Consider the following 144179-nt stretch of genomic DNA (forward strand, 5'->3'; position numbering starts at 1 on the left):
AATAATTCCAGCAGTAACAGCATTACTCTATTCTCCATAAAACCAGGTTCCACTATATTATCACAATTCCTTGTGTTCAGCTGTACGTCCAAACGAGTGCCATTCAAGAATTGTTCAAACTAGTCTGCTTGTCAGATGGCCCTGCACGTGCATCCATCTTGTCAAGACAATGTTACCACAGTATAGAATTCAAACACTTATGGTAGAGTCTGCCTGTCTATTATGATGATAGGAGGTCTCAATACCACAGTTATTCAACCTCAGAGCTCTCATTTATTGACAAACGTCTGGCCTGTCATTCTCACAATGTTGTTCCTTATTCTTCGGATTGTAACTAATACCGCAATCTATTACTTATGTAGATACTTAGAAGATCATCCCATTCCCAGGAACTATGTTTTCAAGAAAACCGATCAATTGCAAGCAGTCACTATTTACAGATGGATGCGTAATGAGTGAGAAAGCCATCTCAGACTAATCCTGAGGTGTCCCTGCTATTACAACCATGGGCAAACCGTACTCCACTTCCACAATATCAACAGGGCATACACTTAATAGGCAGTAGCACAATATAACTTACTACCCATTTTGGGATGCCTAATTTTCAATTTGAACCACCAAAATATCAACTAACTCTTCCTTAGAAGCAGTGATCTAAAAGACAACGAGTGTATCATCAGAGACACATGAGTAAAATCTAATTTCATTTGTTTTATAAGCTTTAAATCATTTTGAAACCACACCATTTAGTACCTGTCGGTTCAGAAAAGTTAATGTGCACTGCATGAGGAGAATGTATGGGCTTTCGCATGAAACAGCCTGGCTTCAAAAGCTAAAAAGGCGGTGAATACTCACAAATCAAATAGTGTAAAATTACAGTTCACTGACTGACCTGGTCTTCTGCACTGCAGACAAAGGATTCTTGTATTAAATTGCCCAAGAACAAATCCAAGGGTTATACTTTACATCAGAATATCACTTATTGTATCCGTAGCTTCCGATGCGGTCTCTTCTACATTGGGGAGACTGGACGCCTCCTAGCAGAGCGCTTTAGGGAACATCTCCGAGACACCCGCACCAATCAACCACACCGCCCCGTGGCCCAACATTTCAACTCCCCCTCCCACTCTGCCAAGGACATGGAGGTTCTGGGCCTCCTTCACTGCCGCTTCCTCACCACCAGACGCCTGGAGGAAGAACACCTCATCTTCCGCCTCGGAACCCTTCAACCCCAGGGCATCAATGTGGACTTCACCAGTTTCTTCATTTCCCCTTCCCCCACCTCACCCAAGTTCCAAACTTCCAGCTCAGCACTGTCCTCATGACTTGTCTGGACTTGTCCGACCTGCCTAGCTCCTTCTCCACCTATCCATTCCACCCTCTCCTCCCTGACCTATCACCTTCATCCCCTCCCCCACTCACCCATTGTACTCTATGCTACTTTCTCCCCACCCCCACCCTCCTCTAGCTCATTTCCCCACACTTCAGGCTCACTGCCTTTATTCCTGATGAAGGGCTTTTGCCCGAAACGTCGATTTCGCTGCATTTTGGATGCTGCCTGAACTGCTGTGCTCTTCCAGCACCACTGATCCGAGAATCTGGTTTCCAGTATCTGCAGTCATTGTTTTTACCATACTAATATCGAGTACAGTTAAAGAGCTGTTTTTTTTCTAAGATTACTGAAGTGTATAGGAACATCTTATCTGTCTTTAAGAACCACATGCTAGCTATGGATTAATAGTGGATTAACAATCTGAAGATTGCAAGATCAAATCCCACCATTTAAAAAAATTCATTCACAGGATGTGGATGTCACGGGCCAGGCTAGAATCTATTGCCCATCCCTAATTGCCAGAGGGCAGCTGAGAGTCAACCTGTGGGTCTGGACTCATATGTTGGCCAGTGCAGGTAAGGATGGCAGCTTCCTTCCCTAAAGGGCATTAGTGAACCAGATGTGATTTTACAACAATCGGCAATGGATCTATGGTCATTATTAGACTTTTAATTCCAGATTATTATTGAATTCAAGTTCTGCCAGCTAAACCTGGGTTGCTGGATTAGTAATCTGGTGATTGCCTTCCAAAGTAAGTAAGTGAAATTTCAATGGTAAGTTAAACTGATTGTGATCATTGTGGGAAAACGATGACAGCTGCCTGACTGTGAAAATCAATGTCCTTTACGAGACAGTGGTCCAATAATTGAGACAGTCAACTCTTGATGTCTTCTGTCAAGGACTAACAAGCCACTCAAAGCTGCAGGTTACATTCACAGTGCAACTGTGATGGGCAATAAACACACCAAACATCCTAAAGTATAAACAAGGAGGGAACATTAACTTCATACAATAATGTGAGAAATTAGATGCAGCAAAATAGGAGACAATGTTTCATAACAAGTTGTGTGTCATGTGTGAAGAGCATTTCGGAGTTAGTAGGGTACTGAAATTTGCGTAAAGTCAAAACTTTTATTTTTTTTGACAACAATGCAAATTTTATGTAAACCTTGTCTAAAATTGTCAATGTATTCTACAGTACAAAATGCCAACTTTAACAAAGAGTAAAATTCTTCTAAAGCTTCGCGGCTCAACTTGTAAACTGTACATTTTATTACAAGTTATTTCAGAAGCAGCATTTAGGTAGATGAGGTCGAAATACTTAAAATGTCGCAGGTCTTTAGTAGAAATCATTAATTTACAAACAGTATGACAGCTGACCAGGTGCTTCTGTTACATCACATGATGAACCTTTTCTTTATTGCCTGCTGGCTTTGCCATTTTCATGTGTCTCCATTCTATAACACACACAAACATAAGTTGTCAATCTAAAGACATTGTTAAAAATGTTTGAACTACAAGTATGTGGTTACACCTCTAAGACTCTACAAAGCAATGTCATATGAATATTACGTACTATCACAGAAGAGTGAATCAAAATAAAATTTTTAACTCCCATTCTTTCAAAGAGTTTATCTAACATTTTACCATCCTATTAAGTGTAATGAATAACCAAGACTTATCGCACAGATGAAGGTATGTACAAAAATGTGAAAATGCTACTGACCCGTTTTCTTCTTTAAGATGCTGGTACAACTCAGCTTTGTTGTTAACAGAATTCAAGCGACCAGCAAATTCTTGATGCTTTCGTGAATTTGCTGTGTTGATTCTATTAGTCCACATTGCAAGCAAGGAAATTGGACCTGGAAAATTGAGACAGATGAATGGAAAAAATAAATCAGTGCTTTCCTCACACTAGAGGTACCTTCCAAGTCCTTACCTGCACCTACAAATGTATAACACCTCGTACCCTGCCAATTGTTTAAATTAATCCTAAACTCAGCAGTTACAGAATTTTCCTGAGAGAAATGGGCAAAAGGTGGTGCTGGCGAGAACAGATACAAACATTTCTTTCTCATAACAGCTGCACATCATCAAGTGCGTACAAAACCCATTGGAGGTGCAAAGTGAGGTTACACTATTCAAAAAAATGCAACAGTTTGTAAGGATTTGGAATGCACTGCCTGAAGGGTCCTGGATACGGATTTGATAGCTTTCCAAAAAGGACAGGTTAAAATACTTGGGAAGAAACAAGTTGTTGGGATTCTGGAAAAAATCCTCGGATCACAGACAAACTGGGTTTGTTCACTGCAAGAGCTAGCACAGACTTGAAGAACCAAATGGTATCCTTCTAAGCTGTGCTATTCTACGATCTTTGTTTGTGTGCCTACAAATCCCGACCTTTTATGATCACACTTTTGTCGGCTGAGTTCTATTATAGATTGCAGCCCACACTAACAGAATTGTCAACCTGAATTTGTCACATGACATTTACATTCTCCCATCAGTAGTGATGCTGTAACATGTCAGTTGTGCAGTCGCCAAATCCTCAGGCTGTATGGCCAAGAGTTCCGAACACCATAGCACCTCCATTTCCCAAATTGCCACCGTTTTTGCCGCTATATTTATTGTTTATAACTGACTTCATAAACATTAGAAACTATAAATTAGACATGTGGAGTAAATAACATCCACACACTTAGCGTCATACTCTCCAACTTCATACAATGTCTCTTTTTAAGACAAGCAATCTGAATCTCTTTCCCCATTGTATCCAACAATTCTGTGGCTTTATATCATATTATAAAGAATATATTCAGACTATGTTTAGCACAGCATGAGATGATATTTTGCTACACTTTAATCTATTGTATTACGCACACATTGAATACGAGATAGAATCATAACTAGGTTAACAGATATTTGCCAGTAACACAGCTTCTCACCTTTAACCTTTTCAGGAGGTTGTACTTCTCCGATGCTGACTCGGGGTTTCTTATTCAGGGGTTCAGGAGAGTCCGGAGAGTCCTTGATTATCTCAGCTTCAGCCAACTCCTCTTTTTCCCGTTCCAGTGTTCCTTTTAGGCTTTACAAAAAAGAAACAAATGTTTATCTGTGACTGCATACACATACCGTCAAATCATACTGCACTGGATCACTTATATTGAGGGTGACACTCAGTTTAAATATTTCAGAACACTAGTAAAACACACTAGAGCAGCTGGTGACAAACAAAATGCCGGTGCTGCTGTGAGGATAGGGTGAACATGGTGACCATCTTTCCTCCAGTAAGATAATAGAGGGCATTACCCTGAGTTTATTTTATGTATTTTTTTGTCAGTACAAAGGAGCCATGGCATGATAGCATTTATTCCCCATACCCAAGTACCATGAAGTTACTAAGAGTCAACCACCATAGACGGCCGGAGTGACACTGGAACATGAACAGTGGTAAACTTCCTTTCATGAAGGAGACTGATGAAGCTTTTACAAAGCTTACATTGTAACTTGCTGCCTATATTATAGCCACAAACAACCAAATCAATTCTGTTCAAATTGTGGAAAATTTATATTCTATAGGTTACTGAACCAGCACTATAACCAATACCTTATGGAAACTTCGACAATTTCCAGCTACGGAACTCCCCCCACCAGAAAAAAACACTGGGATGGGAAGAAATCGTGACAGAGGTAATCTGCCTTCAATAACTTCTGGAAAGCAGTGGAAGATCAAAGAAGAAAATAAAACCAATACAGAATGATGGATTTACTGCTGGAAATTTAAACTGAGGCATATCATTTTCCAAAAGAATTAGACCCATATTGCTTATAGTTGGACTGTCAGCGCTTTTGCACATTACACATTTTGGGCAACTTACACTTCAAAATTTGCTATTTCATAGCTAATGTCCCCACTAGTGACCATACAAAAATATCTTGTAATCGGTCTGATGGGAGGTATTACTGGAACTGTCTATTGTTCTATACAATTGCTGAACTGACAAGGTATGCTGACTCCATACCAAGGCTCGCTGCAGAGATTAGTTAGCTCTTCCCAGCTTCTATTCTGCTAGATTTTCTATGTGGTTACATTTTAAGTGTAATAGCCAACTGCAGTTTATCAAAATACCCAGTGTATTTCACAGACATATTGAAAACAATGACTCTAATTGGCAATAATAGCAATAATCTATAAAATACTATATACTCTTTGCTAAGTTTATCCAGTGCCCAATTTAAATGGAGGTCCTTTTCATCATATGATCTGTATTTATAAACACATCCTGTAAGTCCTGCCTTACTGATGAACAGCAATGTAAAGAGCTATTACTACATGGTGCAAGTGTAAGTGATGTTGCAGAATTGTTTTTCCTGATATGTTGTTAACCCTAAATTATGCTGTTCATAAGGTTACTAGACTTTCTTAACAACTTGCATTTAGACACCACCTTTAATACACTAAATTCTCCCAGAGCACTTCGCTGGGGTGTTATAGAACCTAGAACTGTCAAGAATGACACCAGAAACTCTTCATTTCTCAACTTGACCAAAGCACTTCATTCCGTATGTTGCAAGGCTCTGCAGATTGTGCTTAAAAACTTGGATGCCCAAGAAAATTCAGAAAGAAATTGCAGGATTTAGATGACTTGATGACAACAGGTTTGGGAGATCTGTAACAAATGCCTTTAATATCCAGTGTCAGATCATGCCTGTTACAACGCACCTAAATGTAGCTATTCTGATCAAAGAGCAACAGGCCAATTGCATCGGTATTAAAATTAACAATATTTTAATTTCAATAGGATTCTGCCATTAATAGATGGAAAGCTCGTTAATCTTAGTTGCTTTCATGCCAAAACAAAATTGTCCACTCTCGACATAAACAATCCACAGTTTATAGGTGACTGCAGTGTTACTACTCAATCTACACCAGATTTGCAAGCTCCCCCAATCTCTTCCATATTGCTGTCCTTGCACACCACAAAGCTCCTATCAACCCAGTTCGAAGGTCTGAGGATTTAGCATCAGCATCTTTAGTGGCATGTAGACTTAGGGCGAAAATCCATGACTAAGCTGCTATCCTCAAACCAAGGGACAGCTGATGATAAAACAAAATCTGACAGCAGCCAAATAAGGAAATATTAGGTTAGATGACCAAACTTTCAGATTTAATTTAGATATAGATTTCATTGTCATGTGTACTCAAGTACAGAAGTACAGTGATAAGTGTCTAATTTCACCACACACAGTGTCCTCTTCGGTACAAAGTAGTAAAAAAAACAAAGTTTAAAAAGTCAAGCATCACAGACTTTCATAGAATAAGCATAAAAATAAAGAAATAATGTAATAGTTAACATTAAAGTCCTTCTTAATATAAACTAGAAAAATAAAGGCCAAACAAGTAAATTATAACAGAGAAAACAAGGAGTAAAAGGCATATAAGGCCTTGGCAGCTGAGATCATGACCAATAAATGTGAATTTTAAAACCATGGCCCAGAGAACAAAACAATATTTCTGTCTATCATTCAAAACAAGATTAAATTTCCCCAATCAGCAGCACTCTCTCCTGGTGGGCTACCACACCAGAGATTGCTTCGTCAGTTAAAAGACCACAGATAGTGCATCATCATTAGCAGGGAATCTTTGTTCCTGCTTCCAGAGTGAATCAGGCTCCTTTCATCCCTAACAGCAGCCATCTTACATCCTTATAGGAATGGCAATGCCAATTGGTGCTGAGCTATGAGTAGCCATACAGTGGGGTACTTCATTCTCTGCTTGGGTGAAGGCATATAAAAACCGGTTACCAGAGAAGTGCTTAATTGCGGATCTGTCCCCATTAATTGAGGTGGTTGGTATGGTCAAGTGAGGAAAGACATCCTGTCCGCAGGCTATCCAATTCATGAAATGGGAGATTTTTGCAACAAAATAATGATGCCTATTAAAATTAATTTCCTAAGAGGCATACCTTGAAACAAAAGTAACACCTTGGGTGATAGCTTGCTTACTAATATCAATTACCTCTTCATTTCAACAATTCTGTACTCACCGCTCAGAATCTTGCCAAGATTTCTCAGGCTCATAATCTTTCACTACTTTTTCTGATTTATCTTCTTTATCTTCTCTCTTTCTACGGCTCTTCTTCCGCTCCTCCTCTTCAGGCGGCTTGCTCCTGCAAGCTAGCAGACATTCCAGAACGCGCTGATGCTTCTCGGAATTGTTTAAGTGGGCTCTGACCAGGGTTTCCAACTCATTCCACATTATCCGGTACTGTTCATCTCTGCAACGGAAATTGGAAGGCCATAGTTGGATAGAAGTACCAAAGGAACTTCAAAATATTTAACTATTAAAATGCATTAACATAATTAGACTCATGATCTACACCCCACAATGTTCAAATAAGTGGCTACAGAAATAGTAAATGCAATGATAGCAATCTTCTGAAATTCTACAGTTTCTGAAATGGATTTTCCAGTTTGCAAACAGCAAGTATAACCCCACTATTTAAGAAAGGAGGGCAAGAGAATAAAGGGAACCATACCTGTTAGCCTAACACAAGCTGTAAAGAAATTGGTACAATCTATATTAAGGATTGAAAACAGGGCCTGTGTTAAAATGGCAGGCTTTCGAAGCAGTAATTGTTGTGGGGAACTCTTCTGTCAGGGGCACGGACAGGGGATTCTGCAGCTGTGAGTGAGAGTTCAGGATGGTATGTTGACACTCCAGTACCAGGCTCAAGGATGTCTCAATGATTGCAGCATAATGTCAATGGTGGAGAGTGAGAAACTGGAATATTCTAAGTAATAGTGAGAATAGAGAGGTAGATGAGGATTGTTCTGAAGCTAAATGGAGCAAATTAATTAGAAAACGTAAGCAACAGCAAGTCAGAGAACAAGGTAACTCTGAATAATTAACCTGTATTTATTGCAATGTAAGGACTTGTATGGGAACATGGGACTGAGACATCATCGCTATTATAGAAACAAAGCTGAGGGAGGGACAGGACTGGCCTCTCAACGTTCTGGGGTTTAGACACTATAGGAAGGATAGAAAGGGAGGCAAAAGACAGAGAGAGTGGCATTTGTTTTTTTTAAAATCATCATTGAACCCCTATAGTGTGGAAGCAGGCCATTTGGCCCATCGAGTCCATACTGACGTTCCAGACCTAACCTAACCCCTCCCACCCCCGCAAATGGTGAACACGGTGCAATCATTGACAAACATCCCCAATTTTGACTTTATGACAGAGGGAAGGTGATTGATGAAGCAGTTGAAAACTGTTGGGCCAAAATTGTTGTTGAACAGAGAGACAAGAAGGTTCAGGTTATATAGCTCTTTGAAATTGCATCACGGATAGGCAGGATGGTTAAGGCAGTGTTTAGTATGCTTGCCTTCACTGCTCAGACCTTTGAGTAAAGGAGTTGGGATGTCATGTTGAGGTTGTACAGGATGTTGGTGAGGCCACTTTTGAAATGTGTGCATAGTTGTGGTCACCTGCTATAGCAAGGCTACTATTAAATTGGACAGTGTGCAGGGAAGATTTACCAGGATATTGTCAGGACTGGAGGGTTTGAGTTATAAAGATAGGCTGGGACTTTCTTCCTTGGAGTGTACGAGGTTAGGGGTCTCTCAAATCAGAGCACACACAAGGTGAATAACAATGGTCTTTAGCCTAGGGTGGGTGTGTTCAAAGCTAGGGGGCATATTTTTAATGTGACAGAAGAAAGGTTTAATGGGGCCCTGAGGGCCCTGTGGAATGAACTGCCTGAAGTGGTAGATGCAGGTACAGTTACAACATTTATGAGACATTGAAAGATACATGAATAACAAAAGCTTAGAGGGATATGGACTAAACACAGGCAAATTGGACTAGTTTAGTTTGGAAAACTTGGTTGGCATGCCTGAACTGGACCGAAGGGTCTGTTTCCATGCTATATGACTCTATGAGTCAGCAAAGTCAATGTGGATTTATAAAATAAAAATTTTGTTTCACAAACTTGAGCTTTGTAAGAATGCAACTAGCAGAAAAAATGGCTGTTCTATAGAAGAGATATGGGGGTAACCAGCAAATGTAGTATACTTAAATTTCCAGAAAGCTTTTGAGGAGGTCCTACATGAAGTTAATAAACAAAATTAGAGCGCATGGAACTGTACTGTGAACTGATTAACAGACAGAAAGCAGTGTGTAGGAATAAATTGGTTGTTTTCATTCTGTCAGATTGTGACTTGTGGAGTACCATAAAGACCAGTGCAAGGCCCCCAATCGATGTCAGTGATTTGGATGTAGGGATTAAATGTAATATTTCCAAATTTGCAGTTTATATAACAAGGTGGAATGAGAGTTGCTGAAAGAGGCTGAGTGAGTAGGCAAAACGTTACAGATGGAATGCAATGTTGTGAAATGTGAGGTTATTCACTTTGGTCAGAAAACCAGAAACAGTATTTCTTAAATGGCGAGCGGCTGGTATTGTTGAACTTCAAAGGGACTTGGATACTCTTGTTCATGAGTCACCACACGTTAACATTCAGATACAGCAAGTAACTAAGATGTTGGCCTTTATCACACAAGAATTTGAATATAGGAGTAAAATGTCCAACTGCAATTATATGGAGACTTGGTAAAATCAAGCTGGAGTATTGCATACAACTTTGGTGTCCATACCTCTGGAAGGATATAATGGCCACAGAGTGTGTGCAACAAAGGTTCAACCAACTAATTCTTGAGATGGAGGGATTGTCCTATCACAGCAGACTAAACAGACTGAGACTTTATTCTCTGAAGTTGAGAAGAATGAGAGGTGAACTCATTCAAACATACAGAAGTCTTACAGGGCTTATCAGGTTACATGCAGAAAGGACATTCCTAGAACCAGGGACAAAGTCTCAGAATAAGTAGGTCATTTCGGACTGAGATAAGGAGGAAATCCTTCACTTAGAGGGTCGTGAACCACCAGAATTCTCTAGTCTAGAGGCTGGGGGAGACTCTGTCATCAAGTATGTTTCAGATGAAGATGGATAGATTTCTAGGAATTAAAAACAGTATACAGATTGAGCAAGAAAATGGTGCTAAAGCAGAAAATGAGCCAACTGAATGGAATAAAGGGGATAAATAGCCTCCTCCTGCTTCTGTTTCCAATGTTCTTACAAAAAGCGAACTGCTGCCATTTAATCCAGTTGTATATCAAGGTGGCTTGGCCTCACTAGTAAGTACACTTTCACTTGCTAGTGAGTTGAACATATGCAAACAAGCAGAGCCTGTCCTTCACCAGCTCTTTCGCTGCAGAGCTGCTGCTTAACGTATAGCACATGACACAAATTTGAGACCACACTCAATATCACCCAATATTAATATAACGCTTCAGGCATCATATAATGACATGACAAATCCCAAATTGAATGAGTGGAAATGATGGTTTAATTTACTGAAAACTGCTTCACGCTGACAATTTATATTATGCAACTAACAAGCATTCAATTTTGAAGAAATAGTTCTTTTCACTGGGGGATTGGTTGGTTTAGTACACAGAAACTCTGCTGCAAAATACACATTGTTTGCTGGAGATCCCACTTCCAATTCAGGTTGACATTAGCTCCAAAATTTTAAACAGATAAAAGTACACATGTAGTATTTCTTGAAGAAAACACACAAATGAAGGAACATAATCAATAAGTAGAAAGATTATTATAGAGATTTAAAGCAGGTTAGAAGAAACACAAGATTAAGCTATAGATAATGACACCAAAAGAATGGAAACACTGAATTCTGGTAGGGATGGGCAAAGTGAACATTGGATCCAGAACTCCAAAAGGTAACTGAACCAGCACAAAAGCAATGAGGCTGGATCAGAAAGGCAGGAGACGAATGTGAAAAGGAAAATTCTACCATGGACAAACAACACACTAAAATACAGAGACTGTAACAGGTTTCTGGGACAAGCAGTACAGTGTTGGTATGGGGCTTTGTCAGGGTAAGCAGGTATTAGAGTTGCAAAATAGAAAATATTTTAACTCATTGATAGCATCCCTTTGCTGGAAATGACATGCCGAGTCACTTCACAGAAACACTTCAACACTAAATGTCTCACAATTCAGGCAGATAACCAAAAGTCTTGGTTTTAAAGCAACACATTAAAAAGAAAGCAAGGTTTAGGGAGAGAACACCCAGAGCTTAGTGCCCAGGGGGCTGAAGTTAAGTTTCTTTTGAGGAAAACAACAAATATCACATTAAAAACTGAACATGTCTACAGCAAAACTCTGGCTAGCTGAAATGAAGCATTAGATAATTAAAATTCACTCTTAAGGAAATGTGTTACCTTTTGGAGCCTTTGCCTCTGGTGCCAACTGTTGAAATGGGCAAGTGATCATTTTTTCTTTCCATATCTACCAAATTGTAGATAGTTTTTTGGCAATTAAGGACATCGTCATCAGTTAGACTCTCCTTCACAATTAGACTGGCTAAAGGTACAACCTGGGCATCAAAAAGAAAAAGAGAAAACATGAGTAAATTGAACAAACAGGTAATTGGCAACTTTGGACATACCAGGGAGCAACAGCTAGAAGTTAGGGCGGCACGGTGGCACAGTGGTTAGCACTGCTGCCTCACAGCGCCTGTAGACCCGGGTTCAATTCCCGACTCAGGCGACTGACTGTGTGGAGTTTGCACATTCTCCCTGTGTCTACGTGGGTTTCCTCCGGGTGCTCCGGTTTCCTCCCACAGTCCAAAGATGTGCGGGTCAGGTGAATTGGCCATGCTAAATTGCCCGTAGTGTTAGGTAAGGGGTAAATGTAGGGGTATGGGTGGGTTGCGCTTCGGCGGGTCGGTGTGGACTTGTTGGGCCGAAGGGCCTGTTTCCACACTGTAAGTCTAATCTAATCTAAAAAAAAGTATCTTTTCTTTTAAACACCTCCCTCCAATTTCTCAACTTGCATTAGCCAGCAGCCCATTGTGGATAGTGGATCATGCTGTCTGGCAAAAGGAGACTAGTACCAGGTAGAAATGCATTGTCAAGGTCAGAATTCTCAATAAGTTCACTCCTAACCCATGGTGCCGTAAGTGAATTTCAATGGTTGGTTTTTTGGTGGTCACATTTAAACTGCCAGTAAACATTAGCCTAACACAAAAACTTATACAGTGCTTGTGCAAACACTAAAATAAATACTGCCAGGTAGACGCAAGCATTCCTAGTTCAAGCCCTTTTCCAGGGTTTGAGCCGAAAATCTGAGCCGATATTCTATTTTAGCACTGTGTACAATAATGTCAAAGGTACTCATCTCAACCACAGCTTTGTTAGACCTCTCCAGTAGATTAGCCGATTAGAATCCGATAGTAATATTTCAGGGAGGAGACAGTTTCCCTGTGTACTAGCCACCATTACCCCAAAAACACATCAACTGGTAACATTCTTCTCATCATTATCCTTTAAGTAATGTCACAGAATCTTATGTAAATATATGCTTGCCCATCTTGTGTTGAAACATAAATGACCAACCTGCTTTTTGCAGACCAACCAAGACATATTATTTCATTTTAACCAATGAAAATTGAAATTGGAAATTTGGTCCACTGCTTTAAGAATATCCTTGATATTTGAATAACACTGCACCAGTTCTGAAATAACTTTATATCCATAAATAATCATGGTCCCAACAGAATCCAGCCAGCAACATTTACCAACAAGGTCTACAAAATAAAACTGCTCAAAGCATGCAATTGCAGAATACAGTAATTCCTCACTTAATATCTTAAGTTATATTCTCGGAAAGCACACTTTAAATGAAAAAAACTAAGTGAATCAAGGATTCCCATTGGAATCAATGTCAAAAAATGTCATTTCTATCCACAAAAAAAAATCAATATACAAGTTGAACTGGTGTACCCTAAATGCACAGCACTGTGCATTTCCAGCTGAAACAACTTGTAAATAAATTGTTAAATATAAAAGAATCAGTGCACAAATCCAAGTTAATGCCAGGTGATGATATTTCCTTCATTCAAAATAACCTTAATAAAACTTGTAAAGACTTTCACAGAGAACATTTATTCCTTTAGTATTCAAGGTTCTCTATTTTAATTTGTCAAGTGACACAATGACAGATGATACGCATGCTGTCCACTTTTACAGGGATTCAAGTGACTTATCGTTTACCCCCGCACACATTTAAGAGTCACCTCAGGTCAATTCTCAAAATACTGTCTAAGAATGGACTATATTTCTTGAAACAAAATAGGCATCCTTTGAAAATAATCTACTGAAACAAATCTTACCAGAGTTAAAATACCAATGTTCATTTTGAACAGAGTAAACTGTCATCGCAACTGTGGAATAAGCAGAATCTCTCCTCCTGCCCTGACTTTCAAATTTTTGATTCCTACCATTTGGGGAACACTTGGAAGTTAGGTGATCAATGTCCACGTGCAAACATCACCAAATGTAAGGAACCGTTGAGACTTTAAAGTGCTCCTTACTGCCTCTGCAATGTTGCTCAAAACAACATAGGGAACTACAGTACATCAGGAGGAAATGTTCTTAGCTCGGTCAACTTCTAACAACTTTAATTTCCAATAGGTCAAATATAATGTGAACTATGTGTCATAAGACCATCACTGAAGGAAGAAAACCAATTAATTCTCATTCAAAAGTTATTGCCTTTGTACTTAATTAAAATATGTCATATGCCATAATGCTAAATCGTGCTGCTCCAATGCTTTGAAAGGTGCACAGTGCAGTTGGACATTGATCCCATTACCTGAGGATGAACACCAACAACATGCTCAACTTGTGGAAATTGCATGTGAATCAACAGAAATTTTCTTACAGCCTGCATGTTGAAGATTGTAGTCTGAGAAATAATCATTGGCCAATAACGTGTGTGCCTCTCCAGCTGGGCCTTTGCTCTCTCCAGTGGCACTTCCATACTTCCATCCATCAGATAGCCCCTTTCCATTACAGGAGTTAACCGGTTTTCCCTCATGAACTCACCAAAGTCCTAACAAAACAAAAACAGTACCGTGAACCCAGAACACTGGATGTGATACTGACCTTCTTGAATTAAAGTCTCTTTTTAAAAATGAACAATTATAACTCCAATGTTTGACTGTAATAAAAAGGATCGACCACCAACCATCCCTATAGGATTAGATTTTAAGTTCTCTCACCAGACTTCTAATTTGCCAGTTGGAGATGTGCTGTCCAGGGGTATGATTCTGCTATAGGGCCCTGTGCATTGCTGACACAGGAGAGGTCCTGGGTTCAAATCCTGGACAAGCCCTCATTTCATTTTGTCGGCATGGACCAGTTTGGGCCAAAGGGCCTGACTCTGTGCTGTAGGACTCTCTGACTAATAACAATAAACTGGCATTTGGATTCTTCTTGTCCCATTTATATTACACATTATTTATGTCTTACACAAAGGAGTATCTTGCACAGAATCCAAAATCTAACAGAAAAATAAGTGCATGAAGCTAGCCTGCTGACTCAGTTGTTAACAGTGAGGTGTCACAGAACCAGAGTTAGGAGCTCCAGCCTAATTCTTGTTGTGTGTTCAGTCAGCTAGGATAGCAGAGCAGCTTAACAATGGCCACTGGGTTACCAAGTTAAGGATGACAAGAATCGGGAAGGGTTGAAAAATGTGGTGTTGGAAAAACACAACAGGCCAGGCAGCATCAGAGGAGCAGGAGAATCGACGTTTCGGACATAAGCCCTTCTTCAGCAATGAGGCTGGTGTGCCAAGCCGGCTGAGATAAAAGGTAGGGGGGAGGAGTGCTGGGAATACAATAGGTACCTATTGGCACATGAAGTGATTCTGCATTTAGCTTAGCTAATGCAGATACAGTACAATGCATCTACAATATTACTGCATTTGAAGACAAGTACTCTGTGTGCCATTAGAGAATGCATTAAAGATTCAATTCTTGTTACAATCAATAATGAATTAGAATTTGATTAGAAGACAGAGGTGATCAGTTTCAAATAAACAGGAACTTAACGCTTTTATAAGTATATGGAAGACTATTTTAAGAATTGATGTAAATTTGTTCAAGCATCAATTTTTTTCATTGTACATTGCTAATTTAGTTTTTAAGCAGCCAGTCCATACTGACTATTATTGATATCAGGACATAAGAACAAATTAGAAATACTTATATTTTTGCAAAGTGACTAACCGTAATCCTGTAATCAGTAACCCTTCCTCCACACCCTTCACTAATCGATGGGGGGTCCTCCAGAATGGAACGAACACTGCTTAAAACGTGCAGGAAAATCTCACCACCATGACTGCAAAGCATGTGACTAATCACTTTGGAACCCGACTTACGCGGCTGTTCCAACAAAACTGATCGACCTGACATATACGAAAGGATAGAAATATTAGTTTTTATATTAAAAAACACATTAGTTTTCTACACTGCAACATTACAACAGTAACCCATTTCAATGATACTTCATTAACAGTTTCATGTTTCAAAGTCCCAAACCTTTGAAAGGTTGCAGAGAAATACAAGTGCTTCCTTTTAGGAATAGTGCAAGTAGGCAAAGTGGAAGTTGATTTACAAAGGGGTAGAATATACACACACACACACTAAAGAGACTGTGCATGCAATTAATGCTGCAACAACTTTCTTTCACACACTACACAAGCAATGTCACATGTAAACTGCAGAAGGAGAACCAAGCTCTGCAGTTTCAGATAAGAATTTTCATCAGTTTGATTTATCTAGCAATGAAAATTATTCACATAGACATGTATGGACTGGAATCCCTAAGGTTGCCACAATTTCAACTCAGCTCCCTCAAAAACAAAAAAAAAGGATGTAGTGAAAACACACCCACAATTCTGTTATCAGCGGAAGCAGAGTTAGCAGGATTTACTCAAACTTGTACAAACTGGATTATTTGGCTAGTTTTATTGCAATGTCAGAACAATATGCAATACGCTATTGTTTCCTCTGAATTCTCTTTTCTTCGATGCACACATGGCAGAATATGTCTGTACAAGTAGGTAAGGGCCTAAGCAACTTGAAAAAATACATGAGACACCTTTAAACAATAGAGATGCAAATAAAATATATTACAACTGAAGTCATTACTCATTTAATGTTGCAGATGATTCAGCAGACTTTACAGCAAATAACAAACACAGTGGATTAGCAAGAGATATTAAATTGCAAACTAAACACTATGTTTATACACATTTAAGTGGCTAGCTAGGGAACCATTTGGGCTATAAAGAACAGCTTCATGTGGAGACAGAAAACATGGTTTAATCAGTACATTGCATGTGTCTTTGAAGCAAAGTATTGACACTGGAAGAGAAGGTGGAAGCTGTGAAAGGATGATAATAGGGCAGAGAAGATGGACTAAAAATTCCTGTTGATCCTACATTACTGATCCTGATGCAAAGTATCTATTAAGAAGTCAGAGCTGATGATAATCTTATTTTTACATTTAACATTCTGCTAACTATTCACATGATTAAGCTTAGCACAAGGCTGTACACAGTAAGGGAGGTCAGTTAGTTCAGATAGTTAGAGTGTGGTGCAAATAACGCTAAGGTCATGGGTTCAATCCCCACACTGACCAGGTATGTCATTAGCATTTGCAAGATGCAAGTTCACACTTGCAGGGTATATGTTTAATGGCGACACTGCGGCTCAGTGGTTAGCACTGCTGCCTCACAGCGCCAGGGACCCAAGTTTGATTCCAGCCTCAGGCGACTGTCTGTGTAGAGTTTGCACATTCTCCCCGTGTCTGCGTGGGTTTCCTTCAGGTTCTCTGGTGTCCTCCCACAGTCCAAAGATGTGCAGGTTAGGTGAACTGGCCATGTTAAATTAGATTAGGTTAGATTACTTACAGTGCGGCCCAACAAGTCCACACCGACTCGCCGAAGAGCAACCCACCCAGACCCATTCCCCTACATTTACCCCTTCACCTAACACTACGGGTAACTTAGCATGGCCAATTCACCTAACCTGCACATTTTTGGACTGTGGAGGAAACCCACGCAGACACGGGGAGAATGTGCAAACTCCACACAGACAGTCGCCTGAGACGGAAATCGCCCATAGTGTTCAGGGATGTGTAGGTTAGGTGCTTTAGTTAGGGGTAAATATAGGATAACAAGAGGAATGGGTCTGGGTAGGTTCCTGTTCAGAGGGTCGATGTAGACGTGTTTGGCCGAAAGGCCTATTCCCATACTGTGGGGATTCTATGATTCCAGAATCACCTCTCTCCAGAATCTGCTGTAAAGTGAGATCTTACATCATTACTAGTATAGACTGACTATTTATGCATTTGAGTATCAACCTTTAACCATAATCAGGGACAAAGACAACAAACTTTCACAGAAAAATGAAGGAGAACTAGCATGGAATTGTTAAAGGCAAATTGTGTGAATTAAATTGACTGAGTTCTTTGGTAAAGCATGAAAGAAGAATGATCAAGGTTCTGCAAAAGATGTTGAATACATGAACATTTGAACAGTATAGAACTCTACAACACAGGAACAAGCCGTTAGGCCCAGGATGTTGGGATAAGCATGACGCCAAATTAAACAAACCCCTTCTTCCTGCCATTGGCCCGTATCCCTCCATTTCTTGCATATTCATGTGCTAAGATAAACGTTCCTTAAACACCCCTATTGTATCTGCCTGCACCACCACCCCGAGCAGAACGTTCCAGACTCCCACATTCTGTGTAAGGAACCTGCCCCTCACATCTCCTTTGTACTTTCCCCTTCTCTTCTTAAATACACGAGCCCTAGCATTAGACATTTCGACTTCGAGAAAAAGATTCTGACAACCAACCCTATCTATGCATCTCATGATTTTATAGATGTCTATCAAGTCACCCCTCAGCCTCTGCTGCTCCAGAGAAAACAACCAGAGTTTTTCTAGCCTCTCCTTAAAGCTCATTCCCTCTGGTTTGGACAGAGGTGGTCTGTTAGGATTGAGGTTGGTTAAGTCAGTTGGGGGAAGCAGAGGGTGTTTTACAGACCAGAGACATCAGTTTGACTGATTTCTCTCTCCAGCACCCCAAATCTTCTTCCCCAAAGAGTTCTCAGGATGTGGGATGTACTGCTTGGTGGAATCAGCTTTCATATCTTTCCAACGATATTAAAATGAATTTGGATAGTATTTGAGGAGGAATTGACAAGATTATAGATAAAAGTCAGGGACTTGGAGATAACTATGACTGCTGTTTCAAGGAGACAGTATAGGTCCAAGAAGCTGAATTGACTTGTGCTTCAAATATCTATGATTTGGGAGTGGAAGATAGCTAGATATTTCACAGCAGAATATGGTCACAATGTTTGGAGAGATCCAATTACAAGAAAAAAACACAACTGACATTGAAATATTCACTGCAGTCACTGTCGACAGTCAGAAGGGCATGTTGCAAACACGTTGTCAGGGTAATGACAAAGCAGCTGGAGGGGAAACACAGCTAAAGGTGGAGGCGAGTTAGTTGCCGTGCCTTAATTTGGAACCTATAACATTGCGGAAGATGAAGAGTCCTGCTAAGACAGTATTACAAACAAGACAGAACTGTGAAGGAAGTAATCGGCACATTACTCTGAGCTACATGCTAACTGACAGATGGACAAATAGTTCTGGAAAGTAATGGTGTAGCTGATCAGTGTGGAGTGGAAGTGTGTTGTTCCCTCCCCCTGCCTTTTCACAGGCACGCGTGACAGCAATGGGACAGAAAGGAGATAGACTATGAGGCTGAATTGTGTTTAAAAATTGAAGGCTCCAACCAGCAAGAGAGAGAAGACCAAAAAGAAATGATAACATGTCTTCACCTTATTTTTACACTGAGCATGAAGGTGTGAGTTTGAAACCTGATGTAATTTCTGTGATAAAATTCCTCTGTTCTCCTTTTTGACAGTATTTGAGAAGACAGCTTTGCCCACAGACTTCTCCACAGCCGGTATCAATGCTGCTTCTCAACTTTCTATTCATGGGTGACATTAAAACAGAGCAAGCCAATCAATAATACATTTATTCACTGGAAAATCTTAGCCCGGTTTCATTTAAGATAACCTGAAAGAAAACTTGTCTACAATGTGTCCCCTTCGAATAAAAGGACTGAAAGAAACCTCAAGTGATGTTGTGAAACGGATCTCACAAATAGCTTTCAACTCCGAGCTCAGCTCTAGGAAATCTCAAAATGACTGTCCAACATTCTGCCACATACAAACTTCTGGAACAAAACACTCACCAAACAACAACCAAAACCAGACAGTCAGTCAAAGTTTAGAGATAACAAAAGAGTGATGGCCTGGGGATCACGCAGTGATCTAAATAAAGGTAACTTCACCTGGTGATTCTGACGAATTACAACTTAAACAGCTGGAAAAGGAAAAGTCATTTAATCGCCAACAAGATTTTTTACAAAAATGTTGAACTCTCATAAATCCATAAAGAATGGCTTTACGAAGATCGAGATCAAAATCAGAATATTATAATCAGTCATCTTTGCTGAAAGGGCATTGAAATAGTTTAGGAAAAGACCATCAGTCTGTGAAACGAAATGCAACATGCGCTTCAACATGTGAAGGAAGAAGCAGGGTTGTATTCTGATGAAAGGTCTGAAACAGTAACTGTGTTTGTCTCTCCACAGGTGCTGCCACAACCTGAATATTTCCAGTGTTGCGTTTTTTATTTCAGATTTCCATCTGCAGTATCCTGCTATGCAAAGAGAGAGGGGGCAGTATGGAAAATGAGGGAGGGCGTTTCCAAACATGGCTGCTACGGTCCAGCAGCACCTCTGACATCACAGCAGTATATTAAATTTTAAATTAGTTGTATGATTTGGGAAACAGTAACAATGCTATCTTAAATTTCTTTAGAACTGGAGACTTTAATTTCAATAAAAATGGTTAACGGTCAGTCAACATGACACCATTGCTAACATAGTCCAGAAGTACTGACATACAAAAGAAGTTTGACAGATTTTTTCTGAATCTTACAACTAACTTAAAGTTTAATGTAAGAAAGTGTTGCAGCCTGATAATTTATTTTTTTGCTTAGAATTAATTTAGGGGTGGCACAGCGGCTCAGCGGTTAGCCCTGCTGCCTCACAGCGCCAGGGACCCAGGTTCGATTCCAGCCTCGGGCGACAGTCTATGTGGAGTTTGTACATTCTCCCCACGTCTGTGGGGGTTTCCTCCGGGTACTCCGGTTTCCTCCCACAGTCCAAAGATGTGCAGGTCAGGTGAATTGGCCATGCTAAATTGCCCATAGTGATAGGTGCATTAGTAGGGAGTAGGTTACTCTCTGGAGGGTCAGTGTGGACTTGTTGGGCTGAAGGACCTGTTTCCACACGGTAGGGAATCTAACCCAACTTTGATGTTGTTGGTTTAGCCACGTGCAGTCAGGTGCATCTCTCCCACTCTGGGAGTGCAAGACTTCACAAAGATGTGGCATTGCCCCTAAATGCAGTCTTGCTATATATAAAAGAGGGCAATAGAGGTGCAGCACATGCTCAACTTAAAATGCCTTTTAAACTGAGGAAGTGCAAAGTCAAAGTTCAAGCATTAATTAAGCCCAGATACAGGAAAATGTTTTAAGCATTTCAGCTCAAGTAGAGTAGGATAACAAAGGGACAAATTTGACACAGGATACTTTTGCCTATGTATGTACATGTGCAAAGTTAGATTAGATCCTTTGGCAAATGAAGCAGAGAGCGGAAAGAAAACTTGCCGAACCAGAGCTGCTGATAAATCAAATCACATGTAAGACATGATTATGCCATGCAGAGATATTGAATAATAGAGTATTGAGTACAGGGGTTGGGAGGTCATGTTGCAGCTGTACAGGACATTGGTTAGGCCACTGTTGGAATATTGCATACAATTCTGGCCTCCTTCCCATCGGAAAGATGTTGTGAAAGGGTTCAGAAATGCTTTACAAGGATGTTGCCAGGGTTGGAGGGTTTGAGCTATAGGGAGAGGTTGAATAGACTGGGCTATTTTCCCTGGAACATCAGAGGCTTATATACCTCTAAAAACCTTATAAAGTTTTATAAAATCATGAGGGGCATGGATAGGATAAATAGGCAAAGTCTTTTCCTTGGGGTGGGGGAGTCCAGACCTAGAGGGCATAGGTTTATGGTGAAAGGAGAAAGATATAAAAGAGACCTACAGGGCAACTTTTCACACAGAGGGTGATACATGTATGGAATGAGCTGCCAATGGAAGTGGTGGAGGCTGGTACAATTACAACATTTAAAAAGCACCCGGATGGGTTTATGAATAGGAAGGGTTTGAAGGGATATGGGCCGGGTGCTGACAGGTAGGACCTAGATTGGGTTGAGATAGCTGGTCGGCATGGACAAGTTGGACCAAAGGGTTTGTTTCCGTGTTATACATCGCTATGACTCCAATAGAGAGACACCTGTGGTCAGGAGATGAAGTGGAAGATGCCTCAGGATCAGAGAATAATTTTAGGCCTCACTCACTGGTCAGGCGATTAAGAAAATTTACATTTTTACAGTATCATCTGCAATCTGATATCAGAGTGTTATACAGCCAATCAAGTACTTTTGAAGTTTTGTCAGCTGTAATATGGGAAACACATCAGCCAATTCGCACCCAGCAAGCTCCAACAAACAGTGATAGCATGCATAGTGATAGAACTTTTGTTTTTAAAAGTGATATTTTTGGGGATAACTTCCTTGATCGTCAAAATAGTACCACAAAATCTATTACTTTTACCTGAAAGGGCAGCTGTCTCATCTCTGGTTCCAATGCATAGCATGGAGTATCAACTTGGATTTGTACTCACGTCTCTGCAGCAGGATGTGACTCTGGGCCAGAATCCTTATTACTTAGCTTTGGGAACAGTAAGGCTGGAGGGGAAAGTCATTTGGGATAGAACTTTGTTCAGAAAAAAATGTTTCTTTACTTCTTAGACCATGACAGCATAAATAATAGGCACAGGAGGGAATCATTTGACTCGTCCCAGCTGCTCAGTCATACAATAAGATAATGAGCTGATCTAACTGTGGCCTAAATTCCACATCAATGCTTAAGTTCAAATATCTAATTTGGCCATAGGTACATTTAGGCCAGCTTCCACTGTTCACTGGGGAAGAGAATCCCAAAGATTAACAACCTTCTGGGAAGGAATCCCCCCGGTGACAGTTTTAAATGAGACATTCCTCATTGTTAAACTCTGACGTCTAATTCTAGGCTCCCCCACAAGAGGAAACATCCTCTCAGCATCTACCCTGTCAAGTTCTCTCGGAATCTTATGTTTCAAAACAAAAAATGCTTATTTACAAAGAAAGGCTCAAATAATTAATTTCAATGGTTGTAAACAAAATGGGAGAGAAAATACAGGTTCGAATAAGGGGAAATCATTACCCTTTCTGTCTTTTCAATTGCAGATGGTGAAATAAATAAAAGAATTGAAAGCAATGCTTTTTTAAAAATCTGGACAAAACTTGGGTTTCCATCCAAAAGTGACACTGAGATAATGGGCACTAATTAGTGCTTATTTAGACTAAGTTAAAACATCCAGGACTTATTTGAACACACTCCAGGAGAATTTCCACAATAGAGTATATCTTAATTTTCTCAAAGGCTTTTGTAATATATTTACAATTTAAAACACCAAATTTTCTGATTGCATCAATGACAAATCAGTCATTTTAAATTGATTGCATTAATACTCCAGTTAGAAAAACTAGTCTTTATAAATGTAAGATTCACAAACAGTAACTATATATCAATAACATAGGTAGCAGAGGGCAGTTAGGGTAACAACTGTTGCTATTTTCAATCAATCTATTCAGACATGGACTTCTGGCCCAGAGTTAGGAATACCATCACTGTTACACCATGATTATTATAAGCTAAAAATGTGTTGCTGGAAAAGCGCAGCAGGTCAGGCAGCATCCAAGGAACAGAGGAATCGACGTTTCGGGCATGAGCCCTTCTTCAGGAATGAAGGGCTCATGCCTGAAACGTCGATTCTCCTGCTCCTTGGATGCTGCCTGACCTGCTGCGCTTTTCCAGCAACCCATTTTCAGCTCTGATCTCCAGCATCTGCAGTCCTCACTTTCTCCTCCATGATCATTATAAATCAAATACAGACAACACATATCTTCTATCTATTTGCAATTATACCTATTGATGTATTAGATATCAATACTCTTGTCGATTAAGCTGTTGCTGAGAGGAGTGTTTACAACTGGTAATCATATCTCCCTAGTATTTGGCATAAGGTGATTCTGAGTGTGATGAAGTGGGTCAACTGCTTGTTTTTTTTGCAGTAAGCAATGATGCATTACCATTGTTCACCATTAACCCTAAAGGATGCCACCTGCAAAGATTAAGAACCATGTGACTAGAATTGCCCCTTTCTCGGTAACAGTTTAAATCTGGCACCAAATCAAGGGCAGCAGCACTGCTGACAATAAGTATGTATTCAACCAAACTACAAACCAAAAGAATTTAAAATCTTTTAAGTGAACTTCTAGCTTATATTTTCAGGCAGAGCATTAAATGTATAACTATTAAAATAGATATAAGAGACAAAGAAAACTAATAAAGGTAATATTTGTAAAAAGCAGAATTTTAAAATAATTGCACAGAACTTTGAAATTCCACAAACATGAAAGCAGGTTTTCAGGACCAGAGTGATTACTTAGCAATAATGAAGAAGTTCGTACACCATTAAAATCCCCTTTGCAAGTCAATAAGGTGTAGCTTTCTCCAGGATTTTACAGCCAGGTGAACAGGGTTGGAATGGAAGCTCTTGTCAGTTATGATTGTAAAGGGAAATGGTAGTCGGTAGGAACCTCTGCAGCACGGTGGTTAGCACTGCTGCCTCACAGCGCCAGGGACCTGGGTTCAATTCCCACCTCAGGCGACTGACTATGTGGAGTTTGCACGTTCTCCCCGTGTCTGCGTGGGTTTCCTCCAGGTGCTCCGGTTTTCTCCCACAGTCCAAAGATGTGCAGGTCAGGTGAATTGGCCATGCTAAATTGCCCGTAGTGTTAGGTAAGGGGTATGTGTAGGGGTATGGGTGGGTTATGCTTCGGCGGGTCGGTGTGGACTTGTTGGGCCGAAGGGCCTGTTTCCACACTGTAAGTAATCTAATCACACCACACAGAGGAGGACAAACTCATGGACAACCATCTCTGAAATACCACATCATTCTGAATGTACCCAAACCCCGAGACTTTGCTGCCAGCTTCCGTGGAATTACAACAGCAAACACTGACACTACCAGCACAGTCCTAGCTATTTTGTTTGGGACAACTTCGTTGGTAATATTGTGACTTTGTCACGATACTTTCAAATCAAATACTAAATATAGAAAAATTACCCACCGTTCAGTAAGAAATTTGTTAGGCAGGAGGAGGGTCTGCTGTTTACATCTACAGGTGATATTCTGTATGCCCCTGTACAATAGTGCAACTCTGAAAGAAATATTGTATCACCATGTAAAATAGCATATTAAAAAAAAACCAACATAAATTAACAAAACTATTCTAGTTAGAAGTAAAAATATGCACTTTTTCACTAAGTCAAAGCATTCAACCTTCATATGGCAAAATACCCTAAGAGCCAAACAGGAATGAAACTATATGGAAGAACAATACCACAAGGACAATCAGACAAAGCAGCTTAACTTGTTCAAGTGCAGGAAACTGCACTGAAACACAACACAATAGCTTGCTGGTCCTAAAATTGGGACTTGGGTCAAAACAATAATGAAATAGCTCAATATGTGCATGATTTACAGAAGAACATGACAAGCATTTCTGGCACTCAAGATTCCCTCCATTTCTTCCCCATGTCTTCTCAAGCATTTTTAAAAATTCATTTCTAGGTGTTAACGACCAGCATTCATTGATCATTCCTCACTGACCCATCTTTTCATCATTGTAGCGAAGGTTCTCCACAGCAATGGAAGAATGGCAACACAAGTACCAGTGAGTACGATGTGTGACTTTAAAGGGATATTCAAGGTGGGCGCACCCCAATGAAACTATTGTCCTGGCCTTCTAAATTATAGAAGTCTGGGAGGTGCTGTTGAATGTGGTCGATTCTATATACTTCCAGGATCGAGTGAAGCAGAGTTCAAATTATCCCACACTCACTTCCCATGTTGTTGCAAAGATTATGTGGGGGTAAAATTTTAACTAATCACTGACCCCACAATAGAAAGAGAAACACAAATTAACTGAACAAATTTGGGAAACCAACATGCCTCTTTCAGTCTAGCCTCAGTGATGTACATCCTGATGGATGTGGAACCTGATTGCATATCGACATGTCATTCCACATGACAACGCAGAGTGAATTGTCTGACTGTATTGGGATAGTCAACATAGTAGCTTGCCTTTTGTCCTTACTAGAATAGAAGTACTTGCGCTTGAAATGAAGTAACATTCAAGGCTTTGGGCTGATGCTGGAAAATAGGATTACAACAAGACTGATGCTAGATGAAACACAATAAGGTCTTTTCTCATGCTATAGGAGTATATGCTTGTATACTTAGCTGCACAAAGGCAACAATGCCACTACTCAAGATTACTCACTTATTCATTTCCTCCCAGGCTAAGTGGAGATGCCACATATCCTGAGTTTCCTGCCTTCAAAAAACCTTTAAATCTTAAGCTCAGTCTAGCTTACAGGTGGAGTCATGTTGACGTTGTGAAATGCGAATGCCTCTGGGATTTCTACCATTAGTCATATGCTACTACATGTCTACTCTCGCTGAGCTGGGCACTGATGTTGACAAGATTCGATAAGGTAGACAGGGAAAATCTCTTCTAATTATCTGATATAAGAAGGATGAGGGGACACATGCTTAAGAATCCTGAGGGGATGTGCAGGAGACCTGCTTTGCACAGAATAGGAATGACTTGGAACTGACTGCCTATGAAGATGGGGAAAGTGAAAATGATGCATACAAGTTTTTGAACTCTCAGGACTTTAGAAGAATAGGTGGGGGAACATAAGTGGTTGAGAGGTATAAATTCACTTTCCTGATGTGGGTTAAACATAATTTCTCAAACTTCCAGGTGGATTGCATTACCCATTTTGCATACATTCACAAACTCAGTGATATATAGGTGGTATGAACCCTGGCAGAGTAGCTTCCTTCCTCCAAGCTTTGGTGAGTACAAACCTTTTTCAATTATTTGGATCCATTATAATCAATATGTTCCTTGGAGCAAATAATTATGAGGGGCACTGGCTCTCCACCCCAATCAGCCCATGACAAATCTCAAGTCATATGCAGTCTGGCTATGTGGTTAAACGCAATGGTTTTTGAGTGAAATCTGACTAAGCCAATAAGCTTACCCAAACAATGCAACAACATGGCTAATGCCATCACATCTTATTAGAGCAAAGGAGATTCAACTCAAATGGTCACCTTTGGTCTCCTGCAAGCCTTTGGAGAAAAACAGGTGTAAATTCTCCGAGTTGTGATGAAAGATCAGTGACATGATGGCATGCCACCTACTCAGTTACAGCTCCTTTAATGTTTGGGTGTGTATCTTGGTAGATGTGAGAGAAGCAGGAACGCTGTTGTCCGGGTAGCGATATATGGCTAAGTGGAATTAAGTTACAAGCACTGATCTTGCACTATGCAACAGATGGAGATGACTGACACTCAATACCCAGTGTGACAGACCTCCACACTGTCCACCTTACAATACTAACTCTCTCTCACTGCAGCAGGAAGCATTGAGAAGGCAGTGAAACATAGTCTGGCAGAGAGTAGCAGATTTTTCAACCTGTTGAGGCATTGGAATGTGGTTCTCTCAAGCACTAACCGCTGCAGCTACCTCTGTTCAGACTGCCTTCATGAGATGGAATAGCCTCCTGTTGCCATTCCTAGACAAAGAACTTGCCTTTTTTTATAGCATCATAGATATGTACAGCATGGAAGCAGACCAGTTCCTCTTGAGAGGATTCATGAAAACATGACACCACTTTCTGCCTGGTCTCTGATATCTGCAGGGGTGGCTGGGGTGATCAGTAGAGTATGACTGATACTCCTGAACTGCAGACAGACAAGTGCTCTCCAGTTTTCTTCTGAATATGATGCCCTGATATGGGAGTTTAAAAAGTCTTGTCAGGCTTCAGAACACTTTGCCCATTAAATGTGTCATTTCACTGGCGTAGAGGAGAACTTAATCATGCAGGAAACCTCAAATCAGCCCCTTCAGAAAGTCCCTCCTACTTTAACACCAACTCCACAATTAGTCTGCAGAAAAGAAAATTCACTCCAGAAAATTCAAGAAGAAACTGAATGGATACTTGAAGGAAATATACTTGCAGGGTGACATGGGTTGAGGAGATTAGGATGGACTAGATTACTCTATGGTGAGCTGGCATGTACTCCGAGCAACTGGATTCTTTCTGCATAAGAAACACTAAAATTTAGGGACTATAACCATTCCCCTACATTTTGCATTGTTGCTGAGCAAACACTAACTGAGATGTTTAATCGAGTATTGACAAATGATCCCAACTCCTCCAAATTCCATTCTACTGGCTCTTTTGGAGGAACAAGTGTTTACAATCAATAGAACAAAGCTTTTTTTAAACGATTTAATAGATAAAATCATTTTCATCATTAGTTTAACATTACTTGATACTTACCAACATTATTAGTTCGTGGGGTACACCATTTTAATGTCACAGTTTCTTTGATAGCACTATCTCTATTGGTACTGCTCAAATGTGGATCAACTGCAAGATAAAACAGCAGATAGCATTTTGCTTGAACAATTAAATTTCAAAACATTTTGAGCACACTACAATTCCATCTTAATGCTCTAGATGAGAGATATCAAAAATAGAAAAGATGACTCTAAAATAAAAAATGAAAATTCTTCCCTTGCAAGTGTTCAACTAAAGCTTATTCCAAACAGACTTTGATAACTTAGCCACTATTATTGCAGCCAACTTTTTAAACAAGTGTCTCTCACATCAGTCACATGCAGGAAAATAACGTGCATGTTCCATAGCATTCCCTATGGCTCTCATCAACAATTCAGCAATTAGTGAACAGGAAAATACTGGATTGAGTATATATTTGCTGGATAAGAAAATGCATAAACATGTAATTTATGCAAACCTCAAGGTTCGTGTAAAACCTTGTAGCTCGGGTGCCAGTTGTTGTATTTGTGGGTATGTTTGCCGAGCTGGGAAGTTAACTTGCAGTTGCTTCGTCCCCTGTCTCGGTGACATGGTCAGCGCTTGGGAGCCTCCTGTAAAACCCTGCTGCACTCTCTTCTGGAAGTGACTTGGTTCCGTTCCCGCTGCTTCTAGTTGCCGGTTTCGGTTGTTTGGTATTGTGGCCAGTATATTGGGTCTAGGTCAGGGTGCTTGTTGATTGAGTCCATGGATGAGTGATATACTTCAAGGAATTCTCTGGGCGTCCTCTGTTTAGCTTGTCCTATGATCGTTGTGTCGTCCCAGTCAAATTTGTGGTCCTTTTCATCTGTGCGCATGGCTCTAGGGACAGCTAGTCATGGTGTTTAGTGGCTAATTGGTGTTTGTGGATGTGGATTGCTAGTTGTCTGTTTGCCCTATACAGTGTTTCGTGCAGGTTTTGTATGGAATCCTGTAAATTACGTTAGTCTTGTACATGATGGGTAGAGGGTCTTTTACCCTGGTGGGTCATTGTCTGAGTGTGGCTGTCATGAACCCGAGTGATTGGAGAAGCCTGGTGGTCAGTTCAGAGAGGTTTTTAAGAAAGGTAGTGCGGCTAGTGAATTAGGGCATGGTATATACTTGTCACGTTGCCCGTCTATTAGGCACCTGCGGATGAAACCATGGGGATATCCGTTCTTGGCGAAGACTCTGTAGGGTTGTTCTTCTTCATTTTGTAGATGGGGATTGCTGCAGTGTAGTGTAGACCTTTCGAACAGAGTCCTAATGTAGCTTCTATTGCGTGTGTTTCGGTGGTTGTTGTTGTAATTCAGGACCTGGTCAGTGCGTGTGGCTTTCCTGTACACTCTACAGTACATAACCACAACCACGAGATTATACAAATATAATTTATCTCAGTTTAGATTGTAATTGGTACTTGACATTAAAGTAAAATTGGCGGTTTAAAATTCTGCAGTTGAGAGCTTTGAGTAGGCTTATTTTTAAGGGGTGCATCGAAAGAGAAGCCTAGTTAGGAATCAGTTGAAACTGGCTCCTTGTTAACCATGAGCTACACCTTGTGTTGGGAACATGTATAAGTAGCAAACAGTGCAACTTAGCACCTCAAAGAATAAGACTTACAACAGTTTGTCAGCATTCATCACAGGAAGAAGGCTTTGTTTGCTTTTACCTAAACAAGGGGCTAATTTGACAGTGGAATTGATGATTGCTTCTAGTCTTTAAATTAAAAGAAAGATCTTTAAATTGTGATTAGGTCTCTTTTTTTCCTCCTCAAAAATAGCTTATGTACATGATTAACGCTAGTGTGATAAAAGAATAAAATAAAGTCTTCAGAATAGAGATCTTCAAGTCAAAGGAGCAGGAATGTTTGAGTAGAGTAATTTTTTGTCATTTCTACCATATACAACTGACACCGTAATAATGAGAAAGCATTCCTCCAGGACAGAGGGTGCCACGTGGACAGCACAAACTACACAATCGTACACAGCATAAAGTGCATAAGTAACAGGTTACACTGTCACGCAGTCATGAGTGTCACGCAGGTTACACTCTCACAGAAGAAAGATAATTAAGACATTTTTCTAGCAGCAGTTTGAAGTCATGCAAAGAATTTCAGATGGGGGAATAAAAAAGTCTGATCATACTGTGTTAAGGAGTCTGGCCGTGAGAGACTCACAGTACCTTCTGCCAGATGGCAGGAGGGAAAACAAATTTGAGTGAGGGGTGGGTGGGGTCTTCCACAATGCTCTTAACCTTTCGGATGCAACGTGTGGTGTAAGTATCTGTAATGGAGGAGAGAGCGAGCTGCCCTCATTATCCGTTGTAGGGTCTTACGATCAGAGAGGGTGCAATTCCCTAACCATTCAGTGACGCAGCAGCTCAGGCTACTCTGAATGAACCTGCTGTAGAATGTGGTGAGGATGGGAGGTGAGAGGTGGGCTTTCCTCAGCCTGTGCAGAAAATTGAGACACTGCTGGGCTTTCTTGGCTGTGGAGCTGGTGTTGAGAGCCCAGATGAGGTTCTGCGCTAGGTGGATGCCAAGACATTTGATGCTCTTCACAATCTCCATGGGGGAGCCAATGATGGCCAGCAGAGAGTGGTCACTCTTTGCCCTCCTGAAGTCAACAACCATCTCTTTTGTCCACATTCAGAGACAGGTTGTTGGCTCTGCACCAGTCTGTTAGCCACTACACCTCCTTTCTGTATGCTGACTTGTTGCTCCTGCTAAAGAAGTCCATTACAGTTGTATCATCAGCAAATGTGATGGTGTGATTCGACCTGTGTCAGCAGGTGAACAACAGTGGTCAGAACACACAGCCCGGGGAGGGGGGGCGGGGGGGGGGGGGGGGAGGGGGGCGTGCTCAGTGTGAGGCGTTGGAGATGCTGTTCCTAATCCGGACTAACTGAGGTCTCCTAGTCAGGAAGTCCAGGATCCAGTTAATTAAAATATACTGTGAATAATTGTGACTCTGGCACAAGTCCCTGTAGAATACTAATGCTTACAGGTTGCCATCCTGAAAATACCCCTTTTATCTCAACTGTGTGTCTTCCATTAGCTAGCCAATCCTCTATCAAGCCATGTTGACTCTGCTTGATTGTATTGTGTATTTCCGAATGCTCTACTATTACTTCATTTACAATGGAATCTAACTTATCCCAGTGACAGCTGTTAGGATGACTGGCCTATATGTTACCAATTCTTTGTGTCTCCCATTTTGTTTAGGGGTTTTACACAATTTTTCAATTCTCTAGCACTTCATAATATAATGATTTCTGAAAGATTACCACTAGTGTATCCACTATCACTGTAGATACCTCCTTCAAATTCCAAGGAAGCAACTATTGGTCTTTATTTCAATTCGTTTCATTAGTACTTTAGTGATAGTTAGTGCACTTACTTCCAGCCCCATCCCACACTTTAGCCCCTTGATTTAGTATTTCTGGTCGGCTATTTGCAACAGTCATCACAGCAGAAGATGCTAAGTATTTATTAACTCCTCTGCAGTTTCCATTTCCCATCATTTCCCTAACCTAATTCTCTTGACTGGCCAATGCTCACTTTGGTGCCTCGGTTTTTATATTTAAGATTTGCTGTTGGTTTTTATATCACTTTATAGTCTATAGAACAGTACAGTCCTTTCAGCCCTTGATGTTGTGCTGACCTTTTATTGTACACTAACCCACATATCCTTCAATTTATTATCATTCATGGGCCATCCAAGAGTCGCTTAAATGCCCCTAGTGTATCTGACTCTTCTACCACAGCTGGCAGTACATACCATGCACCCACCACTCTGTGTAAAGTACCAACCTCTCCTGAACCTTCCTCCAATTACCTTAAAACTATGTCCCTTTCAGATAGCCATTTTTGCCCTGGGATAAATCTCTGGCTATCCACTCTATCTAGGTCTCTCATCTTGTACACCTCAATCAAATCACCTCTCACCCTTCTTCACTTCAATGAGAAAAGCCCTAGGTCCCTCAACCTTTCTTCATAAGGCATGCCCTCCAATCCAGGCAGCATCCTGGTAAATCTCCTCTGCACCCTCTCTAAAGCTTCCACATCCTTTCTATAATGAGGCGACCAGAACTGAACACAACATTCTAGGGCTCTCCAGGGCTCTACAGAGCTGCAATATAACCTCAGGCTCTTAAACTTAATCCCCCTGCTAATGAAAGCCAACAAACCATATACCTTCTTAACAACCCTATCAACTTGGATGGCGACTTTGAGGGATCTATGGGCATGGATCCCAAGATTCCTCTGTTCCACAGTGCCAAGAATCCTGCATTTAACCCTGTATTCTACATTCAAATTTGACCTTCCAACATGAATCACTTCACACTTTTCCAGGTTGAACTCCATCTGCCACTTCTCAGCCCAGCTCTGCATCCTGTCAATGTCCTATTGCAACCTACAGCAGCCCTCCACACTGTCCTCCACTCCACCAACTTTCGTGCCATCAGCGGATATACTAATGCACCCTTCCACTTCCTCATCCAAGTCGATTGTAAAAATCACAAAGAACAGAGGTCCCAAAACAGATCCCTGCAGAACACTACTGGTCATCAAGGTCCAGGCTGCATACTGTCCACCTACTATCATCCTGTGCCTTCTATGGGCCAGCCAATTCTGTATCCAGTATTTTTGGTCATGCTTTGTTTGCTTTTAAAACTTGCCCAATCCTCTGGTTTACCACTAATCTTTGCTACATTGTATGCTTTTTCTTTAAATATCCTTAACATCCTTGGTTAACCATGGTCAATTTATCCCCTTCACAGAGCTGCCCTTCCTCATTGGGATATGTCTTTGCTGTTAATCATGAGTTATTTTCCCAAACATCTGCCATTGCTCTTCTATCATCTTTTCTACCAAGCTTCTTTCCCAGTCTACTCTAGCCAAAGCAACACTCATCCCTTTTTAATTACCCTTATTTGTGTTGAGCACAGTAGTTTCTGACCCGGGTTCTCCTCTCTCAACTGAATGCTAAATTCTACCATGTGATGGCCACTGTTCCCTAGGGGATATATTACTCAGATTATTTACTAAATGTGCCTCAGCACACATCGTCAGATTCAGAACCAATCTGATTCATGGAAGATCGAGAACATATTGTTTCAGGGAAGTCTCAAATCATAATGAATTCCTCTTCATAGCTATCTTTGCTAGTTTGATTTTCCAAATAACCTGAAGATTAAAATCACGTGACTGGTGAATTGCATTTCTTAAAAAAAAGCCTGGTTTTATTCTCCGTCCTTAGAACAGTGTCCATTAGGCTATAGACTACTCCCAAAGTATTATTTTCCTCTTTTCTTACCGATGGATTCTACATCATCTGATCCTTGATCATTTCTTGTTATTGTACTTATTCTATCTTGTATTAAGAAAGCTACCCCATCACTTCCTGCCTGCCTTTTCAAAAGTCTCTTTGTAATGGCCGTAAGATCATACCATTTCTGTGCGCGTCATTAATTCATTTATTCTGGTCTGATTACTACAAACCTTTAAGTAAAGAGCCATTGTACATGTCTGTACATGTTCTCTGGCAAAGTAGTTGACCTGAAATGTCATATCTTTTTGTTTATAAGTCTATGCATCACCCCCACCAACACCACTCTGAATAGTTTAAAGCCCTCACTATATCCCTAGGTATTTGATCTGCCAGGACATTAGTTCAAGCACAGTTCCAATGGAGCCTATGCTCATGCCAATGTCCCAGTACTTGTGATAGGGCCCCATGAACTGAAAACCATTCCTGCTACACCACTCTTTACAACTGCGCACTTATTCCTTGATTTTTACCTTGTGCTAGTTTATCCATGGCTCAATTAGTAATCCTGAAAATATCATCTCGGAGGTTCTGCTTTTTTTTTCCCTGTTTAGTTCCCAAATATTCAAACTCTTCCCGCAGAGCCTCTTTTCCAGTCCCCTCAATGTAATTGGTGCCAGTATAGATGACGACAACCAGATCCCTCCCTCCCACTCCTAAGTTCGTGTCCAACCCTAAAAATATCTCCTTTACGCTGGCATTAGGCAGGAAACCATAGTCATCAGATCTCATGATTACAGCTGCACATAATCCATCCCCTAATTATACTATTCAATCTAACTGTTCTATTTCTTACCCCATTTGAATGGTGTTATGGCCATTTTGCTTATTCATTCCCACATGTCCACACACCTTGCAAGATTGTTGGACAGTTGCAGGGAATTTCTCTTGGTCTCAATGCCTGTCTCACTGACAAACAACCCCCCGTTCTTGATCAAAGACCAGGTTTGGATGATCTAATCTAAGGACGTGCACAAAGTGTCCAGGTAACTTGCTCCCTCCCTGATGTAGCCCAATGTCCACAGTTTGGACTACAGCTCCTCAGTTCAAATCTTAAGTTACTTGAGTTGCGAACACTTGCTATAGACATATTAATTGTGGATCACCTTTGTATCCAGCAGTTCCCATACGCTGCATTTGGAACACATCACCTGGTTTGCTGTCTCTTCTGTATTTTATTTCCATTATTTATTAAATCACTCTCATTCCTCTGCACCTGATTGGAAAGCTGAGTCAACATGGCTTGATAGAGGATCGGCTAACTAATAGAAGATACACAGTTGGGATAAAAGGGGTATTTTCAGTATAGCAACCTGTCAGCATTAGTATTCTACAGGGACTAGCGTTGGAGTCACAATTATTCACAGTATATTTTAATTACTTGGATGTTGAAAGTGAATGCACGGTTGCCAATTTTGCAGTTGACACAAAAGTAGGTAGAAAGGCAAATAGTGAGGATAACAAAGTCTACAGAGGGATAGCAACAGGTTGAATGATTGGGTGAAAACTTGGCAGATGGAACATGTTGTGGGAAAATGTGAAGTTATCCACTTTGACAGGAAGACCAGAAGAGCTAAATATTATTTATACGGGGCCAAAAAGAAAGATTTAACACTTAGATTTGAGGGCCCTTCTGCATGAATCATCCAACTTCAGCAGGTAATAGAAAAGGAAAATGGAATGTTAGCCTTCATTTCAAATGGGATTGCGTATAAAAGTAGGGATGTCTTTTTAAATCTTCGCAAGGCATAAATGGAATAGCATGAACAGTTTCAAAGGACAAAGAACAGTAAAGCACAGGAACAATCGACACACAATTCCTTTCTAAAAACCTTTTGCCTCAACATGGCCCATATTTTCTATTCCTTGTCTATTCATATATCTCTGTTAAGATGCTCCTTACATGCTGCTATTGTATCTACCTCCACCACCTCCTCTAGCAACAAATTCAAGGCACTTGCCATCTGTGTAAAAACACTTGCTTCTCGGATCTTCTGTAAACTCATCTCCTTTTACCTTAAATCCATATATTGATGTTACCACCCTGGGAAAAAGACGACAACCGTCCATTCTATACTTCTCCTCATTTTGTGAACTTCTGTAAGGTCACCCGTCATCCTTTGACACTGAAGTGAAATCAAACCAAGTTTGACGAATCTCTGCTCATGGTTAATCCCTCCAAAACAAGCAACATCTTGATCAACCTCTTTTGCAACCTCTCCAAAGCATCCACGTCTCTCTGGTAGTGTAATGACCAGAACTGTACACAATATTCCAAATGTGGTCTGACTAAAGTTCTATACAGCTGCAAGACGATTTGCTAGTTTTTATACTCTATGCCCTGACTGAAGACAACAAGCATGCCATATGTATTCTTGGCCACCTTATCTACTTGTGTTGCCACTTCCAGGGAACTGTGGTCCTGTATGCCCAGATCCCTCTGCACATTGATGCTACTAAGGGTTTTGCAATTTACTGTATACTTTACTCCTGCGTAGATCTTCCAAAACGACCTTGCATTTGTTCAGGTTAAACTCCATCTGCCATTTCTCCGTCCAAGTCTCCAGCCTATCTGTAGCCTGCCGTATCCTGTGGCAATTGTGTGGTCCCTTTACCTAAGGAAAGGTATATGGCATTGGAGACAGTTCACTATATTAATTCCAGATATAGGGGATTTTCTGATGGAAAGTTTGAGAAGATTGGGGTTGTCTTCGTTGCAGTTTAGAAGAACAAGAGGATACTTTATTGAAATGGATTCTTAGAGGGCACAACAGGGTAAATGCCCAGATGCGTTTCCCCTGGTTGGGAGTCTAAGACCAGACAGCATGAACTCACAATAAGGGTAAACCATTTAAGACATGAGGAATCTCTTCTCTCAGAGTTACAATCTGTGGAATTCTTGACAGGGAGGGCTGTTAAGCATATCCAAGGCTGATACGGACAGATTTTTAATCAGTAAGTGATTCAAGGATATTAGGGATAACAAAGGTTATGCAGATGAGGATTGTCAGGTCAGCCATGATTAACTGAATGATTGAAAAGACTTGATGGACCAAATGGGCTATTTCTGTTCCTATACCTCATTGTGTTATGATCTTCTAGTTCAAATGAACGTGACTGGACGAGAAAAACAAAAGCTCCAACTTGGTCAAGTTCTTTAAAATTAGCAAAAGTACATAACTTTCCTTTGCACTGGGAGCATACATCACATATTTGATGAGTTGGTATAAATGTTAACCAAAGACTTCTAAATAAAATTCACAGAAAAACAAACACATCCACTTCAAAATGAACAACCATTGCAGTTTATTGGTAAACTGGAATTTGGCCCATGACTCCTGGACTGGCTCTGAAAAAAAAGATTTCCATTAAACCCACTGACCTGCCCTTTCTCCTCTACCCCACCTTCAGTCATTCTCTTAAACATACTTGTTTTTAATAAACAGATGATGATGAATTAAATGAATGTGAATCTGTTATTGACAGAATGAATGAATCTGTAATATAAAGCTGCTCTCACTAATGGGGACCATGACAAATCAATTGTCATAAAAAGCCACTTCTCTAATGGAAAGAAAATTTACCATCCTTCCTTGGTCAGGCCCAAATGCAAGTCTAGACCCACATGTGGTTGACTCATAACTGCTTTCTGAATTGACCAAGTAAGCCATTCAGATCAAGGTAATTATGACAACAGATGCTGGCCTTGCCAGTGATGCCCATATTCCATCAAAGAACAAAACAATCCAATACATAAAGAGGTCTCTCCTAAACTCTCTCGTTTGTTCTTTAAATGATGCCATTGGATTTGTGACTTTTTTAATATATTTTGAAAGTGCACTGAGTAAAAGATTACATCTTTTCCCAATATTCTCTGTTCTATTGCAAGTTGTTCCATTCTCATCTACCCTTAAACTGAGTCTCCTCTCTCATTACCACCTTCATGAAACTCTGTTCCACCCTCCAGTCTTGATGTCTCATGCAAAGTAGGACACTTAAATAGTCAAAATTAAGCAAATTTCATAGATTGTTTTCAAGCTAAAAATATCAAGCTACTGATTCACATATAGCTACTACATATAGCTACAACGGACATTTGGATCAAAATACTGATAGTTACAGGGCCAACTTGCTACTGTGGATAAATAACTTAACTCCTGTTATATACACTGTGAGGGATACCATCGGAAGTGTCTACCAATCAGTTACCTTTCTTTCCCTTGAAGTGGTCACCTACAAACATCAGAAGAAGTAATATTAAGATTTTTCTTCTTACATAAAGAGGAATTCAAGCAATAGAAATCCAAACTAGGGCTGTGGCTATTCCAGTGCAGGCAATGGAAATGCAGCCTCAACTTAGAAAGACAACAAGAATATTTACAGACTAACTGGAAAGATTCAGCCATTTTCTGTTATGCTGATACCAAGTTAAAGAGGAATTTGGCATGTTTCAATCTTGTGTTTGGGTATTTTTCCAAATAGAGGCAAACATTTGAAAGAATGCATGTTTTGCACATCAACAATCCTGCATCATTTAAATCATTTAGATTAACACTTAATTATTCAAGTAGACTTCAGTATGTCAAAATTAAAATAGCAACCCTATAATCACCTTTGTCAAACTGGATAAACTATAATTCTGCTCCAGCATGGAAAATATTTCGATGAATGATTAGCCACTCACCTTAATCATCACAAATGCGAATGGCAAAGAAGGGAAAGAGAGGAGCAAGGAGAAAAGGGAAAAGGTAGGGGCAGTATTCATAACGGAGGAAGTGAGGACTGCAGATGCTGGAGATCAGTGGTGTTTCACAGGGATCGGTTCTGAGTCTCTTTTGTTTTGTCACTTATATAAATGATTTGGATCAGAATATGGAAGGCATGCATAATGTTTGCAGACAACACCAAAATTAGTGGCATTATAGACAGTGAAGAAGGTTTTCTAAGACTACAAAGGGATCTCCATCAAATGAGTCTATGGGCTGAAAAATACAGATGAAATTCAATTTGGATAAATGTGAGGTATTGCATTTTGGTACAACAAACAAGGGTAGGGCTTATACAATTAATGGTAGAGACTTGGGTAGTGTTTGTAGAACAAAGGGACCTTGGGGTGCAGGTACATAATTCTTTGAAGTTTTTACCACATAAAGGCGTTTAAAGGGTGTTTGGCACACTTGCCTTCATTGCTCAGTCCTTTAAGTATATGAGTTGGAAAGTCATTTTGAGGCGTACAGGACATTGGTGAGGCCTCCTCTGGAATACTGTGTCCAGTTCCGGTCACCCAGTTATAGGAAGGATATTACCAAGCAAGAGAGTCTTCAGAAGAGATGCTGCCAGGTATGGAAGATTTCAGTTATAAAAGAAGGCTGGGACATTTTTCTACTGGAGCGTAGGAAGTTGAGGTGATCTGATAGAAATTTATAAAATAAAGAAAGGTATAGAGAGTTAATGATAGCTGTCTTTTCCCTAGGATGGGGAATTTCAAGACTAGGGGGCACATTTTTAAGGTGAGAGGAGAGAGATTTAAAAAAGATATGAGGGGCAAATTTCACACAGAGGGATGCTCATGTTTGGAATTAATTTCCCGAGGAAGTGGTGGATGTGTGTACAATTACAATGTTTGAGAGACATTTGGATATATACGTGAATGGGAAAGGTTTGGAGGAATATAGGCCAGGAACAGGCATGTGGGACTAGTTTAGTTCAGGATTATGAATCTATGACTCAAAGAGCTTCCGTGCACGTGATAAATCAAATGGCCTCTTTCTGTTCATATTTATGAATCAACTCCACAAGGGAAAAATCTCCCCCAAATGACAAATGAGAAGGCCAGGTAACTGTTTTGATACTGTCAATTAAGGAATAAATGTCAGCCTCTGGGGAACTCAGTTACCCTTCATATAAGTAACTGAAGATATTTTATAGCCTCTTGAACAAGGTCCTTATGTACAATTAATCTGAAAGACTGCCTTGTCAAGCATGCGGTCTGTCTAAGATGAGACTGCCACCATTGATGACATTCTAACTCACCAAAACCTCATTACTATCCGCATGCACTCAACCTATGAGTAGATAAATAGTTACATAGGTGAAACTTTTGGTCTGTTCCTTGCTGGCAAGAAGTGAATTCAGTGAGAGATTAAAAACAAGCAGCATATTACACAATCTTAGGAACAGCAATAGAAGTTCAGCCTATTTCATCATTTAATATGATTATGACCGATCAAATACATCATTGTCATTTATCTACACCATCTCCATATCTCTTACACTACTGATAATCAAAAACCTATTGACATTTTTAAATATTCCCAAAAACTAAGCTTCTATGGTTCATTGGTTATACCGTTCGAAAGATTCACCATTGTGGTTAAAACAGATTTTCTCCTGATATCAATCCTAAATGGTGCACCCAGTTCTAAACTCCCTAACCATGGAAATGTTTTTTCTGCATCAACCCTGTCTATTCCTGCTGTTTCATTTTGTAAAAGAAAGGTATTTTGAACGTCTTAATTTAAATCACAAATGTTTTGCATTTAGAAATTGTGCCAACTCAGCATCTGATGTACTAAACCTGTAGATTCAAGTTTGAATTTAGGTTTTATGATGGGAAATGTTTTGCTTGAAAGGCTACTGGAGAATTAACACCAGTGACTTCACAGAAGAATCTTCATCTCAATGAGCTGGCAAATTATTACAGCCCATCATCATACAGGGTTCACGGACCCCCATTATTTGATCAAGAGTGGTTGTAACAACAATCTAATTGTAACTATTATTTTCTGTCAAAAGAAGGGAACATGGTAATGCACACAAAAACTGGATTATTTTTAAAATGAAAAAAAATCACTTGCTGCAGAATTAGAACTTCACAATTTCCTCATGTGTTTTTTTTTGTAGATAACATATTTTGTTATTCTACCCTGTAGCAGCTGGTGGATAATCTAATTAAAACAACAAAAAAAAAATCTACATTAGTTATACCAATATTACAATTCAATTATGTTAGAATTTAACATACACATGTCATTGGTGTCATGTTCTTCCATTCTGTGGAAGAACAATAAAAAGGCCAGTTGAGAGAAAAATAACTGCACAAATGATAACCTCTACTTCAGTGGGTTGACAAAATAGGCCTTTCTTGAATTGGACACTTTCCTTTGGTACACAGTTTAGAAGACAGATGCTCTCTGGTATATGAAGCTACTACACATGCACATAACAATAAAATAAAGAATGTGGACATCTGAATCAAGCAAAAACAAACCGCTGGAGAAACTCAGCAGGTCTGGCAGCATCTGTGGAGAGTTAATGTTTCAAGTACAATTTTGAAGGATCACTGGACTCGAACATTAACTCTGCTTTCTCCCCACAGATGCTGCATGATTTGCTGAGTTTCCCTAGCAATTCTTATTTTTTTGTTACATGTACACTTATCTTTTTGTTTGCTTTTGAATTGTATAATCTATAGTTGTCTCATAAGGACTTTTGATGGCATAACATCTTCCATTATCTCAGATATCTAAAGCACTTTATAATAAAGCACATTTGAACAGTGGTTATTGTTACGTAGGTAACTGATAAGCATACAGCATTATCCCTCAAGCTGTTAAGTGGAAACAATCCTTTGATAAGGTCCTGCATGGGAGACTGATAGCAAAGGTAAGAGCCCAAGGAAATTTGGCAAATTGGATCCACAATCAGCTGAGTGGCAGGAAGAGGGTGATGGTTGAAATGTGTTTTTCCAATTTGAAGTCTGTCCAGCGGAGGTCCTGCAGGGGTCAGAGCTGGGGACCTTGTGGATGCAATTTTTAACAAAATTGACTAAAAGGTAGGAGGGTTGATCAGAAAGTTCACAAACAATGCAAAAATTGCTGGGTTAGCAAATAGTGAGGAGGACAGCCTCAGACTACAAGAGGATATAGATGGGTTGATCAGTGGCAAATGGCATTCAATCCAAATAAATGATATAATACAGTAGGGCAGGACAAACAAGGAAAGGAAATATATGATGGACATTAGGACCCTGGGGAACACCAAGGATCAGAGGGACCTAGGTGTGCATGTACACTGGTCCCTTAACGTATCAGGAGAGGTGGATAAAGTAGTTAAGGAGGTATATGGGTATACTTACCTTGATTAGCTGGGCATTAAGGTCAAGAGCAGGGAGGTCATGTTGTAATTGCATAAAACATTGGTTAGTTCACAGCTAGAGTTTGTGTGCAGTTCTGGAATCCACATTATAGGAGGGATATGAGCACTGAAGAAGGTGCAGAGGAGATTTGACAGGATACTACCTCAACTGGAGAGTTTCAATTATGAAGAGAAATTGGACAGACTGGGGTTGTTTTCCTTGAATCAGAGCAGATTAAGAGAGGGACATGATTAAGAAGTATTAAATTAGGAGGAATACAGAGTAAGTTATACAGGGGAAAAAACTTTTGATGGAGAGATCAATGACTGGGAGCTAGATTTAAGGTAACGGGCAGAAGGTTTGGTGAGATGAGAGGAAAATCCTTTTCAGCCAGAAGGTGGCAGGAAGCTGGAACTCTCTGCCTGAAAGGGTGGTACAGACAGAAACACTGAGAACTTAAATATTTAAATGTACACTCTATGGGTCAAGTGCTAGAAAATAGGGTTGGAATAGTTACTGGTTGTTTTTGACCAGAGCAGATGTAATAGGCCAAACAGCATTTTTCTGTAATGTTGATTGCTATGACTCGAAGTTCTATAAGCTCGAGCTGACTGAAAACTCTGCTGCCTGTGGCCTAATTTGTTACAAGTCTGATTAGTTTGACCTCTGTGGTCTCTGACCTGCAGGGGCTTCTACCGTGTCAACACTTCAACTGTAAAGTTCTCAACCTTAGTTTAAATCTTTTCATGGTCTCACCCTAAGCTTTCTCTGTAGCATCCTGTAGATCAACAAACTTCCATCTGACATTGTAAGCCCAAGCTATTTAGGAATCCTCATAATTCCCTACATCCATCATTGGCGGTTGTGCCTTCATGTGCAATCCCCCCTTAAACTTATTCAGTTCCCTTCTTTCAGACGCCATTTGAAAACCTAGCTTTTTGATGAAACGTTTGGTCAGATGTGCTAATGTATTTTGTGACTCAATGTCACTTTTGTTCAAACATTCATGAAGAAAACCGACAACAGTGTAGAACTCACGGATTAGCTGGATATCACGAGCTTATCTTACAACATTTTACAAGGGGAACAGGAGTGGTCCATTTACCATATCAAGACTGCTCCATCATTCAATAAGATCGTGCCTAATTAGATTGTGACTTCGCTTATTTGTAATTCCCACAATTCTCTCTTCCTGATCAAAATCTGTCTAATTCAGCCTTAAATAAATTAAATGTCCTAGCCACCACTATTCTGTCTGGAAGAGAATCCCTTTTCCCTGATCTTAAATAAGAGTTCCCTGATCTTTAAACTGTGTCCTCTAGTTTTAGATTCTTCTACATTATCTCCCCTCAAGCATCTTAAAATCTTGTAGGTTTCAAATAAGATCACTTCTCATTCTTTTCAATTCCACCAAGTTCAGAACAACTTGCTCAATCTTTCCTCAGTAGATTACAAATCATGAACGTGATAGCTAGAAATGTTAAAATGCTCGAGCTGCATGGAAAAAAAAAGTGTCATATTGAGGCTTTTCCACTTCTCTGACTTCCTATTTCAGAGTGGGCCAACTCTTGAGGAACATTGTTACTGGGCATAGGAGTGGCAGATGGAGTTTAATTTAAATAAATGTGAGGAGCTGCATTTGGAAAGGCAAATCAGGGAAGGACTTAAACACTTAACAGTAAGGTCCTGGGGAGTGTTGCTGAACAAAGAGACCTTAGAGTGCAGGTTCATAATTCCTTTGAAGTGGAGTCGCAGGTAGATAGGATAATGAAGATGGCATTTGGTGTGCTTTCCTTTATTGATCCAAGCATCAAGTACAGGAGTTGAGAGGTCATCTTGTGGCTGCACAAGTCGTTGGTTAGGCCACTTTTGGAACGTTGCATGCAATTTTGGTCTCCCTCCTATCGGAAGGATGTTGTGAAACTTGAAAAGAGTTCAGACAAGGTTTACAAGGATGTTGCCAGGGTTGGAGGATTTGAGCTATAGAGAGATGCTGAATAGGCTGGGGCTGTTTTCCCAAGAGCATCGGAGGCTGAGCTACAACCTTATAGAGGTTTATAAAATCATGAGGGGTATGGATAGGATAAATGGATAAGGTGGTGGTGGGATGGGGGAGTCCAGAACTAGAGGGCTAAGGTGAAAGGCAAGAGGAGAAAGATTTAAAAGAGACCTAAAGGGCAACGTTTTCACGCAGAGGATGGTGCGTGTATGAAATGAGCTGTATGGAGACTGGTACAATTCCAACATTTAAAAGGCTTCTTGATGGGTATATGGAATAGGAAAGATTTAGAGGGATATGGACCAAATGCTGAAAAATGGGACTAGATTTATTTAGAATATCTGGTCAACATGGCTGAGTCATACTGAAGTGTCTGTTTATGTTCTGTATATCTCTATGGTTCTTTGTTTCAGGATATATCCTTTCCTCAAAATCCTTGTAGAGCATTTTATATCACTAAGCTGGAAGAAATAACTGAGGTAGAGGGGCGAAACCACAATGGGATTAGAAAACAATGATACCAAGAAATCTTAAATTGAAATATCGATTGCCAATGATGGTTATAGCACGCTGTCACTGGGGAGATGGGTGAACACGGCAGGATGCAGGATGGGATACAGAGTTTTCTACAAGCTCTTCATGGGATATAAGTCAGGAGGGGGGTCAAGAATGCAATGGTGTTTGATCCCTAGTTAGCAAACTAAACTTGATAAAAAGTGCACTTGGAACCAAAGGAATGAACACTTAAAGGAAAGGGTTTATTTTTCCTTAAATCCTCGCACATACTAATTTATAGAACTGTCTGCTACATGGTCCAAGTATTGGTTAAATCAAGTCCAAACTGTCACTTACCACTTCTTAGTAGTTCAGTATGGGCATCTTTTTGGTGGAGAAGCTCTACGTCATAATTTGCTGAAGTGTTTGCATGTTGTTCTTCCTTTAAATGAAGGACAGTCAGAATGTAAAGGTAATATGTATTTGTTTACAGTCAATAAACCAATGTTATATACCTAAGCTGCAGGGAACTGACCACATCAATAAAATCCTTTTCCAACTTGTACTTATCTTTTGGGTCCATTAAGATAGGTCAGTTTTGGCTTTAATAAAAGCACTTTTTTAAGATTAGAAGAGATTTTTTTTAGTTTATCTGCAAAGTATGGTGCAGCTGGGCTCAACAGTAGCACCACATCAGAGTGCGAAACAAATCTTGGATACAAAAGAGGAATAAAAAGTAGTAGCATTATTTACAGTGTCTAAAAAAAAAAGCTAGAAGTAAGATAGCTATAACATTCCAACCAGTAAAGAATTTCAAATAGCAGCAGCTCAGCACGTGGTCTGACCATCCGCGCCAGGCCCCAGTCCAACAAACATTCTGCTTCTCTCCAAGCCTCCAGTCTGCTCCGCTCCGACACTCAGCTACGCTGCTCTGGAATCCAAGTTTTCCCTCACACTCCTAGGTTATTTCTAACTAATGTTTTAGATGCCAAGTAATGCTACTACTTACCTTTTATTCCTCTTTCGTATCCAAGATTTGCACTTAGGTACTTGTACCTAAAGTGGTACCATTAAAGGTAGCCATTGTAAAAACCTTTCACTGTACTCCTATGTTTCTGTCCTGCACTGTACATGACAATAAAGGTTATGCTGTTCTATTACCTTCAGCACCATTTAATCCTTGCATACAGCTTATGCTTTGAACAACTGGCCTGAACAGTAATGTTATGTTTGTTCTTTTCTCTATGTAGGCAAGCAAAAATGATGTTATCCATCTTTAGCAACAAGATGACTAACATATTAGTTGTGTATGTGTGTGAACAAAGGCTTCTCTTCCCACTCCAGCAGCGTTATCTCTCATGTTCCCAAGGATTTATCCTCAGCCCCCTCATACGACCTTTTCATCATTTACAATCTGCCCTTTACATGATGACCTCTCTCCTCCCGTGTAGTGTATCGGAGATATCAGAATTCTTCTGATGCTGGCTTTTTGATCATCCGATTTTATTTGCTCTATCACTGATGATCAAGTCTTGCACCACCTGAGCTCCAAACTAGACAATACCCTTCGTAATCATCTCTGCCTCTGTTTTGCTGAGACATCTAAATTCTTTACGCAAACTTTTGGGCATCTGATCAAATTTCATGATACAGTCTACATCATATTTTATTTCATAATGCTCCTCAGGATATTTTGTTAAGCATGCAGTATGTATACAAATTGTGGTCACATGTGATTGCAAAATTCAAACAGTACACACAGACTTACAAGAACAATGTTGGTGTGAATTTCACCATGTTACTATAAATACTTCCATAACATTTAGTCTATTAGACGGTGCAGGACCTTCACAATTGCTAAACCACTTTGCAACTTTTAATTTGTCGAGTCCTATCGCTTTGCTGCAGCATCAGGTCTCATCTCTGTAGATGGTTTACAACTTTGAGAAGGTGACATGAAACAATGCATATCCAGTCAAGATATCAGATGTATACAAAGTTTAAAACAATTGAAGTTTTATTTCCTAACACAAATCAACTGGCTTGAAGTAGATTTTTACACAAGTGATGCCACAGCCATTCAGATTAGACTAATTTCTAGTTTTCCTTCTCTCACTAAAACTCTCAGTCACCATTACTTGGTTGTATTTGGGCCAAGTCCATTAGGAGAAAGTGAGGACTGCAGATGCTGGAGATCAGAGTCAAAACGTGTGGCGCTGGGAAAACACAGCCAGTCAGGCGACATCCAAGGAGCCGGAGAATCGATGTTTCGGGCATAAGCCCATCAAGTCCACACTTTTACAGACACCAATTAATCCCCATTTGTTTTATGAATGGTTCCATTATTCCTTGTACATCTACCTCAGCTAGAAGGCTACTCTAGGTATTAATCTTTCAACAAAACATTTATTGGTATCAATACACAGTCACAATGCCCATCCTCACTGGAGAGAAATGAGCCCAATTTAGATAGCAGTGGGAATAAGCTGGCGCGGGGAACCCACTCATTAGATAATCTTCCCTAAGCACACCTATTTCAGTGATGAAATCTCTGATGATCTTCCATGCCTCCAGATTGACCACAGCAGATTTTTTTTTAAATTAAATTAATGCCTGGACACCAGTATTTATCACCCATCCCTAAAGCCCAGAGGACAATCAAGGGCGAACCAGATCGCTAGCAGCTTGGAGTCACATGTAGTTTCCTTCCCTAAAGCACACGAGTGACCCAGGTGAGTTTTTCCTCACAACAATTTCAAGGTCACAATTGGAATGTTAATTCCAGATTTTCTTATCAAACTTAAATCCACCACTTGTCATGGCGGGATCAAACCTGCATCTCCAGAACCTTCTCTGGATTGATACCAATGATATTACCACCACTGCCTCTCCTCTCAGATAGCCATTATGGATATGTGGCTACAGGATGACCAGGATTGTATCGTGAATATTGAGGCACATATGGAGTTCAACAAAAACAGGAAGATAAGAAAGGGAATACAGGGGATCAGCTCTGTTTAATGAGGATGACATTTGTACATTAATTAGAGATGAGCTTGGTTCAGAAAATGAGGCTGACGAACCGGTCTGGATGGAGGAGGAAGAATAGTAGGCAGAAAATAAATGACTTGTGAGACTGGTCTACAATCTACTGGAAAAATCACACTGGCAATGATAGTCTGCTTGAAGAACTCAATGTTTTTGAGATAGTTTCTTAGAGCAGCACATATGAAACAGACTAGACAGCAGGCTCTAGTGGAGTTAGGTTTGTGTAATGTGACAGAATTAATGATCTCTGAGTAAAGGCATCCGCAGGGAGCATTGACCACAATATGATTAATCTTTGTATTCAGTTTGAAAGTGAGAAGATTGGATCGAAGATTGATATTTTGAACCTAAATAAGGTCAACTATTTTGAACTAGCTTAACTGAATTCGAAAGCTAGGCTGGGGGATAGATCCACAGAGAATTAGGGACAGACATTTGATTAGATACCCTACAGTATGGAAACAGGCCCTTTGGCCCAACAAGTCCACAGCGACTCTCCGAAGAGTAACCCACCCAGACCCATTCCCCTAGCCTATATTTACCCCGACTAATGCACCTAACACTATGGGCAATTTGGCATGGCCAATTCACCTGGCCTGCACATTTTTGGATTGTGGGTGGAAACTGGAGCACCCTGAGGAAACAGGGGAAATGTGCAAACTCCACATAGACAGTCACGCGAGGTGGGAATCGAATCCAGGTCCCTGGCGCTGTGACACAGCAGTATTGACCACTGAGCCACTGTGCCTCCCATCAAAAGACTTCAGTCGTGAACAAAGCAGTGGCTGTCCGGTTCTGAACCGGACACCTTACGCATGTTAGGCCAATGTGATAATCACTGCACTACAGAAACTTATTTAAACAGATATTTCAGAACACAGTACTTAGAATATGTAGATTCTTATTATAAAGAAAAATTCGAAGTGGAAGACCAACTGTCAATGTTTAACTGAAGTTAAGGACAGCATCAAATTAAAGAAAAATGTACAATTGCACAATGAGGGGCAAGTCAGAGAACTGGATAGAACACAAAACAGCAGAAGAATGACTCAAAGATTATTCAGGAGGAAAAAAACTTGAGCATATGGGGAAGCGAGCTAGAAATGCTCAAATGAATAGCAAATGTTTTTACTGCGATTTAAAAAGGCGAGTAAATAAATTGAGTGTTGATCCTATAGGGAATGAGAAAAGGGAGTTAATAAATAATAAGGAAATAGCAGAAGAAATGAACAAATGTTTTACTTCCGTCTTCGCTACAAAGTATACAAAGACATTCCAATAATAGCATAAATCTGAAGATGGAAAGGAGAATGAGAGATTAGTGAAATGTCAACCACCAGGGAAGTGGGACTTAGCAGACTGCTGGAGGGGCAGGCTGACAAGTCTCTGGGCTCAGACGGATTTCATCTTCTGGTCCTAACAGAGGTGGCCAAAATGGGAGATATGTTGGCATTAATTTTCCAAAATTTGCTGGATTCTGGATAGTAGCAGATACAACTCCTCCATTCAAGGGAGGGAAGCAGCAAATAGGAAACTAAACACCGGTTAGCTTGGCATCTGATTCTAACACGTGCCCCCTGACAAACCATAAAGATGATTACAGCTGGACACTTACAAATATTCCACGTAATCAGAAGAGTCAGCATGATTTTATGAAAGGAAAATCATGTTTAAACAGATTATTATAGTGCCTTGAGGAACTGGAACTGCAGTTATAGGGATTTAAATTTGGATTTTCAGAAGGAGGTTGAGAAGATGCCACCTAAAATATTTACTGCACAGAGTAGGAGCCTCAGCGTGTTGGGGTGAATATACTAGCAAGGAATGATGACTGCCTGGATAGCAAGTAACAAGAGTATACACAAATGGGTCTTTATCTGATTGGTATGACATTACAAGGGGGCTCCTAAAGGGCACTGCTTTTCACAAATTACACCAAGAAAGTCTTGATGACTTCAATTAAGGGATCAAAGTTGAAGACTAAATTTGCAAATGACACAAAGGTAAAGAGGATGTAAGGAGGCCAAAGGCTGGTACAGGCAGACTGAGTGAGTGAACAAATTTCTAGAAGATGTGGGAAAACATTATTCACTGTGGCAGGAAGAACTAAGAACAGAGTATTATATAAATGAAACATGCAATGTACAGTGATCTAGGTGCTCTCGTGCAAGAGTTACAAAAATTAAGATGCAGATACAGTTAGCAATTAAGGTGGCTAATGGAATGCTATCCTTTCTTACAAGAGGAATTGACCATAAAACTAAGAATGTTGTGCTTCAGTTATACAGAACACGGATGAGACATCTGGAAAATGGTACACAATTTTAATTTTCTTAAATAAGGATGTAAATGTATTGGAGGCAGTTCAGAGAAGGTTCAGTGGATTGATACCTGGAATAAGTAGATTGTCTTATAGGAATAGAATGGACGGGCTGGGCTTATTTCAACTGGAGTTCAGAAGCATAACCGATGACTTGATTGAAGTTTACAAGATTCTAATGGTCCTGACGACGTGAACATGTGGGTGAGCCCAGAACCTGAGGCACTGTTTAAAAATGAAGGTTGCCCTCAGAAGACAGAGGTAAGGAGATTGTTTTCCTTTCAGAGGGTAGTGCGACTTTGGAACACTCTGCCTCAGAAGACAATGGGGCCAGGGTCAACAAACATTTCTATGGCAGAGGTAAATCGACTCTTGTTAGAGAAGGGAATTTAAGATTATTGGGGTAGGTGGCTTGGAGTTCAAAACACAACAGATTAACCATGATCCTACTGAATGGTGGAGCAGATGCAAGGGTTTGAATGGCCTATTTCAGATACTCGCATTCATGTCGATTTGTATCATTTTGTCTGCATACCTAATTGAACTGAGTGGTTTGCTAGACCACTGAAGAGGGCAGTTTTGAGTCTTTCACATCTCTGTGGATCTGGAGTCACATGTAGATCCAACAGGTAAGGATGACGTATTTCCTTCCCTAAAGGACATTAGTGGACTTTGGCAGCTCCACATTTGCCTCATCAGCTCAATCAGAATCATTCGCAAACTCAAGAAAACTGCTAGCCCTTAAAGTTCTTTTAAAAAAAAGCAAAATATTGCAGATGCCAAATCTGAAATAAAATTTGAGAGGAGGGGTCGGCAACAAAATATTAACCTCCATTTCTCTCTCCAATGTTGCAATACTGAAATATTTCCAGCAGCTTCTGTTCTATCACTGAATTCTAAATAAATTATATGTAGATTACAACTTTAACAGGTTTTGAAGTTATTTTCAAAAATATTAATCTGTAATTTTCATTAACTTTACCCTTCCTTTTAAGCCAACACAATGTTGATAGGGAAGAAACAATCCCAATTCCCCTCTCCCACACTTAAAACCAGGTATTTTGATTGGATTATCATGCCACCTTGTGGCTGCCTTGCAACCAGTTCACTTGATAGAGTAGTTAAACACATCAGGGAATACTGACACAAGTTGTTCCAGTCAAACACACAACACAATTAACACTCAAAGTTGTCCTAGTAATCCCACTGTACATTGAATAGCAAAATTAAGAAACATTGAACCTCTCAGCATTTTAACAATGCAAAAGATCAATGAATGTCATTTATTTTGATAATTCAATAAAATATTTTCTCCCCATACCCAGTCCCAGGGTGTAGAAAGCTTTCAATGATGAACAAATCGCAGCAGGTACATTATCACTGCATGCCACACAAATACGATACAGGGTAATACATATAAACACATAAAATGGGAGAAACAGTACGGACATAGGGTAACAGTCTCAGCGACATTATCATACAAAGGATCATAAAGTAATGTTACAAGAGCAGACAGCTGGAGTGTGACTGCAAAATTGAAAAGGAAAACTATCCAACCAAAAAGAAAGATTATATTGCACACCGCCACGTGTTACATGCAATATAACCTATTGATCAGTTTTCATGATCTAATGTTCTATTTTAAAATCAAATTTACTAACCTGTTCACTGACACTGAATGTAGGCTAGCAAACAGAAATATGATGTGGAGAGAAAATAATTTGAAAATTACTTTGAAAAATGTTATTTTTCACAAACTGAAAATAAGAACTAAAAAACAATTAGATGCTGCACTCTACTTAAATAGACAGTTTTGAGGAGAGGAAAAAAACGTACCTTCATGGGTATATTAGTAATAGTAGTGGAGGCAAGGTCAAAGTGTTGCTGAACAAGGGAAGTGAGCTTTGCAGGTAACTGTCTTCCTGCACGGACACTGTGTACTTCACTCGTTAAAGCCAAAGAGATCTACAAAAAACAAATTTAAACGGTGACCAAAATCTTTGACAACCAAGTTAAATAACATTGTTTTTACAAGACACCAATAGATACATTCACCACTCTAACAGTCAAGTTGTAAAATAGAACACTGATCCTAAATATCTAAAGTTACAACAAAATTAAGTCTGTTTAATTAGGAATAACTTTAAACTATTTTTTGTTTAGTTAGCATGTTTGGGATGTAGGTTTGCTTGCTGAGCTGCAAGGTTCATTTCCAGATGTTTCGTTACCCTACTAAGTAACATCTTCAGTGGGCCTCATGCGAAACAATGCTGAAAATTCCTGCTATTTTTATGTTTGGGTTTCTTTGGATTGGTGATGTCACTTCATGTGATGTTATTTCCTGTGATGAAGTCACTTCCTGTTCCTTTTCTCAGGGCATGGTAGATGGGGTCTAACTCGATATGTTTGTTGGTAGAGTTCTGGTTGGAACGCCATGCTCCTAGGAATTCTCGTGCATGTCTTTGTTTGGTTTGTACTAGGATGGATGTGTTGTCCTTCCTCATTCGTATGTGAGGATACTAGTGAGAGAGGGTCATGTCTTTTTGTGGCTAGTTGGTTAGCATGCTTAATATAATTAAAAATCATGAGGTGCTTCTATTGAAATTATACAAAATTCAACATTGAGTAAAAGATGAAATATTAGGACAGCTGACTAACAGCTTGGTCAGTGAGGTAGATTTAAGGAGCATCGTTAAAGGAGAAAGATTGAGAAGTTTGGCTGGGAAATTCTAAAGTCAGGGGCTAGATTTTAAAATAGTTTATTACCATGCTCAAATTTCCACTCATTGAAGTCAATAGAGGGAAAGGAAAAAGAATAAATCATCAGAACATGCAGCTAATTCAATGCCAGCTATCTTACACCAATTGCCAAAAACTAAATTACTCCCATTATTTTCAACTCCTTTAAGCATCCCAAACATTGAGGAAAATCAGCTCTAAACTTTCCAAGGTTATTCACAGCTGGAACTGCATTATTCTCTGGGGATGCTGCATTTTGTTTTGCATCATTAATAAACCCAGCAAACTCCACAGTTCAACAAAAGTTCTCAATCTAGTTTCTTTCAAAAAACTATTTAAAAACAAAACAGGGAAGGGACTTTTTGCAACAATTAAATGAGTACAGGGACGGAAGAAATGAGCTTCATTTTAGGAACCTGAGGAGCAATATGATCAGCTCTAGCACTAAAAACTGAACACATCTAACAAACCATTTTAATAAAATAATCCTTGAAAATATTATTTGATCACCTTTCTATTTAAAAACTACAGCACTTAATAGAAAACAATGAATGGCACATAGTTTAATTTCAGGGTCATTTATTGCTTGTAAATGAAACAGATTCGTAAATATACAGCCTTTGGTTACTGTTCTATTGCTGCATATTAATTAAATATACATTTTAATTAAGTACATCAACTTCGGCTCCTTCAATTTTTAGTAATGTTCATGGCATTGGTTTTTCCTTTCTAGAAGACTCAAGCTGCAGGTCCATCACACGGCTGGCCAGTGACAAGCCATCACCAGCCCCACCACATGCCGCCGATTGCTAGTCACAGCCTTTAAAAAAGTTGATTTTTTTTTGTCATAAGCTGTGATTCTGACACCAGTGAGGAGTCTGCACAAACATTATGTGTATACACACACAGCACCATTTTCTGTCACACTTTTTTTTTTAAAAAGAGCAGCAACAGCTGTTTTGTCAAAACATAAACCAAATCCTGCTCTGTTTCAGCAAACATATGGGACCCCATGGCATGACGCCTAAATGTCCTGGAATACCTTTCTCCCCAAGATGCTCTCATACTGCTTTATATTTGCATCCAACTAGGGCATGAACATATTATCTGTTGCACATCGTTAAAATAAGAACATTGCATATACGATTTGTCCCCATAATCAAGAGTTTAAATCAAAGCTAAAATGCAAAATGTGCCAAATCTTTATTGTAAGTCAGGCTCACATCTTTCCTTGGACGATCCGAAACGATGCTGTCTTCGCCTGCAGTGTAGGTATGTATTAAGACCAGCTCACAATGTTGAATTTGCATCAAGCTGAAAGGAAAGAAGAAATATTTAGCAGACCATCTGTGCAAAGACAATGCCGCATTTCTGCACCTATTGTAAATCAGCAGTTGTCCATCACATTTCTCACTGAATTGATAAGCTAATTTGGCATACCTGTCCTTAACTTTGATAAATAAACATTAAATGTTTCAAAACCAAGATCTTTTCATTCCATGCTAAGTAGGAAATTTGGTAGACTTTTAAGATGAGGTTGCTCTGCAAAGCAATCTGTGTTAAGCAAGTTTTGAATTTAGCCGCCACAAAGAAACTTGGAAATAATCAACTAAAAATCAACACTTGACATTACTCATGTCATCGGTATTATTTCCAAATTAGCCCATCTTCAATCAAAAACAAAAAGAGAATGTCCAAATAAAACTAGTTAGAACAATACTGAATTACAATCAAAATAAAACAGCAAAACCAAGGGACAAAAACTGAAATTGATGGAGAAACTCAGCAGGTCTGGCAGCATCTGTGGGAAGAAAGCAGAGTTAACATTTTAAGTCTGATGATTCTTCAGAAAGCAAGTTTTTTTTTACCACTTGGACACATCACTGACATGAAAGAGAGCAGATTCATCAGAATACTGAGTGTTTAGAAACGTGCACATTTGTTAACTGTGAAAAAGTATTCTTCCATGAGACAACTGCTCAGGAACCAAGCTTTTTGTTAAACACAACGCACGGATATGAATATTGTTCAAGTAAATTCTTTGCATTGAAGAACAGACCCAAAACTTACTTATCAGAACTGGCTGCTAACTTATTATGCTCATGGATAGTCTCTTGAACACAGTCTTCCAACATTCGCACATGGCTGTCACTGCACAACAGATTTAGAACAGAAAAATAGCAGGGAATCAGAATGAACTTGGTAAAATAGTTCAGAGTTCACAGTGTACAGTGATCACAATATAGAAATCACAAACTAAAATCTTAAAGCAATCTTGCCAATCAATAGTATCTGATTAATTATATGTAACACATTCTCAGTATAAGAAACAAAAAAATTCTTAACGCAGATCCAAGCATTTTCTGGTTTCGATCCAGAGGTCTTTTCAACAGCGTCATCTAGACCTGCACCTCCAAGTTGATGACAACAGCTGACATTTATGCTCTTCTGATATTAGACATTGGATAAACTTGATAATTTCACTCACAGCAGTAGCATCAAGAGGGATGATGGTGAGGTAGAACTGGGTGCTGTCGGCGCACTTGTGAAAATTAACAATGCACTTTCAAAGACCCCCCGGGGTACTACAGGATATAGCATGGGGTTCATAAATAGCTTGCTGGGGGCACAAGCGAGGCAAAAGGGAAGAAGTGGAAAGATCATCCACTGCAAGTGATATTCTGACTAGGGAGACAGATAAAAACAGAATTAAGTGAGTGCAATCCCAGCAGAGTGACAAAACTGGAGTAGTGAAGAAATAGGATAGCTTGGTGAACGATGTTAAAGGCTGCAGACAAGTGCAAGGAGGCAACACTTATCTTTGTCAGTCATATGGAATGGGAGGCAATGTGGAGAGGTGATTGCCTCGTGGTATCATAACAGACTATTAACCCAGCTAGTGTTCGGGGGACTTGGGTTCAAATCCTATCATGATTCGATAAAATGATTCTGGAATTAAGGGTCTAATGATGACAACGAAACCATTATCGATTGTCGGAAAACCCGAGAAACTAGATTGACTAATGTCCTTTACGGAAGGAAATCGATCATCCTCACCTAGTCTGGCCTACATGTGACTCCAGATGCACAGTAATGTGGCTGAATCCTAACTGTCCTCTGGACAATCAGGGATGGGAATAAATGCTGATCTAGCCAGAGATGCCCAAATTCCGTGAGTGAATTAAAAAAACACAATTAGTAATTTTGGTAAGGGTATTTTGTTCGGTTTCAGTGTGGAAACTTATTTGGGGATTCAAACATAGCATTCTGGGCAAGATGGGTGCAAATTTGGGAGGCAGCATATTCAAGGACTTTGGAGAGAGATCAAGAGACAGGATTGTAAGCTGTAAGATTTGATTTTTGATGCAGCAGGTGATGGCTGCTGATTTAGAAGTAATCTGTGCAAAAAGGGACAAGACAAAAATCAATCTGAAACAAGCTTTAGTTTGATGAAGATGCCAAATTTGTACTCCGATCACAACAAAATCTATTATAACAATCTAAATTGGTCTGAGTTCAATTAAAAGGTTTTAAATATATTCAGTTATGTTCCAAAGTACTAGTTAAATTGTAAGTCATAAAATGACTGTAAAGTGGATAATGTGAACCATTAAAGAGGTTTCATGCATCCTCCCAAAATATAAATCAAATTAATGGAAACATTTCTGCAAAGATGACAAATGTGTGTGTTTTGATGCATTTTGTTCAGAAATTAATAATCAATTTAAAACAATTCAAGTTATCATTCTAATAGATGCCAACAAAATACATTTGTTCAAATGACCAATAAGAATTATTGCAAATGCTACAGAGAATACCAAAGCAGCACACCTTTTGGCGTTAGTTATACAGATGATACGACCCCGATTGCTGACACGGTCTGCATTCTCCATTAATGTGGTCCGGGCTTCATGCTGATAATCGGTACATTTGCACAGGACCTCCACTGCTTCGACTAAACCATGCAGCACACTGCAACACTCTGGGTCCATGCGAGGGTTCGGAGGTCCAACAGCTGCTAAGGCTGCCATCAACTGGTATAGAAAATATGATCCATTATTACTGATGCAATAGAAAAACTCTGGTGAATTAAGATGTTTACATACTGCATAGAGTTGATAATGATGGCTATTTCAGAAAAATGAGAAATTCTGAAACCAAGTCATGAAATAATAATAGATAGACCAAGGAAGGCTATTCAGCCCATTAAGCCAAAGGCAAAGCTAATAATTTAGGCCAGATCTCCTCCTCTTAATCTAATTCTCTTTTCAAACCAACTATGTAAAATAAATACTTCATGTCACCTCAGTTTCTTCTGTCAAGCATATCAAATCCTGTCTGTAGAAGCAGTTTCTCATGTACTCTATTAAAATCTAAAATCACTGGTGCTTTTGAATACCTCTAGAAAGAACTCTTCTTATCCTTTACTTTAAGGAGGCCAACCCCAGTTTCTCCAGCCTCTCCACAAGACCCTCATCTCTAGTACCATTGTGGTCAATCTCTTCTCACTGCTTCCTGAATTGGAAGGTGTTAGAATTGGACACAAGTCTCCACCCCTGGGACCCAAAGCAGAGTTTTATTAAAATTTAGCAGAACTTTGACTTTGAACTGTCTTTTCAAAAACAAAACTCCACATACTGGATTTCTAAAAATAAAACTCTCCTTAACTTACCCTATCATCTTGAATGATTTGTGTACACGCACCCCAGGTCTCTGTTCCTACACCTGCTTTGAAATTGTATCATTTAGTTCATGTTTCACATCAATTACTTTTTCAGCAGCATTGATTATTCACAACTTGAAGTTTTCATTTCAGATTTCCAGCACACTAATCTACTCTTTCATTTAGTTGATATTGCCTCTCTTTCTTCCTACCAAAATCTATTACTTCATGCTTCATTGCATTAATATTCAATTTGTTCTAAGTCTGACCATTTCGCCAGGCCACCTATACCCCCCTGAAAGCCATTCCTGTCCCGTTATTTGTTATATGTTCAAGTTTCTTGTCATTGCAAACTTTAAGATTTTGCCCTGCATACCCACATTCAGGTCAGTTACTTATCAAAATAGTGTAGTGATCCTGTACCAACCTTGGGAATGATCACGGAATATTAACAAATAAACAACTGTTCACCAGGGTTTGGTTAAGAAAAAGAAGGAAGCATATGTCAGGTATAGACAGGAGAGATCAGGTGAATCCTTATAAGAGAATAAGGCAGTAAGAGTATACTTAAGAGGGAAATCAGGAGGGCAAAAAGGGGACATGAGATAGCTTTGGCAAATAGGACTAAAGAGAATCCAAAGAGCTTTTACAAGTACACTAAAGACAAAAGGGTAACTGGAAGCAAAGAGGGCCCCTCAAAGATCAGCAAGGCAGCCTTTGTGTGGAGCTGCAAGAGATGAGGAAGATACAAAACGAACATTTTGCATCAGTGTTTACTGTGGAAAAGGACATGGAAGACAGAATGTGGGGAAAGAGATGGTGACATCTTGAAAAATGTACACATTAAAAGATGAGGAAGTGCTGGATGTCTTGAAATTGATAAAGGTGGATATATCCTAATCAGGTGTACCCCAGAACTCTGTGGGAAGCTAGGGAAGTGATTGCTGGGTCCCTTGCTGAGATATTTGTATCATTGATAGTCGCAAGTGTCAGAAGATTGGAGGTTGGCTAACTTGGTACCATTATTTAAGAAAGGTGGCAAGGACAAACCAGGAACTATAGACCAATGACCCTGACACTAGTCATGGGCAAGCTGTTGGATCCTGAGGGACAGGATTTATACGTACTTGGAAAGGCAAGAACTGAATAGGGACAGTCAACATGGCTTTGTGTGTGGGAAATAACGTCTCACAAACTTGATTGAGTTTTCAGTAATAGTAACAAAGAAGATTGATTAGAGCAGAGCAGTGGACATGATCTATATGGACTTCAGTAAGGTGTTTGACAAGGTTCCCCATGGGACACTGATTAGCAAGGTTAGATCTCATGGACTACATGGAGAACTAGCCATTTGGATACAGAGCTTGAAGGTCGAGGGTGGTGGTGGAGGGTTGTTTTTCAAATTGGAGGCCTGTGACCAGTGAAATGCTACAAGGATCAGTGCTGGGTCCACTACTTTGATTTGGATGTTAGCATAAGAGGTATAGCTAGTAAGTTTGCAGATGACATCAAAATTGGACCAAAGGTGGACAGCGAAGAGAGTTACCTCGAATTACAATGGGATCTTGATCAGATGGGCCAATGAGCGGAGGAGTGGCAGATGGAGTTTAATTTTGATAAATGCGAGGTGCTGTGTTTTGGGAAAGCAAATCTTAGCAGGGCTTATACACCTAATAGTAAGGTCCTAGGGAGTGTTGCTAAACAAAGAGACCTTGGAGTGCAGGTTCATAGCTTCTTGAAAGTAGAGTCGCAGGTAAATAGGATAGTGAAGGTGGCATTTGGTATGCTTTCCTTTATTGGTCAGAGCATTGAGTATAGGAGTTGGGAGGTCATGTTCTGGCTGTACAGAACATTGGTTAGGCCATTTTTGGAATATTGCGTACAATTCTGGTCTCCTTCCCATAGAAAAGATGTTGTGAAACTTGAAAGGATTCAGAAAAGATTTACAAGGATGTTGTCAGGGTTGGAGAAATTGGGCTAAACAGAGAGGCTGAATAGGCTTGGGCTGTTTTCCCTGGAGCAAAGAAGGCTGAGGGGTGACTTCAGTGGTTTATAAAATCATGAGGGGCATGGATAGGATAAATTGAGATAGTCCTTTCCCTTGGGTGGGGGAGTCCAGAACTAGAGGACATAGGTTTAGGATAAGAGGGGAAAGATATAAAAGGGAATTAAGGGGCAACATTTTCACGCAGAGAGTGGTTTGTGTATGGAATGAGCTGCCAGAGGCTAGTACAATTGTAACAATAGAGGGATATGGGCCAAATGCTGACAGATGGGACTAGATTAAGTTAGAATATGTGGTCGGCATGGACGAGTTGGCCCAAAGGGTCTGTTTCTGTGCTGTACATCTGTGACTCTATGCTCTTTTCTCCCTTAGCCAACTTTATACCCATACAGTTTCTGTCCCTATAACTTGCAACATTTATTATGTGCTACTTCACCCGGCATAAAGTCCACGTAAATAGCAAATGACCCTTGGCAATCAACTCTGTACTCTATTGAACCCTATCAAATCAGTGCATTCAAACAGTAATTAATCTCATCTCCAGTGGTATCAAAATTTCCACGTGTTAAGATTGCTTATCTTTCTCCTGTTTATTAGAACACGCTGAATACGCACCTTAACTGTTATTATGATCTTAAGAGAGATCATTAGCAGCTTTTTTGGGGGAGTAGACAAAATTCAAATTCCAGATATTTATTAAAAAGCACTGAGGATGTCACCTAGAAAGGGGACGAAACGTTTGCAACAAAACTCCCAGCTCGGCAAATAGAACCACAACAATGAGCACCCGAGCTACAAATCTTCTCCCAAACTTTGAACACCTACGGGCGAGAGACGCTAAGACAAGCCAGGAAATGGGAATCCTATGCCAACCGCCTAAATGCCACATATGAACAACTCTGGTTCCTGCTTGAATGCCAAAAGAATCGAATCCTTCCACCATGTGTCAGATACAGACCACCAGTCAACAATCCACAAGCCAGGTACACAGCCAGACAGACCGGACTCAGGATGATCCAGGTGATGATTACAGACGCTCACAACAGACTTCATAAATACAGACAAGAAATTGCGCGCCAAAAATCATTAATTTCCAAAACCACCAATCAGGAATGGACCCGGACCATAGAACAGGCCATCACCATAGGACAGAACAGGACCACACACCGCAAAAAAATGGCACTAAAAGAAAAAATGGCCAAACTAACACACAACAAAAAGGACACCACAACACACACCTGGGTTAGAAACCTCTCCCACAGACAGCTCACAGACACGGAAAGAACAATACTGGCCAAGGGACTCAACTACAACCACAGGGACGCCAAGACAGCAGACTTCCTAGCAGCACTAGAATGCACACTCAGGAACAATGGATTAACAGAAGAGACACAACAAACAGTGAGACAAAGTATCGTACCTCTGATAACAAGGAAAAGACAAACACACAACCTCAACACCAAGGTGAAAGAAGCACTAAAATCACTAAGAAACGATAAGAACATAATCATACGACCAGCAGACAAAGGCAGAATGACGGTCATCCTGGACAAAGCAGAGTACATCCAAAAGGCACAACAACTACTTGCAGATACCAACACCTACCAAAGAGGGAGTTTGACCCCACTCCACAGCTCACCAATAGGATAAACAACACTGAGGAATCTACAAAAAAAACGGACAGATAACCAGGTCTGACCTACAAAGAATGAAACCGGAAAGCAACAACACCCCCAGATTCTATGGACTACCTAAAGTACACAAACCAGTCATCCCACTCAGACCAATAGTATCACTACCAGGGACACCATCACACAAACTGGCTAAAGAGCTACAACAGAAACAAACACCTGACCAGCGGATCCAGACACTATACAGTCAACACAAGAATTCTTGGACATCATCAGAAATATACACATAGACAAGGAAGAAACCATGGTCTCATTCGATGTAACGGCACTGCTCACTCTATCGACAAAACCCTAGCCAATAGGTTTATCCTATTGTCCAACCTGCTGGACATACAGAACAGACAACAGGACGTTGAACCTATTAACAAAGACGGCATACTTAAACTACTGGACCTGTGCCTCACAATACATTTCACATTCAACAACCAGATATACGAACAAATCAACAGCACACCCATGGGCTCACTGATCTCTGGACTCATAGCAGAAGCTGTAATGCAAAGGTTAGAACAAACAGTCTTGCCGCAAATACAACCCAAACTCTGGGTCAGATATGTGGACGACACCTTTGTAATCACTAAAAACACAGAAATAGAGAACACACACCAGATCATCAACGCCACACTCACAGGAATCCGATTCACGAGAGAGGAAAAAAAGGACAACCAGCTCCCATTCCTAGACGTGATGGTACAGAGAACACCAAACGGAGAATTCACCACAAAGGTATACAGGAAAACCACACATACAGACCAAGTCCTGAACTATGAAAGCAACCACCCCAACACACACAAACGAAGTTGCATCAGGATACTATTCAAAAGGGCCACAATACACTGCAGTACACCAGAACTACAAAAAGAGGATGAAGAACACCTATACAAGGTATTCGCCAAAAACGGATACCCGCGCAATTTCATCAACAGATGCGTAAGGGAAAGACAACGGAACGAGGACATGCCGCAAGCCAAAGGACTAGCCACACTACCATACATCAGGAGCATTTCCGAACTGACAGCCAGGCTACTGCGACCACTAGAACTCATAACAGTACACAAACCAACAGCCACTCCCAGACAACAACTCACCAGGACAAAGGACCCGATACCCAGCATGAACAAAACCAACGTAGTGTACAAAATCCCATGCAAAGACTGCACAAAACACTACATAGGACAAACAGGAAGACAGCTAACAACCCGCATCCATGAACACCAACTAGCCACGAGATGACACGACCAGCTATCCTTAGTAGCCACACACTCAGATGATAAACAACATGAATTCGACTAGGACAACACCACTATTATAGGGAAAGCCAAACAGAGAACAGCCAGGGAATTCCTAGAGGCATGGCACTCATCCACAGATTCAATCAACAAACACATCAACCTGGACCCAATATACCGGCCACTGCAGCGGACAGCAACTGACAAACGGAAGCAGCAGAGACAAGCCACTATAAATGCCGGAGGAAAGATCACAGAAGCGCTTCACAGGAGGCTCCCAAGCACTGAGGATGTCACCTAGACAGGGGACAAAACGTCTGCAACAAAAACTCCCAGCTCGGCGAACAGAACCACAACAATGAGCACCCGAGCTACAAATCTTCTCCCAAACATTGAATTTATTAAAAGAATTAAGTCATACGAATCTACAGTTTACATTTTTCACAATACAAAAATCAAAGTTACATTAATGGGCGGCACGGTGGCACAGTGGTTAGCACTGCTGCCTCACAGCGCCAGAGACCTGGGTTCAAAGCCCACCTCAGGTGACTGTCTGTGTGGAATTTGCACATTCTCCCCGTATCTGCGTGGGTTTCCTCCGGGTGATCCGGTTTCCTCCCACAGTCCAAAGATGTGCAGGTCAGGTGAACTGGCCATGCTAAATTGCCCGTAGTGTTAGGTGAAGGGGTAAATGTAGGGTATGGGTGGGTTGCACTTCGGCGGGTTGGTGTGGACTGGTTGGGCCGAAGGGCCTGTTTCCACACTAAGTAATCTAATTAAATTTTATCTTGTACTGTGATACCCAAAATTAACTATGCATTAGCAGGCAAATTGTTGTCAAAAATAAATGATCAATTGCACTTTTATATGGCAGATACAACTAAGGTGTATAATAGGAATTGGAAGTGTAGTACACAAGTATTCTGTCTTTCTCATGAGGGATTTCAGCTCCTCTCCTCCAGGAGCAGGTCTGATCTTGAACTCTCAATAACACACAATTCACCAGAGTTCCATGGGCAGTAGCTACACACAGCTACAAATTGGAATCGTGACAGCAATGTATTCTCAGCTTCTGGATCTAACTTCTCATCTTCTTCAGCAAGTTGGAAATGCACAAGGGACTCATCAATCTCTGGTTAGTCCAGCTAGTCTAATGTGTTCTTTTATGCCTGTTAACCAGGTTCAATGTGCTAGAAATTTTGGCTTCTAAATCTGTTTGCTTTTAGTCTTCTTATAAAATGGGAAGGTTGGCTACCTTCCTTCATCTACCTTTTCATGCCCCTTTATAATTCTGTTTCTCTTTCAACTAGAATCTGTCTCAAATAAATACTACATTTAAAAGCATAGATTCATAATATATCAAGACAGTGAACATGTGGAGCTAATGTCTTGGTGAATTTCTGCATTGCATCTTGCAAATAGATTACATTATTGTTACTGTGCATTAGTTACTATAGAGCTAAGTGTTCCTGGATGTGGTGCAAATTAAGCAGTGTGCTTTCTCCTGGATTGTATCAACCTTCAAGTGTTGGAGCTGCGCTCCTAGTCAAGTATTCAGTCATGCACCTGTGCTTTATAGGTGGTGGACAGGCTTTGGGGAGGTAGGTGGTCAATTACTTGCAGCAAGATTCTTTACCTCTAGTCATAGATTCTTACAACACAGAAGACGCTCACCGGCCTACTGACTCATCAAATTTGCACCAACCTATCTACACTGATCCCTTCCCAGCACCTGGCCCATAACTTTAAATGTGATGACATTTCAAGTTCTCATCTGAGTAGTTACCAACCTCTACTACTCTCCCAGTTGGTGCATTCCAGATTCCCACTAATCTCTGGGTGAAAACATTTTTCCTCAAATCCCCTCTAAACCTCCTTCCCTTCAACTTAAAATTATGCCCTCTCATTATTGACCCTTCAACTAGGGGGAACAACTGCTTTCTGTTCACACTGCTCAATGCTGTATACCTCAATGGCCCTCAGCTTTTTTGCTCTAAAGAAAACCACCCCAGCCTATCCAGCTTCTCTTCATAGCTATAATGTTCCAACTCAAAGAACAACTAATTTGCTTTTGTTAACACATTACTTATATGGATCAGTGGTGCTGGAAGAGCACAGCAGTTCAGGCAGCATCCAACGAGCTGCTCGTTGGATGCTGCCTGAACTGCTGTGCTCTTCCAGCACCACTGATCCAGAATCTGGTTTCCAGCATCTGCAGTCATTGTTTTTACCACATTATTTATATGGTTAATCCAGTTCAGTCTCTGGATTCAGAGATGGTAATGCCATTGACTGTCTTGGGGCATGGATAGATTCCCTCTTGTTGGAGAGGATCACTGCCTGTGTGGGGCATATGCTACTTGCCACTCTTCAGCCCAAGCCTGGACATTATTCATGTCTCGCCGCATTTAGACAGACTACCTCTTCTCTCAGGAGTTGCAAATGATACTGTGCTCTGATCACAGCACTTCTCACTTTTGACCTTACGATGGAAGTAAGATCATTGAAGAAGCAGTTGCTGATGGGGCTGAGGATACTATTTGGAGGAACTTCTATAGAGCTGGCCTGAAGGTGAGATAACTGACTTCCACCAACCTCAACCATCTTCCTTTGTTCTAGTACGACTACAACCAATGGAGAGAATTTCCCCCCAATTCCAGTTTCATAGGGCTTCTTTATGCCACATTCAGCCACCCATAGCCTTGATATGAAGCACAGTCATTCACACCTCACCTCATCTGAAATTCAGGCCTTTTGTCCATGCTTGAATCACAGAGAGGTTAATTTTGGTCTTGGAAGAACCCACACTATCATGAGCAACTTCTTGTACTGCTGACAACCCCGCCCATCCATACTGATGATTGAGGGGCTCATGGGGCAGTAATTGGCCATGTTGGAGTCGTCCCTTTGTAAACAGGATGCGCTGGGAGGATTTTTCACATTGTCAGGTAGATGCCAGTGTTGTAGCTGTACTGGAACAGGTGGTGTAAAACCCGCACCTACACCTCCCACTTCACCTCCATCCAAGGCCCCCCCAAAGGATCTTTTCACATCCAGAAGAGATTTCCCGGCACATCCAAACACCTCACCTACTGTGTGTGTTGCTCTCAATGTGGTCACCTCTACATTAGGGTGAAAGGACCCCAACTCACAATGTTTCAGGGAACATCTCTGGGACACGCACACACCAAATAACTCCACCATCCTGTGGCCAGCCACTTCAACTCCCCATTTCGCCCAACTTGGCCAAGCAGATGCAAGTCCTGGGCATCCTCCCAATGACTGGAGGAAGAACGTCTCATCTTCTGCCTTGGGACCCTCCAACCACATGGCATTAACGTCGACTTCACCAATTTACTTAGCTCCCCTCCCCCCACCTCATCCCAGATCCAATCCTCCAACTCAAAATCACCCACTTGAACTGTTCTGCCTGTCTATCTTCCTTCCCACCTATCCGTTCCACCCTTCCCTCTGACCTACCACTATCACCTGCATCTACCTTCAACTTCCCAGCTACCTCCCCCATTTCCCCCAGAGTCACTTGACTCTGATCTGCAGTCCTCACTTTCTCCTAATCGCTGTACTGGAACAGCTTGGCCAAGGACGTGACACAGTCTGAAGCACAAGTCTTCAGTAGCACTGCTGGAACATTGTCAGAATCCACAGACCATGCAATATATAGTGTCTTCAGCAGCTACTTGATATCACATGGAATGAATCAAAGTGGCTAAAGACTGGCATCTGGGGTCTTGTAAGAGGATGAGTCAGATCATCCACAGGTTGGCAAGCACATGGCAGTCAGCAGTTTGGCTAAGAACCATTGTGAATGATTCAGCCTTATATATTGCACTGATGTGCTTGCCTCACCCATCTACTTTTTCTGGAACAGCTTCCTTGGGGGACTTGTTTAATTGTCCACTATCATATATAATTGGGCGTGTCAGGACTGCAGAGCTTAGATTTGATCCACTAGTTGATAGAATTGCTTAGCCCTCTCTGTTAACTTCTGCTTATGCTGATTGATGTGAATGCAGTACTGTGTTGTAGCTTTACCAAGTAAACATCTCATATTTAGGTATGCCCTTTTTCCCTCTTCACTGAACCAAGGTTGATGCTTTGGCTTGACAGTATTGCAAGAATGAGTGGTAAGCCAGGCCATGATGTTACATATGTGCAGCACAATTCTGCTTACAGTACCTCATGGATCCCTAGTGTTGAATTGCTAGATCTGTTCAAATACTCTCTCATACGGCACTGCAACAGTGTCACACAGCACGATAGAGGGCATCCTCAATGTGAAGGTGGGACTTCATCTCAACAAGGACTGTGAGATGTTCAGTCCTGTTGATACTATCTTGGACAGATGCATCTGCAGCATGTAGGTTGATAAGCACATGGCAGTCAGCAGGTGGTTTCCTTGCCCATATTTGTTCTGAAACCACAAGACTTCGTGGGGTCTGACATTAACGTGGAGTTTCCCAGCACAAAGACCATCCAACTGCACACCACTTAGCTGGGCCTGTACTGCTGGTGGGATAGGACATACCCAGGGATGATATTGTTGTTGTCTTACATATTTCCTATAAGGTATGAGTGTATGATATGACTTTTCAGTCTGAAAGCTCTTCACATTTTGCCACTATCTCCCATTGGCAACGACTTTACAAGGCCACTGCTGTTTCTGGTGCCTAGGTTAATGCCAGGTATCTGTCTGGCTTCATTCTCTTTGAGGTTTCTTTTAATGGTTTGATACAACTGAATGGCTTGCTAGGCTATTCAGTGGGTTATTAAAATTAGATTCCCTACAGTGTGGAAACAGGCCCTTCAGCCCAATAGGTCCACACTGACCCTCCAAAGAGTAACCCACCCAGTCCCATTTCCTTTTGACTAATGCGTCTAACACTTAGGGGCAATTTAGCAATTCAACTGACCTGAACATCTTTGGGAGGGAACCAGAGTACCCGGAGGAAACCCACACAGACACGGGGAGAATGTGCAAACTCCACACAGACAGTCACCGAAGGCTGGAATCGAACCTGGGACCTTGGTGTTGTGAGGCAGCAGTGCTAACCACTGAGCCACCGCGCCATCCCTTGTTTTAAAGGAGGTCAATCATTATTATGGGTCTGAGGTCACATGCAAACTGGACCAGGCCACAGTAATTTTCCTTTCCTAAGGGGCTTCAAAATCAGAACTTGCTGGAAAAGCTCAGCAGGTCTGGCAGTATCTGTGGAGAGAAATCAGAGTTAATGCTTTAGGTCAAGTGACCCTTCCTCAAAAACAGTTTCTTCCCTGCTGTTATCAGTCTTTTGAGTGGACCTCTCATGTTAATGTTGATTGCTGTCTCTGCACCTTCTGGGCGGCTGTAACACTGTATTCTGCAGTCTGTTCTGCTATCCTGATGCACTTTGTAGGTACAATCTGCCTGTAAAGCATGCAAAACAACACTTTGCACTGTATCTCGGTACATGTGACTATTGCTGAACAAAGACCTTGGAGTGCAAATTCACAGTTCCTTGAAAGTAGAGTTGCAGGCCGTTAGGACAGTGAAGGTGGTGTTTGGTACACTTTCCTTTATTGGTCAGTGCATTGAGTAAAGGAGTTGAAAGGTCATGTGGCAGCTGTATAGGACATTGGTTAGGCCAGTTTTGGAATACTGTGTGCAATTCTAGTCTCCATCTTATCAGAAGGACGTTGTGAAACATGAAAGGATTCAGAAAAGATTTATAAGGATGTTGCCAAGGTTGGAGGGTTTGAGCTACAGGGGGAGACTGGATAGATTGGGGCTGTTTCCCTGGAGCATCAGAGGCTGAGGAGTGACCTTAGAGGTTTATAAAATCATGAAGGGCATGGATAGGATAAATAGACAAAGTCTTTCCCATGGGATGGGGGAGTCCAGAACTAGAGGGCATAGTTTTAGGGTGAGAGGAGAAAGATTTCAGAGGGACCTAAGGGGCAACTTTTTTCACACAGAGGGTAGTGCCTAAATAAAATGTGCTGCCAGAGGAAGTGATGGACGCTTGTACATTGACAACATTTAAAGGCATCTGGATGGGTATATGAATGAGAAGGATTTAGAGGGATATGGGCCAAGTGCTAGCAAATGGGATTTGTTTAGGATATCTGGTCAGCATAAATGTGTTGGACTGAAGGGTCTGTTTCTGTACTGTGTATATCAATGACTATGACATTAGTGATCAGATGGGTTTTTCCAATTGACAATGGTATAATGGTCATCTTTAGACTTTCAATTCCAGACGGTCTTCCTGAATTCAAAATCTACCATCGCTCGCAGACCAAAACGTAACCTCAGGATTACTAGTCCACCAATAATGCCACCATGCCATTGCATCCCGATGTATGCATACGTGGTACAAAGTAGATTTTAAGAGCTTTTAAGCCCATGAATAACTGCATTCTTTCAAAATTCCGAAATGAGTAAAGGTTTTTTTCCCCTACAATAAAATGTTTGATGCAGAAGATAGAATTACCAAGAAGAAAGCTTCTCCTGATTAAACTGTGCTGAAATACAAGTATTGCAGTTAATGTTAATTCCAGAAAGTATCTTCACCAATTTAACCAAAAACTTGATTGGCTTGACCAGCACCCCACCTTAAATATTCATTTTGTCCACAACACAAGAGCAGGGGCACTTGCCAAGGCTCCTTCAACAGCACCTTCCAAACTAGGGACCTCTACAGCCGAGATGGTCAAGGTCAGCAAATACATGGAAGCAAAGTCCCCTCTAGGTCGCACATGACCCTGACTTTGAACTACGTGATTGTTCTTTCAGTGTCTTAAGACAGTAACACACAAGGTCAGAAATTTCAGCTCAGCAAGTCTGCTCCACCAGTGAGATCACAGCTAATCTAATAACCCTCAAGTCCACTTCCCCCCATTACCCTTACTAATTAAAAATCTATCGCAGTTTAGAAAATGCCTCAGCAGATATCTTATAGTAAAGAATTCAATAAGATCAGCTCTCATTTTTCTGAACTCCAATGAGTACAAGCCCAATCTGTTCAAACTCACATTATGAAGAAAACCCTCTATACCTAGAATCAAGCAAGTAAGCTTCTTCTGGGCTGCCTGCACTGTCAGCATATGTTTCATTAGACTGAGGGACAAAAACAGCTCAGTATTTCAGGTGTGGTCTGACCAGTGCCTTGTATTTCCTTTAACATGAAAGCCATCAGTCCTTTTTCCTTCCTTTTTATCTGCTAAACTTGGATTCATTCACGAGCTACCCAAAATCCTTCTATGCTGTAGTTTCTCTCCATTCGGATAATACTCAGCTCATAACATTTTCGCCACATCACATCCCATCTGTCAAGTTTTGCCTACTCATTAACATATCTGTATCTCTCCATAGAATCATTGCGAGAACCTCTATACTTGCCTTCCCATTTTCCCAGGTCGATTCAAGAATCAATTTTTAAAAATTGAAACATGCAATAGCATTCTAAGGATTGGCAATGTTGGTCATGCCACAGCAGAGAAAAAAATCTGTGGGTTAATTTGTGCTTGACAACAGTACTTTAAGGCTGCAGTCAATGCTGAGTAGTGTCAGATTACAGCTTACACAACAGCTGATTAAGTGCACTAGATAAGTACACAATAAGGTATAAACTACCCACAGAATACCTGCTTCCACCCAAAATATCTGACTTACTTACTACACTGGGAGTTCTTGTAATTCTTTATAGTATTATTGATATTAGCAAGAACAAGAATTGCAAAAATTGGAAGTTTTGTTGAAAGTGTACTATGTTTCTAAAAAGGCCTACCAAATAGAAAAAGGGCATTGGTCAGCTCAGTTGATGCCAATCATGGGTACGATCCTTGGACCAGCTAACCTTAACTTGAAGAGGAGCTCCTCTTCAGCCTCTCCCTTTGCCTGAGGTGTGGTGATCCTCATGTTAAACCACCACCAGTCATCCCTCTCTAATGAGAGAGCAGGCCTATGGTCTGGTAAGACTATAGTGACTTTATTTTTTATATTCTTTTTACCCAACAGAGATGGGAAACATTCAGGATTTATTTTACTTCTAATCGATGCGTTCAGGAATTGCTTCAGTCAACATTTATGATGTGCTTTAATTTGAATATTTCTCTTTTATTCTTTCATTGGATGAGAGTGTCACTAGAAAGGCCAGCATTTTTATCCAACTCTAAATGCCCCAGAGGTGGTGGTAGTGAGTGTTTGCTTGAACCACTGCAGTCCATATAGTGCCAGTATACCTATGATGCTATCTGGAAGGGTGATAAACATTAACTCTAAATCAGGAGACAGTGTAGTTTAAAGTGAAAGTTGCAGGTGGTGATAGTGTTCTCATGCATGTGCACCTCACAATACAAGATGTCCTGGGTTTAGAAGGTGTTTTTGAAGTTGGTGGAGTCATAGTGATGCATTTTGTTATGATGATATACAATGTGTCTACTGTGCATCAGTGGAGGAGGAGAAAGTGCATGTGTAGAAGGTGGTAGATAGGTAGTTGATCAAGCAGACTACTTTATCTTGAATAGTATGGAGCTTCTGAGTGTTGTAGGAGTTGGCCTTGTTCAGGTAAGAATACCCATCACTCTCCTTATTTGTCTCTTTTGGGTGGTGAACAGGCTTTGGGGAGGTAGGTGATGAGTTATTCACCTTAGAATTCCCAGCCTCTGAACTTTACTTGCAGCCACAGAAGTTACATGGCCGGTTCAGGACGTTGATGTCAGGAGATTCTGTAATGATATAGTCATTGAATGTCATAGTTAGATCCTCTGAAGATAGTCATTGTCGCTTATGTGACACATATGTGAATTTGCAATCATCAGCCCAGGTCTGAGTATTGCCCAGTTCGCAGGATGGATGCGGGCAAGGATAGTTTAATAACTGAGGAACTGTGAACGGTATTAAGCAACATGCAATCATCTTTATTTCTGTTTATTTTCCAAATTAATCTGTTCAGAGATGTTCACGCCTCTGGAACAGGTGGGATTTGAACCCACGTTTCCTCGCCCAGAGGTAGGGATACTACCACTGCACCACAAGAAACCTTCATTGCCACTTCCGACCTATATTTTTGTTATGAACTCAGAAGACTTTTTGGGGTAAACAACTGAACTATAATCATGCAAAATGGAAAGACTGACTGGTGCAATTGCGGGTGATGGTAAATTTTAGGTCAAATCAATGCAAGTTTTATTCTGCATCTGGTTGTACAATAAACAAGCTGAAACTGTAGGATGCAACTATAATGACATTAGTGAAGTTCTTGAGCCAACAAAGTAGTTAAATCACTAATTTCTATTCCCCACCTGACAAAGACACTAGTGAGAGTAGGTAGCAGAGTTAAAGATTGCACTACTGGAAATCACATTCACCAGCATTTTTCAGTTATTTGTACATGTTCTCGGAGTGAGTTTGATTAGAGGTTTCTAAGCACCATCTCAAAAATATAAAAATTATTTGTCACAGCAAATTACATAGTTAGTGTAAAGTCAATTTAAACAAACAATGCTTAGATAAAAATCAAGTCCCAGTTCCAATGGAGATACACTTCAGTCCTTGTGAATTTAATTGTCAGCTTGTCAACTTGACATTTTTCTGATTTTGATAGTCTATGGTTGTTCCTGAAACAACTTCAATGCTCTGGTTCAACCGAGCTACTGAACTCCATCCCTGTGGTTTGGCTTATGCTGTTGTTCAATTATAAATTCTACATATTTGCACTCTGTTCCACCTGCTTTAGCATATCTAAGTATTCTTTCATGGTTTTGTTTTCCTCTTAAGTTTTCTACTTGACTCTGTGGACACTCAGAAGCAACCTTCAGACCGAAAATCCCTAGCTAAATCGACTTAGATTCACATTCCTGCTTTTTGATATGCTTTTCATGTGCTATCAGGTTACTTGGCCCTTCAGTTATTCAATTTTAGGCTAAAATAAACTTGCAGTGATATTATGAAGAATTTGAAAGCATTTGTAGGTATTAAGGCAGGTTATTTTTTAAAAGGTACCACAAATTCTGAGTGACTACTGCAGTAAACTAATTGGATAAGTATTTGACGAAGATGATAATTTTGAACTATAGGGAAAACAGTGATTAGTTTTGGGACTACACGTGAGGATAAAATGTCTAGTTTGGTGTTGCAGCCTTCTTTGGTTCTATAAAGTGCAATCACAGAAAATAAACCAACTGGAAATCTATTTATGGAGCAGTTCTGTGGTAGTTTCTACAAAATAAAATGTTTCCGTTTCAAATGTTATCGATAACCGGATTAAGGTCATGGTTATCAAACATTTGTAAAGCAAACTGAATGATCCTTAAAATTACAATAAGATGTAGCTAATATTAAAGAATGGTCAGCTCATGTCAATAATATATTTATTAAGAAGAAAAACACTAATGTTAGATGGAGATGAGAAGAATAGGTAGAAAAGAAAGCATGAAGTGCAACCAGACAATAGGTAAATAGGCTAAATCATTTGTATCTGAAATGCAATTGTGCTTTCAAGAACAGTTGCTAGAAAATGAACTATAAAGATTGAAAATTAGAGGCCAGAGCAGGTGATTGCAACAATTCACTCCCTACTCTAAAATCAACAAACTTTGCTATACCTCCTGCAGGTTCTGATCTTCTTGCCCCCAGGAGTTCAGGGTGTGCGCTCTTGAGTCACTGACAATGAAATTCACCTGAAAAACACAAAGTCAAAACTAAAAATGAGTGCGATAAACATACAGATGAAGTAAATGTTAAAGTACTTTAAAAGGGTGAACAAAATACAATAAATTTACAGAACATGGTTGGCACATAATTCAATCTTTAGAAATAATAATTATTCACATATTGAGAGAACCGTCTGCAACACATTTCATCCAAACTTAGCAAGCAGATTTTTACAAGCGTTGTATTGTTCTTCAGAAATAGTGATCACTGCACTTCAATACAATTATAGTTAGAGTTTTCGAAAAGATTTGTGGCTCAGGTTGTGGGTTGTAGATTCATTCGCCAAGCTTGTGCTTTTCTGCAGATGTTTTATCACCTCATTAGATCACATCATCAGTGTGCCTCCGGTGAAGCTTTGCATTAGGAGACTATTTAAATGGGCACGGTCACACTGCAACCCAAAAATCCAGAGGGCAGAACAGGAAAACATATTGAAGGGATTTAAATGGAACATGCGCCCAAAGACCTCTATCCTCCCGTATTTACGCAACAAACCTAAAGAAGAAAACACCACTCAGCCAGACAATAGCGAACATACCGTACATCAAGGACATACCAGAAACGGCTACCCGACTACTCAGACTGAGGAATCATAGTGGCCCACAAATCTGTAAACACCTTTCACCAGCTCTTCATAAAAGTTAAAGACCTGACACCCACATTCAACAGGATGAATCTAGTTTACAAGATACCCTGCAAAGACTGAAAATTACTACATAGGACACAGGAAGAAAACTTACTATACAAGAGTATGAACATCAGCTCACTGCTGCCGTACACAACCAGTACTCTCTCATTTCCACCCATACAGACAATGAAGGACACGAATTCAGCTGGGACAATGCAATCATCCTAGCACAGGCAAAACAAAGCCATGAGACAGAATTCCTTGAAGCCTGGCACTCCAATCAGAACTCAATTAACAAACACATTGAACTGGACTCCATATACTAACCAGTCGCATACAGAACCGGAAGAACCAGAAAACAGAGACTTAAATACCAGGCAGGACAGACCACCAACGCTTCGTCAGAGCCGCACTGACAATGTCACCTCGCGAGGTGATGAAACGTCTACAGAAAAACATGTCAGCTCCGCAAATGAATCTACAACCTCATAGATTATAGTTTCCTAATAATAAATGTTAAACACATGCCGCATCATTAAATAAATAATAGGAATTTGCATTTTGTGAACAAATTATTCTAATAATTGAAAACTCACCACTTTTTTCTCTTTGCAGATAAATACTACTAAACAGGCATTCACCCAGAGGATCTCATTTTAAGCAAAAACAAGGGCAAGAGACTACAATCCATCCCATACAACATAATCTTGAAGTTTAGCTTATTGTTGCAGCTGAACCCTGCAACCTGCAGAACTATTAAGAAGAATTTGAAAGCATCCGCAGGCATTAAGGCAGTTCATTTATTTTTAAAGGATGCAATAAATTCTCAGTGACTACTGCAGTAAAATAATTGGATAGGTATTTGACAATGAAGACTATATCGACCTAAGGGGAAAACAGTGGGACTACTGTTGCAAATAGTCAATAGAGACTCAACAGGGTAAAATGTCTCTTTTGGTGCTGCAGCCTTCCTTGGTTCTATACAATGCAACAATAAAAAATAAATCAACTGGAAACCTATTAATGGAGCATATCTGTGTACGACGTAAAATGCTTCAATTGCAAAGAAACAAATTTTATCAACATTAGGATTAAGGTCATGGTCAAACATTTGGTAAAGACAACCGAATAAAGATGCTCTTTAAAATTACGAGCAAGAAATATCTAATATTAAAGAAAGGTCAGCTCATGTCAATAATATGCTACTCTAGAAGAAAACTAAAACAAGGATAAATGGAGGTGAGCCAAACAGTTAAGAATAAAGCATGACGTGCAACCAGACAATTAAAAAAAATTATGAAGAATTAAGTTATTCTGGTGACCAAAGCCACTGTCCCTGGTACAAACTCTGTACCCTAGCCTTTGATTCCACTTTTTATCTTGGCAAATGTTTGGAGAGAAATAGACTGCTCATACCATGGTGCCAAGCATGACCCCACAATACGTTTCCACCTATATATTTGCAGCATCGCTAATACAATCTCCTTCCACTTCCATAACATCTGCTGCTGAAGCATGCATCAATACTTTTGTTCCCTGTCGAACGAACTGCTCCAAAACATTCCTAGCCAGCTTTCAAGATTCTCCAAATATGAATCCTCTCAAAACTCCATTGTCTATACTCTTATTTGCACAGTCACATTTACCCATCACCCACGACACGCTTGCTGATCTTGGCTCCCAGGTAAGAACTGTCTCCATTTTAAAATTGGCATCCTTGTCTACCAATCCCTCGATATCATGACCCTTCTTTTTCCCATAACTAGCACCATGACTATAACACTCCAAGACAGTTTAGGACCATTCGGTGCAGCCATCTTGGCGCGAGCGATTTGGCGCGGCCTTTTTGGTGCAGCCCATTTTGCCGTAGACCCATTTAGGCGCAGCTCATATCTATTCCTCTTCAGGCTTAGTTAAAAGCATTAATGAAAGCAATAAAAGTTATGTTTATTCTCTTTAGTAAAAATGTTAAAAGAAAAAATAATAAAAGAAATAAGTTAATTACGAAAAATCTAAAATATGTTGTTTATTCAAAATTATGGGCAATCCCTCGCAAATACTCAACATCATTACTCTCACTAAACCTTCTTACGAGTGTTTGTATTCTAGCGTCTGCTTCCCTGAATGTCTTTAATGGCAGGCGTCCACTGCTTTTTCCAGTTGGAATGTGGAATTTATATGAAAGAACTTTAAACAATGAGGACAGAACAAAATCATGCAGAAGCTGCCCACAGGAGATTACAATGCAAACTTGGAGTGGAACATCCCGTTATTTGGAAATTTATTGACAGTTTACAAAAAGTTCAGAGGGGAAGGGACATTTACTGTGAGCATCTCGTAGCAGGGCACGATATTCCGTTGAAATTTTAAAAAAATTAAAGAAATTCAGGGAAGCAGAATACAAACACACGTAAGAAGATTTAGTGAGAGAAATGATGTTGAGTATTTATGAGGCTTTGCCCATAATTTTGAACAAACGTCATATTTTAGATTTTTCGTAAGTAACTTCTTTCTTTTAATTTTTTTTATTTTTAACATTTTTACTAAAGAGAATAGACGTTATTTTTATTGCTTTCATTAACGCTTTTAACTAAGTCTGAAAAGGAATAAATATGAGTTGCTCCAAAATAGTTATGCGGCAAAATGGGCTGCACCAAGCAGGCCGCGCCAAATCGCTTGCGCCAAAATGGCTGTGCCGAATGGTCCCACTCCGCTCCAAGACAGCCACAGTGATTCAATTCGGACCTCTCATATATTCCTGATTTTAAATCTCTCAACCATTGGCACTGTGCCTTCAACTGCCTGGATCTGAAAGTTACTCCCTAAACCACTCCACTTCACTGCCTCCCATAAAATACTCCTTGAAGTTCAAGTTATCTGCCCTGACACTTTACATTATTCGGTGTCAAATTATTTTTGATGGTATTCCTGCAAAGTCCCTTGGGATATTTTACTACCCTGAATCCGGGATCAAAGTACAAGTTGTTTCTGCAATTTAAAAAAAAACGCAGAAGAGAAGGAAAACCCTGAAAAGCAGAGAATAATTAATTTTTAAAACAGGACACATTTAACGGCTAATGAACAAGGATGCAGAGCTGGTGAGGTTACCAAATGCACACTTTGCTGAAATACCTGCTAGCAAGTGTGTGGAGCATAATTTTGAATGGCATAAATGATTTGATGATTTTTAAATTACAGAGAACATGTAAAAATACCTGATACTCCTGAGAGATATAGCATAAATTAAATAAGGCAATATCACTTATCCAATTACAGTTTTCAACCTTCTGCACAGCCCCCCTTTCAATAAAGGAGGTTACCTTTAGCCACAAATACTAGAAACATGTCAGAAGCTCTGAATGCTTTCCTTTGACGCTAACATGGACTTGCAAAAGAAACAGTTTAACACACAAATTGCTTCAATGAGTAGCATTAAGCGACAATTACTGTGCTCTCCAAATACATTATGGATGCAATTACAAAACCATGTTTACAGACTACTTATCTGCTACTGTTTTAGTGGAGAGTTAAAAATTGCACTCACAAACAGAAAGAGCTGGAGAAACTCAGCAGAGTTTCAGAAACATTGATATTTCAAGTCCAGTATGACTTCCATTCAGAATCATATTGGACTCAAAACATTAACTCTGTTTTCCTCTCCACAGATGCTGCCTGACTTGCTGACTTTCTTCAGCATTGGTGTTTCTTTTTCCAGATTTCCGGTGCCTGCAGTATTTTGCTTTTAAACAAGATTGGTCCTTGATTGTTCAAGCTTTTAGTCAACGTTTATGAAACATGATGACTTGGAGGTACCGGAGTTGGACTGGGGTGGATAAAGTTAAAATTCATGAATTCATAAAATTCATAGTCCAACAGGACTATTTGGAAGCACTAGCTTTCGGAGCGCCATTCCTTCATCAGGTGGTTGTGACGACCTGATGTGCGATTTTTAACTTTATAAAACGTATTTAGGATCTGTAAGAGGCGCCATGGTTAGTATAATTCCAAGGCCAGTACTCCTCAGCACAGCTGAGCAAATCAGAGTCACAGTAATGTGTAGCATGGAAACAGACCCTTTGATCCAACTTGTCCATGCCGACTAGATATCCTAACTTAATCTAGCCCCATTTGCCAGCACTTGGCTCATATCCCTCTAAATCCTTCCTATCCATATACCCATCCAGATGCTTTTTAAATGTTGTAATTGTACCAGCCTCCACCACCTCCTTTGGCACTAAAGGAACTGTTGTGAAGTGGCTCAGGGCAACTCACTGTGCACCATCTCCTGCCCAGGCAAACCAGAGTTTGTTAATGTAGATCTGCATTATCAGTAACATCCGCCACTTGCCAATTAAAAGGAAGTTACTATTCTGCTGGAACTTTCATCACATCTACACATGTTGACTACAAACCAAAATATCACAGGCAGCAAATGCAATTCCACACACGTCCAACTGAACTCCAATTGATCTCTGTTAGGAGACCATCCGATTCTGAATTATAAACAAAACATTACACTCTCCTCGAGAGTCTAGAGTATTGTTTTTTCACTGTTAGTTAATCCATTTCAATTCTAGCATAAACCAACAAAAAATGCATCTCAAAAGGACATTTTTTTTACTTACCCTGGTTGCACCCATTAATTGCTTTGGAGCAACTGTTAGCAGCCTTTGGTCACCAGATGTTGACGTCATGCTGCTTAATGTTGCTGGCTGAGATACACAGGGAAATTAAATAGAACAACATATTTTATACACAGTTTGCAATATATATAAAAATGGAATGTCAACACTCCAGGAACCACACATTTTCCATTCTATATTTCATGCAATTGTTGAGAACAGAAGACCCTCATTCAGCACACTGTGCCTGTACAGCTCTTTCGAAAGATCAAACCAATTACTTATTCTCAGCAGCACTTTCCCTATAGCCCTGCAATTTATTTGCCTTCAATATCTATATTTTGCAAGTTATGATTAAATCTGCTCCCATCCCCTTTCAGGCAATGCAGCCTAGATTATCACAACCTACAGCATTAAAAAAATTTAAACCCATCTGCCATTTAGAAACATTTTCTTCCTTGTTTATTTCATCTAAACCTGCCATAATAATGATTATTTCTACTGAACACCCATCATTCTGTCTAAAGAAACTAATTCCAGTTTCTTGTCTCCTAACAATTAAAACTAGTTTCTTTGAAGTGAGCACTTCATAAGGGTCAGTGTTATGAGAACCCAAATCTGACTCAATGCAGAGAATTTAGCATATAAATGACACCTGTAGCCTGATATGAAGCAACACTTGAATCTGTAATCATTCATTATAGTTGTGCTTTAATAAGGGTCCTGCATTTATAAAACCACACATCTTTGACTTATTAGAAGCATTATTGCTAAGGAGGAAATGTTTAATCTGTTTTTAAAAGGTTCAAAAACTCATTGATTATCAAGAAAAACACCTTTTCAATGGATAAATAACTGAGCTAAAAGGTATTGAAAGCATAAAGAAATAAAACATTAGACATCATCTACTTCCAATAGCAGTAAATACTATTGCTTTGTACTACATGCTAACCATGGCTGAATTTAACTTCTATTTCCCATTATTCAAAATCAGACCCTTGTATGTAAGGAAAATTACAGTTAAGATTCAATATCTACTAATGCATTAAGTGTCAAGCTACTGAGAGGTTTAGTAGGGTGACTGTACTTAATTATACAGTACACCAGTATATTTTTAGTGGCTGACCATTCACTGCAGGCCGCTAGCCAACAGAGAACATTAGAAGTATCTTGCTGAAATTGGAAACTTTTCTCCATTGAGAACTCACTGCTTACCCCCAACCCAGTGCCTATCCAAACTCACTGAACTCAATTTCTGGCCCTTCCTTGCCCCAGTGCTCACTGGCTATTGTCCCCGTGACCTGTCCTAACTCTGGTGCAAACTTGGCAAACCCGTCTCCACACACACAGACACCGCTCTGATTCTGCCCTCAACCTACCTCTTACACCTGCATCCCCCGCTGAACACAGCCAATAGTCCCCAGTCTCTCATTTTCTCTTCCCTCCAACCAAGCATCCAGTGTTCTTCAGTCTGTATCCCCCATTAACTCTGCGGGACCCTTCACTTGTCCCTAATCAGGACCTCGTCATTCTTTCCTCTGCCCTCCAACCCAGACAAGCCCCAACAATCCACCCCTCCAACAGTCCCCCACACCACTCCATATACGCTGGCTCACCTTAACTTTCCAGCCGCACCAGTGTCACCCCCTTTACAACAACACCCCCATTCTGCTTTCAGCTTTCCATTCTACGATGCCCCTTGTTGAGCCAACCCCACTCACTCTGCTTCCCCCTCATTATTCCCCAACCTTCACTCTGACCCCCTCTTCCCCCATTCCTAACCTTCCCTGTCACCCTGCTCCCAGACCCACACACTGTTCCATCCTGCAATTCGCACTCACTCTGCCCCCTTCGCCTCACCCCTCCCCTATCACCCGGCCCTTCTTCCTGACTACGTCACCGTGCAACTTTCCGTCATCCCCTCATCCTCCCACCACCCCGCTCCCAGCCCTTCAGCCTCCCTTCCCACTCATTCCGCACCCCACCTCCACTTTGCATTCCTCACTTAGCACCCCCTACCATTCCTGCCTCACCTGCATCCCTTACCCATCACCCCGCACCCCCAGAGCCCTCACCCACTCCCTACTCCTGCAGCCCTTACCCCTCACCCTGCATCCACTCCCCTACGCCTACAATCCCCAACCCCTGCACCCACTCCCCCAGCCCTGCACCCATTCCCTTACCCCTACAATCCCCCACACCTGCACCCACTCCCCTACCCCTGCACCCACTCCCCTACCCCTACAATCACCCACCCCTGCACCCACTCCCCTACCCCTGCACCCACTCCCCCACCCCTACAATTCCCCACCCCTGCACCCACTCCCCCACCCCTACAATTCCCCACCCCTGCACCCACTCCCCCACCCCTACAATTCCCCACCCCTGCACCCACTCCCCCACCCCTACAATTCCCCACCCCTGCACCCACTCCCCCACCCCTACAATTCCCCACCCCTGCACCCACTCCCCCACCCCTGCACCCACTCCCCCACCCCTGCAATTACCCACCCCTGCACCCACTCCCCCACCCCTACACCCACCCCCCTACCCCTACACCCACCCCCCTACCCCTACACCCACCCCCCTACCCCTACACCCACCCCCCTACCCCTACAATTCCCCACCCCTGCACCCACCCCCCTACCCCTACAATTACCCACCCCCCTACCCCTACAATTACCCACCCCCCTACTCCTACAATTACCCACCCCCCTACTCCTACAATTACCCACCCCCCTACTCCTACAATTACCCACCCCCCTACTCCTACAATTACCCACCCCCCTACTCCTACAATTACCCACCCCCCTACTCCTACAATTACCCACCCCCCTACTCCTACAATTACCCACCCCCCTACTCCTACAATTACCCACCCCCCTACTCCTACAATTCCCCACCCCTGCACCCACTCCCCCACCCCTGCACCCACTCCCCCACCCCTGCAATTACCCACCCCTGCACCCACCCCCCTACTCCTACAATTACCCACCCCCCTACTCCTACAATTCCCCACCCCTGCACCCACTCCCCCAACCCCTGCACCCACTCCCCCTACCCCTACACCCACTCCCCCTACCCCTACACCCACTCCCCCTACCCCTACACCCACTCCCCCTACCCCTACACCCACTCCCCCTACCCCTACAATTACCCACTCCCCCTACCCCTACCCCTACACCCACTCCCCCTACCCCTACAATTACCCACCCCCCTACCCCTACACCCACTCCCCCTACCCCTACAATTACCCACCCCCCTACCCCTACACCCACTCCCCCTACCCCTACAATTACCCACCCCCCGGCACCCACTCCCCCAGCCCGGCACCCCTTACCCGCTACCCCTGCCCCCCCTCCCTCCCTACCCCCAGCCCCCGCTCCCCGGGCCCGCTGTGAGGCGGACCCCGGCCTCTCACCAGTTTCCGAGCCGGGAAGATGTCGTACATGATGCGGCAGTACTCCATGGCCGACTCCACGGCGCAGGTCCACAGGGATTTGGAGATGGGGGCGAGCGGGATGATGCCCGGGGCCCGGTTCTTGGTGAACATGTCGAACTCCACCGTCTGCCGGCACGACTCGGCCATGTACGGGCAGTGGTCCACCACGAACACCGTCTTGTGCGCCTCGGAGAACAGCTTCATCCTGGCGGAGATGGCGGCCGGCCGGGCGGGCGGCGCCGTCAAACCCGCAAACCTACAGAATCAGCCGACCGCGCAGCGCGGCCTGTGAAACACTAAAATGATAACGGGCAGGCGGGCTGAGAGCTTCCCCCAGGGTCACCAGCCAACCCACATCCCGAGGACACCTGCATCACGTGAGGAGCTGGGGGACCGGCAGCTCGCATGCGCGCCGACTCCTGCACCACCGCGATACCCCGCACGCGCAGTCTTGCCCAGTCCCATCCAGTGAGGACACCATTGCCACAGGGCAAACCCAGTGCTGCAAATGCAATGCAATCACTGCAATGGGGGAAACACGTAGCAAGTGCAGTGCAACACTGCAATAGGGGAAACACATTGCTGCAAATGCAATGCAATCACTATAATGGAGGAAACATAGCAAGTGAGGTGATGCGATAGGGATTAATGTTGCATCAATTGAAATGGGGAAGTCTACTGGAGATCCTATGACATCACATGACCATATGTTAGAGAATGAGTCTGAACAAAGAAAAATTACAGCTCATGAACAGGCCCTTCGGCCCTCCAAGCCCGAGCTGATCCAAATCCACTATCTAAACCCAATTCCTAAGCATCTGTATCCCCTGCTCCACATCTACTCAAGCATCTGTTCAGATGCACCTTAAATGAATCTACTGTGTTTGCCTCTACTTCTGCTGGCAACCCGTTCCAGGCACCTACCACCCTGTGTAAAGTACTTTCTGAGTGTATCCCTCTTAAACGTTTCACCCCTCATCTTGAACACGTGACCTCTCGTAATTGGATCCCTCACCCTGGGAAAAAGCTTACCTCTATCCACCGTCTATACCCTTCATGATTTTGTAGACCTCAATCAGGTACCCCCTCAATCTCCCTCTTTTCTAATGAAAACAATCCTAACCTACTCAACCGTTCTTCAGAGCTAGCACATTCCATACCAGGCAACATCCTCATAATTACATCTCTGCACCCTCTCCAAAGGTTCAACATCCTTTTGGTAATGTGGCAACCAGAACTGTACACAGTATTGTAAATGCGGCCGAACCAATGTCTTGTACATTTTTAACATGACCTGCCAGCTCTTTTACTCAATACCCCATCCAATGAAGGCAAGCATACCGTATGCCTTCTTGGCCACTCTATCCACCTGTGCAGCCATCTTCAGGGTACAATGGACACGAACTCCCAGATCCCTCTGCTCATCAACTTTTCCCAAGGCTCTTCCATTTACAATATAGTTCACTCTAGAATTAGACTTCCCAAAATGCAGTGCCTCACATTTGCCTTGATTGGACTCCATTTGTCATTTGTCCACTCTCCAGTCTATCTATATTTTCCAGTATTCTTTGACAGTCCCCTATGCATTCTGCTACTCTAATCTTTGTGTCACCCGTAAACTTACTGATCATACCAATAATGTCCTCTTCCAGACCATTTACGTATATCAAACAACAGTGGCCCCAGCACTGATCCCTGTGGAACACCATTGGTCACCTTTCTCCATTTCAACGACTACTCTGTCCCCTGTTGCTCAACCAGTTCTTTGTCCACCTAGCTAGAACACCCTGCACACCTTGTGACTTCACTTTCTCCATTAGTTTACCATGGGGAACCTTATCAAATGCCTTACTAAAGTCCATGTATATGACATCTACAGCCCTTCCTTCATCTATCAACTTGGTCACTTCTTCAAAGAACTCCATTAAGTTGGTAAGGCACGATCTCACCCGCATAAAACTATGTTGCCTATCACTAATAAGCCTACTTTTCCAAATATAAACAGATTGTATCCCTCAGTGTCTTCTCCAGCAACTTTCCCACCACTGATGTCAGGCTCACTGGTCTGTAGTTACCCGGAATATCCCTACTACCCTTCTTGTACAGGGGGACAACATGAGCAACCCTCCAGTCCTCTGCCACTTCGCCTATATTTAATGATGCCCCAGCTATTTCCTCTCTTGCCTCCCTCAGCAATCTGGGATAGATCCCATCCGGTCCTTTAGCCTAACCAACGCATCCTTCTTCCTTCTGTCAATGTGATCCAGAGTAAACAAACTTCTATCTCTAATCTCAACATTCATCACGTCCCTCTTCTCAGTGAACACTGATGCAAGTAATCATTGAGAATCTCACCCATTTTCTCAGGTTCAACATAAACTTTCTTCCTTATCCTTTAGTGGGCCAACTGTTTCTCTAGTTACCGTATTGCTTCTTATATAAGAATAAAAGGCTTTGCAATTCTCCTAAAGCCTCCCACATATCAAACATGAACTTTCCTTCAAATAGCTGTTCCCAATCCACATTTCCCAGCTCCTGCAGAATTTTGGTATAATTGGCCTTGGCCCAGTTCATTTCTCTTCCCTTAGGACCACTCTCATCTTTGTCTATGAATATTCTAAAACTTAGAGAATTGTGGTCACTATTCTCAAAGAAATCCTCCACTACAACTTGTACCACCTGGCCTGGTTCATTCCCCAAAACCAGGTCCAATATGGCCCGTTCCCTCGTCGGACTATTGACATACTGCTCCAGAAAACTTTCCTGGACGCTCCTTACAAATTCTGCCCCATCCAGACCTCTGACACTAAGTGTATCTGAGTCAATGTTGGGAAAATTAAAATCTCCCATCACCACCACCCTGTTGCTTCTACATCTTTCCATAACCTGTTTACCTATTTGTTCTTTTACCTCACGCTCACTTGGGGGGCCTGTAATACAGCCCCAACAATGTAACAGCACCCTCATTTCTCAGCTCCACCCATAATGCCTCACTGCTCAAGCTCTCCATAGTGTCCTCCTTTAGCATGGCCGTGATATCTCCCTTCTGTTACAATTGCTCCTTCCCCCTTTTCCAACAGAAAAAAAACATTGTTATCAACTTCTCCTCAGTTCCAGTGAAGACTCATATTGGGCTCAAAACACTAACTCTATTTCTCTCTATGCAGATCTGAAGTTCTCTAAAACTTTGTTTTTGTTTCAGATCTCCAGCATCTGCAATAATTTTACTTTTGTTTAATTCTTAATACATTGCCACCTCTCTTTCACAAATGTCAAATTTGAAAAAGTTATGTTCTTCTATACGACAAGGTGTTGTCTTTTTCATGTGGTTCACTATTATGAAGATGTAGGAGTACTCTACCTTTAAAAGAGTTGAAGGACTTAGAGAAGCACACACAGAATACTGGAAAACTTAAAATGTAACATTTGGTCAAATAGCTAATTAGCTGGGTTGCCTGGATTCAAAACAAATTTGAATTTGGCCAATCAGTTTAAATTATGTACAAGATTCCAAACTCCAATCAAATTTGAATTTGGTATTTTGACAATATTAAAACCAATTAAACGATCGGATGCTTTGGGATATAAAACCAAAAAACATTGAACAGTTGAGGGAGAACTGCCATTCCAACAACTTATACAGACTGCCTGCAGAATAGCTTTATTAGAGGTATTTTTATCCATCAACGATCTGTGAACCATAATCCCCAGGAAGAAAAGAAGACAGAGGAAGATACAAAAAGAAGATTTAATAGCTGGCTTGTTTTGAAATTAGAGGTTTTTTTGTTAAATCTTAATCAGGAGTTTTATTGGACCAGTACTGTATAAGGGGAAGTAAAAGATAGGAGTTGTAAATAGTCGTTAGCTATTTTTTAAAGTCTGACAGAGAATAATTAAAGTATCAATTTTTACATTAAATAGTGATGCTTGGGATATTTCTTGGCTCCTTGAAATTTCACAGATTAACACATTCCTCTCTCTTCTTTTCAAGTGTTAAAGAACACAAGTTCCAACCATATATGAGGACCAACATTTCCCTGGACTCTTCCTCCCCTGCCCTTTCCTCTGACTCAATTTCTTCTTCTAATCACCTTTCATTGTGTATTCACACTACTCTCAGCTGCTGTCTGCTGAACGATCTGTGCTTAGCAAAGAACTCAGCTTTATCCCTTTTCTTTGGTTTTCTTGTTCATTGATAAAACCCAGTGTGAGTTTATTACATCCTAGACATAGTCAGGTATTAACCATCGCAGAGATTAAATTCCTCAGTATTTCATATTTATGATAATTTGTGGGCTGCTAAGAATTGTTTCCCAGTGCATTATTCCCACCAAAGTTATGCAAATTATAGCAAGTGGAATGCATTCACTGCAATAGGGAAGTTGACATTGTAACAAGCTCTGCAATGGGGGAAAGCACTTTGCACAATGCAACAAATGAAATGCTTGATCTGGATAGTAGTAACAGGATAGGTCAGAGTCAGCATGGATTTATGAAGGGAAAATCATGCTTGACTAATCTTCTGGAACTTTTTGAGGATGTAACTCTGAAGATGGACAAGGGAGATCCAGTAGATGTAGTCTATCTGGACTTTCAGAAAGCTTTTGATAAAGTCCCACATAAGAGGCTAGCGAGCAAAATTAGGACGCGTGGTATTGGGGGCAAAGTACTAACTTGGATTGAATATTGGTTGGCTGATAGGAAACAAAGAGTAGTGATAAACGGCTCCTTTTCGGAATGGCAGGCAGTGACCAGTGGGGTACCGCAGGGATCAGTGCTGGGTCTGCAGCTTTTTCCAATATATGTTAATGATATAGAAGATTGTATTCGTAATAACATTAGCAAATTTGACGGATGATACTAAGCTGGGTGACAGGGTGAAAAGTGAGGAGGATGTTAGGAGATTACAGGGTGAACTGGACAGGTTAGGTGAGTGGTCAGAGGCATGGCAGATGCAGTTTAATGTGGATAAATGTATGGTTATCCACTTTGGTGGCAAGAACAGGAAGACAGATTACTGCCTAAATGGAATCAAGTTAGGTAAAAGGCAGTACAGAGAGATCTGGGTGTTCTTGTACACCAGTCAATGAAAGTAAGCATGCAGGTACAGCAGGTAGTGAAGAAGGCTAATAGCATGCTGGCCTTCATAACAAGAAGGATTGAATATAGAAGCAAAGAGGTTCTACTGCAGCTGTACAGGGCCCTGGTGAGACCACACCTGGAGTACTGTGTGCAGGTCTGGTCTCCAAATTTGAGGAAAGACATTCTGGCAATTGAGGGAGTGTAGCGTAGGTTCACGAGGTCAATTCCTGGAATGGCGGGACTACCTTACGCTGAAAGACTGGAGCGTCTGGGCTTGTATACCCTTGAGTTTAGAAGACTGAGAGGGGATCTGATTGAGACATATAAGATTATTAAAGGATTGGACACTCTGGAGGCAGGAAACATGTTTCCGCTGATGGGTGAGTGCCGAACCAGAGGACACAGCTTAAAAATACAGTGTAAACCATTTAGGACAGAGATGAGGAGAAACGTCTTCACCCAGAGAGTGGTGGCTGTGTGGAATGCTCTGCCCCAGAGGGCAGTGGAGGCCCAGTCTCTGGATTCATTTAAGAAAGAGTTGGATAGAGCTCTCAAGGATAGTGGAGTCAAGGGTTATGGAGATAAGGCAGGAACAGGATACTGATTAAGGATGATCAGCCATGATCATATTGAATGGTGGTGCAGGCTCGAAGTGCAGAATGACCGACTCCTGCACCAATCGTTTATTGTCTATTGATGCAACTTGTGCCAAAGAAAATGCCAGCTTTGCAACTGAGGGAAGCAATGAACCTTTGTTGAATCACCCCAGCTGTCAACCTCTGCATCCTATTAGGAAGTCCAGATTGAATCATTTTGTCAAATAATAAGTAAGGGCATAGACTTTATTTCCCCAGTTCTGGCCTCATCCAGATTCCTCAGCTTCCTTCACTGTGCTACTGTCAGCCTACCTTCAGCTGCTGAAGATCAAGTCTGGGGTGTTCACCTCCCTGAAGATCCCAGCTCTCTCCTCCTTCACCATGCTACTTCAAGCCTCTTTCATTATCAATGGTTTTAGCCACCTGTTTGAATGTATTTTGACATAACTGCAAAGGTTTGTACAATAACACCACTGTGTAGTGTTTTGAAATGTCCTACAATGCTAGAAGGCACTACATAATTTTGATTGTTCAAACAAGGTATTTTCCAGTAATTGTGAGGTCAGTAAGACTTTCACCAATTTTATTAAATGCACCATGGCTTGGTATGGCAACTGCCCTGCCCAGGAAAGAAGAAACCACAGAGAGTTGTGAACATAGTCCAACCACCACACAGATAGGCAGGATGCTGGAAGAACACTGTGGAGAGCTAGAGATGTGATTGCTGGGCCCCTTACTGAGATATTTGTATCACTGATGAGGTGCTGGAAGACTGAAGGTTGGCTAACCTGGTGTCACTATTGAAGAAAGGTGGTAAGGAAAAGCCAAGGAACTATAGATCGGTGAGCCCGACATCAGTGGTTGGCACGTTGTTGGAGGGAATCCTGAGGGACAGGAGTTACATGTATTTGGAAAGGCAAGGACTGATTATGGATAGTCAACATGGCTTTGTGCATGGGAAATCATGTTTCATGAACTTGATTGAGTTTTTTGAAGAAGTGACAGAGGGTTGTTGAGGGCAGAGTGGTGGACCTGATTTTTATGGACTTCAGGAAGGCTTTCGACAAGGTTCTCCATGGGAGACTGGTTAACAAGACTAGATCTCATGGAATACAGGGACAACGAGCCATTTGGATACAGAACTGGCTTGATGGTAGAAAACAAAGGGTGGTGGTGGAGGGTTGTTTTTCAGACTGAAGGCTTGTGACCAGTGGAGTGCCAGAAGGATTGGTGCTGGGTCCTCTACTGTTTGTCATTTATATAAATCATTTGGATGTGAACATATGAGGTATAGTTATTAAGTTTGCAGATGACATCAAAATTGGAAGTGTAGTGGACAGAAAGAAGGTTACCTCCAAGTACAACAGGATCGCGACCAGATGGGCCAATGGGCTAAAGAGTGGCAGGAGTTTAGTTTAGATAAATGTGAGGTGCTGCATTTCGGGAAAGCAAATCAGAACAAGAGTTATACACTTAATGGTAAGGTCCTGGGGAGTGTTGCTGAACAAAGAGACCTTGGAGTGCAGGTTCATAGCTCCTTAAAAGTGGTGTCTTAAGTAAGTTGGATAGTGAAGAAGTCATTTGGTATGCTTTCCTTTATTGGTCAGAGCATTGAGTATAGGAGTTGGGAGGTCGTGTTGTGACTGTAGAGGACATTGGTTAGGCTACTTTTGGAGTATTGCTTGCAATTCTGGTCCCCTTCCTATCGGAAGGATGTTGTAAAACTTGAAAGGGTTCAGAAAGGATTTACAAGAATGTTGCCAGAGTTGGAGGATTTGAGCTATAGGGAGAGGCTGAACAGACTGGGGCTGTTTTCCCTGGAGCATCAGAGGCTGAGGGGTGACCTTATAGAGGTTTATAAAATCATGAGGAGCATGGATAGGATAAATAGACAAGGTCTTTTCCCTGGGATGGGTGTATCCAAAACTAGAGGGCGTAGGTTTAGGGTGAGAGTGGCAAGATATAAAAGGGACTGAAGGGGCAACATTTTCATGCAGAGGGTGGTATGTGTATGGAACGAGCTGCCAGAGGAAGTGGTGGGGGCTGGTACAATTACAGCATTGAAAAGGCATCTGGATGGGTATATGAATAGGAAGGGTTTAGAGGGATATGGGCCAAGTGCTGGCAAATGGGATTAGATTAGATTAGGATATCCGGTCATCATGGACGAGTTGGATCAAAGGGTCTGTTTCCGTGTTGTACTTCTTGATGACTCTAAGTAATTTGACAAAGTTGAAGTTAAATGTGAGAAGCAAGTTGAGAGCAGAGAACTGGAGAAACCCTTATTTGCGCAGGAGGTTATGAGAAGGTGGCACTCTCAGAGATAGCAGTGTGGCTGTAGGATCAGGAAGAGAAGTAGTTACTATTATAATAGAGTACTTCAGGGCTAAAATGATTAATTGCATTTAAATATTTTTAGAGATAATTTTGATCAGGAGTATTTCCCTAATGACTTCTTTCCGCTGAGTTCAAGTTAGTCAATTCCGCAAATGCAAGTTGGCAGCTCTGTCAAGACAGACAGCAATCAGGCTCCTGGGCCCATCTGCTCTAGGCAGTTGCTTCCTCCCTGCTTTCCTTACCCTGTCTTGTTTCTTTTTCATTTTCTTCATCTCCTTCCTGTTGGTGTAGGCAGAGGGGACGACATCATGGAGAGGAACAACCGTAGGAGAACTCTTAGTGAGATGGAGGTCTGGCTTGGTGGCTGTGGTGGGCTTGGACTGGGGACTCCAGGCCTCAGTGAGGTGGTGGCTTCAGTGGAGCCAGGGGCTCCTGGTTGCAGTAGGACCGTAGCAGGGATTCCTGGTTATCAACAGTGGCAGCGGGAAGAGTGCTGGTCCAGCATGGGACCCAGCATTTTCGGCCTTTCGGGTGGGTCCAGTGACAAAGAGTTGGCGCCTGAAGAGTAGCGACTCCAATGTTGGTGAGTCTGGCGCAGGCAGAACAGATATCTCGGTCAGTTGACTCAGGGCTCGAGATTCATGGTGAAGGCGGCAGAGCGAAAATGGGCTTTCTTTCAGCTTTGTCTTCTTTTTGTTCTTGAGGTATTTGAATGGCGCTGGATTGTGGCGACATTTGAAGCTTTTCACTGTATTTTACAGTGTCGTTCATGGTAAAGTGACAATAAATCACCATCAAATGCTTAGTCTTGAGTCTGTAGGTTTGACGTGACCATCCCACAGGGGAAGAAACTGTCTAAGAATGTTATCTTCTTCTGAAAACCCTCTGTAATTTTAATAAGCCATAGCTATGCTATATACATCCAAAATGTTTTAAGGTTCTGGGATTTCTCTCTGCAGAAAATATATTCCACTCCCCCACCAGCACACCCCCATTAAGGAGCACACAGAGAGTGGATTCTGCTCAGCTGTGAAATAAGAACTTCAGTGAGACAGTTTACTAATTTTACAATTTAATTGACAAAAATTCACAGACAATTCTGTTTAAGTGAATAAGTATACAGCTATATTAAAAACTATCAAAAATGTCTTTCCAAATCTACTAAAATCCAGTTTGATGTTATTGAGAATGATTGAGGAGTATCTAAGAACGTCTAGAAATATCTAACCATATCAGAGCACAAAATATCCATCAACATTTCAAGTAAAGACTTACCTTAAAGCCCTGGTTGAATAGGGTGTCTTCTCCCAGAAAATATCTTTTGAGATGTAGTATCTGAGGGAAATGGAAATGGAAAAATGTTGAAGTCTAAACTGAAAAGAAATCATATATTCCAATATTCCTTCTGTTGACTGGAAGTCCAGCAATGTTGATACTGATGTTCGTCTGGAGGCAGTGTCTTCCAAACTGCAATAAGCCCTTTCTCAGAGTGGCTGTAAGGTACTCGAGATTCCTTCTTATTCTTAAGTTCTCCCTCTCTGTGATGTATTCCAAATTGTAACAAAGATAGGGTCCGATTAAGCCTTTGAGAGAGCTGTTATTCCAACCCACAAGTCTTCTGGATTTTACAGCCTTCTGTAACCAATTGACAGGCTTATAATTATAACTTTTCACAAGAGGAGTTTTGATCCTGTGATAATTGACTATTAGCACACAATGCGGGGTATCCATGTTAATGAAAAGGTTTCATTGTCCCATTGTCAAAGCTATCAAGATACCTGTGGGCATCTACAGCATCCCTAAATGCACAAGAGGTTTTGGTGAGTTGGCAGCATTGGTAAGTCACAATTTTTGTCTTTGGAGTTCCTGCAATGAAGATGATTTTTTTTATCATCAGTGTCAATGATCTTAATGCAAATCAGCTCTTCATCAATGTTGTTAAAGCATTCATTCTCTAAAGCCGTCTTTCAGGTTGACTTTCAGGTCAGGTGACTTCTGTGGACTTTGAAAACACAGTGTTTTGGCTCATTCAAATGAAAGTGTGAGATATTAAATCAGTCAATGTAATTAAAGATTAATCATTTGTCTGGTACAATTTCATGATCAATATGATGCTTCTCCTGGCATGCAGTTCTGCACACAATCATCTAAGATCCAACATCTTGTCATTATCCGGTCTGGCAATTATGTTGCTCCAGACCCACAGCAATGGGGTTGACCCTTAACTGCTCACTGAAATGGCTGAGCAAACCCCTCAGTTTAAGGCCAGCTTGGGATGTGCAATAACTGCTGGTCTTGGCAATACCACACAAATCACAATAAAGAGTAAGTTATTGCATGTGATAAGAATGCTTGGAACTTCTTGCAAAAGATATTGAATCATAAGCGAAAATACTCAACAACAAGGGTGTTAAAATTCTTATCACTTACTCTTTATTGTGATTTGTGTGGTATTGCCAAGACCAGCAGTTATTGCACATCCCAAGCTGGCCTTAAACTGAGGGGTTTGCTCAGCCATTTCAGTGAGCAGTTAAGGGTCAACCCCATTGCTGTGGGTCTATCCAACTCTTTCTTAAATGAATCCAGAGACTGGGCCTCCACTGCCCTCTGGGGCAGAGCATTCCACACAGCCACCACTCTCTGGGTGAAGACGTTTCTCCTCATCTCTGTCTTAAATGGTCTACCCCATATTTTTAAACTGTGTCCTCTGGTTCGGCACTCACCCATCAGCGGAAACATGTTTCCTGCCTCCAGAGTGTCCAATCCTTTAATAATCTTATATGTCTCAATCAGATCCCCTCTCAGTCTTCCAAACTCAAGGGTATACAAGCCCAGTTGCTCCAGTCTTTCAGCGTAAGGTAGTCCTGCCATTCCAGGAATAGACCTCAATAACCTACACTGCACTCCCTCAATAGCCAGAATGTCTTTCCTCAAATTTGGAGACCAGACCTACACACAGTACTCCAGGTTTGGTCTCACCAGGGCCCTGTACAGCTGCAGAAGAATCTCTTTGCTTCTATACTCAATCCCACTTGTTATGAAGGCCAGCATACTATTAGCCTCTTCACTACCTGCTGTACCTGCATGCTTACCTTCATTGACTGGTGCTGAAAATGTGTTGCTGGTTAAAGCACAGCAGGTCAGGCAGCATCCAAGGAACAGGAAATTCGACATTTCGGGCATGAGCCCTTCATCAGGAATGAGGAGAGGGTGCCAGGCAGGCTAAGATAAAAGGTAGGGAGGAGGGACTTGGGGGAGGGGTGATGGAGATGTGATAGGTGGAAGGAGGTCAAGGTGAGGGTGATAGGCCGGAGTGGGGTGGGGGCGGAGAGGTCAGGAAGAAGATTGCAGGTTAGGAGGGCGGTGCTGAGTTAAGGGAACCGACTGAGACAAGGTGGGGGGAGGGGAAATGAGGAAACTGGAGAAATCTGAGTTCGTTCCTTGTGGTTGGAGGGTTCCCAGGCGGAAGATGAGGTGCTCTTCCTCCAACCGTCATGTTGTTATGTTCTGCCGATGGAGGAGTCCAAGGACCTGCATGTCCTCGGTGGAGTGGGAGGGAGAGTTAAAGTGTTGAGCCACGGGGTGATTGGGTTGGTTGGTCCGGGCGTCCCAGAGGTGTTCCCTGAAGCGTTCCGCAAGTAGGCGGCCCGTCTCACCAATATAGAGGAGGCCACATCAGGTGCAGCGGATGCAATAGATGATGTGTGTGGAGGTGCAGGTGAATTTGTGGCGGATATGGAAGGATCCCTTGGGGCCTTGGAGAGAAGTAAGGGAGGAGGTGTGGGCGCAAGTTTTACATTTCCTGCGGTTGCAGGGTAAGGTGCCAGGAGTGGAGGTTGGGTTGGTGGGGGGTGTGGACCTGATGAGGGAGTCACGAAGGGAGTGGTCTTTGCGGAACGCTGATAGGTGAGGGGAGGGAAATATATCTCTGGTGGTGGGGTCCGTTTGGAGGTGGCGAAATGACGGCGGATGATATGCTGTATACGGAGGTTGGTGGGGTGGTAGGTGAGAACCAGTGGGGTTCTGTCTTGGTGGCGGTTGGAGGAGCGGGGCTCAAGGGCGGAGGAGCGGGAAGTGGAGGAGATGCGGTGGAGGGCATCGTCGATCACGTCTGGGGGGAATCTGCGGTCCTTGAAGAAGGAGGCCATCTGGGCTGTACAGTATTGGAACTGGTCCTCCTGGGAGCAGATGCGGCGGAGACGAAGGAATTGGGAATATGGGATGGCGTTTTTACAAGGGGCAGGGTGGGAGGAGGTATAGTCCAGGTAGCTGTGGGAGTCAGTTTATAGTAGATTTCTGTGTTGAGTCAGTCGCCCGAGATAGAAATGGAAAGGTCTAGGAAGGGGAGGGAGGAGTCTGAGACAGTCCAGGTGAATTTGAGGTCGGGATGGAAGGTGTTGGTAAAGTTGATGAACTGTTCAACCTCCTCGTGGGAGCACGAGGCAGCACCGATACAGTCATCGATGTAGCGGAGGAAAAGGTGGGGGGTGGTGCCAGTGTAGTTGCGGAAGATGGACTGTTCCACATATCCTACGAAGAGACAGGCATAGCTGGGGCCCATGTGGGTGCCCATGGCAACTCCTTTAGTTTGGAGGAAGTGGGAGGATTGAAAAGAGAAGTTATTCAGGGTGAGGACCAGTTCAGTCAGTCAAAGGAGGGTGTCAGTGGAAGGGTACTGGTTGGTGCGGCGGGAAAGGAAGAAGCGGAGGGCTTTGAGTCCTTCGTGAGTGTACAAGAACACCCAGATCTCTCTGTACTGTCCCTTTACCTAAATTGATTCCATTTAGGTAGTAATCTGCCTTCCTGTTCTTGCCACCAAAGTGGATAACCATACATTTATCCACATTAAACTGCATCTGCCATGCATCTGACCACTCACCTAACCTGTCCAAGTCACCCTGTAATCTCCTAACATCCTCCTCACTTTTCACCCTACCACCCAGCTTAGTATCATCAGCAAATTTGCTAATGTTATTACTAATACAATCTTCTATATCATTAACATATATTGTAAAAAGCTGCGGTCCCAGCACTGATCCCTGCGGTACCCCACTGGTCACTGCCTGCCATTCCGAAATGGAGCTGTTTATCACTACTCTTTGTTTCCTGTCAGCCAACCAACTTTCAATCCAAGTTAGTACTTTGCCCCCAATACCATGCGCCCTAATTTTGCTCATTTACCTCCCATGTAGGACTTTATCAAAAGCTTTCTGAAAGTCCAGATACACTACATCTACTGGATCTCCCTCGTCCATCTTCAGAGTTTCATCCTCAAAAAGTTCCAGAAGATTAGTCAAGCATGATTTTCCCTTCATAAACCTGTTGGACTATAACCCAATATTTTGTGATTTTTTAACTATTTACATAGAACCATGGAAAATAGGAGCAGGAGTAGGCCTTTCAGTCCTTCAAGCCTGCTCCACCATTCAATATGGTCATGGTTGATCATCCAACTCAGTACACTGTTCCTGTTTTCTCCCTATACCCTTTAATCCCTTCATCCTGAAGAGTTATATTTAACTCCTTCTTGAAGATATTAAATGTTTTGGCTTTAATTGCTTTCTATGGTAGAAAATTCCACAGGCTCATCACTCTCTGGGTGAAGAAATTTCTCCTTATCTCAGTCCTAAATGGCCTAATCGTATCCTTATGCTGTGTCCCCTGGTTCTGTACTCCCTGAACATCAGGAACATCCTCCTTGTCTTGTCCTGTCAGAATGTCATGGGTTTTTATAAGATCCCTCTCTCCCCCGACAATTCTCCTAAACTTCAGTTTAACATCAAGGTCCTCAACGAAGACTGAACAGAGATGCACAACCCATAGAGAAGGAAGTGTTTGCAATTCCATGGTGATGTGAAAGATTCACAGATTATCATATGGGACTAAATTCCAGGTTGTGACAGATGATAAGCCTTTGGTGACATTTGCTCTGGTCACTGCATTATAGGAAGAATGTGGAAGCTTTGGAAAGGGTTCAGAGGAGATTTGCTAGGATGTTGCCTGGTATGGAGGGAAAGTCTTAAAAGGAAAGGTTGAGGAACTTCTGGCTGTTTTCATTAGAGAGAAGAAGGTTGAGAGGTGACTTAATTGAGACATATCAGATAATCAGAGGGTTAGGTTGGATGGACAGTGAGAGCGATGGTGATAGCTACATGAGGGGGCATTGCTTTAAATTAAGGGGTGATAGCTATAGGACAGATGTCAGAGGTAGGTTCTTTACTCAGTGAGTAGTAGGGGTATGGAATGTCCTGTCTGCAACCGTAGTAGATTCGGCAATTTTGTGCACATTTAAATTATCATTGGATAGGCACATGGATGAGAATGGAATAGTGTAGGATAGATGGGGTTCAGATTGGTTTCACAGAGTGGCGTAAGATCAAGGGCCAAAGGACCTGTACTGCGCTGTAATGTTCTATGTTCTAATGTTCTATGTTATTGGGATCGAAAGAACATTCAAAAAATATTCTGCACATCCAAAGATCCGGGCTTAGACTGATACCGTCAATGTTGCAGGAAAAGTGGATACACTCTGAAGGCAAACAGTGGATTCAACAGAAAAAGAAGACCGTATTCTGGTTGAAGCAGGAGAGTCTCATTGGACAGTAACATCCAACACTTTATCAGCATCTGAAGCAAACTCAGAGAAGTTCATGGAGCATAAAAATCTGACATGGGATGTACAACGAACAGATTGAAATATAATTCAAAGTTTGTGCGAAGATTTGTAGCTCGGGTGCTCGTTGTTGTGGTTCTGTTCGCCGAGCTGGAAGTTTTTGTTGCAGACGTTTCGTCCCCTGGCTAGGCGACATCATTAGTGCTTTGGAGCCTCCTGCGAAGCGCTTCTTTGATGTTTTTGAAATATAATCCAGCAAATCAAGTGCTTCAAAAGTTACGATCAGCAGATACAGCACTTGATAATGGTAGAAGATATATTGGTTTACAACCAGAGAACAGTTATACCACAGTCAATATGAAGAGAAAAAATGTTGTGAAACTTGAAAGGGTTCAGAAAAGATTTACAAGGATGTTGCCAGGGTTGGAGGATTTGAGCCATAGGGGGAGGCTGAACAGGCTGGAGCTATTTTCCCTGGAACATCAGAGACTGAGGAGTGAACATTATAGAGGTTTACAAAATTATGAGGGGCATGGATAGGGTAAATAGGCAAAGTCTTTTCCCTGGGGTCGTGGAGTCCAGAACTAGAGGGCATAGGTTTAGGGTGAGAGGAGAAAGATATAGAAGAGACCTAAGAGGTAACTTTTTCATGCAGAGGGTGGTACGTGTGTGGAATGAGCTGCCAGAGGAAGTGGTGGAGACTGGTACAATTGCAATATTTAAGAGGTATTTGAATGGGTATATGAATAAGAAGGGTTTGGACGGATATGGGCCGGGTGCTGGCAGGTGGGACTAGTATGGGTTGGGATATCTGGTTGGCATGGACGGGTTGGAACGAAGGGTTTGTTTCCATGCTGTACATCTCTATGACTCTGTGACTCTAAGTGCAGAGCAAAAGCACAACCGATCAGAGTAGTTGCCAGGCATTTTGAAATTCACGCAAGTTTACAATTTGTCATGTCAAATGTGTGCCATTCACAGCCAAATGCCTCAACAGCCAATGATCTCATCACAATTTCTCGAAAGGGCATGGGAAAGGCTAGCAATGGATTTGTTTAGTTTTAGAGAGGAGATTTATTTATTCCCAGTCAACTATTAGTCGAGATGAACTGAAGAGGCAAGATTTCATTCAACCACAGAATACTCATTGATCAGACACTGAAAAAAATCTTTGTGATACGGAGTTTCCTGGAAGAATTGTTATTGGACAATGGACCTCAAATTGTAAATGATTTCAGGAACGAGCTGAAAATGTGTTGCTGGAAAAGCGCAGCAGGTCCAGCAGCATCCACGGAACAGGAGAATTGACGTTTCGGGCATAAGCCCTTCTTCAGGAAAGAAGGGCTCCTGTTCCTTGGATGCTGCCTGACCTGCTGCGCTTTTCTAGCAACACATTTTCAGCTCTGATCTCCAGCATCTGCAGACCTCACTTTCTCCTCAATGATTTCAGGACGACAAGCATCAGCCAAGTGACAAGTTCTCCACTCTATCCTCAGTCAAATGGAGAGATGAGAAGACTGGTCAAGAGTGGAAAGTTGCTGACACATAGGAATCCTGACTGGAAATTAGCTCAACTCAATTACAGAGCAACCGTTGAGTAAGGGGTACTCCCCAGCAGAACTGCTACTGGGGAAGAAGTTAATAATGGATGTATTGGTTTTAGAACATAACCGCAAGCCAAGCACAACCTCTCAAGACTGCAGGAAGGTAAAACAACTCGAGAAAAAGCAGCAGAGATTATACAACTGTAGATACAGGGAACAAAGTCTGTCAGCCTTAAAATCAGGGCAGAGGGTCTGGCTAATGGACAGGCAGCCAGAAGCCATGGTTGTTAGGGAAACAGATCAACTGAGATCTTATATTGCTGGAATACCTGAATGAGCACTCAGGAGGAACAGTAAAGTGTTTATCTTACTCAAACCACAAAGTAAGACCAAGTATGATTATCACAAAATCTGGGACCGCCAGACCTTAACTGTATCAGTGTAGGACAGTGAGACCTATAAGCTATCAGATAATGAGGGACAGTCAGATTTATACCGTGTCAGTGTGAGATATGATGAGGAGGTGCCAGTGTTGGACTGGGGTAGACAAAGTTAAAAATCACACAACACCAGGTTATAGTCCAACAGGTTTATTTGAAAGTACTAGCTTTTGGAGTGATGTTTCTTCATCAGGTAGCTGTGGAACAGGATCATAAGACACAGAAGTTATTGCAAAAAAGCAATCAATTCCAAATAAACATGTTGGACTATAATCTGGTGTTGTGTGATTTTTAACAGTGTGAGATAGTCAGATCTATTCTGTATTAGTGTGGGACAGCCTGACCTATACTGTATCAGACAGTGTGGGACAGTGAGACTTGTATTGTATCAGTGTGGAACAGCCAGACCTATACTGTATCAGATAGTGTGGGACAGTGAGACTTGAATTGTATCAGTGTGGAACAGCCAGACCTATACTGTATCAGACAGTGTGGGACAGTGAGACTTGTATTGTATTAGTGTGGGACAGCCAGACCTATACTGTATCAGACAGTGTGGGACAGTGAGACTTGTATCAGTGTGGGACAGCCAGACCTATACTGTATCAGACAGTGTGGGACAGTGAGACTTGTATTGTATTAGTGTGGGACAGCCAGAACTATACTGTATCAGACAGTGTGGGACAGTAAGACTTGTATTGTATCAGTGTGGGACAGCCAGACCTATACAGTATCAGACAGTGTGGGACAGTGAGACTTGTATTAGTGTGGGACAGCCAGACCTATACTGTATCAGACAGTGTGAGACAGACAGACACTCTATCAAACACTGTGGGGCAGACAGACCTATATTGTATCAAACAGTGCGGAAAAGATAGATATATACTGTATCAGGCAATGTGGGACAGCCAGATGTATACTGTATCAGACAGTGTGGGACAGGGACAGCTATATTGTATCAGTATGGGGCAGTCAGACCTATACTGTATCAGACAGTGTGGGACAGTCAGACCTATACTGTATCAGACAGTGTGGGACAGTCAGACCTAAATTGTATCAGTGGGGAACAGCCAGAGCAATACTGTCCTACCTGTTTGTGAACAGCCCATTGTCCAAGGATTTCATGGAGACTTCGTATGTATTGTTCAAGTCTGGAAACTGGCAAATTATAACTTCTTTTATGCTCTGTTTATCTCTTAATTATGTCTGTCTGTCTGTCTGTGGAGGTTTAGAGCATGGAGTGTTCTTACATTGGTAATAATAAATGGTTAATTTTTATTTAAGTTATTAACTTGGTATCCAGGATCAATTCTTCATAAAGTCTGATTGACCACGGTTGGGTAACTTAGTGTTATAGAGTCATAGAGATGTACAGCACGGAATCAGACCCTTCGGTCCAACCCATCCATGCCGACCAGATATTCCAACCCAATCCAGTTCCACCTGCCAACACCTGGCCCATATTCTAAACCATATTCTGTCTAAACCCTTCCTATTCATATACCCATCCAGATTCCTATTAAATTTTGCAATTGTACCGCCTCCACCACTTCCTCTGGCAGCTCATTCCATACACGTACCACCCTCTGTGTGAAAAAGTTGCCCCGTGGGTCTCTTTTGTATCTTTCCCCTCTCACCCTAAACCTATACCCTCTAATTCTGGACTCCCCACCCCAAGGAAAAGACCTTGTCTATTTACCCTAGCCATCCCCCTCATGATTTTACAAATGTCTATAAGGTCACTCCTTAGCCTCCGACACTCCAGGGAACACAGCCTATCCAGCCTTACTTATAGCTCAAATCCTCCAACCCTGGCAACATCCTTGTAAATCTTTTCTGAACCCTTTCAAGTTTCACAACATCCTTCCTGTAGCAGGGAGACCAGAATTGCACACAGTATTCCAACAGTGGCCTAACCAATGTCCTGTAAAGCTGCAACATTACCTCCTGTACTCAATACTCTGACCAATAAAGGAAAGCATACCAAACGCCTTCTTCACAATCCTATCTACCTGCGACTCTACTTTCAAGGAGCTATGAACCTGCACTCCAAGGTCTCTTTGTTCAGCAACACCTCATAGGACCTTACCATTAAGTGTATAAGTCCTGCTGTGATTTGCTTTCCCAAAATGTACCACCTCAAATTTATCTGAATTATACTCCATCTGCCACTCCTTGGCCCACTGGCTTATCTGACCAATTTCCTGTTGTAATCCGAGGCAATCTTCTTTGCTGTCCATTACACCTCCAATTTTGGTGTCATCTGAAAACTTACTAACTGTACCTCTTATGCTCACATCCAAATTGTTTGTATAAATGACGAACAGTGGTGGACCCAGCATTGATCCTTGTGGCACTCTACTGGTCACAGGCCTCCAGTCTGAAAAACAACCTTCCACCACCACCCTCTGTCTTCTACCTTTGAGCCAGTTCTGTATCCAAATGGCTAGTTCTCCCTTTATTCCATGAAATCTAACCTTGCTCACCAGTCTCCCATGGGGAACCTTGTCGAACGCCTTACTGAAGTCGATTTAGATCACATCTACTGCTCTGCCCTCATCAATCCTCTTTGTTACTTCTTCAAAAAACTCAGTCAAGTTTGTGAGACATGATTTCCCACACAAAAGCCACGTTGACTATCACTAATCAGTCCTTGCCTTTCCAAATACATGTACATCCTGTCCCTCAGGATTCCCTCCAACAACTTGCCCACCACTGATGTCAAGCTCACCGGTCTATAGTTCCCTGGCTTGTCCTTACCACCCTTCTTAAACAGTGGCACCACGTTTGCCAACCTCCAGTCTTCTGGCACCTCATCTGTAACCATCAATGATACAAATATCTCAGCAAGAGGTCCAGCAATCACTTCTCTAGCTTCCAACAGAGTTCTCGGGTACACCTGATCAGGTCCTGGGGATTTATCCACTTTTATGCATTTCAAGACATCTAGCACTTCCTCCTCTGTAATATGCATTTTCAAGATCTGTTTCCCTATATTCTATATCTTCCATGTTCTTTTCCACAGTAAATACTGATGCAAAATACTCATTTAGTATCTCCCCCATCTTCTGTGGCTTCACATATAGGCTGCTTTGCTGATCTTTGAGGGGCCGTATTGTCTCCCTAGTTTCCCTTTTGTCCTTAATGTATTTGTAAAAGCCCTTTGGATTCTCTTTTACCCTATTTGCCAAAGCTATCCCATGTCCCCCTTTTTCCCTCTTCATTTCCCTCTTAAGTATACTCATATTGCATTTATACTCTTCTAAGAATTCAGTTGATCTACCCAATCCATACCTGACATATGCTTTCTTCTTTTTCTGAACCAAACCCTCAATTCCTTTCGGCATCCAGCATTCCCCATACCTACCAGCCTTCCCTTTCACCCTGACAGGAATATACTGTCTCTGCACTCTTATTATCCCATTTCTGAAGGCTTCCCATTTTCCAGCCATCCCTTTACCTGCGAACATCTGCCTCCGATCAACTTTTGAAAGTTCTTGCCTAATACCATAAAAATTGGCCTTTCTCCGATTTAGAACTTTAGCTTTTAGATCTCCTCTATCCTGTTCCATCACTATTTTAAAATTGATAGAATTATGGTCGCTGGCCCCAAAGTGCTCCCCCACTGACACCTCAGTCACCTGCTCTGCCTTATTTCCCAAGAGTAGGTCATGTAGGTACATCCACTTACTGAATCAGAAAATTTTCTTGCACACACTTAACAAATTCCTCTCCATCTAAACCCTTAAAACTATGGCAGTCCCAGTCTATGTTTGGAAGTTAAAACCCCCTACCATAACCACCCTATTATTGTTATAAATAATAAATATCCTTACAAATTAGTTTCTCAATTTCCCTCTGACTATTGGGGGGTCTATAATACAATGCCAATAAGGTGATCATCCTTTTCTTATTTTCCAGTTCCGCCATATAACTTCTCTGGATGTATTTCCGGGAATATCTTCCCTCAGTACAGCTGTAGTTCCATCCTTTATCAAAAACGCCACTCCCCCTTCTCTCTTGCCTCTCTTTCTGTCCTTCCTGTAGCATTTGTATCCTGGACCATTAATTTGCCAGTCTTGTCCATCCCTGAGCCATGTTTCTGTAATTGCTATGATATCCCAGTCCCATGTTCCTAACCATGCCCTGAGTTCATCTGCCTTCCCTGTTAGGCCTCTTGCATTGAAATAAATGCTGTTTAATTTATTAGCCCTACCTTGTCCCTGCCTGCCCTGACTGTTTGACTCACTTCTGTTCTAAGCTGTACCAGTCTCAGATTGATCTCTTGCCTCACTATCTCCCTGGGTCCCAACCCCCCCCCCCCCCCCCCCCCAATTTTGCTCATTGAAATCCTCCTGAGCAGCTTTAGCAAATTTCCCTGTCAGTTTATTAGTCCCCTTCCAATTCAAGTGCAATCCATCCTTCTTGTGCAGATCACTTCTACCCCAGAAGAGTTTCCAATGATCCAAAAATGTGAATCCTTGTCTCATACACCCGCTCCTCAGCCATGTATTCATCTGCTCTATTCTCCTATTCCTACCCTCACTAGCTTGTAGCAACGGGAGTAATCCAGGTATTACTATTCTTGAGGATTTCCTTTTTAAATTCCCGCCTAACTCTCTGTAATCTCTCTTCAGAATCTCATCCTTATCCCTTCCTAGGTCATTGGTTCCAATGTGTACAATGACCTCCTGCCGATCCCTCTCCCAGCTGAGAACATTCTGCACCATCTCTGAGATACCTTTGATCCTGGCACCAGGGAAGCAATGCACCATTCTGATTTTTCGCTGCTGGCTACAGAAATGTCTGTCTGTACTTCGGACTGGAGAGTCCCCAACACAATCGATTTCTTGGAACCCGACGTATCCCTCATTGCATTAGAGCCAATCTCATTACCAGAAACCTGGCTGTGCGTGCTATATTCCCCTGAGAATCCATCACCCCCTACATTTTCCAAAACAGCGTACTTGTTTGAAATAGGGATAGCCACAGAAGACCCCTGCACTAACTGCCTACCTCTCTTACCTTTCCTGGAGTTAACCCATCTATGTGACTGTATCTGCAACTTTTCTCCCTTCCTATAACTGCCATCCGTCACGCCCCCTTGCTCTTGTAAATTCCTTATTGCCTCCATCTATTGCTCCAACCGTTCCATTCAATCTGATAGGATTCGCAACCAATGGCATTTATTGCAGATATAATCCTCAGTAACATGTAAACTCTCCCTAAATTCCCACATCCGACAAGAAGAGCGTATCACTCTACTGAGGACCATTTTTGCTTCTTCCAATCTGCAGACCCAGAAAATAGCACTGTTTTATTCCTCTACAAAATACTGCTCCAGGCTAACTTAATAGTTATGGCTTATATTTTTAAGTTTAATCAAGAAACGTATCTCAATAAAACATATAATCAAGAAAGAACCCACTCTATTCACTACTGCAGATTTACAATTCAGCCCCAAGGCCACACTGAAAACTATTCACTTATCTGTTTCTGTGCTGTGACCTCTCCCAAACAAGTTCCTCCACAATCAGTTGTGAATTTCACTGTTGGTTAATTTTCCCAGACGCAGCAATACATGAATTAAACAGCAAAGCAGTAACTGTGCAGGTTCACTGCTGTGTCAGTCAGCAGTGTGGGTTTCCTTCTCTCTCCCTCTCTCCTGCAAGTCATTTTAATTTCCCTGTGTTGTGAATCCAGTGATAGTGAGGCTGATTTGTTTGGCTGGCTATCTCTAGGATGAAGGGTGGTACAGTGCATAAGTAGTTGAAAAGCCTACTTAGTAATCAGCAACAAGCAGTCTTAGGAACTGTTTATGAACAGACCTGCACCTTGAATTAGTCTAGGTGTATGATTCTCACTTAGGAAATTGTGTTCAACTGGCATGCAAGAGATCCCAGGTTCAAATTGCAGATGAATGCTGGTTGTTAGAGGGAGGCAATGACCTAGTAATGTTATCACTGGACTGCTAGTCCAGAGAGCCAGATAACATAAAGGGACCCTGTTTCGAATCCTGCCACAGTAAATAGTGGAATTTTAATTCCATAAATATCTGGAATTAAGAGTCTAATGACCAGGAAACCATCGCTGATCATCAGGAAAATCCCATCTGGGTCACTAATGTCCTTGAGGCAGAGAAACTGTCATCCTTAGCTGTTCCCATCTACATGTGACTCCAGAACCACAGCAATATAGTTGACTTTTAACTGCCCTCTAGGTAATTAGGAATGGGCAATAAATGCTGGCCCAGCCAGCGATGCCCTAATCACATGAATGAATAAAAAATGACACAGGTACATCAGAGATATTTCAGACTGGGATCTCACTGTGCAGGCTGCAGTATTGATATAAGTCACAAGCTGGAATAAACAGAAAAACTATACTATCGCCCAGTTTTGTGATAGTTTAACTCTCTTGTATATTCTCAATTTTATCACTAGGTGGTGACATAACCATTTCATCAACCTTTACAATGTTAAGAAAGCAACATGAAATTTGAGGGAATGTGTGCTCAATTTTAATATCTCTGAAATAAATAATAACACACTTCATATTGACTCTGAACTGCTGAAATTTCAGGATTAAGAGATAAATCTCCTAAAATGTGTTTTTGTGAAATCACTGTATCTGTAATAAATTGTAAGATTTGGAAACAGGAGGAAGGCATTCAGCTCCTTGACCATGTTCCACCATTCCATTCGAACATTACTTTTTAAAATCATGCCCCTGTTCTGAATTCCCCTACAAGAGGAAATAGTTTTGTCATGTCCCTCAATTGAATCCTTTTAGCATTCCAAACACCTCAATCAGATCATTCCTCAATTGTCCAATCTTACGGATTACTGGCTAAATTTAGACAAATTTGCAGGAAACCAGGAGCTTTGCAACGCTACTTGCTTTGTCTCAATGTTAACAAGTTTGCAAAAAGCTATGTTTCAACTCTCTTTTGATAACTAAATGCACAAAACGTTCTTTTTGATGTAAATCTTCAGATGGTATATGGAGATGACCAAAGAGGATAAATTTTCACTGATAATCCCCACATTTCACATGAGTTTTTTTGATTTGGGGTCATTAAATGTTACTTGGTACAATTATAAAAATATTCATGCCTAACCACAACACCTTTCTAATTTGCCAACTGGTAGGCGATTTCTGTTTGAAATGGAAACCATGGTGTTGAGAGATTTTTTTTCCAAATACAATTGGCAATCAGAATTCAGCCTGGATCTTATGTCAGCAGCTAGTGCTTGTTTTTAGAGTCTCCACAGCTACTTTACTCTGCTTAGGAGAACTCTGCAGATGTCTCTGCTCTCTAGATAGTTAATTGGTGTAAAAAAAACAGTTGTTCAAAACCCACAAGGTTTTAGTCTCAGTTTGAGAAGTAAACAGGCCCATTGTGAAAATTTGATTGTATGTTTCATAAACGGCAATGTATTGCACCCAGTAACTCTTCCGTTCTGGTCACTCTTACCTATTTTTAGTTCCTTCTCATCTCCAGGGTTGTTCATTCAGTGTTGTCACTGTCTATAAAATATCAGACCGTTTATCCTATGTACAGTACTGCATAAGCAGAAAGATCCCCCATTAAATAGTGTGAGGAGCAAAGGTATTGGACAGAATTTTTTTTGACGTGCAGGCAACGTGTGTTCGGGGGCAATTAACATGCAATACCAGTTAGTGAGATAACTCACCCCGTTGCCTGGCAACCAGTTCACTGGCCTTTTCCTTGACCAATTATAGGCCTCAACAGTGGTGACCTGGAGAAGCCAGCCAATTAGAGGCCAGTAACGTCTGGGTCCTACACCTTAGGGGATCCAGCACCTAGAATTTAAATTAATTATGTGAAGAAGTCCAAGATAATGTCAGAGGGGTAGGTTTCAGAGACTATTTCCTTGCCTCACCATCCATGCCTCCACTTTTAGGGTCAGCTACAGAAGAGCTGGGAGAGAGCTGATTCAGGTGCTGTGTTACAAATTAGGTGTTCCTAAGTGATGGTGTGGGTATGTGGTTGAACTGCCCCAGTTTGGGGCAATAGGACACCTCCCAAGCAAGGCAGGTTGCCATGGTTTCACAATTGGGGAAACTAGCTATCTTCCTCTCCTGCCAAGGATGGAGGTGATCAGGGAATTGATGGGTTAAGGCCATTAATTGATCACTTAAGGGCCTTAAATGCTTGTGAGTCAAACAAATCTCTAACAGACCTTCACACCAAACAATTAATTGCTGAGGTGGTGAGAAGGGGTTTACTCCCCCTCTCAAAACCAACTTGCCCCATTATTTACCCAGCTCCCCACCTCTCTGCAAATGGGTAATGAAGGGAAAATTGCACCCATCATACATGATTGCTGTCACAGACTCAGTTCCCAGATCACTTACTCCCTCCCTCTTCCTGACAGATAAATGAAGCTGAACCAGACTGGTCACAACCTCAGTGTTATATCTGAACCCCAGACTCATCTCCTGAATTTGCCCTCTCTCAGCTCTTCGTAGCTGACTCTCCCATTCATGCCTTTGGTATCGCGAGAGCTAACCACTCCACACCACTCAGGGTGGGCTTCTGACATCTTACAATCCACAAACCGGGGATTATCCATAATTATTTAGCTCGTGTACTGACTTGAGTCTAATCTCCTAACCATCATGACATGTGCATTCTGACCTACACTGGCTCCCAGTTAAGCAATGCTTCAATGTTAAATTTTATTCTGTCTCTAAATCCCTCTATGGTCTGCCCCCTCTTTATCTCTGCAATCTCTTTCAACCCTCTGACCCTGTGAGATATCTGCATTTCTGTAGGTCCAGCCTCGGTGATTGTAATTGCTCTGATATTGGTTGCTGTGCCTTCAGGAGGTTGGGGTCGGGGGTGGGGGGTCCTAAGCTCAGGACCTTTTTCCCCTAAACCTGTCTGCCTTTCTATCTGTGTTTTTTTTGCCTCTGATACACTCTTTGAGCTACTTGCTTGACCAGGCTTCAACCAATCCCTTCTCCAGATTAATTAGGGAATTGAAATAAATGCTGGTCTTATTAGCAAAGCTCACTTGCATCAACAGATAAATTTTTAAAAATGTATATCGTAACTTGCTTTAATATCTCCTTCAATAGGTCAGTATATATCTTTTATGATGCCTCTATTAAACACCACGAGATGCTTTAATATGACAAGGGCACTTTATGAATTCAGGTTGGACACACAAAATTAGTCATTTCAGTCACTGATTAATTTATAAATTGGAATTTCCCAGAGCTCCTCACACTTTTTATTTTCAAAGAAAGTACTTTAAACAAGAAAACTCTACAACTTATCTGAATGTCTACGTGTTCGGAGAATACTGACAGACCCGGTGACTCATTGATTAAATTAGCAAATACTTTACAGCATAGTGTTTACTTTGTTGATGTTGTAGCATTGACTTCATGAAGTATTATCCATTTAACGTCAGACTCTTAGCTGTAACTCAGTGATTAGCGGTCACCTTTCAGTCAGAACACTGTGGGTTCAGGCCTCACATCAGAGGTTTGGCATGTCATTTTGGCTGAGACCCCAATGCAATTCTAAGCAAGTGCTGCACTGTTGGAGATGTTGAGTTATAGAGTCATAGAATCATAGAGATGTACAACACGGACACAGCTCATTCATGCTGACCAGATATCCTAAAATAATGTTGTCCCATTTGCCAGCACCTTAGATTAGATTAGGTTAGATTACTTACAGTGTGGAAACAGGCCCTTCGGCCCAACAAGTCCACACCGACCCTCCGAAGAACAATCTACCCAGACTCATTCCCCTACATTTACCCCTTCACCTAACACGAGGGGCACTTTAGCAAGGCCAATTCACCTAACCTGCACAGTTTTGGATTGTGGGAGAAAACCGGAGCACCCGGAGGAAACCCACGCAGACACGGGGAGAATATGCAAACTCCACACAGACAGTTGCCTGAGGCAGGAACTGAACCCGGGGCTCTGGCATTGTGAGACCCATATCCCTCCAATTCCTTCCTATTCATATATTCATTCAGATGCCCTTTAAATGTTGCAATTGTACCAGCCTCCACTACTTCCTCCGGCAGCTCCTTCCATATACGCACCACCCTCTGCGTGAAAATATTGCCCCTTAGGTCCCTTTTTAAATGTTTCTCTTCTCATCTTAAACTTATGCCCTCTAGTTTTGGACTCCCCCCTCCCAGGGAAAAGAGATTGTCTATTTACCCCATCCATGCCCTCCTGAGTTTATAAACCTCTATTGTGGTCAGCCTTCAGCTTCCGCCGCTCCAGGGAAAACAGCCCCACCCTGTTCAGCCTCTCCCGTTAGCTCAAATTCTCCAACTCTGGCAACATCCTTGTAAATCTTTTCTGAACCCTTTCAAGTTTCACAACATCTTTCCGATAGGAAAGAGACCAGAATTGCACGCAGTATTCCAACAGTGGCCTAACCAATGTCCTGTACAGCCACAACATGACCTCCTGTATTCAATATTCTGACCAATAAAGGAAAGCATACCAAACACCTTCTTCACTATCCTATCTACCTGCAACTCCACTTTCAAGGAGCAATAAACCTGCACTCCAAGGTCTCTTTGTTCAGTAACACTCCCTAGGACTTTACCATTAAGTGTATAAGTCTTGCTAAGATTTGCTTTCCCAAAATACAGCACCTCACATCTATCTGAATTAAACTCCATCTGCCACTTCTCAGCCCACTGGCCCATCTGGTCAAGATCCTGTTGTAATCTGAGGAAACTTTCTTTGCTGTCCACAGCACCTCCAATTTTGGTATCATCTGCAAACTTACGAACTATACCTCCTATGTTCACATCCAAATCATTTATATAAATGACGAAAAGCAGTGGACCCAGCCCTGATCCTTGTGGCACTCCACTGGTTAAAGGCCTCCAGTCTGAAAAACAACCCTTCACCATCACCCTCTGTCTTCACCATCACCCTCTGAACCAGGTCTGTATCCAAATGGCTAGTTCTGCCTGTATTCCATGAGATCTAACCCTTCTGATCAGTCTACCATGAGGAACCATGTCGAATGTCTTACTGAACTCCATATAGATCACGTCTACCTCTCTAACCTCGTCAATCGCCTTTGTTACTTCTTAAAAAAAACGCAATCAAGTTTGTGAGACATGATTTCCCACGCACAAAGTCATGACCTCCCAATTCTGGTACTCAATACTCTGACCAATAAAGGAAAGTATACCAAACACCAAACACAAAGTCATTTCTTTTCCAAATGCATGTACATCCTGTCCCTCAGGTTTCCCTCCAATAACTTGCACACCACTGATGTAAGGCTCCTGGGTGACAATTTAAACCAGTCTAGTGAATTTGAAGACCCCCATAGCACAATTTCACAGTGGATGAACATTCATGCCCATGTAAATGCCAGGACATTAACATCTCAGGAAGAAGATAACCTTCTCCCTTTGACATTCAATGGCGTTACTATCACTGAATCCCCCACTACTCTGGGGTCATTATTGACCAGAAATTAGGCCAAGCATAGAAATACTGGGGATACTAGAACAGACCAGAGGCTGCGAATTCAGTGTTGACTATTTACAAGGTCCAAGTCAGGAAGTAATTCTGCTCTGATGTTAAAGAATACTCACCATTTGGCTGGATAAGTGGAGCTTCATTAATTAGACGTTCAACACTATCCAGGACAAAGCAATCCCTTTGATTAGTACCATATCCACCACCTTCAACATTCATTCCCTCTGCCACTGATACACATCTAATGCCTACATGATTTCACCCATTCTGTCTCAAAACCCCATGATCTCTGCCATCTAGAAAGACAAAGACAGCAAATACATGGGACACCACCTCCTGTGAGTTCTCCCCCAAGGCAGGCCACCACCCTGACAAGATCCTTCTAGCCCAAAGGTACAAGCACTACCACTGCACCACAAGAGCCCCAGATTCTTGTCAATCCCCAATTGTCCCATTTTAGTAGGCAGGTATCAGACTTCCTTCCCTAAGGGGTATCAGTGAATCAGGTGGGTTTTCATAATGGTGATAATTTCATGGCCTTTATATCCCAGTTTTATTTGCTGGCAAGATATTCTCAGGGTGTGAGTTTAGATTACAGCGTGGAAACAGACCCTTCAGCCCAACAAGTCCACACCGACCCTCCGAAGAGCAATCCACCCAGACCCATTCCCCTACATTTACCCCTGACTAATGCACCTAACATTATGGTTAGTATAACTATATTTAGCATTGCCAATTCACTTGACCTGCACATCTTTGGATTGTGGGAGGAAACCGGAGCATCCGGAGGAAACCCACACAGACACGGGGAGAATGTGCAAACTCCGCATAGACAGTTGCCCAAGGCAGGAATTGAACCCGGGTCCCTGGCGCTGTGAGGCAGCAGTGCTAACCACTGAGCCACCGTGCCACCCATCTAGGTCTCTACCTACTTAGTTACTCCCTCAGTGACAAGAGCATTGCACCAACATCTCCCCTACAGTATTAATTGAAATATTTATCCATCTTGCAGGATGCTCCGCTACCTAACTTTGTTTGTTTCTGTGAATGTAAATAAAGCGCTGTTTAAAATTTCTGATCTCATGTCAGACTGAGGATTAAATTTCCATAGTTCAGTCTTTTTGGGAAAAAAATTGCGATTTTGATCTTGAAATGTTCCAACCCTTAAGCCATATGCCCTTCCCAAGGTGTTAGATTCACTGCATCTTTCAGCCGCCACTTTGCGAATGTTACCTACCAGCGATCGACGGAGGTCTTCTGGGTAATTGTGCCTTGAGAACACAGGAACCTGGAGAGATGGGGATTGCAACTAGCAAGTTGGAAGAAGGTGAAAGTAAACAAAAGTTTCAAAATTTCAAAAACCAAACAGAAATTGCTGGAAAAGATCAGCAGGTCTGGCAGGATGTGTGGAAGGAAACCAGTGTTTTGGGTCCAGTGACCATTCCTCAGATCTGATGGCGGAGAAAGTGAGGTCTGCAGATGCTGGAGATCAGAGCTGAAAATGTGTTGCTGGAAAAGCGCAGCAGGTCAGGCAGCATCCAAGGAGCAGGAGAATCGACGTTTCGGGCATAAGCCCTTCTTCAGGAATGAGGAAAGTAAGTCCAGCAGGCTAAGATAAAAGGTAGGGAGGAGGGAATTTGGGAGGGGCGTTGGAAATGAGATAAATGGAAGGAGGTCAAGGTGAGGGTGATAGGCCGGAGTGGGGTGGGGGCGGAGAGGTCAGGAAGAAGATTGCAGGTTAGGAAGGCGGTGCTGCTTCTGTGCAGAGGAGATGACCTGGGGTGTGCAGTGAGAGAGGGACTCACTGAAATCCTTGAAGGGCTTATGCCCGAAACATCGAATCTCCTGTTCCATGGATGCTGCCTGATCTGCTGCGCTTTTCCAGCAACACATTTTCAGCTCTGATCTCCAGCATCTGCAGACCTCACTTTCTCCTCGAAGATTTTAACCTACTGCGAATCCTCTTGCAAGGATGCCTTCCTTGAAGAAGCTCTCTTCCTCCCTCTACAAAGATTTCCCTAAGCCAGGCTAAGGGAATGAATAGCTGTTACTGGGGACCATTAGTGTCTAACACAGGGTTGTGTGTAATATGTGACTGACTATGGCCCAGCCCCCACCATGAGCAACATAATCAGACTGGCACCTATACATGCCCCTGACTCCATCCCCCTGGACTGGTGACCCATTCCCTGGAATGGAGGCATGAACCTCCTGACTAGGAACACCCATGAACACCTGATCGTGGCCAAACCCATGGACTATATTAGAGGCTGCCCTTTGACCCCCCCTGACTGATATGAAGATCCATGTTGGTGAGGTATGTTCCCTCAGACTGAGACATGACTGCCTACTTGCTGCCCATGCAGTGTGTTTGTAGCATTCCATTCTGTGCTATGGTGCTGGTGTCACAATGATGAAGCAGAATACATCGGGATAGAAATTTGGGTGGTGTAGTGGATACCAAAGAAGGTTACCTCAGAGTACTACAGGATCTAGATCAGATGGGCTGATGAGCTAAGGAGTGTCAGATAGAGTTCCATTTAGATCAATGTGAGGTACTGCATTTTAGAAAGGCAAGTCAGGGCAGGACTTATACACTTAATGGTAAAGTCCTGGGGAGTGTTGCTGAACAGAGACCTTGAAGTGCAGGTTCATAGCTCTTTGAAAGTGGAGTTTCAGGTAGATAGGATAATGAAGAAGGCGTTTAGTATGCTTTCCTTTATTGGTCACAGCATTGAGTACAGGACATTGGTTGGGGCACTTTTGGAATGTTGTGTGCAATTCTGGTCTCCCTCCTATTGGAAGAATATTGTAAAATTTGTAAGGGTTCGGAAAAGATTCACAAGGATTTTGCCAGGGTTGGAGAATTTGAGCTGTAGGGAGAGGCTGAATAGGCTGGGGTTGTTTTTCCCAGAGCATTGGAAGCTAAAGGGTGGCCTTATAGAGGTGTATAAAATCATGAGGGGCATGGATAGGCTAAATAGGCAAGGTCTTTTTCCTGGGTTGGGGGGATGTCCACAACTAAAGGACATAAATTTAGGGTGAGAGGGGCAAGATATAAAAGCATCCTAAGTGGTAACGTTTTCACACAGAGGATGTGTGAAGTATGGAATGAGATGCCAGAGGAAGTGGTGGAGGCTGGTACAATTGCACCATTTAAGAGGCATCTGGATGGGTATGTGAATAGGAAGGGTTTGGAGGGATATGGGTCAACTGCTGGCAGGTGGGACTAGATTGGGTTGGGATATCTGGTCAACATGGATGGGTTGGACCGAAGGGTCTGCTTCCAGGCTGTACATCTCTGTGACTCTATGACCCTACACACACCCTCAGTAAAGCTTTTGATGAGGTCTTGCATGGGAGACTGGCTACTCTCTCTCATTCCTGATGAAGGGCTTGTGCTCAAAACGTCGAATTCTCTATTCCTGAGATGCTGCCTGGCCTGCTGTGCTTTGACCAGCAACACATTTTCAGCTGGGAGACAGATCAAAAAGGTAAGAACCCAAGGGACCCAGGGAAATTTGACAAATTGGATCCAAAATGGATTTAGTGGCAGGAATCAGAGGATGATGGTCAAGGGGTATTTTTGTGACTGGAACCTTATGTGCGTTGATGAACCATGGATGGGTTGAACCTGGGCACCTCACTGTTTGTTGAGTACATTAATGATCTAGATATTAATGTAGGGGGAATGATCAGTAAATTCATAGATGAATTGGTGGTATGATAAATAGGAAGGAGGAAAGTGTTGGACTACAGGACAACACAGGCAGGCTGGTCAGATGTGCGGAACAGTGACAAATGGAGTTTAATCTTGAAAAGTGCAAGGTGATGCGTTTTGGAGGGACTAACAAGGCATATGGGAAGACCCCAGGAAGTACAGAGGTGTGCCTGTCCATAGATCCTGGAAGGTAAGAGGATGGGTGGGTAGGGTGGGTAGGAAGCCAGATAGGATTCTTGCCTTTATTAGTCAAGGGACTGAACGCAAGACCAAGGAGGTTATGATGGAGCATACAAAGACAGAAATTGCTGAAGAAACTCAGCAGGTTTGTCAGTCCGTGGAGAGAAAGCAGAGTTAATGTTTCAAGTCCAGTGTCCCTTCTTGAGAACTCAGAGGTTATGATGAAGCAGTATATAACATTAGTTAGGCCATAGCTGGAGAGTACTGTGTGCAGTTCGGGTCACCGCACTATAGGAGGGATGTGATTGCATTGGAGGGGGTGCAGAGGGGATTCACCAGGAGGTTGCCTGGGCTGGAGAGTGAATCAGCTCTGAACAAAGATTAGATAAGCTGAGGTTGTTTTCGTTAGAGCAGAGAAGGACCTGATTGAGGCGTACAAAGTTCTGAGGGGCATAATTAAGAAGAAACCTGTTCCTTAGTAGGGAGATCAGCAATGAAGACAATGATTTAAGATAAAGAGCAGAAGTGAATGAAGGACCAAAGGGTGGGGGTATTTGGAACTCACTGCCCTAAAAGCTGGTAAAGAGCAGGAAACATCACAACATTTAAGAATTATTTCGGTGGCCACTTGCAACATCTATACAAGGCCAAAGGCCAAGTGCTGGAAAGTAGGATGAAAATATGTAATGACCAGCACAGACACTATGGGCCGAATGGCCTCTTTTCTTTAGCAAAACTCAGTGTCTCTATGACTAATGCAGGAGTGTTGTTTTTCAGGATAACGACCACTCCCTTAGAGGAAGAATAATCAGAAAAATCTTTCGCACTATGTGGATCCTGTCATGATCTCAGTTCCAGCCCTAATCTCCTGAAGCCTGATCACTGTTGTGATACAGGAAACAACAAGCTGGCACAAACAGCAATCAAGTGGCTCTGATGAGAATTCCAATGTAGGTGATTAAACAGAAACGTTAACTCTGAATTCCCTCCACAGGCACTGCCAGACCTGCGGAGCGGTCCCAGTCTTTCTTTTTTGTTTTTATTTCAGACTTCCAGCATCTGCAGCGTTTTGCTTTTAGATAAGGCTGGGACAGTGAGTCGGGACTAACTCTTTGTACATGGGTGAATGCCCCTCCCTCCTGATGTTTTTCAAATGATTATTTTAGAATTGGAGGGACTATTCATGAGGTCACTCTGTGCTCTTTTTTTAATCTCATTGAGATGTTAATCTCCCAAATCCACTTGTTTAAGGGGAATAAGATAGAAGGCAAATTAGACCATAGATGTGGAACATCAACATTCCTCAATCAACATCTTCATTCGTTTTAAAAGGTTGTCATTTAATTAGGAGCCCTATGAGAATGAGTCACAATAACAGGAAGAAATTTAAAACAACTCACTAGTGCTCCTTACACAGCATCTTCTAAATTCACAATCTCTCTCATCTAAAAGGACATGGGAACACCACCCTCTCCAAGTTCCCCTCCAAGCCACCTACCATCCTGATTTGGAAATATATCACCGTTTCTTCACCGTCACTGGATCAAAATTCAGGAATTCCCTTCCTAAGGGCATTGTGGGTCTACCCACAGCACATGGACTGTAGTGGTTCAGGAAGGCAGCTCACCCCCACCTTCTCAAGGGCAACTAGGGACGGGCAATAAATACTGCCTGGCCAGCGACATCCATGTGACATGAATGAATAAAAATAGATGAGCTCAGCAAAAATGTGGTGATAATTTCACCAGACTATTAATCCATGAGCCTAACCTATATTCTGGGAAACTGGTTTCAAATCCCACTGCAATGGATGAAATTCAGTTAATAAATTCGGAATGTAAAACTAGCCATTGGCAGTGGTGACCATGACACTATCATCCATTGTCCAAACAAAATTCATCTGGTTCACTGAGAAGGAAATCTGACATCCTCACCTGGGTCTGGCCTACATGTGACTCCAGACCCACAGTAATGTGATTGACTCTTAAAAACACTCTGAGATGGCCTGGCAAGTCAAGGAAAATTCAGGAATGGCAGCAAACACTGCTCTTGAGAGCAATGCCCACATCTCATTAAAGATTAAAGAAGAAAATGGAGGGGTTATGAGCATCAGAAGAGGATGAGGAATTGACCCCATTTGTCCATCTTTGCTTCATATCCTTTGGCATCCTTACATCATAATAATCAGTGGACTTAGGGCAGAGCATTTTAAGTTCAATGTCAGCCCCTATTGTGCTGACACAGAGTCATAGAAATGTGCAGCACGGAAATAGACCCTTCGGTCCAACCCGTCCATGCCGACCAGATATCCAAACCTAATCTAGTCCCATTTGCCAGCACTTAGCCCATATCCCTCCAAACCCTTCCAATTCATATACCCATCCAGATGCCTTTTAAATGTTGCAATTGTACCAGCCTCCACACTTCCTCTGGCAGCTCATTCCATACACGCACCACCCTAGTTCGTGTTTTCAAAACGTGCCCCCTGTCCCTTTTAATTCATTGCCATAGAGAGCTGTGGAGGCCAGGTCACTGAGTATATTTAAGACTGAGATAGATAGGTTTTTGAGTATCAAGGGGATCAAATATTGCAGGGAGAAGGCGGGAGAATGGGATTGAGAAACTGATCAGCCCTGATTGACTCAAAGGGCTGAATGGCTTAATTTCTGCTCCTGTATCTTATAGTCTAATGGTCTTTTGCCCGGTACCAATTTCCACCCCCACACTAGAGGATTGAAAACATTTTTATTTGTGAGTTACTCACGAACAGTGTTGTGTTGTGCTTAATATTTTGTTTTGCACCTGGGCACGTAACTGATAGATTACAACTCAATATGAAAAATGTCAACGTGCAATGTTCACAGTGACCCTTGGAACCTGGAGTGAAGCCGAGTATCAATGATTTAAGAGGCACAAGTATGAAATTGGATACTTTTTAGCTGTACCTGCATTGCTTAGAATTGAATGACCTAAATGAAGAAGCGATTTTACTTGCAGACAGCATTTTCAGACTTATATGCACAGCACAAAGCAGGCTGGTGCCTGTGTAAAGAGGGGGCAGATTATAAAGGGAAAAGGTTAAAGTGAAGCTGCAAGTCTGTAATGGACGTAAGTAACATGACCAGAAAACAGTATAAATGAGGTAAAAATTGTGATTAAAAAAGTTTTGAAGTAAAAATTTGTATTAAAATGATCTTCATTGTTTGTGGTAGCCATTAGTAAAAATTGTGAAAAAAAGTTGGTGGTAAAAATTGTTAGAAGAGATTTGTGGTAATAATTTATGGTAAAACACGTGGTTAAAACTTTTGAGGTAAAAGCTTGTGTTAAACATTATCTTAAAGGTTTGTGGTAACTATTAGTGTAAAAATTGTAAGAAAAATGTTTGTGGCAAAAATAGTTTGTGGTAATAATTTGTGGCAACAAATACGGTTAAAAAATGTTGAGGTAACTTGCTGGTTGGCAGTCGGTATAAATATGAAGAAGGAATGGCATAATTGTAGTAAAGGTTTGCAGAATAAAAAGATATGAACATAGTCTATAACAAAGAGAAAATCATACTGGTCTATCCAGTTTTCTTTTGGCAAGGAAATTTTTAAAAACATAATTGAGGTTAGTTTCACATAGTGAACCTTTTGGGTCCAATGTAAATAATGCGATTCTTACTTTAACCTGGGGCCTCCAAGCAGCAGCCTTGTTGCTATTAAGCTACTGGGCATAGAAGCAGAGTAAGAGCAAGGGTTTACCTGGAGAGGGTGTCAGCTCCTCTCCACAACCTTTTTATGGTAGCTGCTGCCACTTCGGAGCAGGTAAGCACGTTGAGCTGCATTTGCCAAACCTCCCTCTGTTAGTCCCTCCCTGTCTCAGACCTGACTCCACCCTCCAAACTCTCTCAGAGGAAGCTGAAAAGAATCGGAGCCGGAGTCAGGAGCAAACAGGCAACATCTCGGTCCCTTCACAGAACAGGACAGGACAGCAGCTGCTGAAACGTGTGGACTAACCGGCTGAACCTTGCCATCACAAGGTGCATTTTTATTTTTTTTTAAAAATAACCACATTTTTTTGTGTTCAGACAGGTTAGGGAGGCGTTGGGGTGATGTGATTATTGTTGTCAGCTGGGGGTTCATTTGAAAAGCAGTCATATACTGTCAGGTTGGCAGGAGACCTGAGCTAATGCCAACTGAACAGCAGCGGCGGCCAATGTGGGTCAGATTTCATTATTCAGGTGGTGTTATTAGCTCGGTCCAGAGATTAGCACCAAGGCTTAAGCAAAATGCACAGGCATTGTTGAAGCAGTCAGTTCTAGCTGTCCTGGCCCTTCTTAGTTTATAAGATGATCAGGGGAATAGATAGAGTAGACAGAGACTTTTTCCCCGAGTACAACAGAATACTACAAGGGGACATAAATTTAAGGTGAAGGGTGGAAGGTATAGGGGGGATGTCAGGGATAAGTACTTTACCCAGAGAATGGTGGGGCATGGATTGCACTGCCTGTGGGAGTGGCAGAGTCAGAATCATTGGTGACCTTTGAGCGGCAATTGGATTGGTACATGGATAGGTGCTTAAGCTAGGCCAAATATTCGGCACAACATCGTGGGCCGAAGGGCCTGTTCTGTGCTGTATTGTTCTATGTTCTATGTTCTAAGCCCACAATCCAGACATTTGACTAAAAACCCATTTTGAGGCTTGAAAGATGCCATCACCCCTCAGTCTGAGAGTAGGGGATCAGGGCAACATGTTTAATCTTCAGGGATTCCTCCCTTTACAACTGCCTGTTTTGGAGCAGGAATCAGGCAGTTGGTTTGAGCACATTTGCTCCTTCCTTGAAGAAAAGGATGAGAATTTAAAGGTGTCTCACAGCTTATGACAGTCGACGAGTGTTCCATGGCAGCCATATTGGTGTCTAGAGCTGGTGACCCTGGAATCTGATCTCACTACCCCTCTTGGGGAGGGGGGGGGGGGTGGGGGCATTGACCCACAATTTGGGAAAGCCCTGATCTGAGCTGACACTTGGGGCAGTACAGAGGGAGCACTGTACTGTCTGAAGAGCCGAGGGCTCCTCTACCATCCCTTAGTACCACTTTAAAAAAGAACATGGCAGTTCTACTGACATATCCTGCCCGTCTCTTAACCAACATGCCCCAGTGCCGCTCATGAGAGCTTGCTGTGTGCAAATTGCCTGGTGTATTTCTCCTATAAAGCAGTGGTCACACTTCAAGAGTACCTTGGCAGTATAACATTTTGGAACAGGCCAATGTAGTGAAAGGTTCTATGTAAATGCAAGGTTTTAATTTCTCTGAGTAGCAGGGAAGGGTTGCTTAAGGGATCATTTCTTTCAGTGAAAAAAGATGCTTTCCACATAAAGAATTTATAAATTAGTATCTACAAAAGGTTCTGGACAGTTTTGTACATTCTTTACAGAGAGGAAAAACGATCAACAATATGGGATTTGACATTCCTCGGAACTGTTGCAAAAACAAAAGCATTTTTTACTCATGCAGAAAGCTATTTACATTCGTTTTGAGACAATAATGTGTCTGAAAGCTTAAAGAACTCTCGTAATGCTTTGGCAGAAAGAGCTCAGACAGTGGTCTTTCCCCACTGCGCCTTGGCAGCATCTGCCCCAAGCTTCAGTGCATCCCTCAGCACGTAGTCTAGAGCTTGGAATGTGCCAATCTCCAACACTCGGTCAGGGTCAACTCCTTGTTCTGGAAGACCAACAAGTTTCAGGCAGACCAAAGAGCGTCTTTCGCTGAGTTGATGGTCCTCCAGGCGCAGTCGCTATTTGTCTCGGGGGAGCAGACCATATAGCACAAACTCCTGCGTCACGGAGCTGCTCGGATCGAACCTCGACAAATACCGCTGCATTTCTCTCCAGACTTTCTTTGCAAAGGCACATTGCAGAAGGCGATGTGAGACAGTCTCTTTGCCAGCACAACCGCTTTGAGGGCAGCGTGCGGCAGTGCGCAGAGACTGGATGAGCGTGAAGGATCTGATTGGCAGTGGCCTGCTCACCCCCAGCCAAGCTGAAGGGATCGTTCCCAATAACTATCTGTACATTTGATCAATTAGTTTCTTACACTGTCTGACTGAAGGCAATGCCCTGATACAATCTGGTTAGAGCAAATGTAAAAGTATCGATTGCTGTTGGAACTGTGCATTGAAGCTCCCTTCACAAATGTCTTTTGTCCCAGAAACATTGCACTGTACAAGCCAGAGGGTTTCGTATTCCAAACAAAAAGTACAGAAAAGGAACTTGGTATTAATTTGACTGCTATTTTAGGGATAGTTTTTATCAGAAACCTGTCTGACCAGTGTAAAGATTTTTCAGGTAGTTCCAAAGAACTTTTATTTGTCATACTGCATGTGGTTATATTTCTGTATGCAACAGTTGTCATACCTGTATTTATAAAGGAAATACTCTAGCAGTGATGAATCATTATGCAGAGTACGTCTAGATGGTGGGCTGGATTTTACAGTCCCCTGGCTAGCATGTTTGAAAGCGGGTGGAGGGATGTTTAAGGTGTAGCGCATGGCCTGTCCACCTTCCACTGAGCAATGGACAATTAAGTGCCCAATTCTGTTTCCACTTCTACCTCACCCACCAAAGATGGCACACAGGCAGCATGTCAACTTTTACAAGTGAGGGTTGGTGTCGGGCTGAGGGAACAGGGACATTGTTGGCGTACCATCCTAAGTTAATAATCTCTTTTTGGCCCACTCTCCCATTCTTTATAACCAAGCCCCTTGCTCCCTTCATTGGCATCTGCCAACTAGACCCTGCCAATGCAACTGAACCTACCTTGACCATCTGGCTCATACACTACGCCGTACAACATTGGGGGCTGCTGGGACTTTAAGGCTGCTGGCCAATCAGATTGAATAGTTCTTGACTAGTTGGTCAAACAGCCTTTTCCCCTACCCCATCTATGGCATTTTCTCCTCACAGAGCTTGACTGTCAGCTCTCCGAGGTGGGACACCCCTTCAAAATGGGAGCAGATGTCTGGATTATAGACGATGAACACGGCTCTCAGACTGATACAACTATGTGCTTTTTGGTGAGCAGACATTTCAGTTAGGGCTTGAGGAATACAGTACTTTAGGAATTCCGGCTAATCTGTGGCTTCCACAGTCACACCAGCTGTCAACAAGCTTACCAGCGACATCCTTGCCTGCACTTCCTGTCTGATTTACTGTTGGAGAATCTAAACTCAAGGAATTGGGATTACCAATCCTCCCGGAGTCCTGGTTGACCGCTGAAGAGAAAAGGCAACTGTCAGCCGGTAAATCCTTTCAGTAAGAGTGCTGGGTCTCCTGGTCAGCCTTTTTTTTAAAATTGTAAAAATATATTTTATTCCCTTATAGACATACACAGTTACTGAAGCACTTCTGTACAGTCTTGGCAACAAACATTGGAATTTGGCATTCCCTGCAGTTCCAAAAAAAACCCAAGGCATTTCTTACTTAGGAAGGACAATGCTTATAAACATTGAGGCACCGAGAGGGTCTGATAACAGAATGGACCCTCACTGAACTTTGGCAGAAAGACCTTAGATGGTGGTCTTTCCCCATTCCGTGTTGGCAGCAGCTGCCTCCCCCAAGGTTTAGTGGGTCGCTCAGCAGCACGTAGTCCTGGACCTTGGAATGTGCCAGTCTCCAACACTCGGTCATGGTCAACTCTTTACACTGGAAAACCAGCAAGTTTCAGGTAGACCAAAGAGCATCTTTCGCTGAGTTGATGGTCCTCCTGCCGCAGTTGATGTTTGTCTCGGTGTATGTCCTGGGGTTCAGATAAGATCATAAGACATAAGAGTGGAAGTAAGGCCATTCAGCCCATCGAGTCCACTCCGCCATTCAATCATGGCTGACGGGCATTTCAACTCCACTTACCAGCGTTCTCCCCGTAGCCCTTAATTCCTCGTGACATCAAGAACTTATCAATCTCTGCCTTGAAGACATTTAGCGTCCCAGCCACTACTGTACTCTGCGGCAATGAATTCCACAGGCCCACTACTCTCTGGCTGAAGAAGTGTCTCCGCATTTCTGTTCTGAATTGACCCCCTCTAATTCTAAGGCTGTGTCCATGGGTCCTAGTCTCCTCGCCTAACGGAAACAATTTCCTAGCGTCCACCCTTTCCAAGCCATGTATTATCTTGTAAGTTTCTATTAAGTCTCCCCTTAATCTTCTAAACTCCAATGAATACAATCCCAGGATCCTCAGCCGTTCCTCGTATGTTAGACCAACCATTCCAGGGATCATCCGTGTGAATCTCCGCTGGACACGCTCCAGTGCCAGTATGTCCTTCCTGAGGTGTGGGGACCAAAACTGTACACAGTACTCCAAATGGGGCCTAACCAGAGCTTTATAAAGTCTCAGTAGCACAACGGTGCTTTTATATTCCAACCCTCTTGAGATAAGTGACAACATTGCATTCGCTTTCTTAATCACGGACTCAACCTGCATGTTTACCTTTAGAGAATCCTCGACTAGCACTCCCAGATCCCTTTGTACTTTGGCTTTACAAATTTTCTCACCATTTAGAAAGTAGTCTATGCTTTTATTCTTTTTTCCAAAGTGCAAGACCTCGCATTTGCTCACGTTGAATTCCATCAGCCATTTCCTGGATCACTCTCCCAAACTGTCTAGATCCTTCTGCAGCCTCCCCACTTCCTCAGTACTACCTGCCTGTCCACCTAACTTCGTATCATTGGTAAACTTCGCTAGAATGCCCCCAGTCCCTTCATCCAGATCATTAATATATAATGTGAACAGCTGCAGCCCCAACACTGAACCCTGCGAGACACCGCTTGTCACCGGCTGCCATTCCGAAAAAGAACCTTTTATCCCAACTCTCTGCCTTCTGTCAGACAGCCAATCCTCAATCCATACCAGTAGCTCACCTCGAACACCATGGGCCCTCACCTTGCTCAGCAGCCTCCCGTGTGGCACCTTATCAAAGGCCTTTTGAAAGTCTAGGTAGACCACATCCACTGGGTTTCCCTGGTCTAACCTACTTGTCACCTCTTCAAAGGATTCCAACAGGCTTATCAGACTCGACCTCCCCTTACTAAATCCATGTTGACTTGTTCTAATCAGACTCTGCTCTTCCAAGAATTTAGAAATCTCATCCTTAATGATGGATTCTAGAATTTTAGCATCAACCGAGGTTAGGCTAATTGACCTATAATTTTCCATCTTTTGTCTTGTTCCTTTCTTGAACAGCCATCTTCCAATCATCCGGGACCTTCCCTGACTCCAGTGACTTTTGAAAGATCTCAATCAAAGCCTCCGCTATTTCCTCAGCCACCTCTCTCAGAACTCTAGGGTGTATCCCATTGGGGCCAGGAGATTTATCAATTATAAGACCTTTTAGCTTTTCTAGCACTTTCTCTTTTGTAATGGCAACCATACTCAACTCAGCCCCCTGACTCCCTTTAATTGTTGGGATATTACTCATGTCTTCCACTGTGAAGACTGACGCAAAGTACTTGTTAAGTTCTCCTGCTATTTCCTTATCTCCCATCACTAGGCTTCCAGCATCAGTTTGAAGTGGCCCAATGTCTACTTTTGCCTGTCGTTTGTTTCTTATGTATTGAAAGAAACTTTTACTATCATTTCTAATATTACTGGCTAGCCTACCTTCATATTTGATCCTCTCCTTCCTTATTTCTCTCTTTGTTATCCTCTGTTTGTTTTTGTATCCTTCCCAATCTTCTGATTTCCCAGTGCTCTTGGCCACTTTCTAGGATTTCTCTTTTTCTTTAATACATTTCCTGACTTCCTTTGTCAGCCATGGCTGTCTAATCCCTCCCCAGATAATCTTTCTTTTCTTGGGGATGAACCTCTGTACTGTGTCCTCAATTATACCCACAAACTCCTGCCATTTTTGCTCTACTGTCTTCCCCACTAGGCTCTGCTTCCAGTCTATTTTTGTCAATTCCTCTCTCATACCCTAATAATTACCTTTATTTAACTGTAACACCATTACATCCGATTTTGCCTTCTCTCTTTCAAACTGCAGACTGAGTTCTACCATATTATGATTGCTGCTTCCTAAGGGTTCCCTTACTTTAAGATCTTTTATAAAGTCTGGTTCATTACAAAGCACTAGGTCCAGAATAGCCTGCTCCCTTGTGGGCTCCATGACAAGCTGTTCCTAAAAGCCATCCTGTAAGCATTCCATGAATTCCCTTTCTTTGGATCCACTGGCAACATTATTTACCCAGTCTACCTGCATATTGAAGTCTCCCATGATCATCGTGACCTTGCCTTTCTGACATGCCTTCTCCATTTCCCGGTACATGTTGCGTCCCTGGTCCTGACCACTGTTAGGAGGTCTGTATAAAACTCCAATTATGGTTTTTTTGCCTTTATGGTTCCTCAATTCCACCCACACAGACTCCACATCATCCGACGCTATGTCATTCAGTGCCATAGATTTAATTTTGTTCTTAACTAACAAGGTAACCCCACCCCCTCTGCCCACCTCCCCGTCTTTTCGATAAGTTGAAAACCCTTGGAGGTTTAACTGCCAGTCCTGACCCCCCTGTAACCACGTCTCTATGATGCCTACCACATCATAATCATTCACGATGATCTGTGCCATCAGTTCATCTGCGCTGTTATGAATACAACGAGCATTCAGGTAAAGTGCCTTAATGCTAATAGAGCACAGAGAGTCCTGGCCAGCATCCATCCAGGACAAAAATGACCAACCATCTCTGGACTTTGACCGATAAGTGTGAACCAATCTAATGGAAGCCCTTGGTCACCAATGCCCTCTTCAAACATGAGTACCTGGAGAGAGAGAGAGAGAGAGAGAGAGATGATACAGGCATTGCCAGTGGCGCTGCCTGTTCTACCCATCCCCCATCCCCAGTTCTGCCAGAAATTGTTTAAACCAGTTGGTATGAATACAGTAGCATCTGAATGGAACTCCTGCCTTCAGACGTTTCTGAGGTGGACACGTGCAATCTAAATTAGAACAAAGAACTGCAGATGCTGGAAATCTGAAACAGAAACAGAAAGTGCTGGAGAAACCTAGCAGGTTTGGCGTCATCTGTGGAGAGTGAAACAGAGTTAACGTTGTGAGTCCAGTGATCCTTCCTCAGAACCCTGCCGAAATGCCCCGATGAAGGGCTTATGTCCGAAATGTCGATTCTCCTGCTCCTTAGGTGCTGCCTGATCTGCTGCGCTTTTCCAGCACCACACCTCTTGACTTTAATTTCCAGCATCTGCAGTCCTCACTTTCTCCTTGTGAGTTCAGTCAGGCTGGTCAGTTTGCACTGCATCATTGAACGGGGGTGGGGCAGGGGGGGGGGGGGTGGGAATGGCTTTGCTTCTGTGGAAATTGTTTGTTCACATCAGGATGTTAACAGAGAACCAGCAAATAATTATGGTTTATACAGTTGGAAGCTTAACTTTAGCACTGATCTGACAAGGATTTAGCATTGCAGTCTTACCCTACAGATAAATTAGAATAGCAACAGTTTGTGAACATCTGTTAAAATATAACAATGACGGAGCTATAGGAAAGATGTTGTTAAACTTAACAGGGTTCAGAAAGGATTTACTGTAGAAGAATGTTGCCAGGGTTGGAATGTTTGAGCTACAGGAAGAGGCTGAACAGGCTGGAGCTATTTTCCCTGGAGCAACGGAGGCTGAGGGGTTGACCTTATAGAAGTTTGTAAAATCATGAAGGACATGGATAGGACAAATAGACAAGGTCTTTTCCCTGGGGCCATGGAGTCCAGAACTAGAGGGCATAGGTTTAGGGTGAGAGGGGAAAGATTTAAAAAGGACCTCAGGGGCAACTTTTCACACAGTGGGTGGTACGTGTATGGAATGAGCTGCCAGAGGAAGTGCTGGAGGCTAGTACAATTGCAACATGTAAAAGGCATCTGGATGGGTATATGAATAGGAAGGGTTTGGAGGGATATGGGCCAGGTGCTGGCAAATAGGACTAGATTAATGTAGGATATCTGGTTGGCACGGACGAGTTGTACCAGGGGTCTGTTTCCCAGCTGTATATCTCTATGACTATATACATGTTAATTTGTTCAATTTTGATTTGTACTTGGACCATTTATTGTCAAAAACAATGTGTGATGGATTAAAAGCCAGACACTGACAAGGGTCCCATCAGTTATCCATAGCTGACTTGTGGAAGTATTGGATCCGTGGTGGAAAGGTTGTCACATCAGTTGTGTTGTTCATGTGAATACTGACAAGCACCTTGGGTTAATTCTGTTTTAACGTGCTAATATATAGTAAGTGTGAGTGAATCAGGAACTGTTATTCACTCCAATGGAAGTCAATATTGAGAAAGGTGTAAAATGAGCTGCTGATTACTATCAATCACTTTGCAATTTTGCACACCATTAGAATAAGACTCTTCTGCAGGAAGAAAGTGAGGACTGCAGATGCTGGAGATCAGAGTCAAAGAGTGTGGTGCTGGAAAAGCACAATCGGTCAGGCAGCATCTGAGGAGCAGGAGAGTCAACATTTTGAGCATATCAAGAGCTTATTAGGCTTCCTGATGAAGACCTTATGCTCGAAACATTGATTCTCCTGCTCTTCAGATGCTGCCCAACTGGCTGTACTTTTCCAGCACCACACTTTTCAACTAAGCCACTTCTCCAACCTGGTTTAGATGTGTCCGACGATGAGTCAGTTGTTTACACTCTTGTCTCCAAGTCACACAATCCTGGTTTGAGTCTCATTTCAGGGCTTCAGCACTAAAATCAATGCTGACACTCCACGTGTACTTGTCACATATAGTGAGATACAGTGAAAAGTGTTGTTTTGCATGCTATACAGGCAGATCGTCCCATACAAAGTGCATCAGGGTAGCAGAACAGAGTGCAGAATGTAGTGTTACAGCCCAGCGAAGGTGGAGAGAGAGAGAGATCAGAATTAACATTTGAGAGGTCTATTCAAAAGTCTGATAATAGCGGGGAAGAAGCTCTTCTTGAATCTCTCTGTACGTTTTTTCCAAACTTTTATATTTTCTGCCCCACAGGAGAAGTTGGAAGAGAGTATAACCCAGGGTTGCAGAGGTATTTGATCATGTTGGTTGCTGAGCCAGTGGGAAGTATAGAGGGTGTCAATGGATGGAAGGGTGGTTTGTCTGATGGACTCAGCTGTGTTCAGGATTCTCTGTAATTTCTTTCAATCTTAAGAAGAGCAATTGCCATACCAAGCTGTGATTCATCCAGTTAGGATGCTTTCTACGGTGTCTCGATGAACGTTGGTGAGGGTCCCTTGTGGACGTGCTGAATTTCCTTAGTCCGAAGTCTGAACTGACTGCTTGGGTGGATGCCATAAAAATCTACAGTACAATCAAAGGTCCTTTGGCCCATTATATCCCCGCTGGTCAAAAACAACCACCTAACTATTTTAATCCCATTCTCCTAGCTCCTGGCCAATAGCCTTTTGTATGCCTTGACATCAGAAGTGCACATCTAAATACTTGAATGTTTTGATGGTTTCTGCCTCTACCACCTATACTGACAGTGAGTCCCAGATTCCCACCAGCCATTGGGTGAGCAAGCCTTTCCTCACATCTCCTCTAAACCTCCTGTCCCTTTCCTTAAATCTATGTCTCCTGGTCATTGATCCCTCCAACAAGGGAGAGTTTTCTTCCCATCTCAAGCTATCTATCTCAACCATGTCCCCTTTGGGGCGGCTCAGTGGTTAGCACTGCTGCCTCACAGCACCAGGGTCCCAGGTTCGATTCCAGTCTCAGACAACTGTCGGTGTGGAGTTTGCACATTCTCCCCGTGTCTGCATGGGTTTTGTCTGAGTGCTCCAGTTTCCTCCCACAATCCACAGGTGTGCAGGTCAGGTGAATTGGCCATGTTAAATTGCCCATAGTGTTAGGTCTATTAGTCTGGGTGGGTTAGTCTTCAGAGGATCGGTGTGGACTTGTTGGGCCAAAGGGCCTGTTTCCACACTGTAGGGAATCTAATATAATCTCAATCTCCTCTTCCAAAACCCCAGTCTGTCCAATCTCTCTTCAGAACTGAAAACCCTCCAGTTCAGGCAACATCCTGGCAAATCTGCTCTGCATCCTCTCCAGGGCTATCACATCCGTGGGCGGCACGGTGGCACAGTGGTTAGCACTGCTGCCTTACTGCGCCAGAGTCCCGGGTTCAATTCTCCGCCTCAGGCAACTGTCTATGTGGAGTTTGCACATCTAGTCCCTGTCAAATACACCATGACATTATCTGGTTCCAGGGGAGAAGGAGGTATAACAATATATGTAAGCTGGTAGAATGGGTAAGTTTTAGGGGTGAAAAGGTGAAATGCCTTGTTGACTTCTCTCTGGGCAGAGTGAATCCCTATTCTCCTCTCGAGTCAGCATACAGCTTCAGCAAGTAATCAGGAAGGCAAATGGAATGGTGGTCGTTAGGCAAGGAGAATGGAGCATCAAATTCTTGCTCCCTTGGTACAGAGCATTAGTGAGACCTCCCCTGAAGTACTGTATCCAGGTTGGATCACCTTGCTTTGGGAGAGACTTATATACATCAGAAGCCACTGAGGGAAGCTTCACTTGGCTGACTCCTGGGATGAGGAAAGGTTGGGCCGTGACTCATGGAGTTCAGAAGAATGAGAGGTGATCTTACTGAAACACAGGACGCTGAAAGGATAGATACCGAGAGGATGCTTCCTGTTGTGGCAATGTCTAGGACTGGAAGGCCCAGTTTCAAAATAAGGAGGAAAGCCATACAAGGAGGAAACAGAAACTGCTGGAAAAGCTCGGCAGCATCTATGAAGAGAAACCAGAGTCAACATTTCAGGTCCCGTGACCCTTCCTTGGAAACTTTTTGTTTCTGATTTACAGCATCCACAGTTCTTTTCAGTTTTCACCCAAGGAGGAATTTTGTCTCTTGGACGATCGTCTGTCTTTGGAATTCTCTTGCCCGGAGAGCAGTGGAGGCTGGATTATTGACTATGTTGAAGGGGAGGGGGGGGTTAGGCAGATTATTGATCGACAAGTGAGTGAAAGTTTATGGGGCGGGGGATGGGCAGGCAGGAAAATGGAACAAAGGTCACGATGAGATCCATCATGATCTCATTGAATAATGCAGCAGGCATAAGGGGCTGAATGCTCTCTACCCACTCCTTTTTATTATTGTTCTTATCAAGGCCAGCTGTATAGGTCCTTATATTGTTGGAAATAAAATTTAGATTGGGGGGAGTAATGTAATTGTTAATCAATGAAGAGGTTTTTATCTCATGTAGTTTTGACCAAGAGCTACATGCTGAATGATATCACAACCACCTGACGAAAGAGCAGAGCTCTGAAAGCTAGTGCTTCCAATTAAACCTGGTGGACTATAACCTGGTGTCGTGTGATTTTTAACTTTGTCCATCCCAGTCCAACACCAGCATTTCCAAATCATGAATGGTATCTCTGTTTGACTTGTGCAGGCCGATCTCACCGAAAGCAGACTGCTGTTCAGCCAGGAGAACAGTTTTGCGTTTCACATTGTACCTGCGGGTGAGAATGCTGAGGCATAGTTTAACAACTGCAGGTTTCACACTCTGTGTGCAGGGAGAGGAGTGGCACATTTAATGCTTTAATCATGTAAGCAGAATAGAGAAAGTGTATTGTTTCACACAGTTAATTTACCCATTTCATTTAAACACCCTGCAAACACTGTTGGAGTTTGCATTGCAATCTGACAGTGTGCACACTCAGTTGATTTGTTGAGGATGCATTATTAACATGCTGGCATTCAGCACATTTCAACAGCCAGGTTTAGAGTGGGGGGCTTCTGCTGGAATCATTGATCTGGTTATTTCACTAGATAATAGAATCATAAAGCATGGACACAGACTCTTTGGTCCAACCAATCCATGCCATCCATAATCCCACATTAAACTAGTCCTACCTGCCTGCGATTGGCCCATATTCTCCAAACATTTCTTATTCATGTACTTACCTAAATGTCTTTTAAACTTGGTAACTACCTGCATCCACCACTTCCTCTGGAAGTTCATTCCACACACGAATCACTCTGTGTGTTTAATCTAAATGTCTGGCAGTGTAAACTCGACCTGAGGCAAGGTTTACTTTAAAGATGCATGCTGCAAATGTGTTGCTGGTCAAAGCACAGCAGGTTAGGCAGCATCTCAGGAATAGAGAATTCGACGTTTCGAGCATAAGCCCTTCCTGATGAAGGGCTTATGCTCGAAACGTCGAATTCTCTATTCCTGAGATGCTGCCTAACCTGCTGTGCTTTGACCAGCAACACATTTGCAGCTGTGATCTCCAGCATCTGCAGACCTCATTTTTTATTTAAAGATGCATGGCTGAGAGTCAATGTGAGATGTTTTTGACAATCAACTTGTCATTCAGGAGTGTGCTGAAATTTGAGAACCGAAGTTGTGAAATTCTGGTACATTTCCACAACGTGGCTGGAATTAATCACCTCAGATACAGGTTAAGAGGAGATTCAGTTGTGGAGCTCACAATCCAGCCAGGTCTAGTACATAAGGTGGAACCTCCCTGGCATTGGCACCTGAGCTGCTAACTAGACCCTAAGGGGTTAAGTCTGTCTGCTAATAAGACATATATATCGTCATAGGAAGTGATGCAATGTGACGATCTTGCTCCCTCTCCCTTGCAGCCTTGTGGCAAGAAGAAGTCATGATGGAATGTTTCTTAAATAACAAATGTCTCAAGTTGGTACAGAGATGATGTGAGCCTGTATGTGACAGCGGACAAAGGTGTCTTGTAGTTATTTGGATGCTCTGAGGAACACTTATTGGGCAGACACATGACTTCTGCCCCTCACTAGTGGTTTTATTGCTGGCCTGTTAATCCAGAGACCCAGGTACGAATGGAAACTGCTAACCTTGCCTGGTCTTACCTACATGTGACCCGGGAACCTCAGCAGTGTGGTTGACTCTTAACTTTCCTCTGGGCAGTTAGGGATGGACAATCAATGCTGCCTAGCCAGTGATGCCCTCACCCCACTTGACAGGACGCGCCCTCAGATAGTTTTCTGACTGTCTGCCAGGTTTGGAGTCCTGGCAGTGCCGGGAGAGGTGGTCACTGCTGGCATTCTAAACAGTGCCAAATTCGAAATGCCAGGATGAGGTGGATTTCAGAAGTCTTGCACAGGAACTGCAAGAGGGAGTGCAGGGGCTGGGGAATGTCCTTGGGAGGCTGGGTGAATGGGATGGAATTGGGTTCAAGAGAGCATGGAGTAGCTGAAATGAAGTGTCTGATAGGTTGGGGGCCCTCCATCAGAAAAGGAGCACGTAAGGGAGATTTGCTGTGCCCAATTTTCCAACCAGAGGGTTTGTGTGGGGTCAACGTGACAGGTATTAAACCTTCCCCCCAAGTAAGACAGAAAATAGGAGCAGGAATAGGCCATTCAGCCCTTTGAGTCTGTTCCACCATTCAATCTGATCACAGCTAATCACACAACTCAGTCCCCTCATCCTACTTTCTCCCCATACCTGTTGATCCCTTTAGCCCCAAGAGCTATCTCCAATGTCGTCATTCTGGCCTCAAACTGCCTCTGGCCAGGAAGTGGTGCTTATGCAGCCATTAATTAATTGGGGCCCTCAGTTAGGGTGAAGGCAAAATGGCTGCCAGGGATCTTGCCCACTTCACATACAGTTTCCGGCAAACCAGCGGCTGGCAGGTCCTTGGCCACCTGGGGATTTTTACAGGCCTCACCTTTTGGGATTTGCAGACAGCGCAGAGTGTTTACGGAGGCTCCCTGTCCGTCTGCCAGTTCTATTGGTCCCCTCCCCTTCACCTCCAATCCTGACCTCAGCTGCATGGAGGTATGTGAGGTGTGCCCTGCTCCCTCTGCTGCTTGGATGTCGAGGACCATTGGGTGACATGACCATATAGCATGGACACTGGCCAGGTATCGGGCACATATCCGAGCCCCGGGAACTTTCATCGGGAGATTGACAGTGAATTGCCCCGACATCACTGAAGGATTGGCAGTCCTAGTGACACTGAGGACAGTAGTAACTTTGACCATCTATGGCCACTGATGTAATCTCTGAGCTGTGAGGAGTAACAACAGCTGAAGAGGTGGGCTTTGCAAGAAAGGCAGGAGAGAGAGAGATGGAGTTGTACAGCACAGAAGCAGACCCTTCAGTCCAACTCATCCATACTTACCAGAGCTAAACTAATCCAGTCCCACTTTCCAATATTGTGCCCATATCTCTCTAAGTTGAGAGTATAGTGCTGGAAAAACACAGCAGGTCAGGCAGCATCCAAGGAGCAGGAGAATCAACATTTTGGGCATAAGCCGTTCATCAAGAATGAGGCTTGTGGGCCGAGGGGGCTGAGAGATAAATGGGAGGGGGGTGGAACTGGCAAGAAGATAGCTGAGAGTGCAATAGCTGGATGGAGGTGGGGGAGAAGGTGATAGGTTGGGGAAGATGGTGGTGTGGATAGATGGGAAAGACAATGGGCAGGTCAAGAGGGCAGTGCTGAGTTGGAAGCTTGGGACTGGGATAAGGTGGGGGAAGGGAACTGAGGAAACTGGTGAAATTCACATTGATCCCGTGTGGTTGCAGGGTCCCAACGCGGAAGATGAGGCATTCTTCCTCCAGGTGTCAGGTGGTTAGGTTTTGGAGATGACTATTTCGGACACCTCCCTCCCCTTCCTGGACTCTCCATCTCCATTTCCGGTGACTGACTAACCACAGACATCTACTACAAACCCACTCATTCCCACAGCTGCCTGGACTATACCTCCTCCCATCCTGCATCCTGTAAAAAAGCTATCCATTATTCCCAATTCCTCCATCTCCACTGCATCTATTCCCAGGATGACCAGTTCCACCTTAGAAAATCCCAGGTGGCCTCCTTTTTCAAAGACCACAATTGCCTTTCCATGTGTCTCTCGAACTTTTTGAAATACCCATCCAGATGCCTTTTAAATGTTGTAATTGTACCAGCCTCCACCAGTTCCTCTGGCAGCTCATTCCAAACACGTACCACCCTCTGGGGGAAAAAAAATGGAAAAATAACCTGATGGGGTTTTTTTCATGAATCTAAATGAAGTCATCAAGGTCCCTTTTCTTCCCCACAAAGACTAATGGATGGAACATAAGGAGCCTGCAAGGTTTGACCTGAGGTTATCATAAATAGCTTGTTCATTTATGTGTGAGAACCCAGCCAGTGGAAGCAATAGCAGTTCTGTCTCTCGTTGTGATTGAGGGTGTGGGTTACACAATGGGGAAGTGGTTTTGCAGGTTTCTCTTCATTACCCAAGTGTCTGGAATTCCTATACTTGCTAACAAATAAAATATTGCCAGGTGAATAATGGCTCCAACCTTGACTGAATTACATGTGTCATTTGGGTGTGTTTTTCAATTTTAAAAATATACTTTATTCATAAGAAATGTCTTTGGACATATTCATATTCACCAACGCTGTTCAGTTCTGTACCGTAACATATCAAGGAAACAATCAAACACTGGCTATCCAAAAGAATGAAAGACGTCTCTTAGATATACGAGATTATATTTACACTTCTTGATGCACTAGGAAGGGTTCGAGAACTGAACCTCCTCCATTTACCTCCAGCAGAAAGATCTCAGACAGTCGTCTTTCCCAACCGCACCTTGGCAGCATCTGCGTCAATCTTTAGTGCGTCCCTCAGTATCTAATCCTGGATCTTGGAATGTGCCAGTCTGCAGCACTAGGTTAAGGTGAAGTCCTTGCTCTGGAAGACCAACGTGTTTTGGGACGACATTTTAAAAGTTATAATTCCAGATTTTTCTATAAAAGAGGGCCAGTACAACTAGAGAGAGAGAGAGTGAAAGAGAGAGAGAGCGAAAGAAAGAGAGAGAGAGAGAACTCACAGAATGTCACACGCACGAATGTGAAGGCTATTTTAAAAATGAGGAGAAAGGTGGCACGGTGGCTCAGTGTGGTTAGCACTGCTGCCTCACAGCGCCAGGGACCCGGGTTCAATTCCAGCTTTGGGCAACTGCCTGTGTGGAGTTTGCACATTCTCCCCGTGTCTGTGTGGGGTTTCCTCCCACAATCCAAAGATATGCAGGTTATATGAATTGGCTATGCTACATTGCCCATCGCGTTCAGGGATCTGTAGGTTAGGTGCATTAGTCAGGGGTGAATGTAAAGTAATGGGGAATGGGTTTGGGTGGGATATTCCTTGGAAGGTCAGTCTGGACTTATTGGGCCGTAGGGACTGTTCCTGCACTGTAGGGATTCTAAGATTCTAAAAGTGAGGACTGCAGATGCTGGAGATCAGATCAAAAAGTGTGGTGCCAGAAAAGCACAGCCGGTCAGGCAGCATCCGAAGAGCACCAGAGTCGACGTTTCGAGCATAAGGTCTTCATTAGGAATGGGGGGAGGTGTGGCTGGGAGGAAGGTAGCTGGGAATGCAATGAAGGTGGGGGAGGGGAGGTGATGGTGATAGGCCGGAGTGGATAGGTGGGAAGGAAGATAGACAGGTCAAGAGGGTGGTGCCAAGTTGGAAGGTTGGATCTGCCGTAAATTGGGAGGAGGGGAGATAAGGAAACTGGTGAAATCAACATTAATCCTGTGTGGTTAGAGGATCCCAAGGTGTAAGATGAGACGTTCTTCCTCCAGGCATCAAGTGGCTAGAATCTGGCAGTGGAGGAGGTCCTTGGTCGAGTGGGAGGGGGAGTTGAAGTGGTCAGCCACAAGTTGGCGTCCAGTCTCCCCAGTGTAGAGGAGACCGCATCGGGAGTAATGGATACAGTAGATGATGTGTGTGGAAGTTCAGGAAAATCTCTGCCAGATGTGGAAGGATCCTTTAGGGCCTTGTATGGAAGGTGTGGGCACAGGCTTTACATCTCTTCCGGTGGCGAGGGAAGGTGCTGGGAGTGGAGGGTGGGTTGGTGGGGGCATGGACCTAATAAGGGAGTTGCAGAGGAAAGAGTCTCTGCGGAATGTAGATAGGGGTGGGGAGGGAAATATCTCTCTAGCGGTGGGGTCTGTTTATAGGTGGCAGAAGTGGCGGAGCATGATGTGATGTATAGGGAGGTTGGTGGGGTGGAAGGTGAGGACCAGGGAGGTTTTGTCCTTGTTGCGACTGGAGGGGTAGGGTTCAAGGGTGGAAGTGTGGGAAGTGGAGGAGATGCCCTGGAGGGCATCATTGACCATGTGGGAGGGGGAATTGCAGTCATTGAAGAAGGAGGCCATCTGGTATGTTCTATGGTGGAATTGATCCTCTTGGGAGCAGATGCAGTTGCGGAGGAATTGGGAGTAGGGAATAGCATGTTTACAGCAGATAGGGTGGGAGGAGGTGTAGTCCAGGTAGCTGTAGGAGTTGATGGATTTGAAGTAGATGTCCGTGTTGAGCCAGTCACCAGAAATGGAGATGGAGAGGTCCAGGAAGGGGAGTTGAGGTCAGGGTGGAAGGTGTTCATGAAGTTGATGAACTGCTCAACCTCCTCGTAAGAGCATGAGGTGGCGCCAATACAGCCATCAATGTAGCGGAGGAAAAGGTGGGGAATGGTGCCGGTGTAACAGTGGAAGATGGACTATTCCATGTATCCGATGAAGAGGCAGACATAACTGGGGCCCACGAGGGTGCCCATGGCCACCCCATGGGTCTGGAGGAACTGGAAGGATTCGAAGGAGAAATTGTTGAGGGTGAGGACCAGTTTGGCCAATCAAATGAGAGTGTCAGTGGAAGGGTACTGATGGGGTCAATGGGAGAGGAAGAAATGGAGGCCTTTGCCATGTGTACAGGGAGTGGATATCCATGGTGAAAATGAGGCATTGGGGGCCAGGGAAACGAAAGTCATGGAGGAGATGGAGGGTGTGGGTGGCGTCCCGATGAACATGGGGAGATCCTGGACCAAGGGGGATAGGATATGCAGGGATAGGTTCAGTAGGGCAGAAACCTGATGGGTCGATCAGGTGAGTCAGGTTTGTGAATTTTGGGTGGGAGGTAGAACCGGGCATTGTGGGGTTCCCGTACTATGGGGTTGGAGGCTGTAGGTGAGATATTCCCTGAGGAAATGAGGTTATGGATGGTCTGGGAGATGATGGATTGGAGATGGGAGGCGAGGTCATGGTCAAGATGGCAGTAGGAGGAGTTGTCTGCAAGTTGATGCCTAGTTTCAGCGGTGTAGAGGTTGGTGCATAAAACTACCACTGCTCCCCCCTGTCCACTAGTTTGGTGTTGCGGTTGGGGTTGTAGTGGAGGGAGTGGAGCCTGTGCGTTGCGAGGGTGAGAGGTTGGAGTGGGTGAGAGGGGTGGACAGGTTGAGGTGGTCAATGCCAGCAGCAGTTGGAAATGTAGAGATCGAGGGCGGGTAACAGACCAGCACAGGGTGCCCAAGTGGATGGAGAGTGTTGGAGGTAGGAGAAGGGGTCCCCGGAGGATGGGTGGCATTCCTGATGGAAAAAGTAAGCTCGGAGACGGAGATGGCTGAAGAAAAATTTGTTATCACAACGTGCATTGAATTCATTGATCTGAGAGCGTAGTTGGAATAAGGTGAGACCTTTACTCAGTGAGGGGGAAGTTTGGAGGGTGGTGGTAAAAACATGGCAGGGCTGGGAGCTAGGAGCTAAAGTTAGGTGTGAGGGCAGAGACTGTCTCTAGAGTGGGTGTGGTTATGGTATCATGGGTGACATCACCAATGGAAGTGTTTTGAGGTCAAGATGGAAGGTGTTTGTGAAGTTGTTGAACTATTTCAAATATAAGCCCTTTAAACTGGAGAAGTGGTAAGTCAGGTCAGACTTGACTGTAAACTGTTGTCACTGCAAAGAGAATTGAAGGGGCTTGACTATTCAACTACCAGCCACCTCTGTGGATTATGTCCCAAATTGCAGGTACATTTTCTTTTGAAGATTACACAAGGCCAGGGCAGAAAAAGTCCGTTCCAAATCTACATGAGTGGCCTAGTGGGACTGCATACTGTTGTGAGTACCACCCTAGGTTTGTGCGTTTATGAGCTGTGGTACTATCCCCTGGTTACTCCTCTGTTGTAAGTAAAGACCCTTTCTCACTCCAACCTCTGCAAACCAGTTCAAAAGGAACTAGCTCCTGGGTGAGGAGGGCTGCATTGGCTTTCCATCCATGTTCACCCACCTCCTCGGTCGGTCCCAATGGACGTTCTCTCACGCTGAATGCTAGAGTTCAATCACAAGGAATCAGAACCACAGAATCTCAACCCATCTGCAAAACAAAGGCTCATGAAACCAACTGAACAACCACCAACATACATGTTCCTGGTAACCTCCATTACAGTGACTGCAGGCTGCAGATTCTTTCCTGATGAGGGGTTTTTGCCTGAAACGTTGATTTATCCAGCTCCTCCGATGCTTCCTGACCTGCTGTGCTTTTCCAGCATCACTCTAATCTTGACTTTAACCTCCAGCATCTGCAGTTAGTACTTCTGTCTCTGCAGAGTTCAATTGTCAGGTGTTCGTCCACAATTCAAAGACCGACCTGTGTATCTTTTATTAAACTTTTTTTTTGGACTTATCTCTTACTTCTAAGCTGTGTATGGGTGTTGCATTAATAATTTTTCTCATGCTTAGTCGTTAGAGAATTCACTCTTTGTTAACTTCAGAAAGTCTGGTTTAATTGGCTCCTTTTAAAACACAAATTCATTTCAGTTTGGGAGAATGTCATCCACAAGGGATGACGTCTGTTTATAAACTGACGTTGTTGTGACCAGCTGGTGGAGGAGGCAGGAGGTGAATTAAAACAGGAGCCAGTTCATCCCTCCTCACCTGGGAACTGAACTACTTGGGGATCCCCGTCTGGAACATGAGATAAGGGAACCTTGCCGAGAGTCTGAGTGTAATGCATTAAAGGGCTGAACAGGGACCGCTCACTCAATTGGTGCCTGAAATCAGAAAGGGAAGGAAGTCATCCAAAGATGAGGGTTTGAGGTCTATATTTGCTTGAGTTAAGAAGACAATTCCCCCCGAGGCCTACAAGATTCTGATTTTGAGTGAGAAAACTCTAAGAGAACATTTCCACTGGCTGGGGAATCTAAACCACAGCCCCCGATAAGGGAGCGATCATTTGGATTGAGATAAGGAGAGACGGCTTCAAGCATGGGATTGTGAAATCTATGGAATTCTGTACCCAGTGCGTTGTAGATATTCCATCCTTCAATACATTTACGGCTGCGATAAGATAGAGCTTTGGTGTCTCAGGAAATCCAGGGATATGGGTGTGGGCAGGAAAGTGGAGTTGAAACCCAAGATCATATTAAATGGTGATGGGCCGAATGGCCACGTCTTGCCAATTCTTATGGTTTGGTAACTAAAAACTGATCAAATATAGAGTTGTTTTGGCCGTTTTGCAAACTTCTTGAAATAACTTTGGGAATCCAAAGTGTCATAACTTACGTTCCATAACTTTGCCACTTTGGGCCAGTACTTATTTGAATCTCTGGCCGGGGTTTATTTTAACCAGGGGCCTTTGAGAAGCTCAGTTCTTGGTCCTTGCTTTGCAGGATGGTAACGGGCTGGGCAAAAGTCAGTCAAAGTACCAAAGTTAAGGGGCTGTAACTTTGGAACAACGGGAGTGAAACACCTTCAAAGTTAGGATTGTTGTGGATGTAGGTTTGCTCGCTGAGCTGAAAGTTCATTTTCAGATGTTTCATCACTATACTAGGTAACATCTTCAGTGAGCCTCTGGATGAGGCACTGGTGGCATGGCCCACTTTCTATTTACGTGTTTAGATTTCCTTGGGTTTGTGATGTCATTTCCTGTGGTGGTATCATTTCCTGTGGTTATGTCATTTCGTGTTCTTTTTCTCAGGGGATGGTAAATGGGATCCAAGTCAATGTGTTTGTTGATAGAGTTCCGGTTGGAATGCCCATGCTTCTAGGAATTCTAGTGCATGTCTCCGTTTGGCTTGTCCTAAAATGGATGGGTTGTTCTAGTCAAAGTGGTGTCCTTCCTCATCCGTATGTGAGGATACTAGTGAGAGTGGGTCATGTTGTTTTGTGGCGGGAGATGGTTAAAGTAGTGGAGGGAGTGAATATTTGAGGTTGTAAGTGGAATTCCAATCATTTGGGCTGCTTTATCCTGGATGGTCTGAAGCGTCTTGGTTGTTCCAGGGACTGCAGTCACCAGGCAGTTCTGCCAGTCTTCTGACTTGTGTCCTATAGATGGTAGACAGGCTTTATGTGGAGAGTCAGGAGATGAGCCAGTCACCACAGAATTCATAGCCCAGCTCTTCCGGCCAAACCGTTTTTATATGGCCAGTCCAGTTCAGTTTCTGGTCAGTTTCATGTATCCTGGTGGCTAGTTTTCTGCCTGTTAGTCCACTGTAGTGTTTGTTACAGTTCTTGCGAGGTATTTTGTAAATGTAAAGTTAGGATTGCACTTTTGACAGAGGATGGGAGGTGGCTTGCATACCAGTTTTCCGTTGAGGAAGAATCCTGTCTCTCATGTAATAGAATGCACTGGTTGACCTTGTGACACACATAAGCCTGATTGTAAATACTGTCCGAATGTGGTGCAATCATTTCCTGGTACAATTCAAAGTTCTGCTCCCATTGACCCATTATTGCCCATCCCTAAGCACCCTGGACAAGGTGGTGGTGGGCTGCTGCCTTGAACTGCTACCCTCCATCTGGTGTAGGTAGGTGCACCCAGAGTGCTGATGGTAAGGGGGGGATTCCAGGATTTTGACCGAGCAATAGTGAAGGAATGGGTGATATCATTCCAAGGTAGGATGGCATGTGTCTCAGTGGGAGTCAAACAACTGGTGCTGTCATGATACAATCCCATGCATGTGCTGTCCCTCTCCTTCGAGATGGTAGAGTTTGCAGGGTGCTGTTGATGGAAGTTTAGGGAGTCGCTACAGGGCATCTTGCAGATGGTTAAAGTAGTGGAGGGAGTGAATATTTGAGGTTGTAAGTGGAATTCCAATCAATCGGGCTGCTTTATCCTGGGTCGTCTGAAGCTTCTTGGTTGTTCCTGGGGCTGTAGTCACCAGGCAGTTCTGCCAGCCTTCTGACTTTTGTCCTATAGATGGTAGACAGGCTTTGTGTGGAGAGTCAGGAGGTGAGCCAGTCACCACAGAATTCATAGCCCAGCTCTTCCGGCCAAACCGCTTTTATATGGCCAGTCCAGTTCAGTTTCTGGTCAATGATCAGTTGAGAGAGGAAGTGGTAAGGTTGAACTGGACAACGTCAGCATAAAATTGACGAGGTGTCATCGGTTCAAGTTGGCAAGAAGTAGCAGATAGGTGAGAAGGCAGAGGGGGATTAAGAATAGATCTGTGGGGAACTTCAGAGCAGACAGATCAGGAGTAGGAAGAGGAGCCATTGGAATTGAAACTGTTGCTATGATGAGATAAATAAAGATGGGAACCCGGTGAGCCCTGACCCGTCCCTCTGAATGGAGTGGTGTTGGAGGGGATTGGTGTCATCGACCATGGTCAAAGGCTGACGGATTGAAAAGGACGAGGTGAAAAGTTTACCTCTGTGCCCATCACAGGTTTTCATCAGTAACTTCAGTAAGAGTGTCTTCGGTATGGCGTGGTAACGTGTTCGGGCATTCTGAGAAAGGTGGGCATGAATGTGGGCAGCGGCAACACATTCAAGGAATTTGAAGAGGCCAGGGAAGTTGGGGATTGAGCAGCGGATTACAAGGAGAGTGGAGTCAAGGGTTGGCTTTTCTTTTGAGCCGAATGGAGTTGAAGCACCAACCTCTTAACCAAATCTTAAGGGAGAGGACAGTTAAAAATATCAAACTTATAGGAGAGCCATCAGACAACTCCTCCTTTGTCTGAAGACTGTATGTTAGGTCATGTCAGAGTGATCAAACCTTCATTTCAATAAAGTTATATGAGTGAGACTACATCAATGTTCTGTTTGTTTTTTTAGCAGGTAAAACTCTACAAGTGATGATTCATGGAAGTCAATGGGCAAAATCTGCTCACTGAATCCTATTTGGAAATGCGAGATCAGGCCTGTGAAGTAGTGAATTTAGATCATGGTGAAGACACCTTTGATGGAAAGAATGGTTTAAAAGAGGGTCTTTGTGCCTGGGAGCATGACGCAGAAGCCCAGGCAAGTCCATTCTCTAAGGAAGACAAAGAGGACGAACACACCAAGAGTTGGGTGCACAATCCATTGCCCATCTTCAGATATTCTCCGGATGTCGAGGTTTCACAGAGTCCCTGCTTTCAATTTGACAGGTTGGCCCCTGCCAGGGTCTCCTTGTCTCCGTCCCTGCGGAGAATGAGGAGAAAGGTGATGGCGTCACCAGCTTCCCCGAGGAGTGCCGGAAGGGCTCAGAGGCTGTTGAAAGAGCCTGAAGAGCCTGCCTCCGACAATGACTCCTCTGTACCAGCCGATTACTTACAGATCCCACGTCCTACAACGGAGACAGCCTCTGTTGACCAGAGAGCTGCAGATAAGGAGGTTCCAACACATCAACAGCAAGACGCTCTGCAAAGTGGAGAAGGCCTGTTGCCTGAAAGCCAGCAAAAGAGTGACCATGTCAGGGATACACCAGTCATCCCACCTGATAAAGACACTCCTCTCTGGGCAAGACGAAAGGGTGACTGCACATTCACTTTGTTGGATAATCTTCAGGAGGTAAAACACACATTACTTTATAGTTTTTCAACTGCATTCTAGCTTACACTTGGCACAGACTAATCCACTTAAACAATTTCTAAGGAATCATGCCCTTAGGTTGGCAGGGTGGCTCAGTGGTTAGCAATGCTGCCTCACAGCGCCAGGGACTCGGGTTCAAGTCTACCCTTGGGTCAATGTCTATGTGGAATTTGCACATTCTCCCCAAGCCTCTGTGAGTTTCCTCTGGATGCTCCAGTTTCCGCCCACAGTCCAAAGATGTGCAGGTTAGGTGGATTAACCATGGGAAATTGTCCATTGTGTCCAGAGATATGTAGGCGAGGTGCATTAGCCATGAGAAATGCAAGGTTACAAGGATAAGATGGGGAATGGGTCTGGGTGCATTGCCCTTTGGTGTGGACTCGATGGGCCAAATGGCCTGCTTCCACACCATAGTGCAGAGGCAGTGACTGACAGGAGTAGAATCAGCCCCTTGGTTTATCAAAGAGATTATAAACTGGAACTGTTCCGATTCTGAAGAACTGTTTACATAACTGAGTCAGTTTTCTTATCAGACATCAGTTGAAGGCTGTTAGAATGTCCCCCTGTCAGTGAGGTTAACCTGGCAGACTGTACAAATATCACTCTGTCAGTGACAGGGCAGCAGTGAGGAGAAGGCATTCCTGCAGATCAACGCAATGACAGCATTTGCCTTCCTGTGGTTATGGAAGGTTCTGTAACAAATCCAAACCCTCTATTCTTTTGAGCAAATGAAACTCTTTCTCTACATCTCGAACGTGTGAACATTTTGGCCTGGAACTTTGCACTCAGGACTTTATACTTAACAGCCAGGTGCAGGGAGAGGCTTTTACCCAGACACTGAGAGTGGTGTGGCACCCGTCACCCTGACATGGGTGTGGGAGGGGTCACCCATCACCCGGACATGGGTGTGGGAGGGGTCACCCTTCACCCTGACACGGGTGTGGGAGGGGTCACCTGTCACCCGGACACGGGTGTGGGAGGGGTCACCCTTCACCCGGACACGGGTGTGGGAGGGGTCACTCTTCACCCTGACACGAGTGTGGGAGGGGTCACCCTTCACCCTGACACAGGTGTGGGAGGGGTCACCCTTCACCCTGACACGGGTGTGGGAGGGGTCACCCTTCACCCTGACATGAGTATGGGAGGGGTCACCCTTCACCCTGACACAGGTGTGGGAGGGGTCACCCTTCACCTTGACACAGGTGTGGGAGGGGTCACCCTTCACCCAGACATGAGTGTGGGAGGGGTCACCCTTCACCCTGACATGGGTGTGGGAGGGGTAACTCTTCACCCTGACATGGGTGTGGGAGGGGTGCAGGGTGAGGTGGGGTGTGAAGCAGGGGAAAGAAGGTTTTCGATCTTGCCCGTTTTGTATGGGAGGTTAAGCTGAGGTCACAACTACTGTCATAGGTGCTGTTAAAGATTAAGTGGTCATGCCAATTCAGTGGCTGTTTACATATATCTCCATTGACATCAAGAGACATAGAAAATCAGCTCAGAGTACACCACTGGGCCCTTCCAGTCTGCTCCACCATTACTAATGACTATCCAACTCAGTGCCCTGTTCCCATTTTCTCCCCAAGCTCTTTGGAGAACTATATCTAACCCCTTTTCGAAAACATTCAATGCTTTGGCCTCAGTTGCTTGCTTGATGATTTGTTACATCACTGATGGAGCCAGTTAACAATCTGCCGCTTTATGGGGCAGCCACAGTTGGGTAAAATCAACACAGGCTCCTTCAGTGATGTAACAAGTCACTGAGTCGTAGCAAATCAGTTCGGGGTGGGTAATAAATGCTGTCATTGCCAGTAACACTCACATTGAGAGAATGAGTAAAAATAATCAAAGTGTAAATTCATTCCACCCATGATTACGACACTGCGCCATTGCTTGAGGCAAAGTGGATGACTAAAGTATATCCCATGGCAACTGGTGTTATCTGAAATGGAGTTATTGTCTCAGGCAGGAACCCAGTTCTTTCACTGACCTTACAGGGTGGGGTTCAGGTTGAGCCAACTCTGCACAACACCCACTCACATTCAGTGTTAACCTAGCAGAAACGAAGTGGTTCCTGATTACATTCCCTGCAACCACAGCAAGGTAGCAGCAACTTGAGATGTGTATGAGACCGCTGTATAAATGTGAGAGGTTCATATTGAACATTGATATAGACAGAGCAAAGTAGTCCAAAACATTAGGACATCATGAACTAGGGATTTTAGAACTAGGGCCGAAGAACGTGGTGCTGGGAAAGCACAAGTGGTCAGTCAGCATCCAAGTGTCAGCAGAGTCGACGTTTTTGAGCATAAGCTCTTCATTAGGAATGCTCAAAATGCCGACTCTCCTGCCCCTCGGATGCTGCCTGACTGGCTGTGCTTTTGCAGCACCACACTTTTTGACTCTGATCTCCAGCATCTGCAGTGCTCACTTTCCCCTATTTTATAACTGGGGGCCAATCTGAGAAGTTTGGATAGAGATTATCAGAATCATAGAATCCCTGCAGGTGGAAACAGGTCATTTGGCCCAACAAGTCCACACTGACCCTCCAAAGAGTAAACCACCAAGACCTCCCCTATTACTCTACATTTACCCTTGACTAATGCACCTAGCCTAGACATCCCTGAACACTATGGGTAATTTAGCATGGCCAATTCAACTGGCCTGCACATCTTTGGATTGTGGGAGGAAACCAGAGCACTGGGAGGAAACCCACGCAGATACAGGGAGAATGTGCAAACTCCATTCAGACAGCTGCCAGAGGTAGGAATCGAACCTGGGTCCCTGGCGCTGTGAGGCAGCAGTGCTAACCGCTGAGCCAGCATGCCACCTGTAAACTCAGTTTTGGGAGGTTGTGGTATAAGTGCTATAAACAACATGCAGGATGGTTTAACTCAGACAATGACAATGCGAAGCTATAGTAATGAGGAGCTATGGGATCGTTGCCATGGAAATGCAGCAAGTGAGAGGAGATTTGATGGAATGTTTTTATCTACATAATGTTTTGATCAAATTAAGAGAATGTTGAAAGTTTATCAAAAGAATTATTTTCACAAGAACAAAAGTGCACCCTCCATGTCGGTGTCCATTCAAGCAGGTTGACCTCTATCTTTGATTTACCTTTGCTCCCTATCCCTGATTGGTCAGTCTTCAAAGCTGTAAGTCAGTGCTTACCGACCATTTTCCCACTGTGGCCCACTTTAATGCTTTATACTTGTTGTGGTCTCCAGACTGAGAATTGTGTGGTTCCTATTGCAGATGAGTGGGCGCAGAGGGGGAAGACGAGATGATGAGGGTGAGGAGTTCATGGCACAAGGTACAGCCAGAAACAAAAAGCCAAGACACCTACCATTTTTTTAGGCTCTGTTAGGGGTAAAGGTCACTCGGCCTTGCAGATATTTTCTAATCAGAGAGGTTACTACACCCCTGTGGAGCAAACTTGATTTGAACGCAGGTCATTTTCAAACATGACCTTGGGCTCACAGCATTGGTGACTGTCTGTGTGGAGTTTGCACATTCTCCCCATGTCTGCGT

General features: G+C 42.6%; 2 protein-coding genes across 7 annotated transcripts in view; one reads left to right on the forward strand and one right to left on the reverse strand.

Annotated features, from left to right (window-relative positions):
• Window positions 1-2536: 2536 nt before the first annotated feature.
• On the reverse strand, window positions 2537-81417 carry ints13 (integrator complex subunit 13). Its single transcript, XM_060843264.1, has 17 exons — window positions 81022-81417; window positions 77604-77690; window positions 72242-72316; window positions 55880-56082; window positions 54119-54199; window positions 53272-53362; window positions 51146-51274; window positions 44299-44383; window positions 27966-28055; window positions 24674-24763; window positions 15496-15674; window positions 14148-14318; window positions 11645-11799; window positions 7381-7611; window positions 4279-4418; window positions 3060-3195; window positions 2537-2790 (listed from the first exon to the last, which is right to left on the reverse strand). The coding sequence occupies exons 1-17, from the start codon at window positions 81244-81246 to the stop codon at window positions 2751-2753; spliced, it is 2208 nt and encodes a 735-aa protein (XP_060699247.1). The 5' UTR covers window positions 81247-81417; the 3' UTR covers window positions 2537-2750.
• A 34666-nt stretch (window positions 81418-116083) lies between these two features.
• plekhg7 (pleckstrin homology domain containing, family G (with RhoGef domain) member 7) overlaps window positions 116084-144179 on the forward strand; it is a 98354-nt gene continuing 70258 nt past the window's right edge. The window contains exons 1-2 of one of the 6 annotated variants that reach the window (XM_060843267.1): window positions 116084-116171; window positions 139911-140627. In XM_060843267.1, the coding sequence (XP_060699250.1) occupies window positions 139938-140627 (690 nt within the window). In that variant the 5' untranslated portion in view covers window positions 116084-116171; window positions 139911-139937. Of the gene's footprint in view, window positions 116172-116971; window positions 117085-132741; window positions 132761-139910; window positions 140628-144179 lie in introns of those variants that run through there. The other 5 variants (XM_060843266.1, XM_060843265.1, XM_060843268.1 and 2 more) reach the window with 5 other exon arrangements.

The sequence above is a fragment of the Hemiscyllium ocellatum genome, chromosome 23 (assembly GCF_020745735.1).
Source record: "Hemiscyllium ocellatum isolate sHemOce1 chromosome 23, sHemOce1.pat.X.cur, whole genome shotgun sequence".
In the NCBI taxonomy this organism is placed as follows: Eukaryota; Metazoa; Chordata; class Chondrichthyes; order Orectolobiformes; family Hemiscylliidae; genus Hemiscyllium; species Hemiscyllium ocellatum.

Coding starts and splice junctions, on each gene's coding strand:
- ints13 (XM_060843264.1), bottom strand. CDS start 81,246: ATGAAGCTGTTCTCCGAGGCGCACAAGACGGTGTTCGTGGTGGACCAC. Junction 77,691..81,021: donor TCTTCCCGGCTCGGAAACTG/GTGAGAGGCCGG, acceptor TGTGTATCTCAG/CCAGCAACATTAAGCAGCAT. Junction 53,363..54,118: donor TTAGCAGCCAGTTCTGATAA/GTAAGTTTTGGG, acceptor CTTTCCTTTCAG/CTTGATGCAAATTCAACATT.